At 42.7% G+C, this 144,179-nt stretch overlaps 5 protein-coding genes and 1 pseudogene across 9 annotated transcripts; 3 read left to right on the top strand and 3 right to left on the bottom strand.

Annotated features, from left to right (window-relative positions):
* Positions 1-10,443: 10,443 nt before the first annotated feature.
* agr2 (anterior gradient 2) lies at positions 10,444-13,224 on the bottom strand. The gene is made up of 8 exons (XM_028597938.1): positions 13,154-13,224; positions 12,601-12,722; positions 12,450-12,513; positions 12,318-12,370; positions 11,954-12,030; positions 11,302-11,365; positions 10,728-10,811; positions 10,444-10,642 (listed from the first exon to the last, which is right to left on the bottom strand). The coding sequence occupies exons 2-8, from the start codon at positions 12,707-12,709 to the stop codon at positions 10,593-10,595; spliced, it is 501 nt and encodes a 166-aa protein (XP_028453739.1). The 5' UTR covers positions 12,710-12,722; positions 13,154-13,224; the 3' UTR covers positions 10,444-10,592.
* Positions 13,225-22,855: 9,631 nt separating this feature from the next.
* On the bottom strand, positions 22,856-33,191 carry ppp1r10 (protein phosphatase 1, regulatory subunit 10). Its single transcript, XM_028598461.1, has 18 exons — positions 32,735-33,191; positions 29,372-29,480; positions 29,173-29,259; positions 28,157-28,292; positions 28,005-28,056; positions 27,817-27,906; positions 27,364-27,492; positions 27,161-27,266; positions 26,937-27,040; positions 26,270-26,394; positions 25,858-26,017; positions 25,613-25,756; positions 25,280-25,526; positions 25,089-25,164; positions 24,771-24,989; positions 24,454-24,577; positions 23,950-24,336; positions 22,856-23,620 (listed from the first exon to the last, which is right to left on the bottom strand). The coding sequence occupies exons 2-18, from the start codon at positions 29,476-29,478 to the stop codon at positions 23,469-23,471; spliced, it is 2,445 nt and encodes an 814-aa protein (XP_028454262.1). The 5' UTR covers positions 29,479-29,480; positions 32,735-33,191; the 3' UTR covers positions 22,856-23,468.
* mrps18b (mitochondrial ribosomal protein S18B) lies at positions 31,925-38,251 on the top strand. 2 transcript variants are annotated; one of them, XM_028598465.1, is made up of 8 exons: positions 31,925-32,032; positions 33,766-33,853; positions 34,555-34,723; positions 34,800-34,897; positions 34,989-35,057; positions 36,945-37,011; positions 37,098-37,157; positions 37,900-38,251. In XM_028598465.1, exons 2-8 carry the CDS (start codon positions 33,773-33,775, stop codon positions 38,097-38,099), a joined length of 744 nt encoding a protein of 247 aa, XP_028454266.1. In that variant the 5' UTR covers positions 31,925-32,032; positions 33,766-33,772; the 3' UTR covers positions 38,100-38,251. The 2 variants fall into 2 exon arrangements, with proteins under 2 accessions (XP_028454266.1, XP_028454265.1); XM_028598464.1 differs by lacking the exon at positions 31,925-32,032 and adding an exon at positions 33,288-33,498.
* On the bottom strand, positions 38,236-61,673 carry abcf1 (ATP-binding cassette, sub-family F (GCN20), member 1). Of its 2 annotated transcripts, none has more exons than XM_028598463.1 (25): positions 61,413-61,673; positions 59,970-60,016; positions 59,794-59,871; positions 54,515-54,638; positions 54,390-54,424; positions 53,387-53,479; positions 52,110-52,166; positions 51,931-52,014; positions 49,899-49,994; positions 49,623-49,745; positions 49,301-49,401; positions 48,758-48,843; positions 47,978-48,117; positions 47,334-47,482; positions 47,155-47,238; positions 46,576-46,700; positions 45,730-45,842; positions 43,777-43,951; positions 42,800-42,874; positions 42,240-42,310; positions 42,129-42,161; positions 41,404-41,572; positions 41,259-41,323; positions 41,103-41,175; positions 38,236-38,572 (listed from the first exon to the last, which is right to left on the bottom strand). In XM_028598463.1, the coding sequence occupies exons 1-25, from the start codon at positions 61,474-61,476 to the stop codon at positions 38,406-38,408; spliced, it is 2,427 nt and encodes an 808-aa protein (XP_028454264.1). In that variant the 5' UTR covers positions 61,477-61,673; the 3' UTR covers positions 38,236-38,405. The 2 variants fall into 2 exon arrangements, with proteins under 2 accessions (XP_028454264.1, XP_028454263.1); XM_028598462.1 differs by having other exon boundaries at positions 59,970-60,019.
* Positions 61,674-63,663: 1,990 nt separating this feature from the next.
* Positions 63,664-79,540, top strand: LOC114568242 (syntaxin-12). 3 transcript variants are annotated; one of them, XM_028597719.1, is made up of 10 exons: positions 63,664-63,851; positions 67,195-67,320; positions 67,955-68,024; positions 69,324-69,423; positions 69,911-70,048; positions 70,210-70,253; positions 73,069-73,174; positions 73,486-73,558; positions 75,849-75,931; positions 78,832-79,540. In XM_028597719.1, exons 2-10 carry the CDS (start codon positions 67,236-67,238, stop codon positions 78,922-78,924), a joined length of 792 nt encoding a protein of 263 aa, XP_028453520.1. In that variant the 5' UTR covers positions 63,664-63,851; positions 67,195-67,235; the 3' UTR covers positions 78,925-79,540. The 3 variants fall into 3 exon arrangements, with proteins under 3 accessions (XP_028453520.1, XP_028453521.1, XP_028453519.1); XM_028597720.1 differs by lacking the exon at positions 63,664-63,851 and adding an exon at positions 66,307-66,431; XM_028597718.1 differs by lacking the exon at positions 63,664-63,851 and adding an exon at positions 66,310-66,427.
* Positions 79,541-104,031: 24,491 nt separating this feature from the next.
* LOC114567790 (connective tissue growth factor-like) lies at positions 104,032-121,429 on the top strand (annotated as a pseudogene).
* The last annotated feature ends 22,750 nt before the right edge of the window (positions 121,430-144,179 follow it).

Here is a 144,179-nt window from a genome sequence, read left to right on the forward strand (position 1 = left end):
ACGTTTTAGATTTTCGAGTCAGTTTAGCGAGAGTGGAGCCACACAGTTTTCTGACCTCTCGCTTTTTCTCTCTCTTCTTCATTTTGGAAGTGGATATTGTATTGTACTATTGTTTAGTGTTAAAGTAAATAGTTCAACTTTTACCGAGTGCTCCTGTGGATTTTTTGATGTGGATTAAAACTTGTTCAGTGGAAACTGCACTTAGTTTACTGGACTCTTTAGATTAGAAACATGTCACTGGGTCCACACACACTGGACCTCGTCCTTTCCAAAGGTCTTGATGCTATAATAACAGCTGTCCTCCATGTTGCATTCATGCTGACATTGAAGTTACATTCATCAGTGAATTGCAGCTGTCATGTGATGCCATGGTTGACAATTTCACAAATGTTATGTCTCCAATCGTTGATCATGTTGCTCCTGTCAAAACTGTAAAGATACATGGAGCACCAAAAGCACCTCGGAGATCCAGTGAAAGAGTAAAAATGGCAAAAAGAGTCGGAGAGCTGAACGGAAATGGAGAAAAAAATAATTGCACTGCATTGATTTTGAAATTTATAAGAATGCACTCTTTTTTTATAACTCAGATATGAAATGTGACAGTCCTACATCCCTCAATTAATGAACAACAATAATGTCTTATTTCTATTCTCTTCAATTGACAGATTAACCTCTCCAAATCTTTCCCTCATGAGTTCCTTTCAACAGCTAAATGTGATGAATTCTCTGACTTTTTCCAAGAAAAAGTCTCTCATATTAGAGCTAATATACCTATTTCTTGCAGCAATAAATCTAGCCCCGCTCCACCCTCACACCAATTTACTGTCATCAGCTCAATCTCAACATTCTTACCTGTCAACTCCAAAGATCTAGAGGAAGTAATCCAGCATCCAACGTCTAGTACTTGTTCTCCTGATTCCATCCCTACCAAACTGTTCAAATCGCTTAATAAATTCCATAGAAAATATTATTAATATGTCCTTGCAGACTGGCATTTTCCCTGCTTCTCTTAAGGCCGGCTACACACTGGCCGGCATTTCTGTTGCGTGTCAGTTGCGTGGCGGCTGCGTGGCGTTATCTGTCTTTGCACACCAGAAACATGTCTGACGCGACACTGCTGCTACTAGCCTTGTCTATGTATGTTTCCCATTGATAAACTGCACTAAACATAAATATATACTGATTTGATTACAGCAAAGACCACGTCGACAGTATTGACGGGCTACAGAATATTTCGTTCTGTATTGACAGGTGCAATATTAGAAAATCAATAATTATAATTTTTTTATTACATTTATATCTGCATTTATATCAAAACCTAGAGACTTCCAAACATCAAAATGTCATTTATTAAATGTATTTGTGTCAAAATGACATATAAACATCTTTTCCTATTCTATTTTGAACGCTTCGAACACGTTTGCGTGTCGCGTGAACAATAGACGTCGGTCCTATTTCTAGCGTGCACGCGTTTTTGAGACGTGCGTGTCACGCAGGCAGTGTGCAAGCTCTAACCTGTTAACATGGGAGCCGAAATAAAAACAGACACACCACGCAGATGACACGCTCACGCCACGCGGCCAGTGTGTAGCTGGCCTAAGCATGCTGTTATCTCACCTCTGTTAAAAAGAAATAATCAGTATCCAGGTACGTAATAATCAAGTTAGTAACCAAGTAACAGACCAATTTCAAATATCTCTTTTATAAGTAAAATACTTGAAAAAAAGTGTATATAAACAACTGGATGCATATCTTTAAAATCACAATATGATACATGCTAAGAGCACAGAAACAGCTCTCAGAAAAGTAATCGCAAGATAAACACTGACTTCCAGAAAATTTCAATTTTAGTACTGCTTGATCTCACTGCTGCTTTTGATACGATTGAAAATGACATTTTAATTAAAAGTCTCCATGTTTCCGTTGGCTTAGCTGGCCCTATTCTTAACTGGTTTTCATCATATTTAAACGACAGGAGGTTTTCTGTTTCGATTGGTAGTTTTAAATCTACAGAAAGGAAAATCTTCTGTGGGGTACCACTATGATATACCACAGGGGTCAGTCCTTGAACCGTTGCTTTTAGTCTGTACATGCTCCCACTTGGTATCATAAGGAAACACAATATATCCTACCAGTCATATGCCGATGACACACAGTTGTACATTTCACTCTCCTCCGATGATCTCAGCTATGTTAACAAACTAGTTAACTGTATTAACGATATTTATTGCTGGAAGTCCAAAAACTTTCTACAGCTATATAAAGATAATACTGAGATTCACTTTGTTGGTCCTACAAATCATAGACAAAAGATTTATTTACACCTGGATTCACTGCCTCTGAAATACAGTTAGCAAGGCAGAAAGCTTGGCATTGTTTTTGATACTGATCTCAATTTTGAAAATCACATCACAAATATCATCAAAACAGCATTTTATCACAAATATATATCAAAACTTAGGCATTCATTTCTCAAACGGACACTGAGAAACTGGTGCATGCATTCATCTCAAGCAGCTTAGACTACTGTAACACTTTATTTGCAGGATTATCCAAACAATCATTAGGACGCTTCCAACTCATTCAAAATGCAGCAGCAAGGGTTAGGGTTCACTTACTGTTGTACAAACTGAGGGGCATTTGAACGGCGATGGGACCACTGTGGTGAGAAACGTCAACATACAGTACATAGTCAGTGACTACACATCTTTGAACTGAACAAAGTATTTAAAATCAGGAGAGTGATTTACAATTTACATCTGTCCAACTAATGCACTGAACTGTGAGGCCTGAAAAGGGGATTCAACTATTACATGCTCCTTTTCAGGTCACACTAAATGAATTTCTGTATTTTGTAGGTTTCTGCCGACTCATTTGATTCCACAGGGAACAGGAAGGGGCTGCTTTGTGAACTCAGGAAACAGGACAATAGTCTCAGCTGAGCCTCGGTAACCTGGCAACACCAAATCACTTTGAGTGGGGGCAGTGTGAACCCGCCAGAACCCGCCCATCCAGTACTGTCCACATGTGAACAGTCAGAAGCTTTTACTGAACTGCTCATTCTGTGGAACAGATGAACAACAAACGTAGTATTGTTGGCTAGTTGGCATACTTCCCAGAATGCATTACATTTGAGCAAACTGTGAGAGCTTTGTGTCCTCAGTTTGGTCTTTCAGGTTTCAAGCTTTGCACAGCTTCTGCAGTAAGTGGGGATCTCACTGTGCCACTAAACTTGCAGAGGACACTCAAATTATTCTGAACAGGTGGGTGTCTTTATAGAGAAGATAATGTGATGTGATTACAGGAATATAGAAATGCAGTTTTCTCTTTCACCTTGTACAATTACTGGGAGTCATTTTATTTCATCAGATCAAACCTAAGATAAGAGAGATATGAGAAAATGTCTTTGTCCCTGCAGCTGAATGTTGGGGCACTGTGGTTTAGTGGTTAAAGTGCAAGTCTTGTACATAGGCAATCCTGGGTTCAAATCCTGCACTGAAAAAAAAGCTTTGAATTTACTTAATTTTAACGTGTACATCGGTCCCACATGATCAGACACTATTTTTTTTTCTCACTATATTACTTATTTCTTGTCAAACCAACATGTTATTCACATTATACTGTCTATTAAAATTGTGTAAATTTAACATATTATGTAACTTTAAAGCAATTTCATCATGTCCCTGGTACCCGAGTGGGGTCTCTATATCTAACATGATTTGTTAACTCTATGTAGCCATCATGTGTGTGTGTGTGTGTGTGTGTGTGTGTGTGTGTGTGTGTGTGTGTGTGTGTGTGTGTGTGTGTGTGTGTGTGTGTGTGTGTGTGTGTAGATACAGTCGTATGCTGAACTGATTTGCATTGACAAAAAAAGCCAGAGTCAAAGTTCTGTACTCAAAATTGTCTATATTGAGTATTAAAACATAGAATGTACCAATTTTACCCAAAACGAATGACTCAGTTGCCATAAACAGATTTCACAGAGGGATCAAACATGTTAACCTCTGCATACAGTGCAATGGTACAAAGTGAATAAGGCAAAATAAGAGCTAGTGCTTTGTGATTAAGTTTACTCCTAAATTTAAAGGGTAACTACCGTTTTTTTTAACCTGGACCCTATTTTCCTATGTTTTTGTGTGTAAGTGTGAACAACAATCTTTGAAACTTGGTCCAGCATTGAGCTGCAATGTTATATAGGGCAACTGTGATTATTAACTGTGAACAGATTATTATTCTAAGTGTCTGACAACATTATGGAAAGATACCCTACAGAGATAGAACGTTTTGTTAAAGAGTAAGATCCTAAACCGTACTTTTAGTCTGGTGGGTTTGGTGATGGTGATTATGGGGCTGTTTCATGTTAGCAAAAAGGATCTTACTCTTTAATAAAAAGGTCTATCTCTGTAATGTTGTACGACAATTAAAATATTATATATATAATATAAGACAGCACTTGGACGTAAATTGAAGGTGAGCAATTGTCCAATAATTTACATTGAATCTTGTTTGGCAGCTGCCCACTGCAGCGATCTCGCTTTATACTGGACCAATGTCGAAGATTGTTGTTCCCATCAGTAACAAGAACATAGAAAAATAGGGTCCAGGTTGAAAAACCCAAAGTTACCCTTTAAATTGTGCACAAATGACGGAAAAAAATACCTTGTCAACCTTGAAATCAACCCTGTTTATTTTTTTTTCCTGAGGAATAAACACAAAGAGAAAAATGTTTAGAAAACTCTTAAAATTGCTTTCATAATGGCTTCACAAGGGGAAAAGCAGTCCATCTGGTATAGCAGTACCAAAGATGCCTGTTGGTTTATCGCTGACAGCTCAGTCTTTATTAAAAGAGCCTGTTTTCTAGAGAGCAAACTTTTGCTTTGTTTGCATAAGGTTATTTCCATGCAGTTCCATGCAAATCCTGTCCAGTTAATTCAAACAAACAAGTAGTACTAGTCCGTACCAACGATGCCTTTAGGGACAACTACGCCGTTTGGCTGACGGCGCAGTCTCTCTGAGCGTTTCACTGGAAGAGCCTGTTTTTTAGAGCGAGTGCTTTGTTGGAAAGTTTCCCTCCATCAAGTTCCATGAAAATCTTTTGGATTACCTCAAAAGGTATAACGAAGGCCAGCAGGGTAGCTGAAGTTCAGGGCATACAGTACATTAGTCCCTACATAGATCCCATACATTAGTTTTTGTAAAAATAGGCTAACGATTGTTTCATAACCATGCGACTTTCTGTCGCACAGTAAAGGAATTACCGTATAGTACAGGAGAAGCTTGCAGGCAGTTTTGACTTACATTAGCTGTTTAAGTTTAATTACTAATGTTAACTAGCATTTTAGCTAGCAATAATTAGCTTGTGCCCATTTTATCTCCTTACATATACCTACACTCACTGAGATTTCTCTTGGCACAGCTACCAGAAGACTTACAACTTTCAGGCAGGTTGCTCACGTCACATTTACTTCATCTCTCTCAGTTGGAGGCTGCGCAGTAACGCTCAGCGCTCACCGGAAAAGTGCTTCTAATATCCTTCACTGGTCTCCGTCCAGAGCAACAGGATCTGTTGGTCCAGTTTATATACTGTCTATGTGTTTTAGACATTAAGTGTTAGACTGAGATGGCTACTGCACGTCAACGAGTGAACTCAAAGCAGCCACCTGATTTTCGACTAGTTTACGTAAAGTCACAAATCTTATCACCGTATTTTAATGTCAAAATGCATATCTACTACACAAAATGCATACAGGTTGGCAGGTCTGCAACACTTAACACTATAAAGCCTTTGATTGTGTACGCTGTTCAAATAGGATCCTATGAATGAAAATATTTAGAATCAGTGAGGTGAACCAAGCACATTGGCTCAATAATTAAAAGACCACACAAAATAAAGCATAAAGCAAACAGCTAAAAATCCAGTTTGAGTCCGACCTTGAGAACGCTGATTTATTTATATGAAAACTTTGTGATTTATGGAGGGCTTGTTTAAGTGTGCACGAGTGGAGACAGTGCATTTAGGAAAATGACATGATAAACAAAGAGTTCCCATTAATGTTATAAACTGTGCTAACGTTGGTACGTTAGTTGCTCCGATACATTTTCATGTCAGAATCCTCCCGCATATAAGTGACTCATACACACACACACCAGCGGACGTGCAGTTAACACATACACACACACACACACACACACACACACACACACACACACACACACACACACACACACTATTACTTGGACTGTGCAAGTTGAATAACCGACAGCTCGTAACACTCGTTACATTGAAGCACCGTTGTCAGTAGCGGGACCGTCGGGGGGGTCAGTAGAGAAACACAATTATACATGCTAAACTAAGTAGTAAGCTAGTGGTGGTATCAGCTAGCTAACCTTAGCTATTAGCAAACCAATATTTATATTTATAATGTTATGCCCAAACAACTTGACGGACATTTTTAATTGTTACATAAAGTAACGTTACAACAGCATCAATGTAATGGAAATGTCGCAAACAAAACCCGACCACTTTACCAACACTCATTCTCCCCGAGGTGGAGGGTCAAGCTCTGGGAAAATGAGGCCGACTGGCTCTTCTTCACCGGCTGCCATTAAGGTTACGTTAGCTACCTTGAAATACCGCTGTTAGGAGCGGGAGCCTCAGGGTGGGTCAGCGGAGAAACACAATTATTAATGCTAAACTAAGTAGTAAGTGATGGTATTAGCTAACTTAGTTATAAGAAAACCAATGTATTAATATAACTATGCACAAACAAGTCAACGGACTTTTGTAACTGTTGTAACCTGCAGTACAAAAACATAAATTAAAGAAAATGTCACCTTTATGAACATGAAAAAAAAAAATGTTTTGTGTAGGAGACGACACATGGCTGCTGTAGAATGAATCCTGCACAAAAATACATGCTTAGTGACCTGTACCTTTTCGACATTTTCAACCAAAGCGTCAACTTTGTTTGATTGTAGTAAAATTAACAGTTTGGATGAAATCTGAACATACTAACCTTTGCGGCTGAACCTTGTAGCCTTACTAGCTACTGAAGTACCTCATGGTGCTTGGTCATGTTATTTACTCACATGGTTTTACCACAGCTTTGCAGATGACACTTTCCTCGGTCTGAAACCCAGGTGGCAGCATAAATCTTCATTAGTTCAGAAATGTATTTGATATGATTGAAGCTTTAATGTAACAGGTGGTGCTGTGTTCCCATTACATTAAATTGTTTTTAGTGGTCAGTCTTGACATTGGCTGTCATGTAGTGATGGCCAAATGAAGCTTAAAGGTGCAATATGTAATATTGTATGTAATACTGGCAGCTAGCGGTTAAAATTGTTACTGCACTACCAATTCAAAATACTGGAGAGTCGTCTCCCCCGCCCCCTCCTGCCCAGACTCAAAGTTCACGGGGGTTGCCAGGCTTAGACCGCAGCATTCACAACAATGTTGCTAGACGCTTTTCTCACATAGCCAGACGTTACTCCACAGCACAGCCGAGTAGCTAACGTTAGATGCTAGTCTCACATAGCCAGACATTACTCCACAGCACAGCAGAGTAGCTAACGTTAGATGCTAGTCTCACATAGCCAGACGTTACTCCACAGCACAGCGGAGTAGCTAACGTTAGATGCTAGTCTCACATAGCCAGACATTACTCCACAGCACAGCAGAGTAGCCAACGGTAGATGCTGGCTATATTGACAGTCATAAAAGCCCGTGCTCACGCTGAGCTCTGTAACCAACTGACAGACACACTTTTTTGGCTTAAAATTACAGTATGAACCGCTAAAAACACAACAACCTCACTGTCCTCTCCACACGCCAGTCAGGCACACTTCCTCGGCTTAGAATTACAATACGAAACGCTAAAAATACCACTACCTTGCCGACGGAACACACTTCAATGGTTTAGAATTACGGCAACAATCACTAAACACACTGCAAACTCACAGTCCTCTCTTTCCGATTTACAGCCCCCCTCTCGTGGCTTAAAATAACTCACCGTTGTCGGCTCCAGCTGCAAAACTACACGTTGTAAACAGCCATGGGCTGCATGCCTGGTCCTCCCGGTAACGTTAACAGTTAGCAGGGTTAGCATGGCGGCGTTAGCCAGGACCAGTCGGGATCACTTTACTGGCTGTCTCAATTGTTTTTGCGAGTAACCAACTCGGGTACTCTAGCTATATAATTCAATGTGAGTACACAAATGTTGAAATGACAAAAAATGCCCGTCCCTAGTAGCTGTGATAAATTAGCGTGGAGCTAATGCGTACCGGTTCAGGAGAAAATAAGCCAACTCTGCGTCCTTTTGGGCTCTAAGCTGTCTCCATTTTTCAAATACATCTCCAATATTTACCAGGGGGTTGTTACGTCTCTGGTCACGCAACTGTTAGAAACATGCTGTTTTCTTTTTTTTATGTCATGTAGAATCTATCTCCGTTGATCCTGTTCGTTTGTTTGCTGCTTTCATGGCTGTACTACCGTTACAGCTGTAGCGTGCTGGGTTTACGTTTTTACAGGTATATCTGGCAACCCGGCCTGGCTGTCAAACTGGGCAGTTGATAACAACACAGATCAAAACATAAACATAAATTCCGTCACGGAATGTAAATTTCAAAAAGAAAAAATACTGACATTAGCATTGTTTTCAGAAAAGATAGTATTTCAGTTTAACATGTTTCCTTAATATCTGATGAGGCATTGCTGTCATTTTTGGATTTATTACAGTACAAATATTACATATTGGACCTTAAATAAAGCTTTTTGAACCATTTCATTAATTTTCTGAGCCCACTAGATGGCGCTCTTGGTTTAAAGGAAAAGGCTATTGAGAGTGTTTTGTTTAACCCTCTGTTCAACAGAATTATCAACCATAAAGACAATATTTAGCTTTACATTACATTAAACTATCATAAGTGGTTGGTCTTGACATTGGCTGTTATGTAGTCATGGTCAAATGCCGAGAGAACAGGTGGATGTCTTCATAGAAAAAGTAATGTGATAAGGTGATGTAATTTAAAGGAATATAGAAATAAAGTTTTCTCTTTCCCCTTGTGCAATCTGTATAATAAACTGACAAGTTGATGAAGACCTCCATTTGTCATTACTGGGTCAGATCAAACATCTTAAGATATGAACCAATTTCTTTGTTCTGGGTTTTGAGGCGCAGTGGCTTAGTGATTAAAGCACTTTTCTTGTAAACAGGAAATCCTGGGTTCAAATACCAGTAGTGCCTGATTATCAGCAAGTTACTTTCTCACAATATTTGTCACAACACTACTTCCTTAGTGACCTTTTCTTTTTAAAGCAAAGCATCAACTTTGTTTGATTGTAGTAACATTAACAGTTTGGAAGAAACTAACTTTGGTAACTTGGCTCATGGTGCTTGGTCATGTTATTTACTCACGTGGCTTTACCACAGCTTTGCAGATGACACTCAACTTATTCTGACTTTTCCTCGGTCTGGGTCAGTCTAGGTCTAGTAGGCTCAGGAAAAAAGACGATGAAGTTTCATAAAGCTTCAATTGGCCAACACTGCTGTAATGCTTTGCAGATGACACTCAACTTATTCTGTCTTTTCCTCGGTCTCAAACCCAGGTGGCAGCATCAATCTTCATTAGTTCAGAAATGTATTTGATATAATTAAATCACTAATATTACAGGTGGTTTAGGTGTTCCCATTACATTAAATTGTTATAAGTGGTTAGTCTTGACATTGGATGTACAGTAGTGATGGCCACCATTTCATTCATTTTCTGAGCCCACTAGATGGCGCTCTTGGTTAAAAGAAAAAGGCAATTGAGAGTGTTTTGTTTTGTTCCTATTAACAATGCATCACATAGTATGTACTTGTATGAAAACCCACCCCCCTCCCCCACTGTACACCTGTGCACTCAGACACAGTTAGACTGTGCTGGGGAACGCAAAGACACAGATATTTATATGGGTTGTAATTATGGTTAATATAGACTCTGCTGTTTAATAGTGTACTGCTATCATTTAGACTATTTTGGTAGAATGCAGCCCAGACTGCTTCCTGTCACATCATACTAGAGTCTGTAGCAACAGCACAATGTTCAGATATTGACACTACAACTGTTTTAAACTTATGTTAACTATCAGTAACTTCCCCAAACCTTAGCTAATAGACTAGGCAGGCTAACCAGCTAAGTGACTGGCAACCTTGTAGGAGACCAATGTGCCCTGCAGGCCTTATTGAGGAAATACAGATATCACTGAAAAATAGCTCTATATACTGAGGCTCCTCTTATATGGTGACTCTCAGTTTGTAGCAGCTCTAGCAGCAGTAGCTTTTACATTGAAGTCCTGTCATTCTTTTGTATATTATTCATGTTTTGGTATGTTGGTGAATGAAAAGGCAGACTATCTATCTTGTATGAACAGTTCCATATTTATTAAAAGACATTGTGGATGCACAGCAATAATAACAAAGTGAGGAATCAGCAAGTGGATTTGAGGAGAAAAGATGACCAGTGAATGAACTTTCCAGTGCGTATTGTCATGTGTAAACAGCAGCTTCCTGTCAGGTCAGCAGGGCCACACGGCGAGCTCGTCCTCACGCTCACAGCTCAGACTTCAGGAGCTTCTTAGCCGCCTCCATGTTGCGCTTCACTGAAGGGGGGAAGGCGAAAACATTTCCATAAATAAAGTGTTCCATAAACACAAACAGACCTCATGAGTTAGCTGTGGCACTTACACAGATCCACGTCGCTGGGTTCGTAGGCATACATGCGGTTGCTGTAGCGACCGTTGATGTCGGCCCTCACCGTCATCGTGGGGTCTGTAAAGACATCAGAAGGACTGGCTGAGCACCAGCTGGATAATATAACTTGCAAAAAGCATCTTACAACCAAAAATAGCTTTCTATGTGAAAACTGAAATGTTCAGCCTCAGCCCAATGATGTAGCACTTGTAGCAGGAAACAGGAAGTGTTAGCAGAGTAAAGGTATAGTAAGCGATGTTAATCCAATACACTTTTTGTGAAATTCAGCAAATTTCTTCTCTCTATTTTATGTGTGCGTGGAAAAGAAATCTGGTGTTCCTTCACAGCCCTGGCTGTGTAAATGGAAAAATCAACATAAAGGTGCACAAGAGCCACAAAGCACAAGACGAGTTGGCAGAGAAACAGCAAAAGAGGACTGAAGAATACAAATTAAAAAATAATAAATAAAATAATAACTGATTCGGAACTAATTCACGCGGCATCGCTTACTGCACCTTTAGCATGTGAACAGGGAACAGAAAGAGTTGTGTTAGGGGGTAGCTCTTACCGACAAAAATGATTCTGGGAACATACTGTCCATCAGGAGAGAGATGTTTGTCTGTGGTTTCATACTGGAGGCGAGAAAAGGAACAACACATGGTCAGACATATCACAGTGGGAACCATGCCAGCTCAGAGCACTGGCCCTAAAACCTACTGTCTGATCCCCATGGAGCCCACAGGGACACAGGAACAACACTAGTATTATTGGCATCAGAGATTTCTTGACTTTTGTACTGTATTTTTGTCCCAGCTGTCTTCACTAGCTTTAGGTGGGCGGGGCTACGTTTGGAAAAGGTGATGTCACACTTGTCTGTGCACCAATCCCAGTTAGTACAATAGAATGACAGCTGGAGAGTTTTTCACTTAAGTTGACTATCAAACTCTGGGCAAACAATAACTAAGCTGAACTTTAACTTGAATTGATGCGTGGTGAATATTTAACATTATAGAGACAAACAGGAAAATAAACCAATATTAATAAATTCATTATAATTAATTAATTAACTGATTAATATATAAATGTATTTATACATTGGTATAACACAAGGTTTTTAAAGGTTTTATACTTTTGAAAGCAGCTCAAACTTGTATACAGACTGGGTGGTATGCACCCTTAAGACGCCTCGTGGAGCCAGACTAAAAAGTCCTGTCACTCACCACCAGATTGAGTACGATGAAGTCCTCATCCAGCATCTTCTGGAGCTTGTTGTCCTCAGAGAAAACCTTCTTCAGAGCTGCAGGAGAAACAGATTTTCATTTCTACAAATGCAATGCAAATGTGCAAACAAATGATTGCTGCTCCTCTGACAGTTTTTTTTTTTTTCAAATTCAATGAAAAGCTTTTATTTTCATTAGATAGTGAAGATGGACAGGAAAGGGGAGAGAGAGAGAGAGAGGGGAGGACTTAGCCTACATGAGGCGCACGCTTTATGAGCTAGACCTCGCCCCATTCGAAGAAACACTTTGTCTCTGCATGAGGATTCTAACGAGGGAAATAAGAGAAGTCAGGAGTGGGCCTTACCCTGGCTGTGTGGGCAGTCATCCAGGTGAAACAGGACCATCAGGGGCTTGTTTCTAAAACACAAATCAGCTTCAATTACATGTATTCATCATCTTTAATCACTGCCGTGATTAGTGTTTCAACAGGACTCACCGTGACCTGGACCAGTACAGAGCCTCCTCGTACGTCTGAGCCCAGATCAGCTGATCCCCCCAACCTGCACAGACACAGAGCCGTTAGAGAGAAGAGACAGTACTGACCCGCTGGACTTGTTAGGTGCTAGGTGCAGCTGATGCTCACAGACCTCGGGACAGAGTCTGAGGGATCCTCTTGCCAGATTTGGGGATGTATTTCCCGAAGGTGGAGGACACGGCCACCAGGACCAGGAGCGCCGACAATGCCGCTTTGATCATCTTTGTAGACTCACTGGAACATGAGGAACAGAATAAATGTTCAAACTCTGTGACCAATGAAGGAACAGTATCAAATGACGTCACATTTGGCAGGAATGCGAGAAAGGTAAACTTTCCCTTCCCTCTTAGGAGGAACAGGGTTGACCTGTATCCTTCAGCACTTCCTCCTACGGAAAACAAATTTGGTTGGCATTCTCGCCAGACCAGAAACAAGTGAAGAGAAAGAAAGAAAGAATCCAGTCGTTGGAAGAGCTGTTGGAATGTGGTGTACATTTCTGCCTACATTAACAAGTTCTTTCCTAGTTGTTGAAAGTTATTACAGAATAATGTATGGTTGGGATCAGAATCACAGACTTGATAAATACAGAAATAAAAATGACTTGACTGCAGTTACACAACAGTTATGGGGATTCCCCCGCAGTTGAACTATTGAGAGTGTCTTACCTGTTCCGACTGCTCAGTTGAGAGTGATCCAGGATCTGCTGCACCTGCACTCTCACCTGCCTGTATTTAAACAGCCGTTCCCCTGCGGGCCCCCCCCTCCATCTCCTCCCCCACCCCACCCAACCCCCCCCACCCCCACCCCTTAGGTAATTTGAGATTTCCGTGTGTATTGCCAAATAATGTAGTGTGGCTGCTAGGGGAACGATATAACAATATAATAAAACCAACTTTAAATTGAGATTTCATTCATAGTGTTTTTATCGATGTGCGTTTGCCAATGAGCTGCTCTCATCACACTTCTTCGAAGGAGCTTGGCGTTCAACCGTGCACGGATGCAAGAACGGCTCGTGCACGGCTAGAGACATAGACACCTGTTCTTTGGCATGTCCATTCATTCAATTCATCCATTCATTCGTTTCTATTCTATTCTATTCTACTCTATTCACCCTTTCTAACAGTGTGGACACTGTTACGGGTCTTTGACAAGCAGCTTGGCTGCGTCCGCAGCAGGCTGACGTGTGACGTGCTGAGACGCTGGCTCGGATCCAAGGACAGCTCAGCTCTAACTGAGGGGACGCCATCAGACAGAGGAGGATGATGATTTATCTTTTTATCTTTATGACACAAAGTATAACTGAATGTGTCTCTCCTACAAAGTCAACACAGATTGATGAAGATGAACTATGAGCATGTTTGGTTTAGAACCACAGCTGCAGTGAACTGTCAAACAGGACACATCCAGGCACATTAGCTTTTATGATAATTGATTGCAGTTTGTTTGCAGACAGTAGGTTTTTTTATTCTTTTAATTGGACTAGGCCTTACATTCTAATAAGACATGTTAATGATAACGATGAGAGCGTCTAGAGGACATTGACGTGTATTGTGCATGAGTTTATCTGGAAGCATCTCAACAGCGCTCTGAAGGGCAGCTTTGTTCAAGCCCAGCTCTGCATCCTGCTGCAGCTCTGCCGCCAACTGTCCACTAACGGTTACCGTCCACTCTAACGTCCACTCCAACTGTCCACTAACGGTTACCGTCCACTCTAACGTCCACTCCAACTGTCCACTAACGGTTACCGTCCACTCTAACGTCCACTCCAACTGTCCACTAACGGTTACCGTCCACTCTAACGTCCACTCCAACTGTCCACTAACGGTTACCGTCCACTCTAACGTCCACTCCAACTGTCCACTAACGGTTACTGTCCACTAACAGTTACCGTCCACTAAAACGTCCACTCCAACTGTCCACTAAAGGTTACTGTCCACTAACAGTTACTGTCCACTCTAACGTCCACTCCAACTGTCCACTAACGGTTACTGTCCACTAACGGTTACCGTCCACTCTAACGTCCACTCCAACTGTCCACTAACGGTTACTGTCCACTAACAGTTACCGTCCACTCTAACGTCCACTCCAACTGTCCACTAACGGTTACTGTCCACTCTAACGTCCACTCCAACTGTCCACTAACGGTTACTGTCCACTAACGGTTACCGTCCACTCTAACGTCCACTCCAACTGTCCACTAACGGTTACTGTCCACTAACAGTTACCGTCCACTCTAACGTCCACCCAACTGTCCACTAACGGTTACTGTCCACTCTAACGTCCACTCCAACTGTCCACTAACGGTTACTGTCCACTAACGGTTACCGTCCACTCTAACGTCCACTCCAACTGTCCACTAACGGTTACTGTCCACTAACAGTTACCGTCCACTCTAACGTCCACTCCAACTGTCCACTAACGGTTACCGTCCACTCTAACGTCCACTCCAACTGTCCACTAACGGTTACTGTCCACTAACGGTTACCGTCCACTCTAACGTCCACTCCAACTGTCCACTAAAGGTTACTGTCCACTCTAACGTCCACTCCAACTGTCCACTAACGGTTACTGTCCACTAACAGTTACCGTCCACTCTAACGTCCACTCCAACTGTCCACTAACGGTTACCATCCACTCTAACGTCCACTCCAACTGTCCACTAACGGTTACTGTCCACTAACGGTTACCGTCCACTCTAACGTCCACTCCAACTGTCCACTAAAGGTTACCGTCCACTCTAACGTCCACTCCAACTGTCCACTAACGGTTACCGTCCACTCTAACGTCCACTCCAACTGTCCACTAACGGTTACTGTCCACTAACGGTTACCGTCCACTCTAACGTCCACTCCAACTGTCCACTAACGGTTACGTCCACGCTAACGTCCACTCTAACTGTCCACTAACGGTTACCGTCCACTCTAACGTCCACTCTAACTGTCCACTAACGGTTACCGTCCACTCTAACGTCCACTCTAACTGTCCACTAACGGTTACTGTCCACTCTAACGTCCACTCCAACTGTCCACTAAAGGTTACTGTCCACTAACGGTTACTGTCCACTCTAACGTCCACTCCAACTGTCGACTAAAGGTTACTGTCCACTCTAACGTCCACTCCAACTGTCCACTAAAGGTTACTGTCCACTAACAACCACCGTCCACTCTAACGTCCACTCCAACTGTCCACTAACGGTTACCGTCCACTCTAACGTCCACTCCAACTGTCCACTAACGGTTACTGTCCACTAACAGTTACCGTCCACTCAAACGTCCACTCCAACTGTCCACTAACGGTTACCGTCCACTCTAACGTCCACTCCAACTGTCCACTAAAGGTTACTGTCCACTAACAGTTACCGTCCACTCTAACGTCCACTCCAACTGTCCACTAACGGTTACCGTCCACTCTAACGTCCACTCCAACTGTCCACTAACGGTTACTGTCCACTAACGGTTACCGTCCACTCTAACGTCCGCTCCAACTGTCCACTAACGGTTACCGTCCACTCTAACGTCCACTCCAACTGTCCACTAACGGTTACTGTCCACTCTAACGTCCACTCCAACTGTCCACTAAAGGTTACTGTCCACTAACAACCACCGTCCACTCTAACGTCCACTCCAACTGTCGACTAAAGGTTACTGTCCACTCTAACGTCCACTCCAACTGTCCACTAAAGGTTACTGTCCACTAACAACCACCGTCCACTCTAACGTCCACTCCAACTGTCCACTAACGGTTACCGTCCACTCTAACGTCCACTCCAACTGTCCACTAACGGTTACTGTCCACTAACAGTTACCGTCCACTCAAACGTCCACTCCAACTGTCCACTAACGGTTACCGTCCACTCTAACGTCCACTCCAACTGTCCACTAAAGGTTACTGTCCACTAACAGTTACCGTCCACTCTAACGTCCACTCCAACTGTCCACTAACGGTTACCGTCCACTCTAACGTCCACTCCAACTGTCCACTAACGGTTACTGTCCACTAACGGTTACTGTCCACTCTAACGTCCGCTCCAACTGTCCACTAACGGTTACCGTCCACTCTAACGTCCACTCCAACTGTCCACTAACGGTTACTGTCCACTCTAACGTCCACTCCAACTGTCCACTAACGGTTACCGTCCACTCTAACGTCCACTCTAACTGTCCACTAACGGTTACTGTCCACTAACGGTTACCGTCCACTCTAACGTCCACTCCAACTGTCCACTAAAGGTTACCGTCCACTCTAACGTCCACTCCAACTGTCCACTAACGGTTACCGTCCACTCTAACGTCCACTCCAACTGTCCACTAACGGTTACTGTCCACTCTAACGTCCACTCCAACTGTCCACTAACGGTTACTGTCCACTCTAACGTCCACTCCAACTGTCCACTAAAGGTTACTGTCCACTAACAGTTACCGTCCACTCAAACATCCACTCCAACTGTCCACTAAAGGTTACTGTCCACTAACAGTTACCGTCCACTCTAACGTCCACTCCAACTGTCCACTAACGGTTACCGTCCACTCTAACGTCCACTCCAACTGTCCACTAAAGGTTACTGTCCACTAACAGTTACCGTCCACTCAAACGTCCACTCCAACTGTCCACTAAAGGTAACTGTCCACTAACAGTTACCGTCCACTCTAACGTCCACTCCAACTGTCCACTAAAGGTTACTGTCCACTAACAACCACCGTCCACTCTAACGTCCACTCCAACTGTCCACTAACGGTTACTGTCCACTCCAACCGGCCACTCTAACGTCCACTCAACCATCCACTAATGCTAACCATCAACTCTAACCGTGCACTAACGCTTACCGTCCACGCTATCCGTCCACTAACTCTAACCATCAATTCTAACGATTCAATCCAACATTTTCTGGTTAGTGTTTTTGTTTAACTATCACAAACACATGATATTGCTTCTGATAAACTACCCGTTATGAAGAGTGTATACGTTGTAACAAGTAGTTTTAATAAATCATTTATGTCATATTAAGTCATTTGTAAGAAGGATACAAATTTTGGATTGCCAGGTAGGGGAAAACCATCCTCCAGCTAATGGACCTCTTGATAGTTTACTAACGAGTTATTAAACTTTATAACTGTGGACTTGATAGTTTACAAATAATAATAACAATAATAAATTGTATTTAAAGGTGCCTTTCTTGGCACTCAAGGACACCGTACAGGGATACATAAGACATTTAAAAGCAGCAAAAAATAAAAATAAAAATAAAAAAATAAAAAAATAAACAACAATAGAAACAACAGAAAGAGGCAGAGCAATTGACATCAAGTGGAAAAGGGTTTATTGGTGTTTTTTGCCCCCAAATATAAGAAATAGAAAGGTAGACAAGACTTGGATGTTACCATTAGAAAGGTTTTGCCATGAGTGTAACAAACAAACAAACTTTTTTTTTGGAAATGTCAGCATGTGAAAAGGTGAACATTGAAAGGGTGTTATGTGCAGCTGAATGGTTCCAGCGGCGGTCCACTGCTGTTGCTCATACTGTTACTTCCCTGGTTTCCTGCCGGCCTCTTCACTGTGGACTGTTTAATAAAAGTTTAAATGCCAAAAAACAATCAAGCCAAAAGTAGGCGCTGTTAGGACAGCCCTGTCCCACACCGTCCGTCCATCAATGAGTGAGCTTACAGGCTATGTTGTCCTGGCTGTGTGCCAGTCCAGGTCAGGAATGGGATCAGAAAGAATTATATTTATGACTTTATATCTCAATGTTTTTATCAAACAAACAGGAGGGGGGCACCCTGGTAGCTCACCTGGTAGAGCGTGCACCCCATGTACCAAGGCTCAATCCTTACTGCAGCAGCCCAGGGTTCAAGTTCGACATGTGGCCCTTTGCTGCATGTCTTCCCTTCTCTCTCCCCACTTTCCTGTCTACAACTGTCCTATCCATTAAATGTCCCCAAAAAAATCTATAAAGAAATAGAGACCTTTTTTAGGGAATATTTTCAGCAGCGGATTAATCAACATTTTGTGCATTGGTGAGTATGTGTGGCCGCAGTACAGTGTGTGGGGGATTCAGTCAGAATAAAGTACATTGTGTGTGTTCATGGTGCAACAGGGAGGCTCACTGATGAGTTTTTATGATCCATCAGAAACACACAGTACTCATTAGCAGATCTCACTTACGTCCCGCAAGGCTCAGTACTGGGCCCACTTTTATTCTCCAGTATGTTACCTGCACTCATTCACATCAGAATCAGAATCAGAAAACAGCACTTACTAGGAATTTGCCATGGTTGTTGGTGCATACATAAACAAATAAACCAATAAAATACAAATAACACATACTATTTAACATTAAGAAGAAGAAAAAGAGGCATGGATTAGTGCAAGATGTGCAAATGTTCAAGATATATAGAATGTGCAAAGGACAGGATGTCAGATTAGATTCAATGTCAGTGGGGGTCCGGGGGCCTTGGCAATGAGGCTGACTGCAGAGGGGAAGAAACTGTTTTTATGGCGTGAGGTTTTGGTTCTGATGGACTGCAGCCTCCTGCCAGAGGGGAGGGGTTCAAACAGTTTGTTGTACAGTTGTACTGTACGAAAACTTATGCCCAACAATTCATTTAATATCTTAGGAAATCATGTGACCGGTCGTTTGACAACCGGTTACATGACAGTTATGTTTAGCAATCTTTACAGGTAAATTTAGCTGAGAAAAGGTGACTTGGAGCTGGGCACAGAGCACCGAGAGGAAAAAAATATTGTGGTTTTGGTTAAAACAGCAATCTCCATGAGTATTACTCCCGGGACATGAACACCCATTTCCTGGGTGAAAGTCTTGTGTTTTCTCCTTAACTTCTTCCAGGACATGAACACCTGTTTCCTGGGTGAAAGTCTTGTGTTTTCTCCTTAACTTTTTCCAGGACATGAACACCCTTTTCCTGGGTGAAAGTCTTGTGTTTTCTCCTTAACTTCTTCCAGGACATGAACACCTGTTTCCTGGGTGAAAGTCTTGTGTTTTCTCCTTAACTTCTTCCAGGACATGAACACCCATTTCCTGGGTGAAAGTCTTGTGTTTTCTCCTTAACTTCTTCAGGACATGATCACCCATTTCCTGGGTGAAAGTCTTGTGTTTTCTCCTTAACTTCTTCAGGACATGATCACCTGTTTCCTGGGTGAAAGTTTTGTGTTTTCTCCTTAACTTCTTCCAGGACATGAACACCTGTTTCCTGGATGAAAGTCTTGTGTTTTCTCCTTAACTTCTTCCAGGACATGAACACCCATTTCCTGGGTGAAAGTCTTGTGTTTTCTCCTTAACTTCTTCCAGGACATGAACACCCATTTCCTGGGTGAAAGTCTTGTGTTTTCTCCTTAACTTCTTCAGGACATGATCACCTGTTTCCTGGGTGAAAGTTTTGTGTTTTCTCTTTAACTTCTTCCGGGACATGAACTCTGCTCCCCAGCTTGAAAGCCCTGTGTTTTAGGAGCCAAAAATGATAGATCTCATAGCAATTTAGAGCATTATCTCTATTTTTTCTATAGAGTTTCAGAGAAATCTGCCCTGCCATACAACTTCATCCTGATTTGTTTCAGCATCCACTGTGGAGAGGTCAAAGGTCATGGAGAAGTCACCTTTGAGACAGAGGTCTCCCCATACACCCCATCATCATAACCATCTCCATGACAACAGTGTGTTCATTCTGTTTCTAATGGCTACAGCATTCAGTCAAATGGTGCCTTGGTTTCAATCATATATCATATGAATTGCATTCCTCTGTAAGGCTTCTGTATTACATTCTTCCAGTAAAACGCTTGACAAACCAATTGTCCTAAAGAACAGAACAAATGACGGTTGGATGCTGTGTTAGCAGGATGTGGGAGCAGTCAGTGCTGAGGTGTCCTTAACCACCCCCCGCCCCCCCGTGTCCGTGTGTTGTCACAGCACCATGGTAAATATTTGAACTACAGGGCCGGGTGAAAGGCCGCTCCTGTAAACACTCAGTCCCGCCCTGATAACACGGATCTGACGCTGACCCGCTCCACACGCACTCTGCTATTGGCCGGCCCCGCTCAAATAGGATGCAACTTCCTGTTCAGAGTGAAGCAATATGCAGCAGCTTAGTGAACACCTGAACTCACCTCAGATAAAGCTGAGAAATACTAACACACAGTGTATTCACGTTGCTTTTCTCTTCGGATTCTTTCATGTCACATAGCAAGGATCTATTCCTTTGTGCAAAATAGAAAGAAAAAAGGAGGAGTCAAATTGAGAATATTGATCAGGTTAGGGGTTACTCTATTCTAAATGAACGAACGTTTGTCTTCGAAAGCCCTGATATAAACCACACTTCTCTGAGCTCCAGCTGGTTTGAGATGCACTGACAACCTCGCTGTTCGACGAGAGCAAACGCATGAAATAGATCACACTGTTTGGCATTTCCACTTTCTCTGAACAATCTTATATTTTCTCATATTTTGTTTTCACAATTTTCAACAGTGTGTTCTGTGGGGCTGATTGGTTGACTAAGAGAATAAGAGTCGACAGCCACATCGACAGCTCTGTCAGGCTGTAGGTAGGTACAGTGATGCTAACATGCAGTATCATGTGGCCCGTGGTCCAGTAGTTCAGTACCAGGACACTGCCTATGCTGGCTCCATTTGGACCAGCAGTCACAGGCCTGTTAGCTTGCTAACATTAGCTAATGGTCAGTAAACTCAGCACACAGCTCATAGACTGTACGGTACAGCTGAGGCTGATGAATGTCTTTCTCTCTTCTTAAAGCAAAGTGATGGATAGTTAACATGTAGACCTGATGGAAGCCAGAGGATCAGAAGAGTTCTCCCTGTTCATCCCGACAGGAACATCAAGGACGAACACCTTCCATCACACTCCAACGTTAGTTGAATGGTGGCCCTATGGACCGACAGACAGAGCCGCCATTGTAAATGGCATACAAGTTGCACGTTACACAACATACAAGAAACAGCTAAGGCCTCTGAATGTCCCTCCTTCATGTTTGCCTACGAGGAACAGCGTGTTTCAGCCCCTTAGTAGAATCATTCTCTGGCTAAACCTGCAGCACTGTCAAGTGTGGGACGGGACCAGCCAATCAGAACCAGTCAACAGATCATTACAACAAAGAGATTTTTATTTTGAGTCATCTGTATAGCTATTTATGTACATGAAAGCATCATTTTTGTATACAAATGCATTCCTAGATATTCACAACATGACGACGAAATGAGGACAAAGAATTCCAAGGGAGGAAAGGACAGAGTAACAAATCAGACAACTCAAGGGGGGGTGTGAAACTGAGCTGCAACATTAAGGAGTCCCTGTCCCTTAATGTTAATGTCATCTCCAACCAGCTGACTGACAGTGAGCCCTGAGGTCTGACATCACTAAGACACCTGTAGTGGGTCATCAGACCCTCACTTACATTTCAATCTAATGGACACATTTATGTGAAGTCCCTAGAGGATGAAGCCTTTCATTTTGGACACTTGTTGAGAGCCCCCCCATCAGGTTTGGAGCTCCACTGCTGGAGAGGTTCTAAGAATAGCATGTGCCAGTACTAGCACTGCCACTAGGCGGCGCTGTTTCCTTCTTTCAGACTGTGGACACAACACAAATACATGTACAACTAAACTAAATCCAACGAGTCCTGCACTAATAACTACATCTGTAAAGAATGTGTGTTTATGTTCATTCAAACTTATTTGGAGATGCAGTTTGTGCCGTTTCTTTTTTATTATTTTGCCGTAAGGTTGAATGTGTCTCCCCCTTCTTTTACAGTGGAGTGATCCCTTCAGGCCGGTGTGGAACGAGGCAAAGATTTAAAAAGCCACGGCATGTTAGAATTGTAAATATAGATCTGTATCTGTAATGTATGGACAGACACTGCATGCTGGAAAGGGCTTTTCCATTTCACCTGCTTGTTGATCTTTCAAATAAAACAGTACATTTATGTTCGGACATTTATTCAATAAACTGTGTACAAAAGAATTCAACGGAAAATATGACTGTATGAATGTGTATTCTGTATTCATAGAAACACATGAATACAAACATTTCATCATTCATCTTAAAAAAAGGGCCAACATTCTCAAGATTGCATCCAAAAAAAAAAAAAAAAAAAAAAAACATGAGGGAGCAACAAAAAACCATTACATTCTTACAGTCCCACAAGAGACGCACAGGTCATTGTTTTCACAGAAAACACTCAATATAGCTGACTCATGCTAAGATCCTGCTGGCTACAGACAGAGACCAGGAGACGGGACCGGGCCCAACCAGCCGTCTCTGAGCTGCTGACCACACAGGGAAAGCTCACACACACACGCACACACACACACACACACACACACACACACACACACACACACACACACACACACACACACACACACACACACACACACACACACACACACACACACACACACACACACACACACACTTCTGCATCATCTCCTCTCATTAACCCCAGCTGTTGGAAGAACCTTAGCGGGTCAGCGCGGCTCACTGCTAAACTTATGGGTGAAACAAAGCAGTTTAAATACTGTGCAGTTCTTTTTCAGGTCCAGTTTTAATAAATCATAGCTGTGGCTAAATTCTGTTGGCCTTTTTCATAATAAAGTGCTTCCTCAATGTTTGTGTCACGTTTCGGACTCTTATGTACAGAGCTGGCACCTGAAGTACCAAACTAAGGGAATATGAAAGCAATAGGACATGTAGGTCCACAGTACAACAGCCACAGTAGGAAGGGAATTCAGTCGGTTTTCTGCTGAGTAGGACACTTCCATTTGGTCACCACGGTAACGGTGTGGAGAGTGACGGAGCAGACAGGCAGACATAGTGGTCAAGTGTGGTGGCTTGTTTCAGTCTCACTGTTAAAAATTATCTCAGTAAAAACAGACAGTCCCATCAGTGAACGTCTCCTGTGTCCTGCTTCACTGAGAGAGTGCAGGGTCCGGTCCTCCAGGGGGCCCACAGGCCGGCAGCTAGTGTCCATGCTGGGGGAGGTGGTTGTGAGCAGGGTGGTTGGGGGGCAGGGGGGGTCCGTTGACACCGGGGTGGTAGAAAGCACAGTTGCTCTCATACCTACAGCTTCCCTTCATCATGAAGTGACGACACACGGGCCTCTTGGACATGTCTGTCAAGAGGAAACACAACAGCATTACAACACATCTCTCACACACACACACACACACACACACATACTTTCTGTCACTTTATGTGCCCCCAATTACCAAAACACAGGAGTGTCTCTGGTTAGGAATGAACTGCCAAGCTCTACTTTTGGCCAATTTAACCTTTTTTTTTTTTGGATTATTAGAGAAGAGGCAGAGGAGAGAGAGACATGCAACAAAGGTCCCGCATGGAATCAAAGCGGAGACAAGTCAATGTGTCCCCTTCTATGTCCTGAGCTGATGAGGACACCAGTCTCAGCTGCTTTGTGTTAGAAGAGAGTGATCAACATACCGTTCATGTTGTTGTGTCCTCCTCTGGGCCCCCCTCGTCCTCGGCCCCTGAAGCCCGGCTCTCCTCCTCCTCGGCCCCGTCCTCCTCGGTGGAAGTGGCCCCCTCTGTGAGGCCCCCCCCTCATGGACTCATCTCCCCAGTAGTTGCCGTTGTCCCCCCGGCCCTGGCCAGGGGGCGGCCCCATCATGCGCGGGCCTCCGCCAGGGTTGAAGGGTGGGCCATGGTTGTGGGGGGGCGGAGGGTGGTTGAAGCGAGGGCCGCCGGGCGGGTTGTTGGGGGGGTAGCCGCCGTTCATGGGCATCTGCATGTGCATGTTCATGTTGTTCATGTTGTTCATGTTGTTCATGTTGTTCATGCCCGGTCCGTGGCCCAGCAAACCCGGGTTGACTGGATGGAGAGAAGCAGCGGTTAAATAATGAGTAACAGAAGGATCATAACAGGTGGACAGCAGGACAGCAGGGGGGGGGTATGTAGTTCAACCATGGAAGAAGAGCTTGAGTTTACCTGGGGGAGGTCCACCCTGGTTCTGGTTCTGGGTCTGCTGCAGGGAGCCCAGGAGCTGCTTGATCTTGTCTGAGAAGTTGGGCTGCTTGATCAAGTCTTCAGTCGACTGGTTCCCAGACGCACCCTGATGACACACAGCTACACATCAGCTACACTACTACCACCGACAGGCACTCTCACACCCAACTGCACGGATATGTTACACTACATACTGATGGAACTCGGATTTCATGATAAAATAAAATGGAAAGTGTACTTTGTGATCCCGAATGTAAAAACAGTAAGTGTGTAAAAACCAGCTCCTGCTGCCGTTTTACCATGATGGAGGAGAGCAGTTCCTGCACGTTGACAGTGGGGGCAACGGGGCTGCTGGCAGCGTTGGGGGCCACGGGGCTGCGTGAGTTGCCGCTCAGGTTGCCCATGAGGTTGGCCAGGACAGGGGGCAGCTTGGAGCTCTCGCCTGGAGCCAGGGCGGAGCCCTGCTGGGAGCTCGTGTCCATGGGCTCCAAGTAGCCGTCATCCTGCATGGACGAGTCCTGCAGGGGAAACACACACACACACGTACACAAGGTGTTTAATACGAGATCTGGGAGACGGGATGTGTATGTGTGTGTGTGAGTTTTGGGTGTACTAACCTCATCCAGAGGGATGAGACGGGGAGGCATGGGTTCATACGGCTCTGGGTCTGGTTCATGTGGACTGTCAGGCACACTATGATCAGAAAGGATGGAAAATCATTACCATACACTGCTGGCCCTCACCCTTCTTCTTAGGGTGAAATTCATACATATAATAACCATAGAAAGGGTCAGGGGTTGAGTCCTACCTCTCTTTGCTGAGGAAGATCTCCTGCAGGATGCCCATCTCGCGGTCTCTCTGGGTCAGCTTCTCGGTGCTGTTGGCCCCGGTGATGACCAGGCTGCCGGTCAGCGTCAGGGGCCTCGGGGGGGTCCAGGGGACCCTCTCTTCCATGGTGTCATGGGAGGTCCGACGGGCCGTCTCAAACATCTGCCTGTCCATCATCAGCTCTCGCTTGGCCGCCTCACCAAAGTCCTTAATCTTGTTGACGTTGACTGTGAATCCAGAGTAATATCATTAATAATTCAGATTTGTATTATTATCGTTTGTGTCTTAGAACAGTGTGCTGGGCATGGCTTACCTCTCTCGGTCTCGTCCAGATCAAAGTAGAAGTAGTGTTTGAGCTGCTCCTCCTCGGCCCAGTGGACCGTCTTCTTCTTCTTGCCCTTCTTGGTCAAGCTCTCTTCTTCTCCCCGGGGTTCTGCCAGAGCGTTGGGCTTCTCACCTGCAGCACACAAACACAGCCACGGCAGGAGATTGAGAACCCTCGCATTTTCAATCGGACTAGAAAGAATAATAATAAAAGATAATGTCCAAGAAGCTGACCGTTGTCACAGAGCTCCGTGTCCTCAGAGGGGACGGGGGTCCCGGGCTGCTCCGGCTCCTGGCTCTCATCACCTGGAGGGATGGAGGCAGAACTTTCTGGAGACGATGGCTTAGCAGAAGATGAAGAATACACAGAGGGTTTGCTGTCAAATGGACTCGCCTGAGGACAAAAAGGAGTGAGAGTGAGTATGTGCAAAAAGACAGAGAGCTGACGGACGTTGACAGCTAAATGGTTCTAATTCTTATTAAATTGCACGAGAGAGACTGGAACTGATCACAAAGACAGCACAGTCGGTCTTGTTTGGTTCAAATTCAATACACCAAATAATACAAATATTCTAAGTATTAAATATCTGAATATTTTTGACTAACAATGGCCATAATCCATAGTGACAGTGAGATGAGTGCGTACCTTGTTAGACGTGGGGGAGACAGCCTTGGTGGCCGGACTAACAGCACCAGCCTTCTTCTTCTTGATCTTGATGCCGGGCACGGGGGCAGAGTTCAGAGCATCTAGGAAGCCTGTGCACTCCATCGCTGCAGAGAGGACACAAGAGAGCCGTGAACCCCACCATCATGTCTCTAATGCCTACCAGATACTGCAAGACTATGAGAAGACCATAGTCTGACACCGTCTCACATCTGAAGACAACCATCTCACAAGAGTGGAGATCTTGCAGGCTCACAAATTGAAGACTAAAACTAGATTTGGTTTGAAAGATTTAACCAAGCTAGCAAGCTACCGCTAGCGTTAGTGGGTAACTTAAGGTCAAGTCTGCAGATTTTTCTGTTCTGCTGTACATGCAGATGAATGTTTCCAGTACCCGGAGGTCTGCATTTATCTGCCAGTAAAACGGCAAAATCTTGCTTTCTTTAGCGTTTAGCTTAGCGCGGCGCCATAGCAACCATAAACAACACTGGTCCTAGCCGTTTGGTGCTGGATGGAGCGCACCCATTGGTTGTTGACAATGTTCACATGATTAAACTTCACCAAGATGTCAAACTTAATAATATCAAATCAAACGTGTTTGATTTTGTGTGAGTGTCCAGACGGAATAAAGACGGGCTGTGTAACTCACGCTGTGCTGGAATGATCTTGACTTTGATCTCTTTGGCAGAGTTAGAGGGCATGTTGAGAGGCTTGTATTTTTTCTCCAGAGGTGGAGCATCTGATGGACCAGCGCTGCCGAGAGGAAATGAAGAGAAAGAGAAACATGTAAGTAGTGCCCTGAGCCAGCGGAGGGCAGCAGTGGGCAGATGTGGCTGTGCTGACAGAGGCAGTGGGTGGAGGGTGGGTGGGTACCTGGGCCTTTTGAGGACTGGAGGCTTGATGTTGTACTTGTCACCCAGCTGGAGGGCAACAGGCGGCTTCTTAGCAGGGGCCAGGCTGGGGGGGTCCATCTCCAATCCTACATAACAACAAAACACATTGTTGTTATTTCATACACAACCTTTTCAAATACCACATCCAGGGCCGTATGCATCACTGCTCAGTCAAAGTTGTACCTATGGAGCGGATCTTTGTGTGGCTGGGTGCATGAGCTTTAGGTTTCTCCTTCTTCTTCTCCTCATCACCACTTTTTTCCTTCACACCAGGCACCGGCACCTTGCCCTCCTCTTTCTTCTTCTTCTTTTCTACAAGATAAATATAGAGTCTGAGTCACCATAGCAAACATTTCCTTTCAGTCCGTACTGCAGCTGCCCGCACAAAGTACTGTTTGTGGGTCAGAACAGTCAGAAAAGCGTGCTGGCTTGCATACTGCAAAATGTGACCGGATGCAGTCGGACATCCTGGTATTTTTGGCAGACTGCATTTGACATGCTATGTTATGTATGAGAACATTCTAAATCTCTTCCTGGCATACTACACAGTATGGTAGTATGGACACAGTGTGTGGCACACGGAGGAGCCACTGTGAAACACAGACAGACATTTAAAGTGAAGTAATGGGTGTGTACCAGCAGGAGAGTTGACATTGCTCGAGACACTCTGGGAGCGGATCGTAGCCATCCAGCCTTCTACCAGCACAGACGCCAACTTCCTCAGCTCTAAAAGTCAAAGACAAGTTTATTAGTGTGATATGATACACATTACTCATTTTATATATGTATATATATGTATGTGTAGTTTGTATAGGCAAACTGACCTTCGGTGTCTCCACTCTTGCTGAGCTGCTTCACCAGCTTGGCTGTATTGTTCTGGGGGGAGATAAAGGCAAACACAGACGGCAGGTTAGAAGCTGCAGGGGCCTGTATAGCTCAGCGGAGGAGAGTTGTGGAGGATGGACTGGGACAGTACCTGTTTGAGGTGGTCCACCTTGAGGGGCAGCTTCTGTAGCGTGAGCAGGATGAGCTGCAGCAGCGGCGTGTTGTTGGTGCCTTTGGAGTAAGTGAGCCACGAGTTGAGCATCCTGTAGCCACCGACTCGGATAAACCTGGACCGGGGAGGGAAGAAACGGAGATGATCAGTGATTACACCTGCAGAGCAGCACACACACTGAAACGTGGTAATCATCACTCAGATTATCGTAAGTGCTTCTTTTCTAGGGCTGCCACCTCTTAGCCGATTAGTCGACTAATCGGTCGTCTTGGTCTTAGTCGACTAAGATTTCTTTAGTCGATTAGTCATTTTTTATGCTTATTCATGCTTTATTACTTATTTCCAAGAAACTTCTTAGCACATTTATGGTAAACACAAGATTTAAAGTGGTGCTTTTGCAGGATTAATTGTGGAGAAACTCAGTTTTACAGATGGTTAATTAACTACATTTATATTGTGCTTTTCAAGTCTTAACCACCTCTCAAAGTGCACAGCTCTGTCAATTAAATCAACTAATCGATTAGTCGACAAAATCCTATAAGTGTTAGTCGACTAAGAATATCTTTAGTCGAGGACAGCCCTATTCTTTTCTGTTGATTTTCTCCAATGGGAAGGCCGGTGCTATTCTGTGACGCGTTGGCAGATATTTCTGACAGCAGAACAGTGGATGTGGGATTGAGTCAGAATATCTGTGGTATGTGGTATGGTTCCAGCCTAATTATAAGGTTCATGTATGCACTTTTGATTTATTTATGTAAGTCTAACACTGAACTCATCCTTGCATGCAAAAGAGCACAGTGTTCTTTGTTGTCTAACTGTATGCAAGTTTATTTCAGCATCATTTAACTTTTACAGAATTGAATTTCACAAGAGCTAGTAAGCAGACCTTGAGTTAAGTTTGTTTCGGTTAGATGAAATGTGTTCATACCTTTAGCCACACCTGTGTTCATAGAAATTAAGACTTGCAATGTAAACAAAGTAAAAGAGAGGCCTACCTGTTTAGAATATCATGGGATTTGGTCTGCAGTAGGATGCTCAGGTACATACATCTACTGACCATCTTGGTAGACGCTTTCATCAGGCTGCATTACAGAAAGAGCAAGAAAGGTGTCAAGATAGCACACAGTGTAAGAGTCCTGCAATTGGTGAGAGGAAGGTTGAACAGTTAAGGCACAGAAATGTTTGGTTCCTCACCTAAACACCTTTGGGACTCCCTCTAGGCTGCGGAGCTCTCCATCCTTCCCCAGCAGAGGCTCCACACCCTTCAGAATCTCTCTGGGGTCCACTGGTCCCCCTGCCATATCTGAAACACACACACACCCTCAAAGTTAATACACATGGCAACAGGACCGGACTGCTACATTTCCTGCGGTGTACAGGAAATACGGTGTTTCTTTGGAAAAGCTATTACAGTGCTGTTTAGTGTGGACTGTTTGCCTGCCAAGTAGAAAAGGGAGCTCCAAACTACATATTCCACCCAGACTCTCTTTAGGAATTAGGACTCAACAACTCAAATCAAATGTCCCATCAAGGCTCAAGGGCCAGCTCACACCAGACACACAACCACGTGAACTGGATCAGGCCAACAAGGTGACAGCACACTCCACTCTGACTCATCTCACGTCAGCCATTCAGTGGTTGACAACACCAACCTGTTTACATCAAGGACATTCCATTAACATCGAGGTGCAGAGAACTGATGCACAACACCCCCGCCTGCACCACGACTGGCCCCCCACTGCTGAGCAGCAGCCGATTCATCTCGCTGCACTGGGACCTATCCAGTTTGCCATTTCAATATCAGTCTAAGACAGAAACACTAGAACAGTATCTAGACTGCTGATCTGGCTCATATAGTCCTATTCAAATCACTAGTCACAGAGAAGTACAGGCTGCCAAACAGCACTCAAACCCATGCCTATGTGTGTGTGGGGGGGGCGTGGGCCTACTGGTTCAGCAGGATGCTGGAACTTCTTCCTCAGTGCCTCCAGAGGGTCTCCTCTTGCAGGACAGGATTATACACTGACAGATTGTTCATTTCACACTGTTTATTCTCCGTCAGGCTAGGATTTAAGAGGCGGCAGCAACGCAGAGAACCAAACTGCATGTTATTAACTGATGTACAAAATGATATGCATTCACTAGAAACTTTTCTTTACCTAACGTTTCACTTGACGGTTTCCGTAATCATATCAAACTTAACTATTAATATGTATTCAATAGCTACAAATACTGTTTTTTTTTTTTTTTTTTTTTTTTACAAACACATGTATTACATCAAGATGTATCAAACACAAAACAAGGTGAAAGGTTAAAGTTTTGTTATAATAGCAATAGCCAAAGAGGTGAATATTTTGAAAGAAATGTTACTGGTAATGATTTATCAAATTTTTAATGCCACACGTCTAACACAATCATTCACATATGAGCACAAATGCAACTCAAGGAGAATTGTAAAAGAAACATCAATAATGACTGGTAAACCCCTTTATCACTAATTCATGTGGTAGGCTATCTGATAAAATGATGAATGGTTAAAAAAAATATATAGACTATACGCACCAACAAATTAAACATGTGATTGAAGGTAACTGTTTGAAGTATGACATGCTTGACAACTGTAGAATTATTATGTTAAATCCTCAGTGGTGTTAGTGGCATCACTGTCAAGTGTTCCAGCCAGGGTACAAATCAGAGCACCACTGCCCCCTACAGGCCACTTCCTGTTCACACACACTGCCACTGTACTGGCTGTGTATTGCACAATAGAGAAATGCATTACACAATAATAGAACATCACATGTACAACAAAGTCATGAATAAAAGGTGTTGGACGTTTCATCATTTCTATCAGTCTACTTATTAACTTTGAAGTCCTATGTGATCCGAACAAAGACAGCCAACACCTAGGTACCTGGCCTCTATGAATGTCTTCTATTTTATGGATTTAAATTATAATAAACGAGAAAAGGTCTTATGCATAACCTCCAAATGGTTTATGATATGACTGTTTGTGTTGAGTCTCATAAGCATGCACATATTTCTCATGTTGATGCATTTTATAATGAAACCGTTTTTTTTGTGCCAATTTAACTCCGAACTTGCAATTCTGGCGGAAATCAATTCATTGGAAATGTCATGATGTGAGGAATCAGTTAGGTCTTACCCGTGTAACTGTTGTAGTAGAAGTTTTATATAGTCTCAGAACTCCACAACACTGCAAATAACCCAATTCCTGTAAATGCCACAATTGTTACACATTTACACAAAATCAGTGTTAAACATGGCTCTGGTTCCTGGGTCAGTGGGGGAAAGAACATTATTTGTGCAGTCATACTGTGGAGTTATTACATATATCACTGGTACATTATGGCAAAACAAACTAAAACTGTACTCAAAGGACTGAGTCCTCTACAAAAAAAAAAAGATGATTTACTGTAAACGGTGGATTAACAGACTTGACTATGACTAAGGCAACAAGGCATATTCATCAAGGAGAAACTGAATGAACCAAGCAAACAGCAATGTAAGACGCCCAGGGTTATATAAGGGTAGTTGAGGCAGCCTATAAAAGGCTTGCCTTAACCTTTCATGTGTCACAGCTGAGAACAGAGCTGCTGCTGTGGATAACCGCTCAGAGAGGGGGGGGGAGGGGTGCGCTACAGCCGCTGGGAGGCCGTCTGCTAATCAGAGCCCTCCCTCCGTTAACCACTTCGCCGACGGCCAACCAATCCCTACACAAGCAACAATGGCTCCGCTAGCAAAGACCGTGCCGTTGATAGGAAAACAAGTCGACGAACCAGAAATCTACCGAGCTACACGCGCAGACAATACAACGAACAGCAGTCTGTAGCGGTACTTTTTCTGCATTTCGGTTTTGTAAAAAAAACAAAAAACTCCAAAATGTTGCTCCCGAGAACACGGCTAGCCCCCCGGAGCTGTCCGAGGACGAAGAGCAAACAACAACCGATCCACCATATTTGCCAATCCCGTCTGTTTGTGCTTCGAAAGACCACTTCGCTTGAGTCATCCTGCAATCTTTATCCACAGATTGACGAGTACATGATGCGGGCTTTCGGGAAGTCCCTGTGCTTTAATTACCGACACACACACACAGTGCTGTATAAAACATGTCCACAATCCTCAAGCTAATGCAATCTTTATGTATAGATTGCTGTGGGTTTTGGTTCCGTGGAGCAGCCCCTACAAAACAAATCTGGCAGGCAAAAAGTCCGACTTCATGATCTGGAGCTTTCTATGCCTACGGCAATCTTTATGAATAGATTGCTTATGGTTATTTAACGAATTTACTGACTATATTTAGTTTTATTTGTACAACTCGCCCATTCCGTCTCACACACAAAGAAACGGAGCCTTGTGCCTCCGTCCACTTTCCTGTGTGAGCTCATACTATAACATTGTCTATATTCAAATGGTTTGCAAAAGAACCAAGCTAACTTACGGTGCTGGCTAACCAGCTACCGCTAGCTAGCCTACAATCTACGATCATTTTCACTGGACTGATCTCGATTCAATTTAACTTCAAAATCAACTTACTATTGAAACTATAGATCCTCGGCGTCTCTGGTGTATTAGAGTGTGCTTTTCAGGCACTTATATCTCTTATTTCATCAATTTTATATCGTCAACCTTCATGGTTTTAATAACTGAAATACTTCTTATGGGTGGGGCTGTGATAGCTAAAAGCTAGCCTTTCCTTCGGGAACAAACTGGAGACAAAAATAGTAATCAAATGTCCATTACTTGAAGAAAAAAATATGAATTTTGAGTAGAGTTGTTCGAAGTCCTCGACGGTTCAGTCTTCGGCAAAGCAAATTCATACCTGCAAAACACACAAAAAGGCACACATTTAATTCCGACTCTGACCAATTTCGACGTCCTTCGTCTATATCAAAGTCCTTTGTTGGTTGTTGAATACATTCAAAAGGAATTTCGCATTTTAAACGGACAAATGTTGAAAATAAGCCTTGCTGTCTTTCTGACTTCACTTACCTTTGACCAAATCCAGGAATGAGCTCGAAGAGGAGGGACTTGGCTTTTATACTACGTGACGTTTTTTACGTCACGAGCAACGTTTTTTCTCCGTTTTCCACTGTAACAAAATGGTGGATAAACGACCTTCTCTGTCCATCCAAGGGCATAATGGCGTAGTACACATTCTGGAAACAATAACTTTGAATTACTCCCTAGATTTACCTCGAAAGTATTGTATAGTTGTATCATTAAGTAGATTAAAAAGCACACAGACACATTTAGTTGATTTTGCTGGAATATAGTTATTATTTTAGATATACATTTAGGTAATAACATTTCTTTAAAATGGCGACTGGTTTGTCTGTTGGGGTTGATCCGATCATGGGGTTGAGCTGTGGTTGTCAAAGTCACGTGGTAGTCGGCGAGAACGCAACATTTACCAGATATATATTTACTAAAATAAAAACGTAATGGATTTGCGCACAATATAAAGGAATTATAAATGATACATTTGTTTATGTAAAATGTTAGCTTGATGTTGCTACATTATCGCTTGATCTTTAACCTTTCACCTACAACCCCCACTGTGACAGAACAAACATGGCTGCCTCCTTCCAGAGCATCGCGAAGCTTTTGTGCCGTCTATCGCCTTCTACTTTACATCCATTACGACATTATCAGGTATTTATTGGACTTATGATATACTCATCATCCGAATAATTTATTTGTATTCAGTGTACTAAGGTTTTTATAGGCTGACGTTAGATTTAAAGGCTGGACGCAATGACATTTACATTGAACGGTACTGTTTCTATGGCTGGACGGACGCTTTCAGATTCCTAAGCCGTGCAGTGACGTTAGTATCATGTTCGGTAAAATTTCTTTAATTTAATAAGAATTTGATAACTTCTCGGCAGTAATACACTCTGTAAACAGTCTAACGTTATGCGTCGACGCAGGACATTGTGTTATGACTCCGTAAAGTTACCACGCCAACAGCATGACATTTAATAACAAGTGTCGTACTATTCCAGTACATATTAATTATTAGTATTCCAGCAGCTTTAACGTCCGGCCCAGTGAGCTATGTTTACGGGTTATTTAGCTACGTTGTCCGAAAGGCAAGTCGTATTTTTGTACTTTTGGTTTTTGCACCTTACTCACAATCTTTATTTTATCGTTTTTTTACTCCAATATTTGCCGCTCTGTAGTGGAGCTGTCCCTCAGGATAGACACAGTTGTATCTTATCTTATGTAGACTGACTGACCATAGACTGTTTGACTGACCAAAATACATACATGTAGTCGTGGGTCGCTTGGCCGGATGTTGTGATGATGATGATGATGGTGACGATGCTGTGCTGATTTTCTTTTTCATGCAGTCGTGTCTGCGGAGGTTACCTGTAAGGTCCTACCTGGCTCTCCCTCCGTATGTACCGCCGCATCACTGCTTGTGCACAGCTGCATCGCTGCAGGATGGGGAGGCTGCTCAGGCCGCCGAGGCTCTCCTCCGCTACAAGGACAGACCCTGGGACTATCTGGAGAGTGAAGGTACCTCCAAAGAAAGTCAGGTCACATCTTTAGCCCTGGCACTTGATTTTACAATCTATTCCTTTCCCCCTACCAGAGTACATTGAGAGGTATGGAGCCAATCCGGTGTGGGCCGGCTACAGGAGGAACCACAAAGGTGGCATTCCCCCACAGAAGACACGCAAGACCTGCATCGTAAGATTTCTATTTGAATCCATCTTCCATTAGTTCCATGCAGCACATCCTGTCATGTAAAGTAACATTAACAGTGATTCTGTTTCTGCAGAGAGGAGACAAGATATGTGGAAACCCCTGTCCAATATGCAGGGATCCTAACGTTATTATCCATCATCAGGTGGGTCAAGCGTCTCAGCCACACACATACGCCATGGAGTAACAGTTAGTCTTCTGTTATCATTTATTAGTTATCAATCTCTTTTTTCATAATAACATTATTTTGATAGGTGGTCATGGAAGATATTTAGTGAGTGGGACATTTCCCGCTGTAAAGGCACTGATGGCTGTTTCTAAATGACATCACATTTCTGGTTCCGTATCCCCTGATCGAAGATGGCAATGCCAAGCTAATGAGGGACGCAAATAGCGATTTTATTATTGATTCATCCACCCAATATTTTCTCAATTCATTGATGAGTCAGCAAATTTAGAGACGTCTTCAAATGTCTTGCTTTGTCTGACCAACAGTCCAGAAGCAAAATAAATTCAGAGTAGGAGAATAGATAAACAGAAAGTCACATCATACAAACTGAACCTGTAGTTTGCCATTTTAGTTTGAAAGCAAATATTCAAATATCAAAATTGTGTGTGTGTGTGTGTGTGCGCTTTTCTAAAATGAAAAGGTAGTAGTGTAGATGTAGCCTTAGACCAGTTCTAATGAGAGTAACTAAGTACATGTACTCAAGTACTGTACTTTTAAGTACAGTTTCAAGTTACTACATTTGGCATCTATAGTTGGGTATAGTAGGTCATTTTCAGATTAATATTTTCCCTGAACACGTCAGCCAGATCACAACTCCGCAGACAGACAGACCGCCCACGTCAATAACTTCATAGGCCAAAACCATGGCAACAACACGCATGTCCCAGCCGCATGCGTCACTTTTTAGTGTCCCCTGGAAGCGTTTTGCGTGGCGCGGGGTTTCTGTATTTGCTTTGTTTCTGACCACTGTGATATTGGTTTGTTTAAAGGTCCCATGACATGCTGCTTTTTGGAGGCTTTTATATAGGTCTTAGTGGTCCCCTAATACTGTATATGAAGTCTTTTTTTATATATATAGACCTTAGTGTTCCCCTAATACTGTATCTGAAGTCTTTTTTTTTATATATATAGACCTTAGTGGTCCCCTAATAGTGTATCTGAAGTCTCTTTTATATAGACCTTAGTGGTCCCCTAATAGTGTATCTGAAGTCTCTTTTGTATAGACCTTAGTGGTCCCCTAATACTGTATCTGAAGTCTCTTTTATACAGACTTTAGTGGTCCCCTAATACTGTATCTGAAGTCTCTTTTATATAGACCTTAGTGGTCCCCTAATACTGTATCTGAAGTCTCTTTTATATAGACCTTAGTGGTCCCCTAATACTGTATCTGAAGTCTCTTTTTATATAGACCTCAGTGGTCCCCTAATACTGTATCTGAAGTCTCTTTTATATAGACCTTAGTGGTACCCTAATACTGTATCTGAAGTCTCTTTTATATAGACCTTAGTGGTCATCTAATACTGTATCTGAAGTCTCTTTTATATAGACCTTAGTGGTCCCCTAATACTGTATCTGAAGTCTCTTTAATATAGACCTTAGTGGTCCCCTAATACTGTATCTGAAGTCTCTTTTATATAGACCTTAGTGGTCCCCTAATACTGTATCTGAAGTCTCTTTTATATAGGCCTTAGTGGTCCCCTAATACTGTATCTGAAGTCTTTTATATAGACCTTAGTGGTCCCCTAATACTGTATCTGAAGTCTTTTATATAGACCTTAGTGGTCCCCTAATACTGTATCTGAAGTCTTGAAGGGTAAAGTCTTGAAGGTTGTGATGGCTGGCCGACATCACGATGGAGAGCCACCATCGTGATGCCATGCCCCCCACCCTGTCAGACACACACTAATCCTAGTCCAGCGCTGGACGGGACCTTTAATGAACATAATGCCATTGTGTCAGTGTATCAAGGTGCACAGCTTTAGCTCCAGTCCCATGGTAACCCAGGTGTGTCTTCTCTTGCAGAATGTAAAACTGCTGCAGCAGTTCATCAGCCCCCACACTGGCCTGCTGTATGACCCCACTCAAACTGGTGAGTCAGCTCGTTGTCACAGGGAGCTCACGTGTTGATGCAGAAGCAGCAGCCGGCTCATGTTGTGTTGCCTTCGCTGTCCCCAGGTGTGTGCATGAAACAGCAGAAGAAGCTGAACGAGGCAGTGAACACAGCACGAGATCACGGTACATAACAGCACACAGACTACCAGCTGCCCCCTGCATTCCCATTATTTTCTCTCTTTGAACCCTGATCTATGCATCTGTAAAGTCCTGAGATAACTCCTGTTATGATTTGACACTATAAATTAAATTGACTTCATATAAACAGACCTCAAACTGCCATGAGATACCTCAGGTGCCATCAGTAAATGGGACTGTAGGGCCATCTAGTGGCGGCAGGACAATCCAGTTTACCATTTCCCCTGTACAAGCCAATGGCATTTATCTGAAACTGAATGAGGATTGGACCTTAAGCCTAGCTACATGTCAGGAAACTGAAACTGTATTTGAGGACTAAAGCTGCAGGCAATAACACATTTTTTCTACAAGAAACAGAAGCTGAGCTGGGAGATTGGCAGATAAGTTTTTAACATCTCAGCAGCCACTGCACTGATAAACACTGGCAGAACCCCAGTTCATTTTGTGCATAAAACCAATAAAATATTACCGATAGAATTGAATCAGACGCTTAATAATTGATGTAAGGAGGGATTTCTTAAGTGTTTGCTTTTAAGCAATCTTAAATAGTTGTTTGTAATATTTGAGAGCACTCCGGATGTCCGACATGTTAGAGTAAACGCTGAGCTCTGACTCTGGGACTAGAAGGCATTTTTCTGTTCCATGGATTTCAACATCTCATCACATGCTCAGTGGTTTTTATTAACTCAACCAGTCAGCCATCACTAACACCTGTGTCCTCTCTCAGGGTTACTCCCCTTTCAGATTCCATACGTGGAATTTGCGGGAGAGGACTACTCCAATTCCCATGATGCTGTGGGGTCCACCCCTCCGCCCCAGTCCCTCAGCTCCGGCGCCAGCTGGTATCAGTGGTACAGCGAGATCAGCCCCGATGAGAAGGAAGTGGCTAAAGTCAAGAAGACGTACAAGGCTTACCTAAAGAGCTGAGAGGACCGAGCAGGCTGTCCTGCTGGATGTCATGGTGCTGCCATTAATAATAACCACCAATAACTGATCCATATGTGCGGCTGACCATGTACTGGACTTTCTAAATCCTACTGGAATACAAATAATCACAATAAAAACATGATGAAAATGGATTTATTTTATTGTTTGGCCTTTGTAGATTTTGAGTACAGATTTTACACTTTCATTGGTAGAAATTAACACTCCAGTATGTGTCCAACTCCATGCTGTTGTTACAGTCCAGTAGAAATATCCTCCGTGTTACTGTGGGGGGGGGGCTCTGCTCCATCAGGGGTTGACCTTGTTGACCATGGTCTCTCCCAGAGACTCCAGCACCTCCCGCTTGTAGTCCTCAAAGTCTCCATCGATCTGGTTGACGGTGCAGTCCTCCACCACGTACAGCTGGCACCGAGTCTCAGTGATGAGGCGCGCGTCGTGACTCACGATGATCACCGCTGCACAGGAAGGACAGGCCACACACACATCCATCAGTCAGGCTCTGAATTCAACCGCCTACTTTTACTTTGTTTAACATATACAACGCAAAAGAAAAGAGTATTGTCACAGTACGACATTGTTGGCAGGTATTATGTCAGTTTAACATCTAAGACATTAAGCATGGTGTTATGCCGCCTTCACACTGGCACTTGAAATCAGCTCCGTAATACGCAATGCGTCCCCAGTGGATGTCGTACGACACGGTTTTTTTATGTCAGAATTATGAGTTTCTTTCAACCAAAATTAACAATGATGCACGGAGGAATGTTGTACGGGTTTGCATACAACGTTTTTTGCGGGTCAAATTAATGATTACTTTCAAAGACTTTTGGGTGTTTTATAGAATTTTTATAGAAACTGTGGAAAGTGTTCCAGCCAATAACAGACGAGAAGGATTTGGGGGTTAGTGTGTGAACATCACCCAACATCGCTTTGAGCACCTTTAACTCAAAAATGAGGTTTAATGTCATAAATAAGGTTTATTGATCATGAAGAAAAAAAGCGCTGAAAAAAAGTGACAAAAATGTTTTATAAAGCGTCAAAAAAATCTCTTTCTATCCCACTAACGTGTCTCAAAATAGCACCACGCTTCCACGGTAGCATAATGAGGGTCCCTACATGTAAACCGAAGCCCTGAGAACTTTGTAAGTGGACAGACAGTTTATTAAAAAGATAGTTTATAAAGACAGTACCGTTCACGTATACAGGCGGGCGCCATCTTGGGAAAACAGTCCCGACCAGTCGAACGACAAACGCATTGCTTGAGCTATGTTACTGGTTACCGTTTTGAGCTAACGTTAGCAATCAAACAATCATAGATATCTAAAACGTTTTTAAAATGATTTTCATCTTCTGTTATTGTTTGTAGTGAGAAAAGTTTATTATTGTATGGATTTCACAAATTTCAGTATGACACAGCGTTAACCGGTATACCGTTTAAATCTGAGCATGATCAACTCACATCTGCACTCTACTCGCTTTGGGTAGTGACAACGGTACTGTAAACTTTATAAACTATATTTTTAATAAACTGTACATTTACAAAGTTCTCAATGCTTGGGTTTACATGTATTCAATTCAATTCAATTTTATTTATAGTATCAAATCATAACAATAGTTATCTCAAGACACTTTACAGATAGAGTAGGTCTAGACCACACTCTATAATTTACAAAGCCCCAACAATTCCAACAATTACAGTAATTCCCTCAAGAGCAAGCAGTGCGACAGTGGCGAGGAAAAACTCCCTCTTGGGAAGAAACCTCGGACAGACCCAGGCTCTTGGTAGGCGGTGTCTGACGGGCCGGTTGGGGGTGTGATGAACAGTGGCGATAATAGTCACATTAATAATGGAACAGTGACTGGATGTAGCGGGAAGCTCATTATGCTACCGTGGAAGTGTGGTGCTATTTTGAGCCTTGTTAGTGGTGTACAAATAGCGATTTCTTTTTACTTTCGCATGCCCCGACGACTAGCGTTATAAGCTAATTAGCGGTTTGCACTAAAACTGGTCACATTCGAGTAGCGCAAAAACATATCCCAGGTTCATTTCGCGCCTGATTTGTCCGTCAAGGAAGTGGACAACACTGACTTGGCGTTTGCCTGTTGATATCTGGCCCTGGCCGTACAGTCTGCAGCTCTGGCCCGGACCGGTCAGCACCGTGCTCAGCCGGTCCCAGCACAGGCTAGCTGCTGTGTTCAGCTCGCTGTGCTAACCCTTCCCTCCTCTTTTCCTGATTGGACTTTTATGCAAACCAAACGTTTCCTGCTGTCGCTGCGTCACATTAAAAGCTCTCCCAGCGGGATGCTTCTGTTGGGATGGTGTGTATCACCAGATTTGCAGAGCTTTGTAGGCGGCACTATTCTTCAATAAGAGTTGTGTGGATGTCCTGCTACATAAGGCTCATCATTCCACTTTCTAACCTTCGACACTTGTGGCCCCTTTATCAATTTTTTTTTTTTTTTCCACTTCTGTGTATATACACCACTAACACCAACCTTTTACTAGTTTTTTTTTTGGAATTCATGGTCAATAAATCTCATTTGTAGGAAATGATACCTAATTATTAAGTTTAATAAAAGCAGATATTATGAATTGTTTAAACTAATATTAAAGGAAGGATAATCACAGAAGTGTCAACTTTCAGTCGGGATACTGTTTCAATATTTCATTGTTTTTCTTTTTTCAAATGCAAAAAAAATTTAATAAAACACCCAAAATTCAAGTAGAGATCCGATCTTTAGTTGTACTCGTGAAGAGCGTTGTATGGAGCCATCCATGTTATTTTTGGGTAATCAAAATTAGGTAGTTAAAAAGATACCTAATTTGACCCGATGATCAAATCTAAAATAAACGGATAATTTTGTTCTTTCAGAAATAACATTTTAAATAAAACGTAAAAGGCTGCCAGTCAATGTTACGCGGGGCCATTTGGGCTGTGACTTCAACCATGTGGATCATCATATCATCCCTTCATCTCCTCTTACCTCCTTTGTACTCGTTGATGGCCTCTGATAAGGCGTCGATGGACTCGATGTCCAGGTTGTTGGTGGGTTCATCCTGTTAGAGAAACAGTCAGAGAGTCAGAGGCTGGCCGAGGCCTTCAGGGACAACATGAGCAGAGTACTTTAGAGACTCCTTACCAAGACCAGCACATCAGGCTGGCGACAGGACAGCTCGGCAAACACCACGCGGGCCTTCTGCCCCCCTGTTAGAGAGAGAGACACACACACAGTCACATGTCTGTCTGCTCCGCTGGCAGGCAGGGTGTCAGGCTCAGGTTCTTACCGGACAGTTTGGAGATCTGGATGGTGTGGGCGTGGCTCTCCAGGCCAAAGCGGCCCAGGCACTTCCTGCCGTCCTGGTAGGGAAGGTTAAAGTTCCTCATCAGGTACTCAGTGGCCGTCTCCTCCATGGTCAGCTGGTCGGCATACTGCTGGTTAAAGAAGCCCACTTTCTACACACACACACACACACACACACACACACACACATTATTTAGTTACTCTCACTAGAACTGGTCTAGCCATACTACTACCTTTTCATTTTAGAAAATGTGTGAATGCAGCGCTGCAGAGCCGTTTGTCTCTCACTGCTGGGTGGGTTAGGGTTAGGTAGGCTAGTTACAATTGTGTCACGTATTGTGAGTTGTAAGTTGTTCTCTTTTCTAAAACGAAATGCCTCGCAGTCTTTGGGCGCACTCACCGCATTGCAGCTTCATTATTTTTTTTTTTTTTTTTTTTTTTTTTTTTTTTTTTTTTTAATTCGGCTACGTCCCGCTCCCGTTGATTTCTATGATCTATCCGTCCCAAACATGTTACCGACTCCCATGGGAATCAAGTGGCCCGCGGGAGTCCAGAAAAATTGTCACCCTCCAGTGTGTGTGTGTGTGTGTGTGTGTGTGTGTGTGTGTGTGTGTGTGTGTGTGTGTGTGTGTGTGTGTGTGTGTGTGTGTGTGAGCCCCTGCAGGTGAGAACACAGTGACAGGATGGATGTTACAGTGAGGTACTCACCAAGCGATGATTCTTCCTCATCTCCCCTTTAGTCTGAAAAACAAACATGCGTTACCTCAGCAGTCCACGGATTTCAGTCCCATTCACATGTTTGCGTGTGTGCACACTTACAGGACCCAGTTTCCCTGTGAGCAGCAGCAGCAGGGTACTCTTCCCCACGCCATTGGGTCCAACTATACAAACTAAAGGGAGGAACACAGAGTCCTGTCAGAATCAATACAAAATCCTGTCAGCAGCAGCCACGAAAAACTCATCTCAACTTCTGCCTTTACTCCAACACAAAAAAGCCAGTGTCGTGTGAGCTATTTATTGAAATGCTCGGAGGGAATTTAAGTTGGGCTTTTATTGTGAAGGGTACATACAGAAGAAATGAAGCCAGCGTTATGCACTGCTGTTGCCACTATGGGAGTTAAAGAAAGTGTGTGGGCCGTGTTGGTTCACGCTGGTCCAGATTATGAAGCCTCTGTGGTTTTTGGTTTATGACCCTCGGCTACAGTTGTTAGCACCCATTGGCTCAGAGGGCTAACCTGGCTCGTTTACTTGAGCACAGGAATTTTCCCAGTGTGGGATTAATAAAGTCTATCTTATCTTAATTACGTGAAGGTCTTTGCGAGCCAAACCCCTCCGAGCCCTCAACGCTGCCTGAGTGATGCCGGCTGCAGCATACTTACTCCTGGAGCCCATGTCGATTCCAAAGTCCACGTTTTTGAAGAGAGGCTTCTGACTGTCATAGCCGAAGTCCACACCTGTACAGGAGAGGAAGCACCGAGTCACATGTTGCACTTTCAACCATGTTTCCATGACTACCTGCCCTGTTTAGTTCTGTTGAAGGGAACCCTGGAGCGTGAAGGGAACCTGTTCCAACTAGTCTACTGCTCCCAATAAGTGACAAAATAACAGCAACATTTTCCTATTTCCATGTTGTGATTTGTATAGTCACAGCGTGTACAAATAACATGGTCACATGAGACACAGCCATCTTCTAACGTATACAAACTATATTCTCAGAAGGCGAAGCAGTGCTACCTGGGTGGAGTGATTTGCTTGCAGCACCCGAGAAGCCCAGCAAATCACTCCACCCAAGTAGCAGTGCTTTGCCTTCTGAGAATATAGTTCCCAGTTTGTATACGGTTAGAAGATGGCTGTGTGTCATGTGACCTTGTTATTGTACACGCTGTGACTATACAAATCACAACATGGAAATAGAAAAATATTGGCGTTATTTTGTCACTTATTGAGAGCAGTAGGCTGGATGGAGCCGGTTACCTCCAGGATCTGTGCTAAGCTAGGCTAGATGGAGCCGGTTACCTCCAGGATCTGTGCTAAGCTAGGCTAGATGGAGCCGGTTACCTCCAGGATCTGTGCTAAGCTAGGCTAGCGGTGGGTGCGTCAGACAGAGTTAGGACACGCACGGAGATGAGAAGAGTATGTATGGACTTATCTAACTCTGGGGGATACGGGGAATAAGACAAAGTCCCAATAAGTCGGCGTGTTCCTTTAAAATGGTATACATTGTGATGGCCTCGCTCAGGGACATGATGCTCCAACATCACAGCTGGCCTCTGCTCAGCGCTGTGACATGGTTCCCTGCTCTGATTGGTCGCTCAGACTAACTGGCGTGTGTGGTGTGGTGTGCAGATGTTCTTACTATGCAGGCCCAGGATGGGTGGAGACAGAGGCGGGGGGTTGGGGAAGGTGAACTTGACCGTGTACTCTTTAGGCCTCTTCAGCAGCTCCGTGGCGTCCTGGCTCTCCTCCTCCTGACCGCCCTTCTTCTTGCCTTTCTGCTGCTTCCTGGTCAGGGCCTCCTTAGTCTGCTTCTCCTGAGAGGAAACACATCACACCCAAAGGAGGGATATAAAGCATGGCTGTCAGCTGGGAATGGCAACATGTGACACACACCATATCATCTCTCAACTGGAGCCCACAGCTTTAGGTTACATAGGACTTTATAGGCTGCCTTCTTCCCATCCAACTATTGGATTTGGTTTCATTTTTTAATGAATTTATTTCGAGAGATTTTTCCAGCCCCTCCCTCTCTTGAAGTCGCACGCCGGGTTCATGACAGCGTCAAACGCTTCACTTCAGCAGAGACTGTCTAATAAGGGGAGAAGTTCCACTCTCTGGAAACTTCCGACTTCTGAAGTGGTTGCAGTTCCACTTTGTATCCACATGAGGGTGCTCATGGGTGCAGAATGAATGGAGGTCTACAGAGCGAAATCCACTTTTCTCAGGATATCATTTTTTGTTTAGTAATTTGAATGTTGCATTCAAAAGGGGAGGCAAAGAAAATAAACACTGCTAGGTGTTAGATTTTTTTAAAGTGGCTTTTTTGTTCTAAAAAGCCTTTTAAAATGTCAGTGACGTCATCCACATCGTACGACCGGAGATACTGCTTTACGGCAAGCTCTGAGTCCATTCCTTTTTTGTCACGAGGCATCGACAACACAGCTGACAGGTTAGGCTCTCCCTGTTAATACACGTGCTAGAAGGAGGTTTGGTTTGCTAATGTTTTAAAGACCACGCCGTAGACGGGCTCGGACATTCTGGTTCCGCTTCGATTGCCGTGAAGCGGGATCTCTGGTCGTAATCAGTCCTTCACTGACCAATCAGCATTCATTAGCAGAATGCTAGCGTGTTATGGGTAACAACGACTAAACCTATAAGACTAAACCTGTAAGAAATCGAAAGGACATAAGTACTCGTTCATTCAACTTTCGACCTATAAGCCATGTCAAACTTGCAAAAACTACGATCAAATCTGAGATTTCTCAACGACAATCAGGCGAAAGAGACAAATTTAGCCGTCTAGCTCCATAGAGTCCCATTCATTTTGCACTCGTCCGCGATCACCCCCAGTGGAACTCTGGTGGAACTGCGACCAAATTAGGTCCCCTCCGCTCCATAGCTTTACAATGGAGCTAACCGCTAACGGAGCTAATCGTTGCTAACTGAGCCTTCAGTTCCCGTTCTCCGTGCCGGAATCCATTAACTGTATTTACGGACTTGAGCCTGAATAAAATCCGTTGGCTGTAAAAGTTTTAAACTACAACTCAGTGTTGTTTGAATGACAGAAATCTTCAGATGAGATCTAAATTAATGCAACAGGACATGTATAGTAGCCTGAAAAACTGTGTTTAGGATCCCCAAAAACATGTGTTAAAACACTTGAAAACAATGATCTAACAAACAAAAATTAACTTTAGATAGCCTTAGTCTTATATAATTTAACAGGAATGAGGAGGAGACAGTGTTGAGATTTTTAATAACCTGTAACTTTCTGTATGGATCCTAGTATTAAGGTTAAGTTATAGCTTATTTGGGCTCTGGGTAATCAACCAGATTTAATTGACAAAGCACATCATGGGTATACACTCCATCTGTATCATCTTTTAGCCTGATATGTTTAATATTACTTAGTTATTTATTTCAAAATAATCTGTTAATGTTACATTGCCTAGTCATTGTTTCAATAAACCGTTCACAAACCTTTGTTTGACTAGTTTATTACTGAACCCGGCCCTCACACGCCGGGCTGTCCCATCCTTCGCCCCCCACCAACCAAAGGAAATTCTCAACCTGTGGGAAACCCTGTACTCACAGCCTGCTTGGTGGACTTGCCCCCAGCCTTCAGGTCTTTGAGTTTCTTCTCCTGCTTGTCGTACTGTTTCTGCAGCTCTTTCTGCTTCTGCACGTACATCTTCTTAAAGGTCACTGAAAGAAAAGCACAAACACTGAGCAAAGTCAAGCAGCAGTTCCACTTTTCAGATGTGTGTGTGTGTGTGTGTGTGTGTGTGTGTGTGTGTGTGTGTGTGTGTGTGTGTGTGTGTGTGTGCTCTCTCTCTATGTCTTACTCCGTCTAACCAGAACACTAACCATCTTAAATGTCATTGTTTATAAGGGCATACAACATGTATTACCTTAATGAGATTGTATTTATTGTTCCATTTATGCCATTGTACTGTTGAGCAAAGAAAAAATGTCTATTTTGAAAAGATTGCTTTTTGTCATTTAATTTGGTAAAATATTAAGTTATTTTTAAAAAGTATTGCACATTTTTTGTTTAGATTTTTTTTTTTAATGCTCGTTTACCTTAGTATGTTGAGGAATACACATTTCAAATTTGGGGCATTTTCCGGTTACACTTTACTTGAAGATATCTACATAGGAGTGACATGACACGGTTATGTGTCATAAACATTATAAACAAGTCATACATTCGTGACATAACGCGTCTTTTAGTAAGTGTCATTTGGTTTTTGTCATGACAAGTTAGGGTTAGGGTTCATGCGTTCATGACAGCGTCATGTCATTCTTATGTAGATACCTTCAAGTAAAGGGTTACCCACAGACTGAAACGAACTCTACTATCAACCTAAACTGAAAAAGCTAATGGAGTGACAAGGATGTTGTTATTGGGGGTTATGTCATGTTTCCTGATACTTACAGTAGTTGCCTCTGTAATAGTAGAGTTTCTGGTTGTCTAAGTGGATGATATCTGTACACACTTCGTCAAGGAAACTCTGGTCGTGGGACACTATGAGCAGAGTCTTCTTCCAGCCTTGAAGGTAGCTGTGGAAAGAGTTTACAAGCACACAACTTCAATATAATAATTAAAAAAAACAGTAGAAACATGAGTCAGCAGTGGGCTCCTGAGATGACCTGTGGTCACCACTCTGTAGTCTCTTGTCTTTGTTTGGTAGTTGTGGTGTTTGGTGTGGCTTCATCGTCTGCTTCATGTTTCCCTGCCGGTCCTTTCACAGACTGGTCCATGCGGCAGAACCATGCAGCATTTATTCATATTGCTGCATGGTTATGCTGCAGCAATATAACGCGGCCCTGAAGCCAAGCAGCTGGCAGAAACCAGGACACAACCCTTCAGGCTCACCGAGTGTCCCACTGCCAGGGCACAGACCAGCAGCAGTAACAGCTCTTTCTATTCGTAATACTTAATATTAAAGCTACAATTATCAGATACTCGCTGGTAAGATTGAGGGAAACATGGGAATAAAAAGCAGCTGCGTACTTGTTGAGCCAGATGACGGCGTTGAGGTCCAGGTGGTTGGTGGGCTCGTCCAGCATCAGGAGAGTGGGTTCCATGAAAAGAGCTCTGTGGACACACACACACACAGTCAGAGTGAGGGGACACACCTTCCAACAGCTCCTATTGGACACCTTCCATACATCATGTTTGTGACCGAGTACCTGGCCAGGGACACTCTCATCCTCCAGCCTCCAGAGAACCTCTTGGTGGCTCGGTTCTGCATCTCTGGGGTGAAGGATAGACCGGCCAGGATCCTCCGGGCCTTGGCCTCGGCTGCTGCGGCGCCAATGATCCGCAGCTCCTCATACACCTGTGGAGCAGCACACCGCTACTTTAACAATGACTCAATCATGTATGGGAGAAAAACCTGCACTGGTTTATTGGCATTTCTTTAAACCAATCGTAATGGTCTTGGGCAGCGCTAAGCACCGGGCGGAGCCACGGTGCCTCTGCAAAATAGCCTCTGGAAGGAACTTGGTTTGGTGGAACGTGTGTACGTTCAAAAGTAGTTTTAGTCGTGCAACAGAAAACTCAGATTGGACAGATAGTCTAGCTAGCTGTCTGGATTTACCCTTAACCATGGTCCTCAGAAATCCACCGCAGTTTAGAACGCCAACACAAAGGAAGAGGAAGATAGCGGACATCCGGCCGAAAATGTAGGAAAAACAAAAGGAACCTCCGACGGCACCGGGACTATCCAACAAATGAAACGTTGGCGACATAGACTAGGAGAATGCTAACAGAGCTTCAATGAAAACATGTGTGTGACGGTGTGTGTTAGACACAGGGACAGGCCGTCTCTGACCTTGTCCAGCCTCTCAGCCACGCTGTCCTCTCCCTTCTCCAGCAGGGCCTGCAGCTGTCTCTCCTCCTCCAGAAGCTTCAGACGTCGCGTGTCTGCCTTCAGCACCGCCTGCACCGCCGGGGTCTCGTCTGCTACCACCTCTGGGACACACACAGGACAAGAGGACACAGTCAGAGACCACACAGACTGTGGGACAGAGACAGAGAGTGGGACAGAGACAAACGGACAGAGACAGAGGGACAGCAGCTCCACATGTATCAGCCTGCCACAACCTGAGGGACTCACCACTATAAGATCCCAACATTAAAGATTGGTTAGGTATCGTACAGTAATTTTATTGTACAAAACGGTTAAGTATTATATTGTGTTATGTAATTGTTTTGTAATGTTGTATAACGATCAGTGCAGTATAGAATCCATGTGACACCTACTGTATGTATTTAATATGTGAGATGTACTATGTATGCTTTTTCTGTAAACTGCTTTGGCAACAACATGTTCTCTGTTCATGCCAATAAAGCAACTTGAATTGACAGACAGAGAACAGAGACAGAGGGATAAAGACAGACAGATTGACAGAGACAGAAAGAGGGACAGAAACAAAGACAGAGGGAGAGGGATAGAGACAGAGGGAAAAAAACAGAGGGAGATAACAGACAGAGGGAGAGAGAGGGACAAAGACAGACAGAGGGACAGAAACAGGTAGAGAGACAGAGGCAGACAGAGGACAGAAACATAGGGAGAGAGACAGACAGAGGGACAGAGACACAGGTCCCTCACCTTGTTCACAGAGCAGCACGTCGATGTTGGGGGGGATGCTGAGAGCTCGGTTGGCGATGTGTTTCAGTAGTGTGGTCTTTCCTTTGCTGAGGACGAGACAGAGACAAGTGGACAGTGAACAGAGACACAGACAGCAGCAGGAAGCCTGCACACTTCACATTACAGGTCGATTCCATGCAGTAAAACACAGGATCAAGTCAATTTCCATGAGTATAGTACTGCATACTGGGCTGATGCAAACATTGTTTTAAATAGATGTTTTATCACTGTTGTTATTATTTTTGTTTGTGTAATGGCAGCCGTAACATTAATGAGAAGGTGCTGAGGAGAAGAATGAAGAGAAAGAGAGACAAATTGGCTATGTTGGCCTTTTGCTGGGTTATGGCTGCAAATTCACTACAGAGGTACGTCAGAGAGCATCTTCACGACGTTGGTCCTCTAAACCAACCCCAACCTTGTTCTGATGGTTACATATCCAACCCAACACCTGATCATCAAGTATTCACAGTCAGATAAAGGAAAAAAAAACTAAAAGATATTTACCCATTTGGTCCAACTAAACCATATCTTCTTCCTGCTACGACCAGAAGGTCAGCGTTGACGAACAGCTCCTTGCCATGAGCAGATATGCTGAACCTCTCCAGCTACACCACACCCACACACACACACACACACACACAGTCACTAACAGAGCACATGCTAAACCTCTCCAGCTACAGAACACACCTTCAGTACATAGTTCTGCACCGCATGCAGCGTTTTCCAAAAAGTTTTCATTCTTAAAAGCATCTTAAGAGCTTTGAAACAATATTCTTATAATGGAGGTTCACATGTCAGAGAACACAACATGATGGAAGTAGAGAACCTTGATATCAGAGGCGTTCTCCAGCATGGCCTGTCTGGAGGACATCTCCGCCTGGGAAATAGAGAAATCTCCCTCCAAGGCATCCTGAGCACGAACACTGGCCACCTGACGCTCATATTCCATCTGGAACACAGATACACAACACAACATCGCTAGCTGTGCATCCCTAAAAATCCCTGAGAGGGAGTGCAGCCGTTTACCACTGCATTACACAACTGTTTTCACGTGGTGTATATAACGAGTGCATCGTAACAGCACATTTAATGACATAATTACCCGTTTCTTTTTCTTCTTCTTCTCCTTTTTGGTGAGGTTAGCATACGGGTCGTCTTCCTGCTGCTTGGCCTGATCTGCTATCACATCCTCTGCACTCTGATGGTAACAGCCAGACAGGAGAAACGTTAGCACTCTGATGGTAACAGCCAGACAGGAGAAACGTTAGCACTCTGATGGTAACAGCCAGACAGGAGAAACGTTAGCACTCTGATGGTTACAGCCAGACAGGAGAAACGTTAGCACTCTGATGGTAACAGCCAGACAGGAGAAACGTTAGCACTCTGATGGTAACAGCCAGACAGGAGAAACGTTAGCACTCTGATGGTCTCAGCCAGACAGGAGAAACGTTAGCACTCTGATGGTAACAGCCAGACAGGAGAAACGTTAGCACTCTGATGGTAACAGCCAGACAGGAGAAACGTTAGCACACTGATGGTAACAGCCAGACAGGAGAAACGTTAGCACTCTGATGGTAACAGCCAGACAGGAGAAACGTTAGCACACTGATGGTAACAGCCAGACAGGAGAAACGTTAGCACTCTGATGGTTACAGCCAGACAGGAGAAACGTTAGCACTCTGATGGTAACAGCCAGACAGGAGAAACGTTAGCACACTGATGGTAACAGCCAGACAGGAGAAACGTTAGCACTCTGATGGTTACAGCCAGACAGGAGAAACGTTAGCACTCTGATGGTAACAGCCAGACAGGAGAAACGTTAGCACTCTGATGGTATCAGCCAGACAGGAGAAACGTTAGCACTCTGATGGTATCAGCCAGACAGGAGAAACGTTAGCACTCTGATGGTATCAGCCAGACAGGAGAAACGTTAGCACTCTGATGGTATCAGCCAGACAGGAGAAACGTTAGCACTCTGATGGTCTCAGCCAGACAGGAGAAACGTTAGCACTCTGATGGTAACAGCCAGACAGGAGAAACGTTAGCACACTGATGGTAACAGCCAGACAGGAGAAACGTTAGCACTCTGATGGTTACAGCCAGACAGGAGAAACGTTAGCACTCTGATGGTAACAGCCAGACAGGAGAAACGTTAGCACACTGATGGTAACAGCCAGACAGGAGAAACGTTAGCACTCTGATGGTTACAGCCAGACAGGAGAAACGTTAGCACTCTGATGGTTACAGCCAGACAGGAGAAACGTTAGCACTCTGATGGTATCAGCCAGACAGGAGAAACGTTAGCACTCTGATGGTATCAGCCAGACAGGAGAAACGTTAGCACTCTGATGGTAACAGCCAGACAGGAGAAACGTTAGCACACTGATGGTAACAGCCAGACAGGAGAAACGTTAGCACTCTGATGGTTACAGCCAGACAGGAGAAACGTTAGCACTCTGATGGTAACAGCCAGACAGGAGAAACGTTAGCACACTGATGGTAACAGCCAGACAGGAGAAACGTTAGCACTCTGATGGTTACAGCCAGACAGGAGAAACGTTAGCACTCTGATGGTAACAGCCAGACAGGAGAAACGTTAGCACTCTGATGGTATCAGCCAGACAGGAGAAACGTTAGCACTCTGATGGTATCAGCCAGACAGGAGAAACGTTAGCACTCTGATGGTATCAGCCAGACAGGAGAAACGTTAGCACACTGATGGTAACAGCCAGACAGGAGAAACGTTAGCACACTGATGGTAACAGCCAGACAGGAGAAACGTTAGCACACTGATGATAACAGCCAGACAGGAGAAACGTTAGCACACTGACGGTAACAGCCAGACAGGAGAAACGTTAGCGCACTGATGGTAACAGCCAGACAGGAGAAACGTTAGCACACTGATGGTAACAGCCAGACAGGAGAAACGTTAGCACACTGATAGTAACAGCCAGACAGGAGAAACGTTAGCGCACTGACGGTAACAGCCAGACAGGAGAAACGTTAGCGCACTGACGGTAACAGCCAGACAGGAGAAACGTTAGCACACTGATGGTAACAGCCAGACAGATTACGTTAGCACTCTGATCCAGTGCAGAGGGGGAGAACCGACAGCTGCTGGAAGACAGACATACCTTCATCATGTCACCGCCATCACTCTCCTCCTCCTCCTCCTCATCTTCATCCTCGCTGCGTGCTCGTTCAGCAGGTTTGCCTTTCTACATGGATAAAGTTCAACCACACTTGGGTTACCGTGCTGAAAATGACATTAACATGATAAAGAAGTGAGCTAACATCAATGCTTATTACTTGCCTTCTGCTGCTCTTTCTTCCCCTTCTTTGGCTTCTCGTCTTTATCATGTTCTGGTGACTAAAGAGGTTAGCCCAGTTAAAAACTCAGACATTACAAATGCATGCAATTAAAAAAGGTGTCCAGAGCAAGATCAACACACCGCGAGAGTCCAAACTGAGATTCCCTAAGCCCTATTTTCCAACAGGCGTGTCTGGCTCTGCGTTCCAGAGGCACTGCGACCTCCGCAGGAGTGAGTCGGTTCATTGACGTATGGCACTCGATTCTCCCGGCTCAGTGACACGAGTCGGGTTAATTAACCGGCTCTTCGGTCAGTTCGTCAACACTATTTGGCACTGGGGATTTTCCTTTGGCACAGGCTAAAACCTCTTTTTTTTTTTTGGGGGCGGCAAACATTCCTCTATGCAGAAATAACCCTGTTCATAAAATTATTTTAATAAGCTTAACAGACTAGCATTTCTGGTGACGACTAGCGAGGGTAGCAGCGTTTAATCGACAGTCAACTTTCACTTATCTTGACTGCTTGAACGAGTCTGATTGAGTGAGCTTGAATTAACCTTTATGGAACCGCTTCGGTAGTGGTGTAAATCTTTTGGTATCTCTTGATTCTGATTCTTGTGGTCACGATTCCCAATTCAAAATTGATTCTTATTTCTTCACTGAAAACCTTGGGTCTGAAGATGGAAGACGGAGGGCTAAGGGCTAAGCTAAAGCTAAGGCTGCATGATACTAGGGCTAAATCTTTAGTTATTCGACAAACGCGTTTCCATCAACATATGAAAAGGAAATACATATAACAATGTCTACTGTAGGGCGCCCGTATAGCTCAGTTGGTAGAGCGGGCGCTCATATTTAGATATATTTTATATTTGGTTTACTCCTCGACACAGCGGGCCCGGGACTCGACTCTGACCTGTGGCCTTTTGCTGCATGTCTCTCCCCTTTCATGTCTTCAACATTCCTGTCAAAATAAAGGCCGAAAATGCCCCATAACATAATCTTAAAAAAAAAAAAAAAAATCAATGTCGGTATTTCACTTTATTTCTTAGATTTATTTGCATGTTGCCACTTTAAATCTTCCACACTAAGGGCCCTTTAGGAAATGTGTGCCAACCTCCCACCCCTCCAAAACAACTAAAATAGTCCGCTCCAGCCAAAAGGTAGCATCATGTCAACACTGAGAAGTGCAAGATCCAGAGATGAGATCAGTGAACACCACACTGACTCGTGCTGCATTTGTTTGGGGGTAATTTCAAGCCATGAGAAAAACAGCACTGTACCTTTTCTGCTGGTTTATCGTCATCTTCATCCAAGTCGGCTTCCTCATCCTCATCACTCTGGCCCTGGCTGAGAGCAGCAAAGATGTTTCCCCCCTGAAGGAGACCACAGCCGCTTTAAGTTTTACACAACGAGGACGGGGTTTTTCGTGCGATTAATTTGCACGTCAATATATTTTTCAAACTGTTGTTTTTGTCACCAGCACTTTCACACAGAGACTATTACACACCGATAAAGTGACCTCATTTTTTTCCCCCGAAACAAGGTTGATTTTTCAGAGCTTTCGCAACGGTTTTGAGGAGCTGCGTTAATTTGTGCTTAGGCTGCAGACTCTAGCCGCTGTACAATCGCTTGACATCTTCACTGACAAACGTTAACTCTCCTCTGCCCTCTCTCATCCACTCACACTGCGTCTCCGTCACTTTCTCTCTCTCTCTCTCTCTCTCTCTCTCTCTCTCTCAGCAGCTGTCCCACCGACATGGTAGATGGGCTGACACGAATATCCCAAACTTTATTCAAAACGGTCGCAAAATCGCAACGGTTGCCATCGTGAACAGTTTTGATTCCCAGGCGAATTATTTTGGCGCTTTCGCTTGGCTAATTCGTCACGCCCCCGGTGTGTAACGTAGGGTTGGGTATCGTTTGGATTTTTTGCAGTGAATGGTTAATATGCTTTTACGTCCGTTTTGGTGAGCCCTGACGGAAAATATGGCATTTTAAAAGTAGCCTACATTTACGGTAGCTAGCTAACGGTAGACTACACAGAAATGTGATATTTTTACATCCGTTTCGGGAGCGACAGAGGGGAAAATATTTCAGTCGACACATTAAGTGGAACCAAAATGAGGAACCGAAATTTGCGTTCTAATCCGGTCCGATTCCTACCGGTTGCGTAGGAACTGGTTCCATAGTGGAACCGGGTTTCGGTAGCCAACCCTAGTGTAATGGCCTTTCCTCTGCAACATGTGAGAGTGAGCACAGCGGGCCATGTAGACGGATACTAACCTTAGTCTTCTTGTTTCCTTTCTTGGGGGCCACGACTGTGGAAAAGAAACAACATTACAACGACTGTACAAACGCGAGAATAAGAAGGAGAATGCATTTCTAGGAGAAGTCTCAACATATCCTACCTGGCTCATCTTCCTCGTCACTAGCCTGCACTGAGAGCTTCTTCAGCTTCAGCATGACATCCTCATCATCATCATCCACATCTCCGCCTTTGCCTTTCCGACGGTCTTTCTTCTTTTTCTGAGGCTGAAAAGAACAGCTTCAAATTCAATTTCACATTTCAAAGCTGGCATTGACATTTGTTGATCAGAAATGCAGCGAGCTGGCTGGCTGGCTGGCTTAACGTTTCGTTAAATGCTCACTGTTTATCCCACTGTTGGGTTCTAAAGCACTGAACGGTTTATTTCTGATCTGCTGCTACAGAATGAACCCTCCAGACCTCTCAGGGGATCGGGGGTCAGCTATGCTTTCTGTCCCCAGAGTCACAACTAAACACGGAGAAGCAGCATTCAGTTGCTATGCTCCACATATCAGGAACTTATTCTCAGAAACCTGCAGGTCTGCCGCAACTCTCACTTCTTTTAAATCAAGACCTTTCTGGTTGATGCTTCCTTTTTTAAGTAATCGTTCATTTCTTACACTGCACTTTCACTTTTATTCTTGTATTTCATGCCTGTATTACTCTGTTTAAGCGGTTTTTATATTCTCCTTAATGAATGTTTTTAATTGGTTTTATCTGCTCTTTAATGTTTTATGTAAAACACTTCGAATTGCCTTGTGGCTGAAATGTGCTGTACAAATAAAGCTGTGTAACGTTATGTTGCCAATCTGGGTGTCCAGACCTCAGAGTCACTGCTCCGATGTGTACATACGCTCTCAAAAGCACACGCTGGCTGTCACCAAGGGGGTAAGCTTAGCTTCAGAACTCGAACCTCCTATGGCTCCATTTTGACGCTACAAAGAGATCAGTTCCCGTAAGCATTTCACTGACTAGCATACATTTTGGCGCCACTTTGACAGCGAATAACTTTACATCTGAAGTGTTTAAAGACTCTATTTGTCCATTGTTTATTTCTAAAGAAACACGACAATGGATAAAAGGCTCCATTACCTTGTACCTCACGTTATGGCTCCGTAGCAGACGCTTTTATAAAAATAGGCTAACGATTGTGTCATAACCACGCGACTTACTGTCGCACAGTAGAGGAATTACCGTATAGTACAGGAGAAGCTCGCAGGCAGTTTCAACTTACATTAGCTGTTTAGGTTTAATTACTAATGTTGAGTAGCATGTTAGTTAGCAGTAATTAGCCTGTGCCCATGTTATCTCCTTACATATACCTACGCTCTCCGTCTCTGTAAGATTGGGAATGATTGAGATTTCTCTTGGCACAGCTACCAGAAGACTTACAACTTTCAGACACGTTGCTCAAGTCACATTTACGTATATGTATATATATATATATATATATATATATATATATATATATATATATATATATATATATATATATATATATATATATATATATATGTGTGTGTGTGTCAATGGCTGTCACACAGAGAGCAGCCTGATGGGGGACCAATCACAGCAGAGTGTGTAGAGTGGAGGAACCAGGCCTCAGCTCCACACTTTACACTCAACTGGGTCCTGTTCTATTACCACCGTTCCAGTAATACCAGAGTGGAGATAGAAGGGCTATGTGTGCGTGTGTGCATATCTGTCTGTGTGACATCAAGACATCGAAATGGGCTTGAGCACCTGGCCTTTTTCCTCCTCGATAGAAAGTGCCCTTTTTTCTGGATGCACGTTTTATTAAACAGTTGTGCTCATACGTTTACATACCCATGATGAAGTTGACTAAAAAGAAGAATAAAGAAACATCTTTTGGAAATTGATCTTAATGCCTTAATTTGAAAAATTAGGAAAAATCCAACCTTTGAGGGCACCAATTTTCTTCGTGAATGAATAATGTACCATAAATAAATAAATAAATGTTCTTCCTTAAAATACATAAGTAAGTACACCCGTATGTTAAATTCCCATAGAGGCAGGCAGATTTTTATTTTTAAAGGCCAGTTATTTCATGGATCCAGGATACTATGCATCCTGATAAAGTTCCCTTGGCCTTTGGAATAAATAGGCCCACACCTAATAGCTGCTGTGATTTGCATTGAGAGATGATCTTATGGAAAGTACCCCATGCCAATCTCTCTCTCTTTTGATCGTAGGCTCCTCATCTAATAACAGTGATTTTTTTTTCATTATTGGTTAAGATTTTTTATAAAAAACTTTTTTTTCAAGTGTTATTTATTCCAATAACACCAAAAAGAATTAAAATGATGTATTGCCATTTGCAAAATAAACAAATTCTTAGCGAATTGTCACCTATTCTGAAAATATACTGAAACTAGTAGCACATTGTGTTATAGTTTCCTTTGCTGTTGGTGATTAACCTTATTTCTTGAGTATTTATTAAATCTATTTAAACAATACAATTGGTATGGTAGTCAAAGTTATGTTAATATATTTAGTGTTTTGTTTAAATTTCATATGAAAAATTATTTAACTATTTAGGCCTTTTTTCCCTTAAACCCCTGCCACCCAAAATGTCTCTGCACGTCCCTGTCTCCGTCTGTGTGCATGCGTTGTCTTTATGATGCTCGACGCGAGGCTGATTCTAAACGAGCCGCGCTTGTCCCAACAGCACGGTGACAGCAGCGTCACCGGGACAGCCAGTGGACTTTAAGCTAAAATGACGAGTGGATTGGCCATGCGGTTTGGATCAGAAAGAGAGGAATAACAACAAAAAAAAAGTATTAAAGTATTAACTTTCTAGGAGGGAGGATGGATTACATCAACGTGGCCAGGCTCAGGGAGGAAGGCTGCTAACGTTACATTGGGAGAGACACAAAGTTTGGTTTTAACAAATTGTATGGTGATGTTCATAGCAATCAGCGATCAAATCGCTGCCGATCGGGTGTGCGTTCTCCGGGTCCGGTCGGGTGCAAGTCAGACCTTTCTCGGTTCTACAAGGGTCCTGGTCCCAGCTGTCAAAATAATAGAACGGTCTGATTCCAGGTAGAGAGGGTCCGATACCGGCTCCGATACTGCCTAAAACGCTGGTATCGGTAGCAGGAAGTACTAGAGTTCATGCACCGATCCGATACAGCCATAAAGAAAATCTACATTAAAAGTAGTTTATTTATGTTCTTTTTCCGTTATAACTGACTGTCAAACTGGATGATAAAAGAAAGTTCTGTGGCTTTCATTGTTTGTGTTTGTTCATGATTTACAAAGAGTTTAACCTGAGCCAGACAGACAACAAAGATAGAAATCATATCACATCCATACAGGGATAGTAGTATACAGCTGTTAAAACATGCTGTTAATAACATATATGACACACTGGTATCGGATCGGTACTCTGTATCAGCCGATACGCAAGTTCAGGTATCGGAATCGGTAAGCAAAAAATGGTATCGGACCATCTCTAATTCCAGGTAGTAAATTATTTAGGGTCCGGGAACAAAGACCCATCGAGACATCCTTTCCGGAGTGCGACAAAAAAAATCTGTCAGGTGCCACTAAACATTTTCATTGGTCGCAGCGGTGCACCTGACATTTAGCAGGTCTGTCTCCGAGTGTGTAACTGTTAGGGATGTCACCACAATCCATAAGGTACCAAATCCATGCCAAAATGTGGACTTGTACCGCAGGTACCGTAGATGTGATTCTTCCTGACCTGACGAGGACAGTACACAAGTGTTCTAGTCTGCCGCTAAATGCTGGAGAAAGCCTACAAGCATGAGGGGAATGGCGCCTCATGTCCTTGCACATCTCCGTGCACACCATGGTTTTCTCTGACCACGCGACGGCAGTCAGTTTCTGCCTTACCGAATATCTACGGCAACGGCTTTCACAATTTCACCTGGAGCTCCCAAGCAGAGAGTAAATCTGTTTCTCTCTGCCCTTGTTTTTCACATACAGCCTAACGTTAGCTACGATAGCTACTGACTATAGCTATTAAGCAGCCCGGTTCTATGTGAAAACAACAACGGCAGAGAGAAACAGCCTAACTGAACATGCTTGCTGTCTGGGAGTTTCAGGTAAACTCATGAAGAGGTTAGCGTATGCTGGCTGTGTGCTGAGGTCAGGCTTCTGAGCAGCGGGCTAGGGTTCCTCAACACTGACCTTTTTTCCAGATTAAAAAGGAAATCTCACTCTCCTGCACCCCCTACACTACAAATTGTAAAGGATTACATAACATTTGTTGTTTTGTTTTTGACTGTGGTACCATATTGGGTATCGACAACCGTAGAATTTCCCTGGCAGTGGTATCAACTCCTATGTTTCCGGCATGGTGACATCACAAGTAGCGGCGTGTGTGTATGTGTGAAACTGGGCCGTTAATCCTCCTCGAGTGACATCACAACCTTCAAACTTGGCGTTAATTGAAAACGGAGAGAGCCATGGGCCATTGTTTGTCAGGAAACATGCTGCAGTGCATCATCAGCGGAGGTAACCACCTCTCCACCCCGCTTCCCTGTCCCTGGTAACATGCCTAATCCTGAACCCGGGTGGCCTCTTCTGGCTCAGAGCCTTCCACACACAAAAAGGCCAATAAACACCTTTCACAAAGAATGGCTTGTCCAACACAGACAACGCGCACACTATGCTTGTTACACACACACACGCCAAAGATTACAAATACTACGGTGCAAATCCACCATCATAATACCAATGTTCCAAGGTACAAACGCGCCTGGCTTTTAAAGGGAATGGGAGATATGGAGAAAATCAGATATGGGGATATTCTTGTCCTAATACCCCAATGTCGATACTGTGGCGATATTATTGGGTTGACAAGTGGTGCTTTAACAAAATATCTTCACAATGAGATTTAAGATAAATAATCTTCAGTAATGTAGATATAATGAGTAAGTGGGTAAAGCTGAAAATAATAGAAGAGCTAGTACAGTCTGGTAGAATTGTTAAGGTTCTTATTACAGTGGGGGAAAAAGGTTATTTGCCAGGCATGGATCTCTAGCTCCTCGTAGAGGGCAGCAGCCGTGACATGTGTGTGGCAGAGCAGCCAGCAGAGCAATAGCAAATTTAAAATGGGTCCAGATCAGTGGTGACACCGATCCTTAGGTTGGCTCAGGGCATCTATGGGCAGACCGAAAAACTGCCAGCACACTTCCATGTAGAGTGCAGTACAGGTCTGAAATATACACTGGGCTCATATTCGTCAAGCAGACCAGAGATCAGACTGGGGATGTTGCTACAGACCTAGACCTCTCGCATGCTGGAAGCCTCCGACGCTACGTTAGCCAGCAGGTTGCTGTTAACAGTGTACTAGCAGCCATCTGACTACTACTACTTTCAGAGGAAGATTACCGGTTTTCCTTGTGTGTCTTTGACAGCCTCGTCGTCTCCCTTCTCAGGTTTGGTATCTGTGGTGAGCTCCTCAAAGAACTGGGGAAAAACATCCACACATATCTCAGAGATTACACAACCGTTAGGAAGCATTTCAATACTTCAAAAAGTACAATGCAATACAAATCAGTACTCACACTCTTTTTCCCCTTTTTATCTTTCTTCCCCTTTTTCACAGTTTTTTCTGCTGGAAGAAAATGTCATTAAATCAGTGGGGCAGTTGTCAGAGATGATAGGACACAGACTGTCAGAGGTCAGGTGTGTGCTCTGCAAACTGGGTCTGGAATCAAACAATGACTATGATGTTAAGTGCTGGCTCTTTGAGGGAATTCACATCTGTAAATAACTTCTAGCCCAAAATAGTCTCTCAACAGGGGACAGAACGGAATTGGACGTGTAAGTTAAAATAAACTTAAATAAAAACCCTAACGTTTAACATCTGTTTAATAAATTAAATGAATAGCAATCAATAAAGACTTAAGTGTCTGCACTCACTAACATTTTCAAACAACCAATGGGACTGAAGCTGTTAAACATCTCTACTTTACCGTTTCCAGCTAACGTTAACGGTTGACACGGTTCCCCCTCAAACAGCCTGAACCTGACAGTCAGCACTTTTGGCTTACAGTCATTGTTTCATTTCTTTAGCACTTTATCTGCTTAATACAGTTACAGAAAATATAAAGTAATAATGGCAAGAGTCAAATAGTATGTGATTTCACTGTCAAACAGACTAAACTGCCACACTACTGCACATGTCCCTGCGGATAGTAACGTTAGATATATCCATCACTTCCATGAATGGATAGACCTTAATGCTAACGTTAGCTCAAATGTGCTTTGTTGAAGTCACTGTGAAACATGACGCCGTTCTCCATTCCATTTAAGTGTGTTTATCACTTAACATATATATGTATATGCATGTATTACTATTACACTGGTGAATGCTGGTATATTAACATTTGCTGGCAAATGAGCCCGGAGTATATGTTACACCAAACCCAACACAAATACAGCTAGCAATTAAATATGATCTTGTTTGTCGATAACTTTAGCTACATTTCACATTCTTTCTTTAGCTACATTTCACATTCTTTGGCTAAACCTATCGCATAGCGTTACAACGCTAACATCCATCTAACATGTGTCTAGTTTAGATTAACGTTAGACACTGATAGTTTCAGCCCTGTTCGCCTCTTCGTGCCACTTTGGCAATTTAACGTTACCGATATTGTTAGCGTTTACGGCCATATCTGACATAACGTTATCTAGCTAGCTAGCTAACTAGCTAACGTGCAATTGATATCTGTTGTAAAAGTTGGGGTTCTATTACAAGTGTTGTCTCTAAATCATTTGTCTTAACATCCGAATTGATCTAAGATGCTAAAGATTCATGAGACAGCTAAAGTAGTTTATTACCAGGCATACGCCGTTAACAATAGGAAGGATAGAGTAAAAAGTGAAGATTTTTCAATGAAGTTTGGCATTAACATTACTGATTGATTAACGTTAGCTCTAAGGCTACTTAGCTAGCCTGCTGGCTAGCTTGTCACTAACGTAAAGCGTTAGAGTCATCTCACCACCAGATGCCGGGGCCACTTCATCGCCCACCCACTCTGCGTCTCCTTTCGTTTTCTTGGGCATTTTCTTACTTTGACTTCGACTTTATGAGAATAACGGCGCTAAAACGATGTCCCGTAAGATTGATCAGCCACACACGTCATGCAGCTCCATGTGCGGCCCAACATGCCGGGTCAACAAAGTGTCATTCTGCTTCGTCTGGCGTTTCAGCGAAGGGCAGAAAGCTCGCAGGGACACACCAGCACCACCTCTCGGCTGGAGGACTGGGGGAGGGCGGGCGAGGAGGTCAAGGAGACAAGTCCTGCAGTCAGGGGCGTCATGCATTTTCTATGGGCCCCTCCCCTCATCCACAGCTATTCATTCTAGCATCTTTTTGGGCCCTCCTCAGTCCTCACATGAGGGCCCTGGGTAGGTACTCAGTCCCCTTTTCCCCCCTAGTCCGACGCCCCTGCCTGCAGTGTCTGCTATGTTTTCCTCATCACTCCTTTTCTCCTTAGGGGACTGACCAAACAGCTTCTGCCTTCCAGCATGGCCTTTCTCTTGTGTTTTCCACTGTGCGTAATAATGACACACATCACCAGCCAGAACACTCTTTTCTAGGTGCGAAGGAAGAGAGGAGAGAGGGGTTGCTGATCAAATTACACTGGAGGGAAAGATTTCAACTCATGGGCTTTATAAGTGGAAACACGATTCAGGTTAAAACAGGGTCAGAACTACATACAAACATGCAGAGAATGGAACTCCTCAGGGCAGGGTTGCATTGTAAGTCCCATTTTCATCTGTGGCGATAAATAATATATTTGGTAATGAGTCATTGGCTGAGCACAAGTCTGCTGAGGAGCAAAGGTGGGGGAAATATGAGTGCATCAGCTGCATGCAGTGGGTCATGTTTTCTGCATAGGGCCTAAGGCTATATGGCACTGCATCCCAGCACCATGACGTTATCATGTTTTCTTGCACATCGGGCCACGGTAGAGGCCCCTTCATAATGTTTTACCTTGGGCCATCCAAGAGGGCATTTTTTCAGCACTAGGAATATGGGGGCACTAGGGGACCTGATATTACCGTGGAGAGAGTGAGTTCTGCTGAAAACATTTACGATGTGACAGGCAGGAATGTGAAGGAATAATCTGACCAATAATCATGCAAATCTTATATATATATTTACTGTTGATGCATTAAGAGTTGTGTGTTTGATTTAGGTTGGGTTGAGAGGCATAAAGCCTCTCATTATTCAAGAATGTCTGAGTCAACACAGAATGTTTCATGACTTTTAATTAAATATGATCAAAAGAGGGACATTTAGGTAAGATTGCATTGTCTGCTCAAAGGTCAAGCTTGTTAGAAGTGTGGTGTAACTGTCAGCCTCTGTGAAAAAACAGTAAATATCTGAAGAGTGAATCATCATTCGACCCTGGATACGGGAAATGAGCCGGTTGCTGAGGTGATGACCTGCCCGGAGACTGGAGGACTGGCCGGCATGATAAAAAGTGTAGGCAGAGTTAGAAACTCTTAGGTTTCGGGGTGGGGGTGTATGGATGGAGGAGGTCGGAGAGGTACTGTGGAGCCAGGACATGGAGGGATTTATAGGTGAGAAGGATGATTTTATATTTGGGAGCCAGTGAAGGTGGATCAGGGTTGGGGTGATGTGCTGCCAGGTCTTGGTGTGGGTGAGGACCCGGGCGGCAGAGTTTTGGATGTTACTATCAGGCTGTCTGTGATGTGTCTGTGTCGGGCAAAGGTGGGCGTACCTTTGACTAAAAATGTCCAATAAATCTAAGGAAGATAAATTGATCGTTTGTCACATGAAATCATACATGGTATAATTCCAGTGATTGTGAAATGTTATCTTATCTGCTCCTTAAACTTGTGCATGATTCATCATAAAGTAGTCAGATCAGCACACAGAAAAAGAGTCACCCAGTCGAATGGCAACATCACTTCAGGAACCAGCTAATGTTAAGTCTCTGTGAAAGGACACCACAGCTCCCAACATACCGCCTGGAAACCGAGCAGGACGCCCACCAGAGAAGTGCTGGGTGTTCAATTCCTCCACGCTTGCCTTGGTGCCCCCTTTTTTTTTTTTTTTTTTTTTTTTTTAAGATTATTTTTTGGGGGCTTTTTTTGGCTAGACAGGAAAGTTGGGAGAGAGATGGGGGATCACACGCAGCAAAGGTTCACCGGTCGGATTAAAACCCGGGCCGATGCAAAGGCCTCAGCCTACATGGGGCGCACGCTCTTAGGGTACAACCGGGACGATTGAAACAGAGGACGAATGAAACATTGCAGTTATCCCGAAAACCATACACGTTGATTCACGTTGCAAATGTCAAATTTCGTCAGCACGTACAGCACACAAGCTCTACCAGACCCAGGAAAGTTGGCGTCATGACGTCATGCTGCTACAAAGTTAGACCTGCGAACCCAATTTGAGTGCGGTAAGTAAAATGTTTGATGCGGTAATTTTTTTTTAATGACAGGTTGTAATTATTGTTTCATGTACCGTTGTCATGGTCATACGACAGATGAATTAGTGTTTTAAAATGTCCTACAGTGGGGAATGTCAGAGTTTTTTTAGTTTAGGAGCAAAATAGGTTTAAATGTCAATTGTTGCTGTCGGGACGAATGAAACAGCTGTTTTATTCGTCCCGACCAGGCAGTAAACCCCATGTATTCTAAGTAATTGCACAAATATCTGTGTTTATACTATATTTTATGCAGGCGAGACATGGAACAGTGGTTTTAGAAAGATGTAAATATATATATATGGAGATGGCCCATGGTCTTGCTTTTCCACATAGTCAGGACTGTAGCCATAGGTTGTTAGCCTAGAAATATAGACTCACCCTAGTGGCAGCAAAATTATTTTGCAGCCATCTTGATGTGGTTCTGGCTTGTCAGGCTAATAGGTTGTAGCTGATCTTCAACTTTCCCTCTGTGTTTCCTAATGTTTACATTTGAAAACTTTAAATGGATACGCCACCGTTTGTTGAAATAGGGCTTATCACGGTCTCCTCTAGCTGTAGATAGGTGGGCCAATGCTTTTTTTGTGCATGCATTGTTTTAGTCCGGTGCAACACCGGCAGCGCCGCCGCTAGTTAGCTTAGTGTAGTGAATGGAATCCTATGTTGCCGGTTAGCATGTTGTGAATAAAAATGAGCCAACAAAAGACAAAAAAACAACCTAATTACTTGCACTGAGACAAAAAATGCGTCGGCCCACCTATCTACAGCCAGGGTAGACCGTGATAAGTCCTATTTCAACAAACGGTGGCGGATTGCTTTAACCACCAGGCTAGCATAGTCAGCAGGAAACTTGTGAGTTGATTTCCTGATCCTGATGAGGGACTTGTGAGATGCCTACAGAAATAGTCTTGATAGCTGAAGCTCATCTTATCCACCTTTTCCTCAGTGTTTACTCTGATGTTTATATTTGAAAACTTGAGTCAGCTGGCTAGCTAGCCCAGGCTAGTCCAGTAGTAGCTTGTAGTGTTGGGAGGAGACTGGCAAGTTGATTTCCTTGATCGTGCACCTTCTAGAAAAAGATGCAAGAGTAATGGGAATGAACTGCTTCCACACATATTTTTTAATTATTACTGTTTTTAATGCATACGTTGTAGGAACTCACAGGATTACATGCACTGAAATTGTATGAGTGATTCAGACAGAATGTAATTTATTGACGTTCCCTAGGTAAAAACCAAGCTGTCAGGAGCAAACAGTTAGGAGCAAATGGGTGTCCTATATTTTTCTGCCAAGACTGAGTGAAAGCACAGCAGGAACTGCTGATGAACACAAAATTAATATCCGAATATCTGTCGAATATACAACATCAAACAAACTTCACCACGGTGAATCAGACCCCTGGCGCTGGGTCTAGTTGCTGCCGTTTTCTTCAAGTAGCAGCCAGTCAGCAGCGGGTTTGCATTGTCTGCAGAACTGGCGTATGCTCTCCTTCTGGCGAAACAGTCTCAGCAGCAGGGAGTGAAACGGAGGTATCACGGCCGCGCACAAGCCAACTAGGATGGGAACCAAACAAATCTGCTGAGCCCATGTGTTATTGGCTCTGCCTCAAACAGATGATATGTGAGACTAGTTGCTTTGGTTGGGTCTGAATCTGTTAGATAACCCCACCCCATTCATCTGAATATAAGAACTGGAAATAAAAAGAGGGAAATAAATGTGGCCTTTGTTGTCTTTGTTGAGGGGTGGGGAGGGGGTTGTGGAATCTGTTTATTATATTATTATTGTTGTTGTTGTTTATTATTGTTTCTAAATTAATGAAATCCATCTTTATTATACCTGTAAATGAGCTAGTCATGCTAATTACACAAATTGCCCAGCATGCAACTCGTAGCAACCAAGTCGAATTGCATGACAACAAAGTAGTGACTGGGTGGAAAACCCCTTTTGAAACTAAGTACTTTGACAAAAGTAGTATTTGGGTGGAAAAAATACTTTTAAAACTATAAGTAGGCTGCTTGGACAGAAAGCAGTATTTGGGTGAAATAAACCTTTAAAACTATAACCATTTGGACAAAGGTAGTATTTATATATTTATTTATTTATGTGTGTATATATATATATATATATATATATATATATATATATATATATATATATATATATATATATATATATATATGAACTTTGACAGAAAGTAGAATTTGGGTGGAATCAACCAATGTTAAATTAGGGTCCTGGAAATGCAGTCCCAGAAATACAGTCTCCGGTACGAATCCCACTATGGCCACGCCAAGACCCGCCCTACGAAGCAGCTCGATTAGATGGGGTTAGGCATTTCACCTCGAGTAAGCGTGGACGCCTGGCCAATAGTAGTGTGTGAATGCTATTGAAGGGCGGGTCTTGGCGTGGCGAAAAAAATATCTCCTCCGGTACTGCAGCGTGCGTGACGATACCACATGATGTCTACGCGATAACGTCACGGATAAGGAAGGGCAGTTTTTTGACGGCAGGACGAAGAATATCTGTGTTCATTTCAAACAGCCAAATAAGCAAGTATTATCGATACGTTCTTTCTTTTATAGTAAACGCTTTGCTCTTGTTGACAATATATTGTTGTTTCTAAGTCTTTATTGTTAAAGAACACGCTTAACGTTAGCTGTTTAGGATAACGTTAGCCAGTGTATCCTAAACAACTGAAAGCTACCAAGTTAGCTCTAGTTAGCTAGAAAGCTAACAGCTGAGCATAATTGTGTAGTTACAGCTTCACGTAACTTGCGGCAATATACATACATAGCTACATAGCCATTTGAGCCAACTGCCATTAATATGGAACGTTAAATCACAAATGTGGATGCGAACCATGTTAACGATACGTCCCCATTGTGATTTAACACACATCACTAGTCTTACCGTTACATTTAATTGATTTCAATTATCGTAAATGATTTGACATTAGCAAGCTAACTTGTTAGCCAGCTAACAGTTGTTATTCAGACCAAGTTATACAAGCTAATCTCTCCCGTCAATAAAACAATAAAATCCTCATTATTCCCGAGCTGTAAACGGGCCATGTGACGTGTCCCATGAATGTGTTTACGTTATGGTCAAGAAGCATAACGTAAACACATTCATTTTTATCCCCCCCCTCACCCCAGCATCAGCTGTGTTAATGCTTTTATTACAGTGGTCACTCTTTGGCCCACACTATCATTGTTGTTGTCTTGCCTATTTAAATCTTAAAGCAAACCTGGCAGTTTACCAACACATTTAATGGCATCTAGCTTGTTAAACCTATTTTCCTTCTGTTTGTCTGCAGCCAAAGGTCTCCAACTAAGGCACTAGCACTCTCTGGCAAACATGTCATACGGCAAAGCAGTCCACCGGGACTTCAACACCCTCTTACAGACATGTAGCTCCAACATCCAGAAGATCACACAGAACAGTAAGTGCTTCACATCGGTAGCTCTTTTTGTTTCAGTGTGAGTAAGACTGGCCAAATTGTTACTGGCTCACTCACTGAAGGGTCATTTCATACCAAACTGTGTATCAATTGTTATTTTCATATTCAATAGGGAACCCAAATCGGACAATTTGTTATTTTGTCATTCATTCATTCATGAATGGACTGTTGGACCTACATAACAAGACATTTGAAGATGTCATCTAGTACTCTGGGAAACTATTATTCATATATACTCATTTTATAGACCAAAAAGTTAATTATGCTATTAATTAAAAAAGAATACTCAATGAAAATGATCGTCAGTGAGTTGTAATAATATTACATACATTCTGACTAAGCATAGACCTAATCATTAGGATTGATGTTATATATGCAGAGTTAGTCAGGCAAAGGTTGGATTTTATACGCATAAGATTAAAAAACAAACAATCTGACCACCTATGGCCAATCTCTGTTATGTGAAGCTGCAGACCCTGCATGTCCTACAGAAAAATGCCAATGTCAGTACAGGTGTTTGTTGCTTTACTGTGGTGTGTTGTGCCATTTGTATACCCAGATCAATTCTCCCATTTGTAGATTGAGTCTTCTCACTTGTGTTTTGTTCTCCCGACAGCTGCTCAGATCAAGAGCATGGTGAACCAGCTGGGGACCAGTCAGGACACCAGTGAACTCCAGGACCGTCTGTACGTATCCACCGTATCACCACTGACTCCCATAATGTTTCTTCTCTCGACACAATCTCTCACTGTTGTCTAGTCATCTTGATCTGTTGTGGTTAGAAAAGTTGAAATGGCCTCAGAGCTACTAAACTGTCCAAAATGACATGTGCCTCCATGATTACTGTATCAGGGATGGTTTCTTTAAAATACACATCATGGTCCTCCTGAAGGCACGTTAAAGTTGCGGTGCGCGTTTACGGAAGTTCTTCATGTGGATGCACCGACGATGTTGTTGTCATTACTTATAATTCCTCATGGGAATGACATGAAACTATGCACTATAGCTTTAGTCCAAACCACAATCTTTTTCCTAAATTTTTTGTCGTTTTGGTGCCTAAACATAACTATGGTCGCAGCATAACGCTCACTTTTAGTCGCTTAAACTTAACCGTAATGTCCGCCGAAATGACCACCAGCTCGTGGTTTCCTGTACCTGGCTCAAAGCCCCCTATTCTCGGGTAACTGAACCACCAACTGCTGCTGATACGACGGAGCTCTGTAGCAGGCTTCTTGAGTTCCGCTCCTCCAGTAGCCATGACTGTCTCTATCAACTGATTTTAACATGCTCCGTTCAGATGAACAGAACATTGCGTTGCAAATTTAATTCACATTATTATTATGGTTTAACTTTGCAATTAATCCACGGTTCACGTGCATTCTGAATCGTGAATTCAATTCAATTTCAATTCAAGAGCATAGCTCGAGCATAGCTCTGCGAAGAAGAAACATAAGGACTTCGGGGAGTAAACTCCCCAGAGCTAGATTAGTAACAAGCAGTTCTGGGACAGGATGCATAAAAAAGTAACAAGTAGAGATGAGAGAGCAGCTCAGTGTGTCTTAGGGAGGAACAGCCTCCCCGGCAGTCTAGAATTGTAATAGCATAACTTAAGAGAGGCAGGTTAAAGAGAGGTGCCTGGTCGGGCTAGAACTCCCCCCAACCGGATCGGGCTGTACTGGCCTTCCTCCCTCTACTCTCGCTAGATTATTAATTATACAGTATATAAAACTGATGACTACGAGGAGAAGCAGTGGGCCGGGTTAGGTGGACGCTTCAACTCCTCGTTCCTTAACTATAAGCTTTATCAAAGAGGGATGAATGTTGATCCTTATGGACCACGGTCCGTTACGCCACTATAAATAACCCATGTACTAGAATACTGTGCTGTCAAATGTGCCAGCCAGGTGTTCTTTATCATGCAGGATGATGGCTAATCAGATCAGATCAACTAGCAGTCTTTTGTGTTTCTGTTGGTGTTTTCACAGGCAGCAGATACAACATTACACCAACCAACTGGCAAAAGAAACCAACAAGCACCTGAAAGAGTTGGGCTCAATCCCTTTGCCCACATCGCCCTCAGAGCAAGTGAGTATCCGTCTACGTGTGTTGATTTTGTTAAAGACGTCACTAGCATACAGGGATGAGTATGGTGGGAGTTAAGGCCCTGACACACCGCGGAGACGGCAAAGAACTAGTGGCAAAGAAGCCCGACTGTGGCATCGCCTCAAGTCGCCTGTGTCTTGGACACACTGCAAAGACTACCATGTACGTTCTGCATTAATGTCAGTCTTACCCTATTGGCAGTCCCAGCGTACTGCCTTTACTACCACAGCAAAGGTCTGTTTACGGTGACCACATAATCAAGGTTGTTACTGATTGACAGAAAGGCAAAGATGAAAATATGTTGGATGTTTGAATTGTTTCCATCCCAGCATCTCCAACACTCGGATTTAATTGATATGGTGAATTTGATTAGATTTTTGGCATGAAGAAATCTGTAACTGTACGTATTGTTCCTCGTCTTTCTAACTGGTGTCACACCATCTCTCTCCCTATGCTGTGTGGTGTCCAGAGGCAGCAAAAGATCCAGAGGGACCGGCTGATGAATGATTTCTCATCAGCTCTCAACAACTTCCAAGCAGTCCAGCGGCGTGCAGCGGAGAAAGAGAAGGAGTCGGTTGCCAGAGCAAGAGCTGGATCCCGCCTTTCAGTGAGTAGGAGTCAGATCCTTCACACCACATGGAGCACATAAAGAATTCACCTTCCTACATTAGGGAGACAGGAGTGATCAAACATCAGATTCATGTGAATCCTGTCTTGATAATCTGTTAATTTGACTTTGGCAATAGTGGATTTTTCCCTCTCCCTCAGACTGAAGACAGTTCTCGGGATGAAAAGCTTGTTTCCTTCGATAAGTAAGTGACTGTCATTCATTCTTTAAAGGTCTATTATGGAGATGAATTAAATAAATCAAGACATTAGAAAATAAATGCTTGTATGAATAAATAAAGAAAGAAATATGGCCATACGGACTCATTCGGTAGCTTTCTGACTTTGTCAATGGTGCACAATAGTCAAAAGCATCTAATGCTCTTTAAGAAATAACCCTGCTGTATATTTAGTATTTTCTATTGTAGTTGGCATTCTCACAAATCACATTTGTGTCAGTGAAGTAGTCTTTTTTTTTTTTTTTTTTATTTCTAAAACCAAATTACAGTCAACTTAGAATCTGTTAACAATAGATACAGCCAACATTATGGAAGATATACAGTGCCAAAATATGAAAAAATCAAACAGATCTGTGATTGGTCAGTTGATTGTTGATTGACAATGTGTTTCCATCTCAAAAAAGAAAAAGCTCCCTTGCACCTCCTAATGAAAATGAAATGGCAGTACTTAGCATTTAGTATTGCAGGTCTCTGCTCCTCTCTGCTGGACAAGTCTGACATGCAATACCACGTTGTTTCTGTGTGGGCGTTTGATTTTAATGTGGCATGGAACATTCATATCACAAGGAAAAACAATTGATTCAAGAGAAAAAGCACAGTCATTGTCCTTTTAAAGAAATAGAAACAGCGCAACACGTCACACGCTGAAAGCCATGCCCAGCTGAGGGGAAAACAATCAGCGCCACAATATGCTAACAAAGTGCCTGTAGCTAGCTAAGACATCAGATCTAAGCATGTCAAAGGGTTATTTTAGCACCCTTTGTCTACCAGAGATGATAAGTTAGCTAGTTAGTTAATAATGGTGCGTTCTATTTGTCCACCGAAGTCGATTTACAAGTTGTTTTCCGGAGTTACAAACCGGAAGTTGCAAAAAGAACGCCCCCGAGATCGTATATATACGACTCGTCAAGTCGTCTGAACTCAGAGGACCCCGAGTTCTCTTTCAAAGATGGCTACGTTGGGCATCACACGTAGTAAACATTGTGGTTTTCTACAATTTTAAGCACTTTTGTCTTTGTTGTAACCAAATGAAGAAGTCGTACACATAGCACTGTATACTGCTACCTATAGACATGTCTCTACAGTCTTATTAGGAGTTAAACATAGCGCTGTATACTGCTACCTATAGGCATGTCTCTACAGTCTTATTAGGAGTTAAATATAGTGCTGTATACTGCTACCTATAGACATGTCTCTACAGTCTTATTAGGAGTTAAACATAGCGCTGTATACTGCTACCTATAGACATGTCTCTACAGTCTTATTAGGAGTTAAATATAGTGCTGTATACTGCTACCTATAGACATGTCTCTACAGTCTTATTAGGAGTTAAATATAGTGCTGTATACTGCTACCTATAGGCATGTCTCTACAGTCTTATTAGGAGTTAAATATAGTGCTGTATACTGCTACCTATAGGCATGTCTCTACAGTCTTATTAGGAGTTAAATATAGTGCTGTATACTGCTACCTATAGGCATGTCTCTACAGTCTTATTAGGAGTTAAATACTGCCTGATTAGTTATTTAGTAGCTTGTGCAGCTGAAATTTGCTAGACGCTCGGTTGCTATATGACAACGGCTTTAAGCCGAGCCTTGAGCAGAAAGCAGAGCAGTAGCCCAACGTTAATGTTAATCAAAACGTAATTTTCATGTATCAAACTGTGAAATGTGTAATATGTCAATAACTGGGTGAATAGAATCTTAAATGTTACTAAAAATTTTACAAAAATCCATCTTTTCTCCGACTCGTAGTATTGTGTGACAAAAAGAACGCAACAACCCACGGTTACTTGTGTTCCGACATGGATGTGACGTCACACTTGAGCTACTTGTCGCGATTACAAGACCAAAAGAACGCACCATAAGCTAATGTTAGCTTGCAAGCTTAACTTACAGAAATAAAGTTTACTAAACTTTAGATATTTGCCGCACACGTAACGATGGGCACCACATTAGCTTAGTGTCTATCCATTCTCTCTGCCGATTCCTCACCTCTGTTTTCATACTTCATAAAAGCTCAGTTTTTCTGTACGACAGCTTATAAAACTTTCTGGGTTCTTTTCCCTGTTGGTAGTGCATCCTGCCACGCAGCAGCTTTTAGACATGTTTCTGTTCCTTCATGCAGTACGAGTCAATGGACAGAGATGAATAGTTGTCCCTCTGTGTGTGTGGGTCTCTATACAGATACTATATCAAGCTCTGTGTCATCTTTGTGTGGGCGGTGTGTTTAGCTGAGCGGTGTTTGGCAGGAGTGCACGGCGGAGCGGAGCAGTGGATGTCTATGATGCGGGCCTCTGCTGTTTACGTTTTTCATTAAATTGTGACCGTAAATGCCTGCATAAAAGAATCCACATAGCAATGTGTATTGTATTTCACTTTATTTACACATTTGAGATCGTCCATACAGAAAACATGCCATATAAGTACGTGGACTTCTAGCACATGTGTGAAAGTGTTAAAGACTAACTAAGGACATGTTCATAAGATTCAGTTTGCAGTTTATTAAAAGTTGTTTCTAAGTGGCCGGGTTAGCTCAGTTGGTAGAGCAGGCGCACATATATAGAGGTTTACGAGTTCGACTCCGACCTGCTGCCCTTTGCTGCATGTCATTTCCCTCCCTCTCTCTCCCCTTTCAGGTCTTCATCTGTCATGTGAAAATAAAGGCCTAAAAATGCTTCAGTTTCTAGACATGTTGAGTATTCTGCGGTTACAGTTGAACATTTTTCCAACTGGTGGCATGTTTTATGAGATGGTGTGTGTGTGTGTGTGTGTTTGTGAAGCCAGGAGGACTGGGGCCAGATGAGCGCCCAGGCAGAGGAGGTGGCCATCACAGAGGAGGACCTGGAGCTTATCAAGGAGAGAGAAACCAACATCAGACAGCTGGAGGTCCGTACTCAAATACTCCCATTACAGAGCCTCAGCCCCCAGCACGGCTACTGGCCATGTTCTGGGAGGGAGCACACACACACACACCTGCCACAGCTCACTCTAACTTTGTGTGTGTGTGTGTGTGTGTGTGTGTGTGTGTGTGTGTGTGTGTGTGTGTGTGTGTGTGTGTGTGTGTGTGTGTGTGTGTGTGTGTGTGTGTGTGTGTGTGTGTGTGTGTGTGTGTGTGTGTGTGTGTGTGTGTGTGTGTGTGTGTGTGTGTGTGTGTGTGTGTGTGTGTGTGTGTGTGTGTGTGTGTGTGTGTGTTTCAGTCTGACATTTTGGATGTAAACCAGATCTTCAAGGACCTGGCAGTGATGATCCACGATCAGGGAGAGATGATTGGTGAGTAGTTACTCTCTGAAACACACCACCAGTGGACAATGCACGTCAAAACAGTTGGTGCTCTTATTTTCTATTCAAAGTTGCACAGCAGCAGTGAGACCCAAACCACCACTACTGTATATATTGATATGCAGGAATATGATAAGGAACCTTCATGTCTGGCTATTTTGTCCATGAAAAAAGTTTTTCAATTGAATTTTTAGGATATTTACTATAACACCATATATGTCCACATTGTGACTGAGTTTCCATATTCCCCACAATGCTGAATGAACATTGATGAGTGGTGTGTGAATCGACAGCAAACAGGAACAACCGAATGGCGTGTGCTGTGTGTATTAGTTCATTATTTCAGACTAACACAGAAATCCTGTTTATTAGAGAACGAGAAATGCTTCTGCAGTTCTCTGAATAACAAAACCGTTCTGAGCATGCTCAGACCTCAAAGTTTCAAGTTTAGGAAACCAATACTACTCGCTTAAGGTTAGAGAAGAATCAAATAAAGCAACAGTGGCTGGAGGAGGCTTTGGAGGAGATGGCACATGAACTGTGCTGTTAAAAGCCTAACATGTACGGCACCCTACTTCAGCCTTCACTTCTGATTATTCACACACACACACAGGTATAGATATAAAATCTAACATTTCTTTTATAAATCAGCTAATAATTCAGTGCATTGTAAGTGATACAAGGCTAAAAACGTTTCTATCATCTTCCCAAAAACTGTCCTGAAACTTTTATTTATCGTTTGTTGACAGACAAAGTCAAATGGACAAAACCTAATTATCGCAAAAGGGGGGAAAACAACTTTAGGCCATATGGTCAAAATTACATGATTTTAATAATAATGTAATAACTATAACTTAAAACAATAAAGTATTTCACTAGTAAATTGCTGTTGAACGACAAAAACAACCACCATGGCAAAAGGGTATTTTACAACAACTTTGAATGCACCGCGACGCACCGTCTGTGTTTGTTGTGTTGTTCACACACTGCTTAACATGCTGCTGTTGGATCCTATACAGTGAAATAAATCACACTTTACACCGTTTAGCTGTCAGCATTGTAATCGTGTTTAATCCATCCGCTAGCTAACGGTAGGCTAACGTTAGCTGCTGACGAGTTAACTAGCGTCACATGCTGCGATGTTTCTGTTATTCTAACATTCGTTTTCGGAAGCATCAGAGAGCAACGCAGGCATATCAGTGGCGCCGAAATGACTCCCAGAAATCCGCGTTGCTATTCGGTCCAGTAGGTACGGGTCGTTAAGGCACAGGTGCCGTATTAGCAGCGGGTCTACTCTGTACCAACCCTAGCAACGACGCTAGCAAAGCAAAGCCAGTCCTTCACTAGCCTATGGTGCGGTGGTCTCTTTTAACTACAACTTCTTTCTCTGCATTGAGTTGACAACCCTCTCAAATATAGACACACAAACAGAACAAATAATAAAAGTCTCAGATCCACTGTCTGTGATTGCAAAATTCTAGCTTAATTATTGTGACATGACAGCATGACATGACAGCTATTAATATCCAAAGTAGCCGAACGTCATGTCGCCTATTCATGTTTTTTTCTCGAAGTTGGCAGTAACATATCATACGTTTTTCATTAAATATATAGGACTTTAAGAATGTAATCCTTACCGTTTTCTCCGAGGAACAGCTCCTTCCTTAGGCACTGGGTGAGGTCTGCTGACTCTGCTGGTAATTGACTCTAGGGGCAGCGTGCGTCGAACACGTGTTCCACAACAACAACAACAACAACAACAACACCAGGCTGCCCACAGATGCGCCTGCCTATTAATCGGCTGGATATTGGCCGGTGCCGATTAAGTAAAAAAATGCCAAAAAATCGTCCGATTAATCGTCAGTTCGCAGCCCTCCGGAGCAGATACACTGAGCTTCTATTGTTGCCGGATGGCGGAGAGCTCTGCAGCAATTCAGCACACGGCAGATAGTGCTGAACAAGAGGTCGAGCACAGAAACAAAATAAAACATCTAGTTAATTTTCCATGAAATCCACCATGCTCACAGCGGATCATATTTCCCTGCACTACACTTTGAAAACACAGCACATAGTCGTTTTCCCCTCTACTCCTCTGGTTGGAAACTAACTGTTGTTGGTTTTGTGGTTCTATTCTACGTGAATTCTATGGTTCTTAGGTTAGATGAAGCCGGGTAACTGAAATAAATCCAGGGTGTGTTGATCTCGATTGGTAGTACAGGCCTCTGGACAGTTGCAGGGTGAGAGTCGTGGGCCTGAGCCTGCTGTGTGTTCTGCCTTGCAGATAGCATCGAGGCAAACGTGGAGAATGCTGAAGTTCATGTAGAGCGAGGAACCGAGCAGCTCCAGAGAGCTGTCTACTACCAGGTGAGTCAGCTGTCACTCTGAAGGCCTTTTCACAAAGGGGACCAATCACAATTACGGTTGTTGACTATTGTTCAACCCTTTCCCACCAGGGCTGACACCGATATTTGTGTTCCAAGCATTCCCCCAGAAGCGAAAGTTTTGCACCGTCACACAATCACCGACTGATGGTTGTTTTTCCTATAGTAAACCCACAGTCCACTATGGCGTGTTAAACAGCTACTGTATGTGGTGGTATTTCCTATGGGCAGGGCCAAACAAGCATGTTATTCACTGCCCTGCTTTTCATCATTACATTACTACAAAACACAGCACAATGTCGGCTAATGCACATGGAATAATTCCCTTTATGTTACCTAGACAATCAAGTATGTTTATCCCTCTGACCCCATTTCCACCTGGCATTAAAATCCGTCCTAAGTGATCTGAAGTCTTAAGTGTCTTCAAATCCGTTACTACTTAGTTTAGCATGTATAATTGTGTTTCTCTACTGACCCCCCCGACGGTCCCACTACTGACAACGGTGCTTCAATGTAACGAGTGTTACGAGCTGTCGGTTATTCAACTTGGTGTGTGTGTGTGTGTGTGTGTGTGTCTGTCTGTCTGTCTGTCTGTCTGTCTGTCTGTCTGTCTGTCTGTCTGTCTGTCTGTCTGTCTGTCTGTCTGTCTGTCTGTCTGTCTGTCTGTCTGTCTGTCTGTGTCTCTCTGTGTCTCTCTCTGGGCCAGATGTAAGTACATTTGTTGCACGCTTCAACCAAACCTGCAGTTCATCGGGTAATCGGCGTCTTTCTCCAACCACTATACTGTAAATTGCGCGCATTTAAAAGCGCAATTGAATGGCCGATGTCAAAGAAATCCAGCTTGATGCGTTTCATTTCGGCATTAGTGGTGGGGAAATGTATGTATTGACTAGTGCGCTGTACTGGTGCTATGATACTGCTGAGTGCAGACTGCGATATTCCCACTGCTGAAGCTATGACTGTTTGAAATGATCCTGATGCCAAATTTGTAATGTAGTGAGGAGTTTAACAACTGCTGGAATGGAATGTGAACGCTGAGTCTGAGATTCAATGTCATCTTTGATTTCTTCCAGTAACTGCACATTGCATGGCTGTTTAATCTGTAACGCTTAATGATTTTGTGTTCAGTCAACTGAAAAAGTGTGATCCTTGTGGCAAAACTCCTTTCAGCTCGTCTCCTTGGCCTATGTCTTGGTCTTGCTGCAGGAGGCATATGCCAGGAAACCCACTTCCAGGTTTACACCTGCTTTTAAGAAGCTGAGAATTTTCACCGCAAATAGAGGCGCGCTTTCACGGGCGTTTTTTGTACATACCGAGGAATACATAATTAGGCGCACTTTACGCTTCCCCCTCCCATCTCTTTATGGGAAACTCCCACTTTCCCCTTCACCCTCAATCCAACAGCTCTAGTTTCAACAGAAAGAAGACTTGCAACACATTTGAAATAGTTATTATGCAGATATGAATAATATGATGTGATTCAATCAGCATCTATAGGGCCCTAACTATGGACTCTGTGTCATTATTTTCATGCTCATTTAGTCAGTTTTAAAGCCTTGTTTTGGATGTTGCATTAAAACAGTTGTAGTTGTTTAAGGACATACCCACTACCTCGTCCAGTGGTTGGACATGCTGCGTCCCGTTTTAACCCGAAAGGACGCCACTCAAGTTCATCGCTGGCACACAGTTAGCACACACGCTCAAATTGAAGCTGAGAAGTGGTTCTGAAAGGGATACTTAAGTACAACAACGATCTAACCTGGTAGCATTGTAATGTGCACAAAATGTTTTGGTGCACCTAAATGTAAAACTTTACATGCACCAGTGCAACCAATGTAAAAAGTTAGCCCGGAGCCCTGACTGAGAAAACCTATTGATGATGCGAGCAAGTCATTTTATTCTTGATCGGCTTTTATTAATCGGGATCCAAAATCAGCAAAAATTACAATCGCTGCAGGAAAGAACCAAAGTTTCAGATTCAGCATAATAAAGACTTTTACAGCGTTTTTTCCATTACATGGTACCTGCTCGACTCGCCTCGACTTTACTCTCCTAGTACTAGCCAACAGGCACTTTTTTTAGTATCCCCTCTGTCGAGGTTCCGAGCGATCTGAGGCGATACTAAAAGGTGAGGTGAAAACCTGCAGACTACTGATTGGTCAGAGAGAATCGTCACTAATCAGTGCATCATCATTGCTAGTGTTTTTTTTTTTTTTTTTTTTTGCTGCCTGCAGCTTCTTTTGAAACAAAATTAGTCTTCTGGCTGTGGCAACAGCCACATGGCGGGGCACCACGACCGAGTCGTGCCAAGTAGAGATGGTACAAGCAGTGGGTAAGCGGCATTAAAAAAATTAGGGATGTCCAGATCCGATCACGTGATCGCAATTCGGCCCGGGTATTTTATGTTGAGGTGCTATTTGTTTTTATATTGGACTTTTTTTATATTTACTGTTGCACTAAAGTCCAAAAGTGAAGAATTTATGTTATTACTTGATTGTTCAAGCTACCTCACAGAAGTGCTCGGTTTGTTAACGGAGTTGTTGAATGTTAAAATAATGTGAATTAAATAAAAAATAACTGGAACTGTTTTTTTCGCTCTTCTTTATTCTTTTTTTTTTTTTTAAATATATTATAGAAGTATCAGCTCGGGACTCTGTATCGGTAGATACTCAAAATCAAATGACTCGGACTCGAGGGCAAAAAAACCAAATCGGGACATCCCTAACAAAAAAGTACCTGTTAGCAGGTACCAGGGACTTTTTTACCAGGGACTTTTTTTTTCATAATGGAAAAACAGACGTGCTATTTACTGGCACAAATGTGTGAAAGACCCTCAGTGCTGTCCTTAACACTAACCGTCCTCTCTCTGCTTTTTCATCCCAGCAAAAGTCCCGGAAGAAGATGTGTATCCTGGCTCTGGTTTGTTCCATCGTGCTCGTCATTCTGGGCATCATCATCTGGCAAGCTGCTAAGTGAGGTGACTGCACAGCCCATGTGTCCCATCCATATTTTACTCTGCCCTTCCCACATGCAAGTACCTGCTTGGAATCACGAGAAGAAGAAGAAGAGGCTTCGGGGGTTAGATCCGTGCAGAGGGGGGGGTCCATGTGGAACACACTGAATCAGAACTGATCAAGCCTGTTTTTGTTATTTAAAGTGAGATGGAGGACTGAAGTGATGGAGGGGAGCGACTGTTCATTTCCTGTCTAATTTACTGCACTAACACTATCTGTCACTGTATTTCAGAACAGGCTACACGAGTAAAGAAACCCACGACTTGTCAAAGTAAAGTGACCTGGGTTCAAGGGGCAGTCATGTTTTTGTTACTTGTTGTGACATCTTCTGATTGTAAAGTGTGTGGCGTGGCTGGCTGACTTGTATGACTCCTGGTGGTTGTAATATACATGTTGTAAAATGAAAGCTCAAACAGATGACCAATATGAATCTAATCCATGTCTGTAAATATTACAAAGTGCTGCGTTATATAAGAACATTATGGATCATAAATAATGTCCAGTCTCCAAACAAACCATTTTTAAATTGATTGCTCTGACTCTTGACAGTATGCATAATAAATGTCCTAAACCCTTCAGCTGGTCTGGGCGTGTCATCACTGCTCTGTTCCCATGTCCTGCAGCAGGTTCTGGCTGGATGGTTAATGCTGAGTCACATTCCTTCGGGTCACTGTGATAACCCTGACCTCATTGATGTGAATGCTAAGATCTGAAACATTAAGACTGGGAGACACACACACACACACACACACACACACACACACACTCAAAGCTTGGCTGAACACACTCCCGGACGGCAGCTGGCAGCTAGCAGGACGAGCTAGCGGCAGGACGTGTGAGTTGAAAACGCATCTTCTTGTCACGTAAGAGCCCTGTTCATGTTGCACAGACATTATAATTGCGTTTTGCGTCTGTTAAAAGACACAAAGGCGCTCTTTAGAATATGCCCCCAAAACTACAGTTTTAGCTAACTGGGAGCTATTGGTATTAGCTGCAGCAACTACAGCTTGCTAGGACCGATTCTGTTCGTTTTTTTTTTTGCTATCGACAGTACTCTTGAATTTATAGCGATCAAGATTAACGTAAAAATTGCCCGGAGTTCTCCTTTAAAAATGCAAAAAAAGGGAATCCACCCTCCAGAGTGGAAATCTTAAAAACGCGCCACTGTAGCGTTCCCGTCTAAAGGGTTAAAACGCACAAGTCTACAGCCTCTATTGTTGTGGTGGCAGGCGACCCACCCCATATTTCATTACATAAATCAAAATCTAGATATAAGCGATAACTCGCCCATGGCCACTCCACCGTTGGGTATCCACAGCCTGCCTGTACTTGGTCCGGATGACTTTCAGCTTTACAAATAGCGTCTTTCTCGTGTGGATATGACTTTCCTCCAGGTACAGGATACTGCTGAAGAAATTTGGTCCATATGTCTATATATGTTGACTGGCAGGACTCCCAGTCCACGCCCTCCAAAGAACTCCAAACAACGAGGAGTCTGTCCAGACAAAATTGTCAGCTTTTGCTTCGCCATGTTTTGGTTTTGCGCTACTAGGGAGAGACTAAGTAGAAGGAAGGTTCGACGCAGGCGCGCGGACTTGGTTGTGTTGTGTGGCAGTGCTTCGTCTGGTGTGCAAACTATATTGAATTTCACACACTTTTGCGTCACCATATGCACGCAGATGTCCCCCCCAAAAATTTTTTTTGCGTTTTCTCTTCAGATCGTTTTCCGTCTAAACATATCCTCAGTGTGATTGAAGTGCCAGTTCTGTTGGGTCTAAGAAATGTGGTGAGTTTGAAAGAACAATGTGTTTATCTTTGCCGTAATGAAAATGACCTTATGTATTTCCAAATTAAATCAGATGAGTCATTTAGTGAAGATTGAATAGCTTCTAATGCAGTGACAGGATGTATGGAGGACGGCCTGTGGAAATGTTGTGAATCCGGATCAGTGGTCCCTGATGTTGGGTTGGTATACTCCCCGTCCCGCTGCCAACAGGAATAGGTCTGGTTTGGTAATAAACTGTAAAACAAAACTTAGTCTTTTAAAAATAGTGATTTTGATGCTAGCACTCCCATTCAAAAGGCCATTTGACCGAAAACGAGAATACGGTCACTCTTAAAAGTTGTGTTTCCGTCCTAATTATGCTTTTAAACGAAGGTTTGACTCGGGTACATTCACAAAAAGACACTAGGTTGCTTTTTGGCGAGAGTTCCACTTTAACCTTGCTTTCTTCTATTTTAGTTAGGCATGCTACTAATTGTTAATCAGTGAAATGAAGTATTCACTGTTTCAGAAAGCAGGTTTAATAAATTAAACAAAAAATTCCAGAACAGCTGATCACAGTCGGGTATGTTAGCTCTGACTTAGACTCCTCATCGATGGATACTACCATTCACCATGGCAACAGGTAAATAAAAGGCAGAGCCTTCATTTGAATCCGGGATGATGGAAACATATGAATGCATGCAAATGTGGACTAAGCACATTTATCTTAATACAAGAGTCAGTGTCAATAAGTTAACACTGAGGTCTCAGGGTATTTTCACAAAGCTTCTTAAATTTATCTTTTTAAGGTATTTGTATATAACTGATCCCCATGTGTTTCATGATTTGCTCTTGAAAAGGCAGCGAGGTTAAAGACAGGGGATTTTAAATGTTAGACATTTAAAGTATCTGCTCAACAGCATTCACTAGCTTTATTACAACTACTTCAACTAATGTAGTTAATTTAAACAGACCTAGAAAACTGTCTGTCCAGGCTCATAAAATATGTAGTGAAGACTTTAAAGTAATTTAATAAAAAGTATGAAGTATATTTTTTGGTGAAAAGTGGATGCTTCACACACAAAAGATCTGTACAATCATCAAGTTTTAAGATCAGTGTTCCCAACTCAGTATCTGTCCCAATGTCTCCCTTCTGTTCCTGAGTGATGGCAGAAACATTAGGATGAAGCTGACCTTTGACCTTTTGGACATACAATGTCATCACTATATCATTCTTTCCTGTTAGACATGTGTGTGTCATAATTAGTGTGGGGTTTCTTGAGTTCTATTCTCTTGACCTTTGACCTCCAACATCTAATTAGTTCATTCTTAAGTGGACGGTTCTGCCAAATGTGAAGAGAGTCCCTCCAGGGGTCCTGAGATATCACGTTCACAAGAATGGGACGGACCCAAGGTGCGATTTGCCGAGTGGGGTTTCCCCCTTTCTGGTCTATATATCCCTGCCTCTGCTCCCTGGTGGAGACAAAATGTACCCCTCCCTCACATTTATCATCTACTTCACCAATAGAACCTATATTATATACCTAAAATAGAAGTATTTTAAACTTAGTAAAGCACGGTAATGTGAAAAGTTTTTGCATAGAACGCATAAAATGCGAGCTGCAGTTCCTGGTTGTATTTAGGCGCTACAGAGCTCCAGGACTCCGGCTACCAGCGGCAGTTGTTTAGCCGCCAATAGGTGACTGTGAGCCGGGTACAGGCACCGCCAGATGACGCTCCTTTCAGAGGCTGTGGTAGTGGAGTTAAGCCAGAAAAAGTGAGCGTCAGACAGTTAAGTTTAGGCACCAAAATGACTCGTTAAGTTTAGGGAAAAGATCCTGGTTGGGATTAAAACACTCCAGAGGAACGAACGAGTGATTCCCGGGTGAAAGTATGTTGTTTCCGCCGTGAAGTGAACTGCACTCTCCGGCTTGAAAGCTCTGTGTTTTACGTTGACACCACGTTGTGCCATTTCATTCTGAGATTAGATTGGATATTGAAGTTCATAAATAAATGTTTTGGCTGTTTTGGAATGGCTGGCCGAGTGGCACCATATCATTCATGGTATTGAATTCTTGCATGTTTTGTTGTGTATTATCAAAACAGATCCCCCCCCTCTCTGCTTTCTTCACAAATCGCACCCTGGACGAACTGATGGAAACACGATGCCTCTGGCCACAGCTGTCAGAGGAATGGGAAGGGACATGCAGAGATTTTATTCTGAGCTGAGAGAGACCTGATGCTGCAGAGGTTTTATTCAGAGCTGAGGGAGACCTGATGCTGCAGAGGTTTTATTCAGAGCTGAGGGAGACCTGATGCTGCAGAGGTTTTATTCAGAGCTGAGGGAGACCTGATGCTGCAGAGGTTTTATTCTGAGCTGAGGGAGACCTGATGCTGCAGAGGTTTTATTCTGAGCTGAGGGAGACCTGATGCTGCAGAGGTTTTATTCTGAGCTGAGGGAGACCTGATGCTGCAGAGGTTTTATTCTGAGCTGAGGGAGACCTGATGCTGCAGAGGTTTTATTCTGAGCTGAGAGAGACCTGATGCTGCAGAGGTTTTATTCAGAGCTGAGAGAGACCTGATGCTGCTTAATAGTCCTGAGTTCTGACATACAGGAAACATTTGATTCGTGCTTGGTATTAAACAGAGTGTGTGCTCTGTGAGAGGGAAGAGACAGAGAGAAGCTCAGGATTTATTGAAAAAAGACTGCCAGCAAGCAGGTCAAGTTCACAGACTTGGTTACCATGGTAACAGACCCAGAGATTAGGGGCGCTTTCACTTCTATAGTTCGGCAGACTCGGGGGTGAAGTTGCATCATTGTTGCATTTTTCATTTGGTTGGGTTAGCGTTCACACCAGACATTGTGAACACAATGGAAATGGTTGAGTGAAACTGGCTTTCAGAAATAATGGAGCAACACACCATTTGTAGCATCTTGAGTTTTCTTGAGGGTGTGGAGGTTGGGGTGGTGGATGGGCTGTAGTGCACCACCATAACCACCTTTATAACCATTACCATGCCAGAGATGCAGAGTTGATGTGAAGAGATATTATGGTATAAGGAAAGAGTTTCAAAAAATGTTGCGGTGGACATAATCTGGGGTTTTGTAAATTCATCAAACATCAACGTTAATGTGTGGTGACAGGGTTGAAAGGAAGTTTTCCGGGAGTGAAGTATAAAGATGTGTGCAGCTGAGGGAAACACTTAACCAGTCAAACACCAGACCAAAACCCCTTCCAGCAATCACTGGGAAGACCGCACCAACCAGGAGGGAGTGGACAACTACAGAACGATCAAGGATGACCCTCACATCTGAGCCTAGAGAGCTCTCTCCCCCATGACTAATCTATTCTAAATGTATGTCAAGTTATAAAGCAGATAGAACCAATGCGAGCCAGTTTATGTAGCACCAAGTAGAGTAGAGTCCCAGCAGAGGGATGTTCAGGTTCCTGTTGACCTATCCTGTTGGTATTTTACAACTCCAATGTGTTCCCAGTACAGAGGGCTCCTGGCCAGGAAGTGGAACCACTGGCTTCCAGTCCAGTCTGAGTGAGAGTAAACTTTGGTTGTCAGCCTGCGATGTCAGTGAAGCATAGCTGTAGACCATTCCGGAGCTGAGTGTTGGACAACATATTCAGTGAGGAGAAACCAGACGCTGGAATGATTGTGTGACGTAGAACAGGGAACCAGACGATGAGGAATGGTGTTACGAGGGGATTGTGGGGAAATAATAGTACACGCAGTGCAGAATCAGGGTGGGGCTCACTGACTGGGAAAATTGGTTTGACCACCTCATCCACCTTCCTTTTCCTCTTTAATTATTTCCAGACGGGCCAAATGTTGAAGCTGGAAGGCCTTCAAGGGCCTCTCCTGTCTGGGTGTGGGGAGCAGGGAGGGGGTGGCAATGTGATATGCCACTCCAGACTCTATAAAGGATCTTTGGTATTGCTTTCAGAAATCCCCTCTCTTGTCAGCTTCCAGCAGCTCTGCTCCCAGCCTGTCAGAGGTAAGGCATGCCTGCCCTCGCTCCGTGCCAGAGGTATTTCCTCTCAGACCTGCTCCAGTGCAAATCCAAGGGGACACGTCTAGCTCTGTCAGTTCCAGGCAGTCAAAACAGTCCTCAGCTCCAGCCAGTGTGGACAAGGTTCCTTTCAGCTGGCAACTCCATGCTAGCTGACATTCAGCATAACATTGATACTGGCTAGTCCATCCAGGAATGCTGTGTGGACTAGCCAGAACCCTCCTCCGCAGCGCTGTGGAGGAAGATCTGGCAATGTGAGACTAACAAATGGCTAACCCAGGCAAGATCAGCGAAGCACACAGGTTGTCGAAAATAAGCGAAATAAAAATAAATATACAACCATAATCCAATTTAAAGCTTTAGTGCGCACTTTTTTATATTAATGAACGTCCGTTTCATACAGGCCATTGCCAAATAAGTTGATACAAAGCTAATTAAGACTATCAGCTCCTCCTCCTATCCAGCAACTCTCTCTGTATTTCTCAGTATGGCTATGTTCAGAAGATTGTGGCGTCTGGTGACTTTCGCTCGCAGAAACTCAAACTCAAATTACCTCTTCTGAAGAGTCCATCATGTTTTTTTAATCCTCCATGTCCTCCTTGGCTACTAGCAACTGTGTGGAGGAGGGGTGGGGGTGGTGTGCGATCACGGAAGGCTTGTATAGACGTGCCCATAGTTTTGTTGTCATTACTTAAAATTTTTAATGGGGGAGACAGAAACAATCAGCAGCATTTAAGAACCTAATGGCAGAAGGAATGAAGGAATTCAAGTATCTGTTGGTTTTACATGGGCGGCAAGATAGCGCCGCCCTAATGGCATTAAAGAGAATACACAAGAAAGAACATGGCCAGAATAACCCATGATTCTCTTAGCTTTCTAGACTACCTGTTTCTTCCAGAGGGAGCTCAGGTCTGGTGGTCCAGTGATCTTATAGCAGGTCTTTACAATGTTGTTTAAGGCTTTTCACAGGCATAAAACCATAGCAAATGACCAGAAAAAATGTATCATAAAAAAAAGAAGTCCTACATCTGTCTGTGTACATAATGAAAAGCAAGAGGGAAAGTACACAGCCTTGAGGAAAGCCCGTAATAAAAGGTGATAATGTTGGAAATGTGACCATTCGCAAATACTTGCTTAACTCTGTATGTTAAGAAGTTTAAAAACAACAATAAGATCTGATCAGGTAACTTCGAATAAGAGGCAATTCGCTCAATTCAAATATGAGGCTGCATCTTATTAAAAGCTGAAGAAACATCAGCAAATAAATGTCTGGTATGGGATTTGGGTTTTTCAAGGTGCTTATATACTCTGTCTAAAATAAATAGCTTAGCGTCGTCCACTCCTTTCCCTGCTTCATAAGAAAACCTAATGGATCAAGTTTGCCATCAATGAAGGAGACAACATTATCTTTTAAAATGTTCTCGAAATTTTTCATCACAAGAGATGTTAATGCCACTGGTTGGAAATCATTAAATTCTCTGGGTTTGCATCCCCACTGAGCTGGTCAGCACAGTACTTCAGGGTACGTCCACAGATATTGTCGTTGAGAGGTACCAGAGACTCTCGCAGCTTGGAAATATCTAATAAGAAAAGAAAGAATTAAAGACATTAGCCAAGTCAGCACTATCCACACCATATATATTGATTACCTGCTTGGAATGGGGCTAACCCTAACACTAAGCGCCAGACTCAATCCGGTGCTTCTGCAAAATAGCCTCGGTGGAACATGTGTACGTTCAAAAGTAGTTTTAGTCGTGCAACAGAACACTCAGCTTGGACAGATAGTCTAGCTAGCTGTCTGGATTTACCCTGCAGAGATCTGAGGAGCAGTTAACCATAGTCCTCACAAATCCACCGGAGGTTAGAACGCCAACACAAAGAAAGAGGAAGGTGACGGATATCCGGTTAACGTTAACGACAATTTACGCCACCAAGCTTGATGCTCAGCTTGCTCGCGTAAATTGTGTGAGATGAGAGATGTAGTCCACAGTGCGGTTTCACACTAAACTAAGTGGTCATATGACAAACCTACGGCTAACTGAGACTTACTTGGGTTGAAAAATTATCTTTTAAATTGACGAACATCATATTTGTAATCTATGGCTCAATTCAAACGGAATCACAAAAATAATTTGCCTCTCCCCGTTCACTACCATTCATATTTTTTCCGAGTTAAGGTCCCATGAGGTCCACCGGAAGAGGCGTGACTTCGGCTCTCTATAACATTCAACAAGTACCTCAATCGGAGTACTTTCATAGCAATTAAACAGGCCACAGCGGTCCAAAATTCACTTCAACACATGTACGATTTTTTTCGCAGCAATAGCACTTACAAATTAAACAAACTATCTTTCTATGCCCAGAACTGAAGCCTCCTTCCTGTGTGTTTGTCTGTTCATCTTGGTCCCACGGATTCTCCACGGTAAAACAAAACAGATTTGTTTCTCACCAGTCTGTACTAACCAAAAAACTGCTCCTCCAAATGGCAGCGGAAAGAACAATGGCGCTGACTTGAGAACGGAGGGCAGTATCCAAGTTGTCCTTCTCATTCTCTGAAGAAAACGGGTTTACTTCCTCTGCAGATTAAAATGGTACCCTAACCCTATCCCCAGAATCCAGAAAGTCTAACTGTGAACACCAAAATAGTTTAAGATGAGCAATGAGAAAACTTTTGTGCTGGCTTTTATCTCCCAGGTCACATGATCGGGGACCCCTGGAGTTCTGGGGATTACCTGCCAATAAGAAACCGCGTTTCGGTTCCCTCTCTCAGAAACTTGCATGGTAGTGTGACTTTTAGGCTTGTGTTCTTCCAGGTAGGCCCTGTCCTTTGTCTGAAAGGGGCACTTAAGGCTCCAAATGGGACATGTGGGTTTCTTTGTTATATGGGAGGCCATATGTTAGAGAGTTTATCTTTGTTTATGTCACGGAGCACAGTGGACCCAAAAGCACGACTCAGAGCAGACGGTAAAAGGTATTGGAGCTTTATTGTACAGAGTACAATCACAGGCAAAGGTAGCAAAATCGGCAGGAAAAAGACGTGGTCAAAATACGGGCTAGAGTTTTACAAAAACACTGGGAAGGTAAATGCTGGAGCGTGAGACACACAAGGTACTACAACAATCTAGCAAATGATAAAGGACACAAGGTGAGAATATATGCACTGGGACAGGGGAAGACGATTACACACAGGTGACACACATAAGGGAGGGTACAGTGAAACTGCGAATGGCTCATTAAATCAGTTATGGTTCCTTAGATCCCACAGGCGGGAAGGCAGACAAGTGACCTGAAACAGAGACAGACAGTGAGTTAACAAAATAAAACAAACAAAACATGAACTAAGAGCAGGAACTGGATGTGACAGTTTACAGGAAATCACGCTGCGTTGGTTCCAACCGAAGTTACAGATATGGAAATAAAGCTGGTTAACTGGTTAACAATTGACTGCACATGAAGGGGATGGTTAAAGGGGACAAGTGGTGGGACCTCAACACTTTGTCACAGGTAGGTTGAACACCGGTCAGGCTGCTGCATTCTGAATGAGCTGCAGAGATCGGATGGCAGTCTAGACAAGAGATGACTAGAGCCTAAACCAGAACCTGAGCCGCCTTGTGGTTAGAAGGAGACGTATCCTTCTTATGTTGTGCAGCATGTATCTACACGATCAGGTTGTTGCAGCAATGTTGGCAGTAAAGGAGAGGTGGTAGTCAAGTGTCACACCCAGGTTTCTACACCCTGGTGTCTTACTGTTACAATCCTCATAGAGCTGTCTGTTGTCTGCTGTCTGTACATGGGTGTATGCATATATGTATGTATACAGTTTTTTCTATACAACCATATCTATACATAGTATAAACATGTTTTTTGCCTTGTTCAGCTTTGTTGTCCTTGTTTTTATCTGTATGTCTATTTCTGTGTACTTTGAGAGCAACCAAAAGCCCGAGTCAAATTCCCTGTTTGTGTTCACACTTAATTGTCCATTAAACCACATTCTGATTCTGGTTCTAAACTAGAAGCAGGAAGTCTTTATTTAGCAGCTTACATGCAACCAAATTAAATGGAATGTATTTATACAGCACTTTTCTGGTCTTAAAGGTCCCATGGCATGCTGCTTTTTGGATACTTTTATATAGGCCTTAGTGGTCCCCTAATACTGTATCTGAAGTCTCTTTTATATAGGCCTTAGTGGTCCCCTAATACTGTATCTGAAGTCTCTTTTATATAGGCCTCAGTGGTCCCCTAATACTGTATCTGAAGTCTCTTTTATATAGACCTTAGTGGTCCCCTAATACTGTATCTGAAGTCTCTTTTATATAGACCTTAGTGGTCCCCTAATACTGTATCTGAAGTCTCTTTTATATAGACCTTAGTGGTCCCCTAATACTGTATCTGAAGTCTCTTTTATAAAGGCCTTAGTGGCCCCCCTAATACTGTATCTGAAGTCTCTTTTATATAGACCTTAGTGGTCCCCTAATACTGTATCTGAAGTCTCTTTTATATAGACCTTAGTGGTCCCCTAATAATGTATCTGAAGTCTCTTTTATATAGACCTTAGTGGTCCCCTAATACTGTATCTGAAGTCTCTTTTATATAGACCTTAGTGGTCCCCTAATACTGAATCTGAAGTCTCTTTTATATAGACCTTAGTGGTCCCCTAATACTGTATCTGAAGTCTCTTTTATATAGGCCTTAGTGGTCCCCTAATACTGTATCTGAAGTCTCTTTTATATAGGCCTTAGTGGTCCCCTAATACTGTATCTGAAGTATCTTTTATATAGGCCTTAGTGGTCCCCTAATACTGTATCTGAAGTATCTTTTATATAGACCTTAGTGGTCCCCTAATACTGTATCTGAAGTCTCTTTTATATAGGCCTTAGTGGTCCCCTAATACTGTATCTGAAGTCTCTTTTATATAGACCTTAGTGGTCCCCTAATACTGTATCTGAAGTCTCTTTTATATAGACCTTAGTGGTCCCCTAATACTGTATCTGAAGTCTCTTTTATAAAGGCCTTAGTGGTCCCCTAATACTGTATCTGAAGTCTCTTTTATAAAGGCCTTAGTGGTCCCCTAATACTGTATCTGAAGTCTCTTTTATATAGACCTTAGTGGTCCCCTAATAATGTATCTGAAGTCTCTTTTATATAGACCTTAGTGGTCCCCTAATACTGTATCTGAAGTCTCTTTTATATAGACCTTAGTGGTCCCCTAATACTGTATCTGAAGTCTCTTTTATATAGACCTTAGTGGTCCCCTAATACTGTATCTGAAGTCTCTTTTATATAGACCTTAGTGGTCCCCTAATACTGTATCTGAAGTCTCTTTTATATAGACCTTAGTGGTCCCCTAATACTGTATCTGAAGTCTCTTTTATATAGACCTTAGTGGTCCCCTAATACTGTATCTGAAGTCTCTTTTATATAGGCCTTAGTGGTCCCCTAATACTGTATCTGAAGTCTCTTTTATATAGACCTTAGTGGTCCCCTAATACTGTATCTGAAGTCTCTTTTATATAGGCCTTAGTGGTCCCCTAATACTGTATCTGAAGTCTCTTTTATATAGACCTTAGTGGTCCCCTAATACTGTATCTGAAGTCTCTTTTATATAGACCTTAGTGGTCCCCTAATAATGTATCTGAAGTCTCTTTTATATAGACCTTAGTGGTCCCCTAATACTGTATCTGAAGTCTCTTTTATATAGACCTTAGTGGTCCCCTAATACTGTATCTGAAGTCTCTTTTATATAGACCTTAGTGGTCCCCTAATACTGTATCTGAAGTCTCTTTTATATAGACCTTAGTGGTCCCCTAATACTGTATCTGAAGTCTCTTTCCCAAAATTCAGCCTTGGTGCAGAATTACAGCCACTAGAGCCAGTCCCACAATGAGCTTTCCTCAGGACGTGCCATTTCTGTGTCTGTAGCTTTAAATGGTATTGAGGAGGAGATAAGGGGGGAAGGTGGAGGTTGGGGGTGCGGTCTTGACCAACTGCCACTTTGCTTGTTTGCAAGCCATGATGTCTCTCTTTCTCATGGGTGGGCCAAATTTTCTGGGCGGGCAAAGCAGAGAAAGGGGAGGTAACCTTGCTCCTTATGACCTCATAAGGAGAAGATTCCAGATCGGCCCATCTGAGCTTTCCTTTTCTCAAAGGCAGAGCAGGATACCCAGGGCTCGGTTTACACCTATCACCATTTCTAGCCACTGGGGGACCATAGGCAGGCTGGGGGAACTCATATTAATGTTAAAAAACCTCATAAAGTCAAATTTTCATGCCATGGGACCTTTAACAACTACTCAAAGCACTTTACACATTACAGGCACCATTCACACACACATCAAAAACATACACTGGTGGCCAAGGCTGCCATCTAAGGTGCCACCTGTTCATCAGATAAACATCCATACACATTCACACACCCATGGAATGTGGAAATGCGGGGTGGTTCTCTGTGGGCCATGCACTACCTCCTGGCGTGAAAGGTCATCATAAATTAACGAACATATTTCTATATTCTATATTTCATATATTTATGAAGATGTACCATGACCCTAGAAAAAAACCTCCTGTGTAAGTTGTTACCAGGTAAACTTTAATGTAATATCTCAACTTAAGTAAAAAATATTCCATAGTTTCTAAGGTAAATCTAATAAAGCCTTTGTAAATGGGTTTAGCCATCAACAATAACTACATAAAAGTAATGTATTGGGAAGTACTCATTTCTAGCTAGTACGTACCCAGTCATGTCGTTGTTAACACTGACAGACAATGCTTCAGACACTGTGTGACTACAGCTGGTTTTCTCAGGCCATGACAAGGTGGATGGATGTTATAATTTCATTATCAAAGGATAAACATAACCACTGAAGTTATATCAAAGTTAATGTTTACTTGTGAACACAAGGAGGCAGTTACAGTACTCACAGCATGAGTACAGAAGTGACCTAAAGAAAAGCTCTCTACAGACACCTTTTATAATACCAAGTGGAATATAATAGAATCATGATACAGAGTTGATGTCGTCAGTTGTTATCTGGTAAGAGACCATGTCGTCTCATCTGTCTGGTCTGGGAGGGCATGTATGCCCTCAGGAACACACCGTGCTTAGACAAGGACAAAACAATGGCTCCCATGTAATCTTTGGAGTTCAAGCAGTTTTTTGGTTTCTACACACATCCACAGCAGTTTAATTTAACAGAGAGAGAAAATAGTAATCAGTATATTATTCTATGCAAACAGTTTAATAAATAATGAGGAAAAGTATGTAAATCACATTTTTTCTAACAATGGAAAAACAGACAAGTGGAAGAGGCAAGTATAAGCTGGCAAAGCACGTAGGAATGTACCAGACTTAAACAAATCAAATGAAACCAAGTGAAGAGCGGAGGAAAGTAGTATTGTGGTCCAGAATCAGATTCAGGAAAGGATTTATTGCCAAAAAGTAACACTTACAATGAACTTGCCTTAATGGACTGTGCGTACATGAACATATTAAAATGAAATATGTACAATATAACTCTTTCACAATAAGAAAAGAAGGCTGTGTGGTTCAGTGCAGGATGTGCAAATATGTTGAGGAATGTGCAAAAGCTATGGGTTAGGGTTCAGTCCAGGAGTCCCAGCTATTTATATCCCCCCCACCTCAGCTCATTAAAAACGAGGTGTTTTGTAACCACAGCAGGTGACCCAGAGGCCAGCACTGGCATCAAGTCAAACCATCTGTCAGGAAGAAACAGGCTCTTTCCGTTAGCCTTTTTTTGGGTGACTAAAGGTTATTTTTCTGGAGGTGTTGTGCAAGCTCTGGAATCAAGTATTAAAAAGCCTCACTTTTCATCATGTTTCTGGACATCTGACTGAAGTCGACTGGGTGCATACTGTGTCCAGATCATTAGCCCAAATTAAACCCTACCTAATTCCACCAAAACTAGGTCTCACTTCCTTCTATCTCAAACACATACAAAATAGGAAATTTAGAAAAATAAATTTAGAAAACAGAACACAGTGCATATTAAAGCTTTAGTGCGTAACTTTTTGATATTAAGGAACGCCCGTTACATTCAAGACTATCAGCTCCACACACTCTCTCTGTATCTCTCAGTATGGCTATGTTCAGAAGATTGTGTTGTCTGGTCACTCAAGTGAAGATAATTACCTCTTCTGAAGAGTGTTTTTTTAATCCTCTGTGTCTCCTTGGCTACTAGTAACTGCGTGGAGGAAGGCTTGTATGATGTGGACGCGCCGACAGTGTTGTCATTACTTAGAATTCTTCATGGGGGAGACAGAAACTACACACTAGGGGCCCTATTTTAACGATCTGAAACGCAAAATGCAAGTAGCTTTGTGGGCGGATCTCGAGCGCTGTTGCTATTATAACGGCAGGATAAATGAGTCTTGCGCCCGACGCAAATCTAAAATGGGTTGGTCTGAAGTAGCTAGGTGTGGTTTGGGCGTAACGTGAAAATAACCAATCAGACCGTCATCTCACATTCCCTTTAAGAGCAGGCGCGCTTGTTCCATGGCGGATTGCTATTATGACGGCGGATTTGCCTGGCACACGCCAGCGGGAGCTGCCAGGGATGCGTCTTGACCGGGTGGCGATGTTGCTGCGGCCTCTTGGGCGCATCTCCTCAAGTCTGGAGAGGATTGCTGCAGCCATGGCCTCCAAACGCACCACCTGCTCCTGTTGTGCCCCTTCCTCCTCTCCCCACTCCATCTGCATCCATCGGCTCCACCAGGAGCACATCGTGCATTGCCACTCCCGGACCCTCAAGAGTCCAATCCCGCCATAGTTCAACATCACGTCTCCTTAAGTCCTCTAATATTTCCTCATTTATGTCATCAACACATCCATGATTCATGGAATTGTTGTGTAAAACAAAACAAGCCACAAAGAATGCTGTGACCTTTTGAGGACTGTACTGTAAAGTGCCTCCTGACCTATCCAAACACCTGAAAGTGCATTTTCAGTAATATTTTTCCTTGTAGCTAATTATGTATGCTATGTATGGAGGGAAAAGTCCGCTGTGCGTGGGGTGCAAAATAGGAATGATACATGCGTCGGTGTACAAAGTCAATTGCGCTGGGTGCAAGATAGGGCCCTATAGCTTTAATGTGTAAAAGTTCACCATGGGTGACCTTTTTTCTTTACTAGCGATAAAAGCAATGAGGCATTTGTGTTGACATCATTTAAATATCTGTTTAAAGTGCTGGTGTGACAGGACGATGAGGATTTTAATCAGCAATATCCCAGTGTTTCCATATGTCAATAACAACAACCTTGGTGAGGTAAATGTTGCAGATAGGAATGACGGCTAATGCCCGAGACACACTAAACTGATAATCGGCCGTCGGACAGTCTGGCGAGTTCAGTGACTCGAGTCTGTTCGGTATGTTCAGTGCTGTCGTCCGTCCGAGGGGCTGTCAGCCTTCATTTGGGCCGATTTGACATGTATAATCGGTGGGGCGGGCACTGCTGGCAGTCGGACTCAAATGACCCATCTGATTGGTAGAGTGCTAACCTGGAAATGGCGAGCAGAATGAGGTGACTAGAGTCTCTCAAAATCTGACGAAAATCTTCTAAACTGACCTTTGTCAATCTGAAATGAAGACAGATTTAGCAACTGCACGGCCTATTTCTCGCTTAAAATGTTTTCAGAAACATGTTTTGTGAACTAATTTAGTAAAATATGAGATCGTATTCTGAATGAGCCACCATGACAGTCTGGCTTTGAATTTCCGGAAAAACCAGACCCACGTGACGCGTTCGTCCAATCAGCTGCCGGTTTTCATTTTTGGGCAACAATACAGATTAGCTCCGCATGCTGCTATGGAGACGTATTACATCTCGTCGCTTTGGTGTGTTTCAAGGTACTTTTTTGACCAACTCGGGGAGACTGCCTGGTTGGTGTGTCTGGGCCTTAGAACTACAGAAAATCAATATAATCTGGAATTGTGGAAGCATGTCTGACAGATGAGAGGGGAAATGCTTCCAGTCCAGTGTCAGTGTGATATGGGAACAGGTGCTTAGATCAGCGCCATCAGCAGAAACATTCCCAGCAGAGGATTAGCTCACTGGGGACACACCCCTGGAAGTCCTGTTTTCATTATTTCATCATGTCATACAAAAACAGCAGCAAAGCCGGGTGCCAGGACGCAGATGGATGAAAACAGAAGTGGAGGTGGCTGAAGAGTACTGTCCCATGTTACAGACTAGACAATAATAAATATTCGGATATAATGTAAGATTGAAGTGTTGAAATTGTGTCTGGGAGGTGGAGAAGTTTACATCACCTCAGCACAACCTAAATCCCCAAACCTTTGCACTTTCCTTACACATATGTTTTCCTGAGTCCATTTTTGCAGCCTTTTTGTTCATTACATGCATAATATTGACATGATTTATGGTGGAAGTTCAAAGTGTAGAGTGACTGCTTTCAGTCATGCGCAGTAATGTAGCGAGTTGTTAGTTTGAGAAGTAGTACGATACATTATTGATATTGAAACATCAGTTGTGCATGTACTGTTTCTATATGGAAACGTCACTACTGTGTCAGAGAGTGTGCACTGTGAACCATTAAATATCAATATAAAACATACTCCATGATACGTGTTGGTACAGATAAAGTCACTGCTCACAGTGAGGGATACAGCTGTATGCATCACACACTCTCGTGGTAACACAAAGTTCTGGTTTTGCACGCAGCCTATTCGGTTCTAGGCATAAGGGGGTGTGAGTAGCTCAGTCGAGAAGGGAGTTGGGTTGGAAACCAGAGGGTTGCTGGTTCAAGTCCCCATGTGGACAGAAGTACGGAGTGTGGACTGGTAGCTGGAGAGATGGCAGGGTGCCTGTTCAGCAGTTGCAGCCCCTTCACTCTGACATCTCTCCATTAGTCCACGTCTGGAACCTGGGCGTGTGTGTGTATTTCAGGCCTCTGTGTGTATTAACAAAAAGAGTGTAAATTGTAATTTCCCTATTGGGCATCAATAAAGAGTATGAATTATAAAGTATATGATTATTAATTATAAGGTGAAATTGAATCTCAAATCCCACCAAGATCCTTGCGCAGACTCCCGATTGTTTATCACATCACTACACTATTTCAACAACTAAAACACAGCCACAAATCTTTGATCCATGTCATTTATAACTGGAATAAATGGAAGAAACCATTTAACTCTGTAGGCTACTTACGTTTATGGTAGATGCACAAATATTAGATTACAGCATGTTCTGTATTATTGAACAGATCATATTAATGTTCCAAAATGTTAACAGCTGTGCTCATCATGTTTTATTTAAACTCAATTTGCAAAGAAAGTACTGCACGCTGCCTAACTTGCAAAAATATAATTAATAGCTGGCAACGTTTCATTACTAGACCATCATCAGCAACATGCCTGGCAAAATGCCACCCAGTAACAGTAAATGATAGAGTTTATCATCTAGTCAGTTTATTAAACAGCTTGTACAAGGTGAATAAGAACACTGAGGTTCTAAATTCCAAAATTTTATTTTAAATGACACCACTTTATCAGAACTTCATCACATGATCTCTTCTACGAAGATGTCCACCTGTTCTTTCGACATTATTCTAACCGACCTAACTAGCTAACAGCAGCTAACTACAGTTAGCAGCAGTTAGCGGTTACTTTAGCAAGTAAAGCTATCTGTCCAAAACTCCATAAATCACCTCAGTACGGTATTCACTGTCGTCAAACTGGCCTTATTACATTCATGACATCTTAATAAAAGGCCAAATATTTAGCAAAACGTTTTCCCTTAACTACTTGTCCCATCCCTCTAACGCACCTGTCTCACATTACAGATGTACAAAGTATTTTTCTGTTCTCATTTAAATTCAATGAAATAATTGGCCTATCCCTAGTAATTTGTCTCGTGCTTGGGTGGGATATCTTGCTCTGGACTAAAGGGTCTGCTGCCAGCAGTGATAGTCTGACCACAATTATTTAGCTTAAAAGAATCTTGTTTTGATATAGAACATGTCATTAATTTGTCTCAAGACCAGTTTATAATGAAACAATCTTGATCCTTGATTCAGGGCTATAGCTATAAACGTTCTGGGGTTTCTTCTCAGGGCGACAGGCATTAAGAAAAGCCACAGTCCAGGACCTGCCTTCACTTTCTGATATTTCAGCAGGAAAGTTCCCCAATGTAATCAGTTTGTCTGGCCCAATCACACTTGGAGCCAGCACTCCACCCTCCTGGGTCCTGGGCTAATCTAGCTCCAATAACACCAGTCAGCGCATTAACAGGTGAGGTCATGGCAGCAGGAAATATGAGTCAGCTGAGATAAAGAGTGATGTAAGGTCATGACCTGGACCCAGCAGGAGGTTCAGGAAGTGGATTATAAACCTGTCGGGCCTCACACATCGTCTGGGACATGGGAGCAGGGAAGGAGGCGAATCTCTGAATATGTTGATTTCTGTCAGAAAAACAAAACAAGCGTTTGTGTAGCTCGGGGCCCGTTCTTCCAATGTGGATAACTGAGCTCTCCAGATGACAATGTTGACCACTGGACACAAGTCTGTATTTTTTTGGTTCTTCAAAGCTATTTTCAGAGCAACTAGTCTTTAAGCTCAAATCTACAAAAGGGCAGCTTATTGACAGGTAGCTGGATAAGATACAAATGGCTCCCTTTCTTTATTCAGCTCTTTATTTATAATGAAAGTGTTGATAAAGTATAATTTAAAGCTTTAGTGCGTAATATTTTGATATTAATGAACGTCCGATACATCAAGCTACTGCTAAATGAGTTGCTACGAAGCCAATTAATTGACTTTCCAGCGCATAAACTTGAGTGAAGATAATGACCTCTTTTGAAGAGTCTATCATGTTTTTTAAAAGGTCCGATGGCATGAAAATTTCACTTTATGAGGTTTTTTAACATTAATATGTGTTCCCCCAGCCTGCCTATGGTCCCCCAGTGGCTAGAAATGGTGATAGGTGTAAACCGAGCCCTGGGTATCCTGCTCGGCCTTTGAGAAAATGAAAGTTCAGATGGACCAATCTGGAATCTTCTCCATATGAGGTCATAATGAGCAATGTTACCTCCCCTTTCTCTGCTTTGCCCACCCAGAGAATTTGGCCCACCCATTAGAAAGAGAGACATTATGGCTTTCAAACGAGCAAAGTGGCAGTTAGTCAAAGCAGAGCCTGTCTATGGAGAGCCTGTTCACTCCCTATCTCACTCCCTATTAGCCCCATTGTACCAACCCGGAATTTTCCCGAGAGTGGAAGTTCTCCCTTTATTAGACATTCTCTGGTCAAAGCCATACCCCCACCCTCCACCTAATAGGGGACCACTAAGGTCTATATAAAAGAGACTTCAGATACAGTATTAGGGGACCACTAAGGTCTATATAAAAGAGACTTCAGATACAGTATTAGGGGACCACTAAGGCCTATATAAAAGAGACTTCAGATACAGTATTAGGGGACCACTAAGGTCTATATAAAAGAGACTTCAGATACAGTATTAGGGGACCACTAAGGTCTATATAAAAGAGACTTCAGATACAGTATTAGGGGACCACTAAGGCCTATATAAAAGAGACTTCAGATACAGTATTAGGGGACCACTAAGGTCTATATAAAAGAGACTTCAGATACAGTATTAGGGGACCACTAAGGTCTATATAAAAGAGACTTCAGATACAGTATTAGGGGACCACTAAGGTCTATATAAAAGCATCCAAAGAGCACCATGTCATGGGACCTTTAATCCTCTGTGTGGGGGGAGGTGCGTGACCACGGAAGGCTTGTATCATGTGGCCGTGCCGACAGTGTTGTTGTCATTACTTAGAATTCCTCATGGGGGTGACAGAAACTACGCACTATAGCTTTAAATTCTACATGATGTGATCTATTGATGCCATTACCCCAATACATTTTTTATTATAAATAATAATAATAATAATAATAATAATAATAATAATAATAATAATAATAATAATAATAATAATAATAACATATTTATATAGCGCCTTTTCACAAAACCTAAGGACACATGATTAGAGAATTACTGGGGAAACAGAGCTTGGGAAAAGAGTTACCTTTATTTATATATATATATATATATATATATATATATATATATATAACAAATAACAAAATAAAATGCTGTACACTAAAGAAGATCCAAGCCAAATGCAAATGCTGCGCCTTCTAAAATATAACACAGCAGACATTATGAAAAGTGGATGCAGTGTAAGAAAATTGAATTGCTGTTAAAAGATCAATGGAGCTAGAGCATATGGCAGTCAATGTGACGCTAAAATGTCTAGAAGAATTTTTTTTTTAAACTGCAATCACAAAATCAACACACACACACACACACACACACACACACACACACACACACACACACACACACACACACACACACACACACACACACACACACACACACAGGTGAAAACAATAGCAGCATGACTGTTGCGGCTGGTAATCAGGTGAGGTGAGTCTTTGAGCGGAGCTTCAGTGATTTGTGTGGACTGAGTCATCCGGCTTCAGCTGCAGCCAAAAGCACCAAGCTGAGCTCTTCCAGGCAAACACCTTCACTTACTTCAGCTAGTGTACCGTAACACAGGATGTAATTAACTCTGCATATCCTGCTGTGACTAACAAGCTGTGGAGTCAGGTGGGTTGTTTTCATTCTGAGTGCAAATGAACACCAAAGGTTTCCGAGGTCAGAGAATCGTTGATCACCATGGAAGGTTATACAACAAAGTTCTCCATGACTCCCATTGATTGGAGAGTGTTTTTTTCTGCCTGGGTGCAGCCTGGACTGGAGATCAAGGAGGATTTAAGGTATAGGCTTCTTTCTTTGGAGATAGGAAAATTGCTGCATCAAGACCAGAACACGTGCAACCTCAGCCAGTCAGTTAATCACAAAGCCATTCCCTCTGTTAAGAACTACAGATCTGAGAAAACCTCAGAAAGGCATAGATCTCGAACCATACACACCTTAGTAGATCAATAACATGCAGACACATCTTAGGCTACGTTTAGACGGAAACGATCTGAAGAGAAAACGCAAAAGTGGCGTTGCGTTCTCACTTTTTATTCTGTGTTTAGACAAGGGTTTTGGGGGGGAAATCTGCGTGCATATGGTGAAATTGGATGTAATATGCACGCCAGAGTGCCTGGTCAGGTGCACTGCACACGTTAGTTAAGGTCAGGGGCCTCTAGGGGCCAGACCTCGGCAGCAGAGCAGGTGACGAGATGCATTCAGCATATGGTTGAGGTGGCTGTTGAGTGAGAGTACACAAAGAGCCGCACTGACTTTCACCACTTTCTCCCCTTGTGTGAGGTCTGTTGCTTGAAGAAATGGGGCTAAAATTTCCACAAGCTCTTTCAGCTGACTCCATTATCCGGCTGATAAGCACAAGCCTTTATGTCCTTTGGCTTCCAGGAGAGAAATGAGGCTTTGGGGATCCAGGTCAGTGACTGCCTCCACAAGGCAGAGAGTTCTGTTCCATCGTGTGGATATAGCTGAGGGGATGCTGCGATTTGCTCCATACTCCGCCTCAAATGCTTCCTTCAGGCCACAAGTAGAATTTTGCAGAATTTTGTCTCCTTTGTCCATCTCTCCAAACAAGCTGCAATGACATCATACAGACGTATACATGTATTCCTCACTTATTTCCTCCCACAAGCTCCAGGTCATCTTCACCATCATCTTCACTGTCAGTTTTAGCAGAAGGGAAACAAACTGTGATGGCTTTCTTCATATATGAGGCAATATTACAGATGATGTAATCTAATTTATGTTATATATAAAAGTTTATACAAACAGGGTTGGTGACTTTGTCTTTGTCATCAACCCTGTTTGTAATATTTATGGACAGGATATCGAGGCATAGTCGGGGTGGGGAGGGGTTGCAGTTCGGTGGGCTGGGGATCTCATCGCTGCTCTTTGCAGATGATGTGGTCCTGATGGCATCATCGGCCTGTGACCTTCAGCACTCACTGGATCGGTTCGCAGCCGAGTGTGAAGCGGTTGGGATGAGGGCCTACTCCAGGTAGGGAATGAGTCCTTACCCCAAGTGAAGGAGTTCAAGTACCTTGGGGTCTTGTTTGCGAGTGAAGGGACAATGGAGCGGGAGATTGGTCGGTGAATCGGCGCAGCGGGTGCGGTATTACATTCAATTTATCGCACCGTTGTGACGAAAAGAGAGCTGAGCCAGAAGGCAAAGCTCTCGATCTACTGGTCAGTTTTCGTTCCTACCCTCACCTATGGTCATGATCTCAACTCAACTCAACTCAACTTTATTTATAAAGCACTTTCAAAACCACAAGTGGAACCAAAGTGCTGTACATAAGGTATAAAAACATAAAAGCTTAAAAAACAATACAAACAAAACAAACAACTTACAAAGCATTATCAAATGCTAAGGAAAACAAGTGAGTTTTAAGAGCACTCTGAAAAACCCCCAGAGAAGGACAGGTTTTTACAGACAGAGGAAGGTCATTCCAAAGCCTAGGAGCTGCAACAGAGAAAGCCCGATCACCTTTACACTTTAAGCGTGTTCGTGGAACTACAAGAAGTGACTGATCATGTGACCGCAGAGATCTGCTGGATTGACATTGGCTGATTAAATCAGTAACATACTCAGGGGCTAGACCATGCAGGGACTTAAAAACATACAACAGCGCTTTGTAATGGATTCTGTATCGTATGGGTAACCAATGTAGTTTCATTAAAACCGGAGTAATGTGTTCTCTCTTCTTAGTACCAGTTAAAAGTCTGGCAGCTGAGTTCTAAACGAGCTGCAAACGGGAAATCATCAAAAGTAAGGATAGATTTCAATTTAGATATTGATCTAAGATGGAAGAAACTGTTCTTAACGACAGCATTGATTTGCCGGTCAAATTTTTAGCTCAGAGTCAAAAATGACACCAAGGTTCTTCACGCTAGACAGTTTTTTCCCAGGAAACAAACCCAGGCAGTCATCATCCACACACCCCCTATTTCCAAATAAAATCATCTCGGTCTTATCCTCATTTAATTGGAGAAAGTTATTTGCAAGCCAACACTTAACCTCTGCCAAACATGCTTGAAGAGACTGAATGGCACTGTCCTGCCCATGTTTCAGTGGTAGATAAATTTGGGAATCATCTGCATAAAGATGATACTGAATCCCAAATTTATCAAAAATAGAACCTAGAGGCAGCATATAAAGTGAAAATAAAATTGGTCCCAGTATTGAGCCCTGCGGAACCCCACACACAAGGGGGGCAACAGAAGAAGAATAGTCCCCTAAACTGACTGAAAAAGTTCTATCCTTTAAATAGGAAGAGAACCATTTAAGGGCTAAGCCCTGAATACCCACCTGATCTCTAAGACGATCAATGAGAATTTTATGATCAACCGTATCAAATGCCGCCGTAAGATCTAACAACAGCAAGACAACACGGTTTCCAGAATCAACACTTCGTAGTATATCATTAGACACCCTCAAAAGAGCAGATTCTGTACTATGACCAGCTCTGAAATCTGACTGGAATCTGTCGGAAATGTTATTTCCAATTAAAAAGTCATTAAGCTGTGCGTTCACAATTTTTTCTAGTATCTTAGAAATAAAAGGCAATTTTGAGATCGGGCGAAAACTTTTCTTGTCAAATGGGTCTAAGCCGTTTTTTTTTAAAAGGGGCTGAATAACCGCATGCTTAAAACTAACTGGAACAACACCAGATGACAAACTAATATTCATAATAGACATAGAGACAATACTTGGGCCAATTGAATCAAGTACCTGCTTAAACAGAGAAGAAGGGAGCACATCACCAGGAGACCTGGTGGGCTTCATATGAGCAGTTATATCGTTTAGCTGCTGCAAAGAAACAAGCATAAAACCGGTCAATTGGTTCTGGGGGGCAACAGAAATGATAAAATCATTGCCAACAGATGAAATTAGAGATCTAATTCCATCAACCTTACCAATAACATTTTTTAAAAACTCTTCACACATGTCAGCAGAAGGAGTGAATGAAGGAGTAACAGTAGGATGAAGAACAGCATTTACAGTAGAAAAAAGTACTCTCGAATTATTACAGTTTCTGGAGATAATGAGAGAGAAATAATTTGATCTAGGCAATTTAACAGCTCTTTGATATTCTTTCAAAATGTTCTTCCAAATCTCATAAGAGACTTGTAATTTATCTTTAACCCATTTGCGCTCAGCCCTCCTACACTCCTGCCTAAGAGCACGGGTAGTACTGTTCAGCCAGGGCTGTGATTTGACTTTTCTTCCCCTGGCTTTGACAGGAGCTACAGCATCTAAAATCTCTAAGCAAGAAGAGTTAAACTGATCGACCAAATCTTCTAAACCTATACAGGGAGAGTGTGACTCAATCAATGAAAATAAAGGAGAGACATTAAAAACAGCTGAAAAACTACTAGCTGTACATGGATTGAGGATGCGAGACGAAACTGTGGCAGAAACAGTATTACCCGGAGCAACACAAGGAAGGTTAGAATAAAAAATAACAGTCTTATGATCAGAAAAAACAGTATCAACAATCTTCACACTATCAATAGAGAATCCTAGAGATAATACAAGGTCAAGCGTATGACCACGTTCATGAGTTGGACCCGAAACATGTTGCACAAAATCAAACGACTCTAATAAATTCATAAAATCTTTGACCAGGGGCTTTGAGGGGCAACACACATGTATATTAAAATCACCCAAAATTAAAATATTATCAAAAGAAGGGACAATACCAGATAAAAATTCAGAGAACTCCTGTATAAAATCCCCACGAGAGTTAGGGGGTCTATAAATCAAAACACATAACACAGATTTAAAAGAATTCAGCGTAATTAACTGAGATTCAAAAGTGCTAAAAAGTGCAGAAGATGAAAGTCTACACTTAAATTTGTCTTTAAAAACAACTGCAAGACCCCCACCACGGCCAACAGACCTAGGGGTACTGAAAAAACTGCAGCCAGGAGGAGAAAGTTCGGAAAGAGAAGACAATTCACCAGCATTAAGCCAAGTCTCAGTAACAAATAAAAAATCAATTTCATGAGAAAGAAAAAGATCGTTCAAAATGAAGGTCTTATTTGCCAGAGATCTCGCATTTATCAACGCCATTGACACCGGAGTGGGAGTGGCATCAGAAGAGGATTGCAGAGAGGAATCATAAAATGTTACCGGACTCTTGTCACGTAAATAGCGAAGATTCCGATAATTAGCTCCTCGATCTGCAGAAAAACTGCAAAAACTGAGGCATCAGCAACGAATACGGAAAGACAGGCACAATGTATGAACATCTCAAGCTCACAACCACGGCCTCCGCCATCGAAGAAACTGGTCCGACGGCTGGAAACTTCCCGATCCTCTTTGATCTCACAAGGACTCCAGCACGCTTCCCACGCTTCCTTCGCCGTTTCCTCCACATGCACAAACATCCAGGCAGGTAACACATTTTCCTCAATGCGACTGGCACAATATGCGAGTGCAGATGCCAATCATCTCTGGGATCGCTGAATAAACAATCGGACACAGCCGATCGAGTATTAAGTAGCGTCATGCGATCGTATACCAGAGGGGAGCAAACAGAGCGCGTGATAAAACAAACAAGAAACATTACAAATAAAAGAGACAAGGACAGACTGTGGCAAGCCGGCAAACATCCTGGCGCCATCTTGCTCTGACATCTCTGACAAACTCGACAAACACTCTCACTTATGAAGGCTGGGTCATGACCGAAAGAACGAGATCCAGGGTACCGAAATGGGTTTCCTCAGGAGGGTGGCTGGCGTCTCCCTTAGAGATAGGGTGAGAAGCTCAGTCATCCGTGAGGAGCTCGGAGTAGAGCCGCTGCTCCTTCGCGTCGAAAGGAGCCAGTTGAGGTGGTTCGGGCATCTGGTAAGGATGCCCCCCCCGGGCGCCTCCCTAGGGAGGTGTTCCAGGCACGTCCAGCTGCGAGGAGGCCTCGGGGAAGACCCAGGACTAGGTGGAGGGATTATATCTCCAACCTGGCCTGGAAACGGCTCGGGATCCCCCAGTCGGAGTTGGTTAATGTGGCTCTGGAAAGGGACATTTGGGGTCCCATGCTGGAGCTGCTGTTGAATGCTTGCCTCGCTTCTCTATCGTCATCGCGTTAAACCCGCCAATAGTGCGCCAGGTGGATAAGCCAGTTTGTGATTGGTCCCCGCACATTTTTAAGCAGGATAGAAGAAATGTACAGGTTCCCAGCCTGAGCTGCAGGGAGAAATCAAATCGCGTGCAGATCGGGCTGTGTTTACCCAGTCTACCATTTAACCATATCAAACGTCTTTTTGGCATCAAGGGAAATAGCAGCTACTGTCTGTCAGCTACAGACCATGCAATATTAATGAGACGCCTGATATTATCTGACGAGCTACGCCTGTTAATAACTCCCACCTGATCAAGATGAATTAAAGAAATAATAACCTTATTCAATCTATTTGCCAAAATATTTGAAATAATCTTAACATCTAACTGCATTAAGGAAATTGGGCAGTAATTCTTACAGTCTCCTCGGTTTTTACCTTTCTTAGGAACCAATATTATCAAAGTCTGCCTAGGAGTTAAACTTCCAAAAATTTAGAAAAGGTTGTTGAAAAGCAACTGGGTGTTTGAAAAATTTCAATCTGGTTTTCGTAAACTGTTTTCTGAAGCGGCTTTACTCAAGGTCTCAAATGATGTTTTGATGGCTGTAGATGTTGGAGATTGTTCAGTCTTTGTTGAATTGGACCATAGCGTTGCATTTGATACTGTTAATTCAATTTAAATCACTTTATTCATCCTCAGGGGGCAATTAAATGACACAGAGAGCAGCACATTCCACTACATACAGTACATAATAAATACATAAATATTAATATATAAAAAAGAGAAAAAAGGGGGAAAGGGAATGGGATTAGTGCATCAGTTATCAGTCTACGGAATGAAGTGCAGTCCAAAGATTTGGGAGGTGGGGAGGGGGGGGGGGGCTGGACAGCCCTGGGGACAAAGGTTAAGATGTCCTTGCTTACATCAAATGATCTTAGTTTCCTGAACAGGTACTGCCACTGATGGCATTTCTTCAGAATTTCTTCTGTGTTGGATGAAAACTTCAGCTTGTTGTCAAAAATAGTCCCAAGGTATTTATTCAAGTCAACAGGCTATATCACCTGGGCATTTCAGGGACTGCATTGGAGTGGTTCTCATCCTTTTTCACTAGTAGGACTTCTTCAGTCTCTGTAAGTGAATTTGTGTCAGACAGTGCTGCTTCGCCATGTGACGTCCCCCAGGGATCGGTCTTGAGACCCATTTTATTCTCCATATACAGTACAAGTAGCGGTACTAGGACAGATTATCAGTAGTTTTGGTAACATCTATCACTTGTACGCTGACAACATCCATTTGTATCTTTCATTTAACCCTGATGAGCAACATACATTTACTGAACTTTTTAAATGCTATTAGGAGCTGCATGGCAAACTATTTTCTGCTACAAATGCAGACAAAACTGAAGTTCAGATTTTTGTCCCTGATAACCTTCAGTCAGTGATACGGTAGAACCTGTGTGCCCTATCCTCTTCTTCTCGGCTTGATCTGCGTCATGTTGGTGTGATTTTTAAGTAATCACACCAACCTGTTTTCAACTACACTTTTTTTAATTACGTTTGTATAGAATATTCCACAACCGAGCAGAAGAAACCTTCATATAATCCAATCCAATCCACTTTATTTATATAGCACGATATTAACAAACACAAGGTTTCCAAAGTGCTGCACAAAAAGATAAAACTGAATAAAATAGATAACACAATAAAAGCACAATAAAAGGATGAGGTACCCAATATAAAGATAAAAAGCAATACAAATTAAATAAGAATAAATTAAAATAAAAAATGCACTGCCTGCACACAATAAAAATATGCAAGTATACACATAAGAGCAACACTCTACCTGGTGTTAAAAGCCAAAGAAAAGAGAAATAACAAAATGTGACAATAACAACAAAGCACCGACTGATGTTTTTGGAAAAATGTTTAATGGGCACGGAGCAAGAGCCATGATCACGGCCGTGATTCTGAGCAGCATGCATGGGAATGAAGCACAATATACTATATCTGAATAAATGTCCGGCCTTTCCCTGATGGGCTGAATAACTCAATACATTTGTGGCTCGGCACGTTTCAGAAATAACGTCGCTAAGATGGTTTAAAGTGTTGCTAAATCTAGCGAGAAAGTTGCCAAGTTGGCAACGCTAGATCCAGCCCAGAACCTGTATGGCACACGATCCCCAGAGGATGTCATATCCAGCATCACATCTCAATCGCTCCTCGTTACACATTTCCTGACAGAAGGAGCGGGAGAAAAAGAAAGAGAAGGGTCTTTCTCACAGTTTGGGGGTCTCTTGACAAGATTTATTCAAAACCTTTTCATTACTTGCTACATAAATAAAGCTTTACCTACTTTCAGCTTAGTAGCATGTTGCAGTATCAACCTCTCACCTCATACAATCTATATGTTTCATCATTATGCCTGCTAACCACAAACATAGCACAGGCATCGTGGCTTTGTTCTGTTCTGTTGTGTCAGCATAAAAAGTTTCCATAATGAAGATCTACTACGGTATCTAACCCACAAAACGATGACAAAAAGATGAACACACAATGTTACAGAGTCTATGTCTGAAAGGCATTTGTACTTTAAGTCTTAATCATGGCTACAGGCATTGTGTGTGTGTGTGTGTGTGTGTGTGTGTGTGTGTGTGTGTGTCTGAACTTCTACTGGCCACTAAAGTGCTTTTCTGCAATCATCTCATCTGCTAAATGAAATCTGAAATCACTCCTGAAAATTCAAATTCAAACTGTTTGTCCGCTGTGAATACTCATTTATTACAGTAACTGTCCGAGCCACTGTGAGGCTGACGCACACTGTAAATTAAATTCCAAATGAAGACTCTATATGAACAGTCACATGCGTTGAGTTCTCTCAAAGTTAACAACCCTGTTAGTTGCCATTTTGTCCACCAACACCCCTATGAACTAATGATGTAACCGAGGAGTCTGGGAGAAGACCGTTTGATTTGGAATATTTGCACCTCTCAGAACAGAGTGGCACGGCTCTGGTTTCTCGGGCTACACCCACAGGGCTGGTATTTAAGTCCGATCCTCCTCCCAGACTTCATCAGTCTGCTGCAGGGAGAATAACAAGAGCGACAGGAACCAGTACTACTGACAAACATGCCTGTGGAAACTTCAGCCACATTCTCTCTTCTCCTGCTTATTATCTCATCGGTAAGTTTTCTTTTAACAAAGACGGTTGAATTAAAAAGTAATTTGGGGATACTCATAGTAAGATTGAGGTGCTGTGCTGCTTTGGAAATCTTCAGAGCATGTGAGTTGTTAGATTACACCATGAAGAACTGAACCTCTGATGATAAAGTTTGGGATTGTAGCATTTGGGAAGAAATGTATGGAGCTCCTGCTGCTTCTGGCACCACCTTACATTGACTTACAAAAGTATTTTCTTCACTGTTTGTCTATATATATATATATATATATATATATATATTTTTTTTTTTTTTTTTTTTTTTTTTTTTTTTGCTGTCATGTTTTTCCTCCAAACCTGCTCCCTCTGTGCTGGGCTGATGCTGAGCAGTGGGAAGGAAACAAAACATGGAAAATATTTGCTGGCCAATGTGATCACAGTCTGGTGTCGCCATCTTGTGGCATTCTGTGGCGTTATTAAACCAGACCAAAACAACTCCAGAAGCCTTTATACAATTGCTACAACAAAGAATCTGCTCTCTATGTAAAGTGCATTCATGTGGCAAGTTGACATATTCATACTTATTTTTATGGTATTTTGTATAAAATACATTTGTTTGCCACTCCATTCACATGGAGGCTTGAACCCAATTTCAAGCTGTACATTATAACATCATCATCATCATCTAAATGACAAAGAAGACAGTAGTTTTAGTGGCCTGAACTTGACCAAGTGGTGATAAATATGAGGAAGTGGCTGCTTGCTCGCCCAAACAATAGAAGTGCAAGAGAATGGTGTGTTATATGTGTTGTTTTGGAAGGTAATCACACCTTGTATAGGAAAAATTGCAACCCAGTGAGCACGGCTGAAAGTCTCTTTTTGGCCACTCTGGGACAGCGCATCACAACAAACACAACACCTGCTGTATCATGGCAAATGGGTTAGCAAATAGTTGTCTATTTACACAGACACAGACCACCACTAGCATTCATTTGGAGTCGTGTTTGTGTCCATTTGATGAATGTGAGCCAATATTGAGCACCATGTTCTCCAGCTAGTCTCTAACTTTGCTGCTGGACAGGAAGTGTCAACTGGCTTTATCGGCGCTGATTTAACTGAAAACAGCTACTGCACTCTTCTGAACAGTTATAGTCCAGTCATTTTATGAAAAAAAGATAGAACAAATTGCAACAGAAGCAAACTCAACTGTTTTTGTATCCTCAATATGTCCTGAGTAAGGAAAAAAAAAAAACCAGAAGAATTAGAATCCCATTAGGGGAAAGTTTTGAAAAAGACAAAATATAGCCTATTCTTTTTCTCACGTGAATAGGGTAAAAAATGTAACCTTTAGATATCACCATGAAAATTACAGAGTTGATTACTTACATTAAGACAAACAAAAAATGTATTACAAGTTTTTTGAAATTGTTTGTTAACATGGGCAAACAGTGCATAATCTAATTACGTATGTGCTAATTAGCATAAATACCACAACAGATTTAAACATTGGGTATAGCCAGGTGAAATGTCTTGTTGAATTTTGTTGACATATAACAGTAAAAGACTTCATGTTAAAGTGATGGTTCGGAGTAATTTCACCCTAGGGTCCTTTGCACCATGACCTCGAGCCAAACCCAGAAGCTTTTTTCACCTGGGTCGGACATTGGGAGAGTTAGCGTAGAGTAGCGTTCTCAGCTGAATAGCTTAGCACAGGGGCTAATGGATCCGAAGTGTCTCTTAACATCACCACACTAATAATGCCCGAAATGATACCAAACGTCTACAGTAGTACAAATAGGTTATGCACTCATAAAACGATAGATTGTAAAGTTTGTAAGTACACCAGAAGTTTATGTAAATAACACTTGCCTGCTGGCTTCTGCTCTCTGCTGTTGTTGTTGCTGCTGTAAGACGAGTGCTTAGGGCCGTCTACAAATTACAACACCGAAAAGAGATGCAACAAAAATATTTATTAATTTAACTTATTTTTTTAAAGTAAGTGCTGTAGAATAACTAGCAGGAGACTTTATAATTGAGGTAAGTTTGGAGACATTACCTTATTTAATCATTAAATTAATAAATATCTTTGTTGTATCTCTTTTCGGTGTAGTAATTTGTAGACGGCCCTAAGCACTCGTCTAACTGCAGGTAGCAGCAGCAGCAGAAACAGAGCAGAAGAGAGCAGTCAAGTGTTATTTACATAAACTTCTGGTGTACTTACAAACTTTACAATCCATCGTTTTATGAGTGCATAACCTATTTGTACTACTGTAGACGTTTGGTATCCTTTCGGGCATTATTAGTGGGGTAATGTTAAGAGACACTTCGGATCCATTAGCCCCTGCGCTAAGCTATTCAGCTGATAACGCTACTCTACGCTAACTCCCCCAATGTTAGACCCAGGTGAAAAAAGCTTCTGGGGGGGTGTTTGGCTCAAGGTCTAGTGCAAAGGACCCTAGGGGGACATTACTCCGAACCATCACTTTAAGGTCTGAATGGAACCCATTTAGGATACCCATGAGCAGTAATACATAGAGGCAGGATGAAGTACTTTAAACCAGCCTTTATTAATTATTATTGCAGAGATGGGGTTTGGGGCTGGGTCCGTGGGACTGTTTCTGGGGGACGAGTCTGGGGGAAGAAGTACTTCTTCCTGCCTCTATGTATTAATGCTCATGGGTAGCCATTTTTTGTTTGTCTTAATGTAAGTAATAAACTCCATAATTGTCACGGTGATATCTAAAGGTTACATTTTTTACCCTATTCACGTGAGAAAAAGAAAGAATAGGCATATGAATAGGCTATATTTGGGTCTTTTTCGAAACTTTCCATTAATGGGATTCTAAAGGGCTTTTTGTTCCTTACTCAGGACGTACTGAGGATACAAAATCAGTTGAGTTTGCTTCTGTTGCAATTTGTTCTAGGTTGACCCCCATTTTGGTTTAAAATGACTGGACTATTAGTGTACATAATTAGAGAGCTACATTATAGGCCTGGCAATCCCAGAGTGTATATGTGTGTGTGTGTGTGTGTGTGTGTGTGTGTGTGTGTGTGTGTGTGTGTGTGTGTGTGTGTGTGTGGGAGGCAGGCAAATTGAGATTAAAGGACAAATTGAGATAAAATCAAACTATTTACATATGTGTTTCCAAAAAAAAAACAATGTGCGCCTCTCAGTGGTGGAAGAAGTATTCCGATCCTTTACTTCAGTAGACATACTAACACCACACTTTCATAACACGCTGTTACAGTAAAAGTCCTGCATTGAAAATGTTACTTAAGTAAAAGTCTGTAAGCATCATCAGGAAAATGTAGGCTAGTTAAACTATTTCAAAGTAAAAGTACTCAATGCATAAAAATCCTCCCATTTTAGAAACAGAAAACGATCCAAACAGTGTCAATCAACAACGTTTTTGATCGTTTTATCGATCCAGCTTAGCTTGTGGGCCTATTGTAATGTTAAGATTTTATAAACTACATGTTTTTTGTATGCAGAAATCTAACGTGTGCAGTAACGAGTACCTAAAGCTGTAACAGATGAATGTAGTGGAGTAAAAAGTACAATATTTCTCTCTGAAATGTAGCGGAGTAGAAGTAGAAAATGGCATGAAGAGAAAAGACTCTAGTAAAGTACAAGTACCTCAAATGTGTACATTACTTGAGTAAATGCAGTCAGTTACATTCCACCACTGGTGCCTCTCTTCAGAACAGCACCAGGAGCGTGCTTAGTGCCCCCGTGGACATCCTGTGTGTCTGGTGCTGTGCCCGCTGTGTGCTGCTGATCTCACAGTGGTATGTCCACACACTGCAGGACCACTACAATACCAGCCAGCAGGTTTGCAGTGAGTGGAGTAGTATTACTGATGAGTTGGTGTGTTTTGTGCTTTCTGAACGCCTCTGGTTCTGGAAGTGTTTATTTTTTATTTCATGCTGATACAAAGAGTCGAAGCCTGGAACCAAGCCAACCAGCTACGAGATGAGTCGTGACCATTTTTCGGGAATTTAGTAGGCACAGATTTAGTTATTAGCAATTACCAAAAGTATTTTATCAATATAAAGGTATGACTATTGAAAACCGTATCAGTTTGAATACATAGTAAACAGGGCACCACCCTGAACTCAGGGACCAATAACTGAACTGTGGATACTGTCTCAGAAGGTGGTGTTCTCCTAAAAACATGAATTACCTTAATGAATGAATGTCATATTAATAAAGTAAACAGTGAAGGAGTGAAAGCCGAGCACTGACCTGCACAACCAGCTGTGATTGCAAAATGTACACACATAATCACAGACAACTGCTCTTTAAAGTCTAATAGAATTTATTTAACGTCAGCTATACTGATTAATGATCAATATTTCTTCAATCAATGAACATCTACTATCCTGCTACAACTATAACTGTGTGTGTGTGTGTGTGTGTGTGTGTTTTTGGTTAATGAGAGAAAAGGGGACTGGAAAGACACAGAACTGTCTAACTGCTTGTCAATCACTGCACATGCACACGCATTCATTCTCCCTTGTGGTTGGGAGTGGCATAGCAGACCGTTTTGGGCTTAAGCGGAAAAGGACTGAGAAGTTGTCAATGTAAAATTTTTTGGCTAAGTCCTGGATCTTCACAATCCTACCTACAGCACCTTTAACCAAACAGCAAACACAGTGCTCTTTAACAGCAATAAACTAAAGGACGCAGTGACCCGATTCACATTAATACAGTAAGACTTACACAACATCAGAGCTAACTAAATAACACACTAACTGATCTCTGCCCAGAACTGGACTGCCTCTAGACGCTGTTCCTAATGCGTTTATTGGCGTGTTTGTCCGTCAGTTGGTCGGGTCCTCCGAATGGTAGCGGAGGGAAACAGCTGAGTCGACTAAATGAAGAAAAGGGCCATTTACGGTGTTGTCCTTCTTCCTTCTCTGTGAAGAAACTGTTTCTTCCTTCTGCAGGTTAAATGGAACACTGATTGGATAGTGTTTCCACCGGTTCAAAGATGTGTTACCGTGAACATGAAACAGTCAGTTACTCGTCCAGCCAGGTGAAAACGCCTATTTAAAGGTACAAACTTTAGCAGAGTAGTATGTCCCCTGTAACAACGTGAGTTGCAGTGGGAAAGACACAGAGATGTGACCTGCGTTAGTTTTAATCTTCTGGGTCACGTGACCAGGAACCCCTTGGGGTTTCCTTGATTCCCTTCAAATGGAAAGCCAGAGTTTGGATTCAGACTTAAAGTTAGCCCATGAGCGTGGACCCCAGTGTCTGTGGTTTTGGCCCCTCAGGCTGTGGTTCCTACATGTATGCCCCTGTCCTTTCTTACAGGAGCCACATGGCTACAGAGTTTCTCTTTGTTGGAAAGGGCCACATGGTTCAGGTTCCATCACAATAAAACATTTGAGTCGGCGCAAAAGAACATTTTGAAAACTGCCAAAGAGGTAAAGGAATAAGACTGTACAGAAACGATCAGAGACTTCAGTCGTGGCAGCTCGCTATAGCCATTCGCGGGCTCAGTAAACATTTCCATGGTAACAGCAAGCTCCACCAATCAGACTGACTGCTACAATTAGGATTATGGGTAGTGTAGTACTTCTCCGTGACTTCATGGATAAAACATACAGACTTCGTTTCACACAGTCCCTCCAGAAAAACGTGATTATGCGATTGCATAATTCAATGCATAACAAGTCTGCATATTTATGCGGGGGCCACATTTTTTTCAAATACGCCGCACTTTCGCTGCATAAATTGCCGATTTCCACGCTAAATATGCAGGGCTTGCATGATTTCATAATCCCTGCATTTCCGTTGCAAAAAAGTCAAATATATCTTAGCAGAAAGTTGGAAAACGTTGCGTTTACTTCACACAAGCAGCCATTTTCCCCTGTTGCCATGGGAACGTTATGAAGTGACGTTATGAAGTGACGTTATGAAGTGACGTTATGAAGTGACGTTATGGAGTGACGTTATGAAATGACGTTATGAAGTGACGTTATGGAGTGACGTTATGGAGTGACGTTATGAAGTGACGTTATGGAGTGACGTTATGAAGTGACGTTATGAAGTGACGTTATGGAGTGACGTTATGAAGTGACGTTATGGAGTGACGTTATGGAGTGACGTTATGGAGTGACGTTATGAAGTGACGTTATGAAGTGACGTTATGAAGTGACATTATGAAGTGACATTATGAAGTGACGTTATGAAGTGACGTTATGAAGTGACGTTATGAAGTGACGTTATGGAGTGACGTTATGAAGTGACGTTATGGAGTGACGTTATGAAGTGACGTTATGGAGTGACGTTATGAAGTGACGTTATGGAGTGACGTAATTACGCGACGTGAACATCACTGAAAAGCAGGTTGTTGGGGGAATCACTTTTTTTTCTCTTTTTCCTCAAACCGCAATTTTTGCAAGTTCCCGCAATTTCATCGCATAAAATTGCATAAATATCCCGCATATTCCATCGCATTATTCTGGAAGGACTGTTAAGAATCTCTCAGCTCGTGGTTAGTCTGCTTTCGATAGTTTATGACTAATAATCAAAATCTTTATGGAGAAAATTAGCGGGATTTTCACACTCTATCTAGGCATTGATGGGGGTGTCCATCTCTAGCCTTCACTCATTAACCTGTGTTTGGTGCGTGTGTGTGTGTGTGTGTGTGTGTGTGTGTTGCAGACAGCGGGCCAGGACTGTTCCCAGCCCTGTGCCTGCTCTACAGGGCCCCCCCCCCTGCCCGCTGGGCACCAGTCTGGTCCTGGATGGCTGTGGCTGCTGTAAGGTGTGTGCCAAGCAGCTGGGAGAGCCCTGCTCCCTGCTGGAGCCCTGCGACCATCACAAGGAGCTCTACTGTGACTACACTCTGCTGAGTGACAGTGAGACTGGCATCTGCATGGGTAACCCATTCTCCTTCACACACACACATTTTCACCATTTATTTATGTCCACATAAAAAAAAATAGTACAGGGACACAAATATTACAGATGCAATACAATACAAGACACAAACTCATGGACCAGTGGCACACAGCAGATTTTCACAATAACACTTACAAGCACAATACTCAGTTCACACACACACACACACACACACACACACACACACACACACACACACACACACACACACACACACACACACACACACACACACACACACACCATTTAACATATCTATCAATTCTCCTTCACACACACACACACACACTGCCATTTAGCTATCCATTCTCCCCTTGCATACACACGCATACATTTAACATCTTTATCCACACCCATACTGATCAAACTCTAAAAAGCCATTTCTCGTGATACTACATTTCTCGGTCATTCAGGAATATAAAGTAGGACCAGCCCGTGTTTTCTAGGTGATAAAAATAATTTTAAAATAGTATAGCACCCTATAGTTGGCCAATGCAGATTGGTCAGCACTGGTGTATTGTAATCGACGTATAATTTTGGCAATGTTTCTTGTTTGGAAGAAAGACGATTGGACCACTTTCTTTATGTGCGACTCAAATATCATATGTTGGTCTAACAGGTGATAAGGCCACAGGAACTATAGCTGTATTTACTTTCTTCGTCCCGCCCCTGACACATCTGGACAACAAGCAGAGTAATCGCTTGGATTTTTCCAAGAAAAAAACGAAACCGAGCCAAGGGGAAACGCTTCAAGTTCACAAACTCATCAACTAATATGGACCAGAGCAAACCCACTACAGGTGTGAAAAAGCCCTAAGTATAAGCAGGGCAAAGAGATGTGGGCTAGAAATTAAATTGTAGCAAGTCTACCAGGAAACGTTAGAAAAAAAGAACAAAATTGCTATCTATTTTATTATATTAAACTCACTTTATGAATAAAGCACATGATATGTAGTGTCGCTAACTGTTCATAAACATTCATAAACACAAAGGCTCTTTGTTACCGCCCACAAACGTCCCGCACTTTTTTGTTACATTCGGAGTTTATGAGTTTTCTGCAGCCACAGATTCCATGTGGCCCTGGTAATAAGTGATGATTACTTTTGTATTAGTCTATACATTGTTTTTAGGAAAATCCTACATATTATTATTATATATATATATATATATATATATACCTTTAATGTGTGCCTGATAAACTGTATACTTCTAAGTCCTCCTATAGCTGTTAGTGACATGTGTCTGCTGTGTATTCATTGCGTTGTATGTATGAGTGAGAGTGCTGCGTGTCTTGTGTCTGTCTGCAGCTCAGGAGGGTCAGACGTGTGACCTGGGGGGTCGGATCTACCACAGCGGGGAGTCCTTCCGGCCCAGCTGTAAGCACCACTGTGTGTGTATGAACGGAGAGATCGGCTGTGTGCCGATGTGTGCTAGCGACGTCCTGCTGCCCTCCCCTGACTGCCCGTACCCCCGCCGGGTCCACATCCCTGGGCGTTGCTGTGAGGAGTGGATGTGTGAGCAGTCGCCCCCGGAACACCACTACCAGTCAGTGCTGGCCGGTCAGTCTGCTCCCAGGTTCACACACACACACACACACACACACACACACACACACACACACACACACACACACACACACACACACACACACACTTCTGATTCAACTGGTACCACTACACTCATCCACTGCTTCCGATTATCAGTGGTGGAATGTAACTAGGTACATTTACTGCACTTAAGTACAAATGTTGAGGTACTTGTACTTTAGTTGAGTGTTTTCTTTTCTACTTCTACTTCTAGAAATATTGTACTTTTTAGTCCACTACATTCATTTGACAGCTTTAGTTACTGGTTACTTTAGTTACTAGTTACTTTACACATTAAGATTTCTGCACACAAAACACATGTAGTTTATAAAATCTGATGTTTGATTCTAAAGTAAACTAGCCAACAATATAACGGCCTACAAGTCCAGCTGAAATAATTAGACCATTAAACACATAACTGTTTGGATCCTTTACACTTTCTAAAATGTGAAAAATACTGTTAATACATTTTCAGTATTTTTACAGTGTGGGATTAGTACTTTTACTCAAGGAAAAGCTCTGAATACTTCTTCCACCGCTGGAGAATTTACATTATTAGCTTTGTGGCTCTGTGAGGCTGTACCTGCTGTAAAAAACACCAAACTGTAAGAGGATAAGCTAAAGTATTGAGCAAATTGTATTTTTGGACCCAACAAGTCCTCCAAATGATACGACAATAGAGGTTTTTATTCTTCCACTCTAATACGACCCAAGGAGCATTTTCTGTCCTCATATCTAAACTAGAGAAGGTAACGGTTGCGGTTTTAAACATGTTGTTAACGTTGTGAAATGGTCCCAGTTTGGTTAGGTTTAGGTACCAAAACTACTTAGTTAAGTTGATAAAAAGATGGTGGTTTGGGTTAAAATCAGACGTTACTTCACTTCCTGAAGGTTACCCGGTCTCCTGGGTGAAAGTCCTGTGTTTGTTTTACCCATCCAACCCCCCAACCTGCCTCCTTACCAGGACGTACTTTTTTTTTTTTTTTTTGTAGGGTGGTAGGGGAAGACTCGTCCCTGATTGGCTTGCCCTGACATTCTTACCCTAACCATAACCAATCCAACTCCTCTTGCTTAAACCTAATCAACCCAACCAGAGCAGGCAACAAGTACTAACTAGCCATTCAGGGATGAGTTGTCTAATGAATATTCATGAGTCTTCCCCTACCACCCTGCAAAAAAGATTTCACTACCAGGACATATGGCGGTCTTATACTTCCTGACCTTACTTCCTACCTTGCTTCAGTCAGAACTACTACAGGCCACTAGAGGCCGCCGCCACTAGAAACCTAAATATGGGTCAGAATGATGCTGGAACAATCGACCTATGGCGCTGTTTTTTTAGGCGAAGACAGTCTCCTTTGACCTAGTCTATATCCTTGTCGTTCCACTTCCGGGATTTCTCCATTGGAAATTTTGCCGGATTTCGCTTATTTAGGCTGGATATCCAATCCCTTGGGCTTCCTTTTTGTTGGAATTTTAAACTATGGTGGATTTATGAGGATTATGGTTAACCTGGGCAGCTAGCCCAATCTGAGTTTTCTGTTGCACGACTAAAACTACTTTTGAACGTACACACCCGAGGCTATTTTGCAGAGGCACTGCGGCTTTTCCCGGTGCTTAGCACTGCCCAAGACAATTGTGATTGGTTTAAAGAAATGCCAATAAACCAGAGCAGGTTTTTGTCCCATCCCAGAATGCTGTGTGGACTAGCCAGACCTTCCTCCGCAGCGCCGATGGGGAGGAAGGTCTGGCAAAGTGGGACTACCTTTGACCTGATGATGGCACTAGATGAAATTGCAGGCATATATGCCTGCCAGCTCGGTCACCCACTGTCTTGTAAAAAAGATAAGACCACTCACCATTGGCCTTTCTTCATCCCTTTTCTCTCCCCACGTCTCATTACTCCTGTTGCAGGAGCATCTCAGATTCGTCCCTTGCCCTCTTCCAATCCCGTCTCAGTCTTCAGACGAGTGTCTCCTCATGGACCACAGGCAGAGAGTCCCAGAGATAACTGTATCATCCAGACTACAGAGTGGAGTGAGTGCTCAGCCACCTGCGACATGGGCGTCTCCTCTCGCATCACCAACGACAACCAGCGCTGCCAGCTGGAGAGGCAGAGCAGGATCTGTATGCTCCGACCCTGCAGCAGCCAGCAGCACAAAGACATCAAGGTCAGTGTTCCCTTCAACAAACACAAGTCCAACAATAATCCACAACATGTTTCCATACATGTTCTGATTTCTTTAAGGCAGGGGTTTTCAAAGTGGGGTCCTTTAGGGGGATCCCCAGCAACAAGGGGAATGATTTATTTTAACTGTAAATCCCATCCATAAGTTACATAATGAATGAATGTACTGTAGGACGGTTTTGACCATGGGTTGCATACAATTTCTGTAATAAAACGTCAAAAAACTAATTCCTATCAGTTTGAGAACCTTGGACAGATTCTTATCAAATGGGGCTTCGTAGTCTAATTTGTGTCAGTTTAGGGGTCCTTGACTTGAGAAGGTTTGAGAACCACTGCTTTAGGATGTTAATAGAAAACATTGAATTACTTTATTTATGATGTTTTAGTCCTCTGGCCTTCAAAAGGTCAAATTCATGAACCGAATTTTAGTGTGCAGGATTGTTTTTAGTGTTTATGATCCATCCGAACTGTACACTTTCTGTCGTGCAAGAACTGCTGGGTGTTAAAAGTTGAAAGGCAGAAGATCAGAACATATTAGTGGTGGACACCAGTGTCTCCACACCATATCCACATTACTGCTATAAAAGACCCCAGTCAGAGACAACAATTCCTCCAATTTAAAAGACAAAATACGTTGTTTTTCCTAAACATCCCATGGAAGTGTTTCAAACCTGCTACAAATCACTGTTTTATGATTGTAGGAATGTGAGTGTTAAGTTAGGTTTAGGCACAAAAACCACTTGGTTAGTTAAGGGAACATCATGGTTTGGGCTAAGAGGACTACTCCACCATGGTTACAGTAATGAACATGTGGTTAAGGTTAGAGGAGTTTTTTTTAGTTGACCCAAACATCCACCAACCTACTCCTCCCTACAGACTCGTCACTCTATAACGTCTCCTAACTTCCTCTGCTCTCGTCATCTTTGGCACTTGAACGTGAACAAATGTGGGTTGAGGCTACTGAACTCACTGATGCTGTCCTTCTGGGAAGGGCAAAGTCAACAGAGTGAGCCATCCTGACGCAAGATGTTTTTGTCAGATTGTTATAAAATGCATGCTCTCTTTCTCATTAAACGTTGCGACTCAGCACCCAGAAACTAGCTGCAGTTGGTTGATTAGCTGATGTTAGCATTGCAAGTCTTGGCTACAGTGCCTAGAGCTCTGCTTGACTCCAAAAATAAGTGTGATTGAGAAAATAAGTCTCCTACTCATTTGATATTACCTCAGTAAACATTGTCCTAACAAATATATAGACTCAATCGCTAGTTTCAAGTCTTCTTCAATACAGCATGGTGTTCATCATGTAAATTATAGTCCCATTTATTTTAAAACAGACAATAAAGCAAAACATTAATCATCTCACTGTATGTTTTCACTTCATCAAAGTTAGTTTTTACATTTTGGTTGCCTGAAAATGCCTTGTTCAGCGCAGGGTTGCACCTTGCTAACCACGCTAGCTAGCTAGCGCTAGCCAGAAAAATCTGGTAAGCGCGACAAGGAAGAATTCAAGTGACGTAATTCCTGTCCTGCAGTAAACATTGCCAAAAAAACATGCAAGCATGTAATAAACATAAAACCTTTGGTAACAAGTGGGACATGAGTCTCATTACCATAACAAAATAACACTGGGTGATATGGAGGAAATCAAATATCACAATTCTTTTGATCAAATACCTCGATATCGATACCGCAACGATATTGTAGTGTTGACTATTGGTGCTTTCACAAAATATTTACACAATGAGATTTTAGATGAAAAATCATCAGTAATGTGGATATGACTAAGTAGGTAAAGGCAAATAATAAAACAGTCTGGTAAGTTCAGAAAATGACATCACTTTACTGTAATGCAGCCTTTAAAAGACAAAGACAACACTTATGCCATTACGATATCCAAAATTTAAGACGATATCTAGTCTCATATCACGATATCGATATTGATATATTGACCAGCTCTATAACAAAATGACCGCTGCATGGAATGCTGCATAACTCCCACCAGTGAGAGGGATTTATATATACTAATTTATCAAATATCCGACCGACAGCCAAGCTTCCTTGCACCGGCAGGAGTATAACATGTAACAATATAACATTTTTGTCAGACTAATCTGAAAAAAAATCATTGCCAACTATTTTTTGAAATCAATTAACGTATTGATTGATTTATTGTGGCCGTTTCTGTACCATGTTATACTATACATCACTACAGCAACAATATGACTAAGTCCATTGACCCCATGATGACATATCATTCACTGATTATGGTCTCTGTCCCGCAGAAGGGGAAGAAATGTGTCCGGACGCCAAAGGCCCAGCAGGGGATGCGCTTCAAGCTGTCGGGCTGCTCCAGCGCCAGGCTGTACAAACCAAAGTTCTGCGGTGTCTGCACAGACAATCGCTGCTGCACGCCGCACACCACCATCACAGCAACGGTGGCGTTCCACTGTCCAGACGGAGAAGTCTTCACCAAGAACATGATGTTCATCAAGACCTGCTCATGCCATCATGACTGCCCACACAGCAATGACATCTTCCTGGCGTCCAACACTCGGAGGATGATTGGAGACTATGATAATGATATGTGATGAAAGGTTACACACACACACACACACACACACACACACACACACACACAAATCAGGAATGCACCATTCTAACACCCTACTCTACTCTAAATCCTTACAACTACACATCTAACCTTCGGTGTAATCCAACCTTAAAGTCATTTTTTTTATTAATATTTATTATTAATTATTATTAATGATTAATTATTAATTACTTTTTTCACAGAGATAAAATATTTTTGCTGAAGTGTTTTTTTTGTTTCAACACAATTGAAAAGATGAGTAGTCATCCCGCCAATGTTGCCATGGGATGTTGGTTTGGAAAACATCCACAGAGAGGCAATTCAACTCGATTAATCAAATTTAACCTAGCTAACTCCAATCCAGCCGAGATTTACACAAATTAGTCTGGAGGACATTCATCATTACATCTTGACTCATCTTGGACATTACATTTTGGCGAAACAATGAGGGGCTTGAGAGTGTCAGTGTCAGTGGGGGGCTGGGGCCTTCTTAACTTCTTCACCAAACCCAGTTGGGGTAGTTCAGCTGCCAGGTCTGGTCAACAGTTATACAGAGAAATGTATCATGAAGTAACAAAGATAAGTATGTGGTTTGTAGCTTGTAGTTTTCCATAGCATTCCCATGTGATAAAAGGGAGTTGCATAACACCTCTGTTCAAAAGTGTTGTTGGCATCACTGGAAGGCCGGAGAAAGATGGCGGACATTCATTGACGCCACAGACCATTTCCAAACATATACAACCAGGGGTTAAAGTGTGCCGGAACGATCAGGAACTGCGTTCTAGCACCATTGAATAATAATTAAATTATTCCAATTGGCATATTAAAGTGCTCATATTATGGTTTTTGGCTTTCCCCCTTTCCTTTATAGTGTTATATATCTTGTTGTGCACATTATAGGTTTAGAAAAGTGAAAAAGGCCAAAGTCCACCCCAAAGGGACTTACCATCTCCAACAGAAAACACTGTTCACAAACTGCTCCAAACAGCTCTATTGTAGTCCAGCCTTTACTTCAGAGACAAACGTGGTCACTTTGTAACACACGTTATAATGCTCGCCTAGCTGCTAGCGTGGCACTCCCTCATACTCTGCAACTGACTAGCTAGCAGTGCTTACTGCGCATATGCGACTCCCAACAAAGATGGAACAGAAGTGAGATGCCTCACTCTGTAGCTAAAACAGAGAGCTCAACACACAGGGTGAAAAGAGGAGCTGCATCAATGTGCAGTACAACAAAAATATGGTGTTTTCACACAAACCTATTCTGGCACAACCTCTAAATACAATTATGAACCTGAAAATGAGCATAATATGAGCACTTTAATACATCAGTGTTTCATTCTGCAGCAGCACACCGCCGTGAGTCAATGAATGAAGCAAGTGTCTGCAATTAGTTCAAATGTCTGTCATAAAGCAGGACAGTCAAAGTGTATGTTATCTAAAGGGCTAAAGTCAGTTGAACATGCGAAGTGAAGATAACATTGTCGGTAGCCTGCTAGATACAAACAGCGTTGTTATCTGAGCTCGACCAGAGAATATTCGGTTAAAACAGATCTGCGATGCTGTTTTGCCCTCGTTGTTCTCTGTGAATTGCTGGAAGTGGTGTAATGTACATTGCTGGAAAAAAGCCTGGCATCCCCTTCCTCACCTTTAAGTTTAGATTATTTTGTTACAAATACTGTTTCCAAAGATAAAAAATTTATTTTGATGCCTAAAGATAAATGTGTTTTTACTAACAGCAGAGCAGAATACAATGCAGCAATGTTTTGGTTTTCTATTGCATAGGATTCAGCATGTTGAATGAGCAGACATGGCTGCAAATATAGATACTCAAATATTCATAAACTAAACGAAAGCCAAGAGCTTGATTTTCTTGATTTTGTCTGTAATCCTGGAATAATGGCTTTTAAAGCGTTATATGTTTGTCACTATCTTGACAGAACTGAAAGAATGACAATATGACCATTGTGTGTTATCTTGAGAGAAGTACAAGTCTTTAAAGATGAACTGGAAGACACTTTACAGTACAACTTACGACGTGAGATAATCAGATCATTAAAGGTACAGTTGCTGAACAGCTGTGTGTCCCGAGGCACCAGCTTCACTCTGACAGCCTCAGCAATGCTACTGGACACCTGAGCTACATGTTGACGTCAACTATTTGTATTACACACACATACATACTGTATATAGTTATGTATTACATATTTCTGAAAGTAATGACGATTCAAGAATTCTTGGGATGTGTATTTTAAAGTCCAGTTGAAATCACATTTAGTCAGTGTGCTTTTTGAATGTATTAAAAAAAAAACCTGGGTTACGACATCAAAATATTCCTTTTATGTCATTTTTTTATATCTCCAGATTAATACAGTGTAGAGACTTGTGTTTCTTTTTGCTTAGCAGAGAAATGCACCGATTCAACGAGGTCTTCTATCACTTGTAGGCCTTTCAGAAGCTTTTTAATCCAACGTGAAACTACAGTGTCTTTGTACAATAAAGCAATCAATAAAAGGAAAAGGGCTTTATAGAGCAGATATGTGTGCTGTAGTAGACAAAAAGGCTATTTATTTCAGTTGGACTTTAATTTGAGATTGTGCTTTTATTGCAACAGTAATGTGGGTTAGGGTCTCCATGGTGACAGTTTGGCCTAAAGACGAATGGTGGAAAAAACTATAACATGACTTAATTTGCTATTAATGCTATTATGTGCTGTATATTTAAAAAGAAAAGAACGACGGACACATTTGGCGTTTGGCAAATATGGCTTATGTAAATACTGTAAGACTGTGTACAGTTTTGTACTATAATTTATGCAACCCAGTTATAGTTCTGTATCATATTATTTTGTTTTTTCACTGTAACCACCTGACTGAGATAAGATGGCGTTATTCTCTGTTGCACTTTTGCCTTTGTTCCAATAAACTAAGTCTATTTTTTTATAGAAACACTGCATGTCGGTCTGTTCCTGTTGCTGAGAAAAGATTGCTTGTGCTCGTTGTTGTCTAAAAACAGCAGCAGCACACACACACACACACACACACACAAACACACACACACACACACACACACACACACACACACACACACACACACACACACACACACACACATACAGTTTTGGATGACCACCTGTGCAGCGGCCCTAGGCCCAGGTTCACTGTTAGTCAAATTTCTGTTTGTGAATTTGCACCACTAAAGTACAATACATGTATCTACTTAGGCAGTTACTGCATTGTTATATAATCTGTGCCAAATGGAGTTTTAACTGCACGGAGTTCCTACTGTGCTCACATGGAAATGGCTTAACATTTCTCCCATGCAATAATGGTATAGACATAGCATGACAGAGCAAAGAGAAAGCATAGGAACAGTCCTGTTTGAGAAGCCTCCTAGGCCAGAATTGAATAATTCACTTGCACATACATATATACTTCACATGCACATACATATTATATGCTGGTACTAAACACTTGCACATACATATATACTGGTACTAAACACTTGCACATACATATTTACATAATTTGCACATACACACATACTTCAATTGTATATACTTCACTTGTGCATAAATGGATTCTTCACTTGTGCATACATGGATACTTCGCTTATGCATATATATATATATATATATATATATATATATATATATATATATATATATATATATATATATATATATATATGTATATACTTTACTTGCACACACATGCATACCATGTATGTATGTATGTATGTATGTATGTATGTATGTATGTATGTATGTATGTATGCATGTGTGCTTGAGTATATAGTAGGTGCATGGGGTAAAACACTAGACTTTCACTCAGGAGGTTGGGGGTTCAAGGCCATTGGTTAATGTGCTGACCTAGTGACTTATTTATTAATTACTTAACTGTGTTTGTTATTTACACACAAACACAGGACTTTCACTCAGGAGGTTGGGGTTCAAGTCCCGTCCAAGACTATAGGTCAATTTGCTGACCTAGTGATCTATTTAATGATTACTTTACTTGACTTTCATAACAATCTGCCTTAATGCATCTTGCACCTCCACCTGTCTCAACCTCTTAATTTATGTTATTGGCACCTTGTTGTAGAAACTTCAAGTTAAGTCACAAAGTTGGGATAAATAGGTTTGTTTGTTACGAAAGTTAAGTTAATAATAAATAAGTAACAAGGTCAGCAAATTGCCCTATGGTGTTGAACTAGACTAGAACTCTGACGTCCTGAGTGAAAGTTCTGTGTTTATGTGCACCTCCATCCTCGCCACCCATGCACATGTAAATACTTATGCACAAATACATACTTACACATGTTATGCATGCCTGTGCAAGTGAAATATATGCACAATTTAAGTATGCATGTACATGTGCAAGTGTTTAGTACTGGTCTGGCTAGTCCACACAGCATTCTGGGATGGGAGAAAAACGTGCTCTGGTTTATTGGCATTTCTTTAAACCAATCACAATCGTCTTGGGCGGTGCTAAACACCAGCTGCGGGTGCCGCTGCAAAATAGCCTCTGCAAGGAACTTGTTTTGGTGGAACATGTGTACGTTCAAAGTTGTTTGAGTCGTGCAACAGAAAGGTCAGATCGGACGGATAGTCTAGCTAGCTGTCTGGATTTACCAGTTAATCATAGTCCTCAGAAATAGAACATAGACATTATATAAACTGGACCAACAGACCCCGTTGCTCTGGACGGAGACCAATGAAGGATATTAGAAGTCACTTTTCTGGTGATGGCTGAGCGTTACTGCGCAGCCTCCAACTGACAGAGACAACGTAAATGTGATGTGAGCAACGTGTCTGAAAGTGTGAAGTCTTCTGGTAGCTGTGCCAAGAGAAATCTCAATCATTCCCAATCTTACAGAGACGGAGAGTGTAGGTGTATGTAAGGAGATAACATGGGCACAGGCTAATTACTGCTAACTAAAATGCTAGTTAACATCAGTAATTAAACTTAAACAGCTAATGCAAATTGAAACTGCCTGCGAGCTTCTCCTGTACTATACGGTAATTCCTCTACTGTGTCATAACGTGAGATACAAGGTAATGGAGCCTTTTATACATTGTCGTGTTTCTTTAGAAATAAACAATGGACAAATAAAGTCTTTAAACGCTTCAGATGTAAAGTTATTCGCTGTCAACGTGATGTCAAAATGAATCGCAGTCAATGGAAATCAAATGGCGGGTGAGCGTTTGGTAGCATCAAAATGGCGCCATAGGAGGTTCGAGTTATCAGTTCTGGTTTACCAACTTGGTTTAGAACGCCAACACAAAGAAAGAGGAAGGGGACTGACATCCGGCCCGAAAAGAGACATCCGGCGGAATTTCCGTCGTCAACGCAGCAATCCCAGAGGTGGAACGTTGTGGATATAGACTAATTAAAATATAAATAGGTAATGATCATTATATATCATATCCCCAACCGGCCGTCAGACACCGCCTACCAAGAGCCTGGGTCTGTCCGAGGTTTCTTCCCAAGAGGGAGTTTTTCCTCGCCACTGTCGCACTGCTTACTCTTGAGGGAATTACTGGAATTGTTGGAATTGTTGGGGCTTTGTAAATTATAGAGTGTGGTCTTCTAGACCTACTCTATCTGTAAAGTGTCTCGAGATAACTCTTGTTATGATTTGATGCTATAAATAAAATTGAATTGAATTGACTTATATTGCAAATTAAATTACCGGTAAGCTAATTATTTAGGCTAAAATGTTATTGTTTCTAGTTTTTTTTAAATGATAATATGTCTGCAATATCATGACTTTGATTTTCTGTGATTATGCACAGATGTGACAGTTTACAGGAGTACATCTTTCTCCCACGTGTCTGTGATCTTTGTATAGGCTACATTACACAATCGTCTTGGGAGGGCTCGGCTCTGAAGGCGTCATGTTTTCCGGTATGACTGAGGCAGCTTGACGCAGCATTTCCAGAGCCCGAGGGCGGCCACTCCTCCGCGGCCCTGCGGCGCGTGGCGGGCGGTGTCGTTGTGCAGAGCTGCTGCTGTCGGCCTGATGTCGGCCTGATATCAGCGGGAGTCCGAGCAGCGCAGGCGGATGGAAGAGCGACACCTGTGAGCGGAGCAGGGCCGCGGGCACGCGCTCAGCTGCTGTAAGTGTGTGCATGATCCATATGTGACTGTCTGACTGTACATGCAGTATGTGCCACATGAGTTGTGCACGCCTCTGCCACTGCTGCAGGAGTTTGAAGGCAGCCTGTCTAATTGGATTTGTATGGGAAGGCAGTGGAATGTTCTAGATCTTATGAGTATTACTATTTGGTCTCTCTGACAAAAGCGTTGCAGTAAAAGCATATTTCATTATATTATCATGTGCCACAGCTGAATGCTGTGTGATGTGGGGAAACCTCCCGAATCGACAAATCAGCCAAAAAAAACCCGGGAATCATCGCTTTGTTCAGGTCAAAACAGAAACATATTAAATATAGGCTATGTCTCAACTTTAAGAATGGCAGTGTGCAGTATATTGGTGCTTTCATTTTTTGAAAACAACATTTAAGATGATTGTAAATTGTGTTATTTTTGTATTGAACTGAGGCTCTGTGTGAGTGTGAGTGTGTACGCCTGAAACAGCAGAATGTGGGGAGCTTCCACAGCACGGTCCTGATAAACAGCCCTGACACATGCCTGTGTAGAGAACACGAGTCCTGTGAGTCTGACTGAGCAGAAATATCATTTATTGTTGGTGATTATGATGGAAGCCCAGTGCTGAGGAGGCTGCTCTCTGCAGGCAGACGCATGCTGCACTTCCAAGCACAGCCAACCCAAAAACAGGATGGTACAATGTATGTGTACATTACTGCACATAACTATACATGTCGCTTCATTTACACTTTATATCTTCTGCCAAATGGGAGAAGTTGAAGCAGGATCTGAGTACGACAACTTTGTATGAAATCCTACGATATTAGGCTGGTCACGCGTGACGACCGGTCACATGACCAAGTTTAGCGGTCTTTACTTTACTAAAACTAATAGTTACGATTAGAAAAAAGATTGTGATTTGGATTCAAACGGGACATTAATACCCGTTTCCTGGGTGAAATTCTCGTGTTTTCTCCTTAACTTCCAAGACATTAACACCCGTTTCCTGGGTGAAAGTCTTGTCTTTTCTCCTTAACTTCCAGGACATTAACTCCCGTTTCCTGGGTGAAAGTCTTGTGTTTTCTCCTTAACTTCCAGGAAATTAACACCCGTTTACTGGGTGAAAGTCTCGTGTTTTATCCTTAACTTCTTCCAGGACATGAACACCTGTTTCCTGGGTGAAAGTCTTGTGTTTTCTCCTTAACTTCTTCAGGACATGAACACCTGTTTCCTGCAGTCTTGTGTTTTCTCCTTAACTTCTTCCGGGACATGAACACCCATTTCCTGGGTGAAAGTCTTGTGTTTTCTCCTTAACTTCCAGGACATTACCACCCGTTTCTTGTGTGAAAGTCTTGTGTTTTCTCTTTAACTTCCAGGACATTAACACCCGTTTCCTGGGTGAAAGTCTTGTGTTTTCTCCTTAACTTCCAGGAAATTACCATCCGTTTCCTGGGTGAAAGTCTTGTGTTTTCTCCTTAACTTCCAGGACATTACCACCCGTTTCCTGGGTGAAAGTCTTGTGTTTTATCCTTAACTTCCAGGACATGAACACCTGTTTCCTGGGTGAAAGTCTTGTGTTTTCTCCTTAACTTCTTCAGGACATGAACACCTGTTTCCTGCAGTCTTGTGTTTTCTCCTTAACTTCTTCCGGGACATGAACACCCGTTTCCTGGGTGAAAGTCTTGTGTTTTCTCCTGAACTTCCAGGACACTAACACCCGTTAACTGGGTAAAAGTCTCGTGTTTTCTCCTTAACTTCCAGGACATTACCACCCGTTTCCTGGGTGAAAGTCTTGTGTTTTCTCCTTAACTTCTTCAGGACATGAACACCTGTTTCCTGCAGTCTTGTGTTTTCTCCTTAACTTCTTCCGGGACATGAACACCCGTTTCCTGGGTGAAAGTCTTGTGTTTTCTCCTTAACTTCCAGGACATTGCCACCCGTTTCCTGGGTGAAAGTCTTGTGTTTTCTCCTTAACTTCCAGGACATTACCACCCGTTTCCTGGGTGAAAGTCTTGTGTTTTCTCCTTAACTTCTTCAGGACATGAACACCTGTTTCCTGCAGTCTTGTGTTTTCTCCTTAACTTCTTCCGGGACATGAACACCCGTTTCCTGGGTGAAAGTCTTGTGTTTTCCCCTTAACTTCCAGGACATTACCACCCGTTTCCTGTGTGAAAGTCTTGTGTTTTCTCTTTAACTTACAGGACATTAACACCCGATTCCTGGGTGAAAGTCTTGTGTTTTCTCCTTAACTTCCAGGAAATTAACACCCGTTTACCGGGTGAAAGTCTCGTGTTTTCTCCTTAACTTCCAGGACATTACCACCAGTTTCCTGGGTAAAAGTCTTGTGTTTTCTCCTTAACTTCCAGGACATTACCACCCGTTTAATGGGTGAAAGTCTTGTGTTTTATCCTTAACTTCTTCAGGACATGAACACCTGTTTCCTGCAGTCTTGTGTTTTCTCCTTAACTTCTTCCGGGAAATGAACACCCATTTCCTGGGTGAAAGTCTTGTGTTTTCTCCTTAACTTCCAGGACATTACCACCCGTTTCTTGTGTGAAAGTCTTGTGTTTTCTCTTTAACTTCCAGGACATTAACACCCGTTTCCTGGGTGAAAGTCTTGTGTTTTCTCCTTAACTTCCAGGAAATTACCATCCGTTTCCTGGGTGAAAGTCTTGTGTTTTCTCCTTAACTTCCAGGACATTACCACCCGTTTCCTGGGTGAAAGTCTTGTGTTTTCTCCTTAACTTCTTCCGGGACATGAACACCCGTTTCCTGGGTGAAAGTCTTGTGTTTTCTCCTTAACTTCCAGGACATTAACACCTGTTAACTGGGTAAAAGTCTCGTGTTTTCTCCTTAACTTCCAGGACATTACCACCCGTTTCCTGGGTGAAAGTCTTGTGTTTTCTCCTTAACTTCTTCAGGACATGAACACCTGTTTCCTGCAGTCTTGTGTTTTCTCCTTAACTTCTTCCGGGACATGAACACCCGTTTCCTGGGTGAAAGTCTTGTGTTTTCTCCTTAACTTCCAGGACATTACCACCCGTTTCCTGGGTGAAAGTCTTGTGTTTTCTCCTTAACTTCCAGGACATTACCACCCGTTTCCTGGGTGAAAGTCTTGTGTTTTCTCCTTAACTTCTTCAGGACATGAACACCTGTTTCCTGCAGTCTTGTGTTTTCTCCTTAACTTCTTCCGGGACATGAACACCCGTTTCCTGGGTGAAAGTCTTGTGTTTTCCCCTTAACTTCCAGGACATTACCACCCGTTTCCTGTGTGAAAGTCTTGTGTTTTCTCTTTAACTTCCAGGACATTACCACCCGTTTCCTGTGTGAAAGTCTTGTGTTTTCTCTTTAACTTACAGGAAATTAACACCCGTTTACTGGGTGAAAGTCTTGTGTTTTCTCCTTAACTTCCAGGACATTACCACCCGTTTCCTGGGTGAAAGTCTTGTGTTTTCTCCTTAACTTCCAGGACATTACCACCCGTTTCTTGGGTGAAAGTCTTGTGTTTTATCCTTAACTTCTTCCAGGACATGAATACCTGTTTCCTGGGTGAAAGTCTTGTGTTTTCTCCTTAACTTCTTCAGGACATGAACACCTGTTTCCTGCAGTCTTGTGTTTTCTCCTTAACTTCTTCCGGGACATGAACACCCGTTTCCTGGGTGAAAGTCTTGTGTTTTCTCCTTAACTTCCAGGACATTACCACCCGTTTCCTGTGTGAAAGTCTTGTGTTTTCTCTTTAACTTCCAGGACATTAACACCCGTTTCCTGGGTGAAAGTCTTGTGTTTTCTCCTTAACTTCCAGGAAATTAACACCCGTTAACTGGGTAAAAGTCTCGTGTTTTCTCCTTAACTTCCAGGACATTACCACCCGTTTCCTGGGTGAAAGTCTTGTGTTTTCTCCTTAACTTCTTCAGGACATGAACACCTGTTTCCTGGGTGAAAGTCTTGTGTTTTCTCCTTAACTTCTTCAGGACATGAACACCTGTTTCCTGCAGTCTTGTGTTTTCTCCTTAACTTCTTCCGGGAAATGAACACCCGTTTCCTGGGTGAAAGTCTTGTGTTTTCTCATAACTTCTTCCGGGACATGAACTCAGCTCCCCAGCTTGAAAGCCCAGTGTTTTAGGAGCCAATCATCCCCCCCCCACCCCCACCAAGACCTCCTCCCTACGAGGGTCTTCACGATCTTATGCATCAGCAGTCAACGTGCTGCTGACAGTAATAAAAACGTTGAATACATACCAATTACAGTCCTTTACTTTTCATAGCTACTGTAGATGCACCAGTGCTTGATCAGAACAGGCTGCTGTAGGATGTGTAGTTAGACCCTGCTCACAGATCATCTGGTAAAGCCTATAATCCACCAGAGTTGGGGAAGTTTATGACCAGGTTGTTCTGAGTTCCATGACTCTGAGTTTACAGTAGAGCCGTTTGTAGAGCCTAGTGGAAGCTGATGTTTTATGGTGATGCATTACCACCACTCCCTGCTACAGAGTGTCTTTGGTGTCTTTTATTTTTTCCTCAGAACCTTTGTTCACACCTGGTCCTTACACAGATACCGACTATTTTTATTCAGCAGGCAGCACTACGAGGCTCAGCCTCAGACTGCTGAACTTTCCTACACCATAAAAATAACACATAGGGATTTATTTTTAGGTGCTGTTTCCCTGACGCTTGTCCGCAACCGCAAAGGTGAACACTTATCTTAAGTTATGTAAAGGTTGAAAAAAGGACAGGGAGCCCACAAATATGGCTGAACATGCTGTCTCTCTGTGCCTCTCATGGCTGGATATATCCCATGATTCAGAGCTGTACCGGGCTGGTACTACATGGGATGTTTTCTTTCATGGTTTGTGAAAGTCATGTATTATTTACATAACTGGCATGTGGATTTAGTTTTTACATCATTGGAGGATGAATAGTTTATGATGTACATGGTATGCATAGAGAAAAACAAAGTTCAAATGTACTTAATGTCATACCTGAAACTAATTAGCACAACAGCAGCATGGTGCGGGAGGGGGGCAGTATGTTTCATATCATGACAGAATATGAAAATAAAATCATATTGTGATAATGGCAACGTTTGGATGTGCACTTTGTTGTACTGTTTATATTTTATACAGAATTTGAATCTCAGAACTGAACTGAAGAACTGAGATATTGTTTTTAGTCGTTAGTGCTTATGCTGACATTAAACTACTATAACACTTATTTCTTTGCAATTGGATGTTCTTGAAGTTAATAAAATATTGTTTATTATTTTGTCATATCAAGTATATCAATATTGCAGATAAACCCTGAACTTTCGTGATATTATTTTAGGACCCAGCCCTAGCTGGGAATGCTGAGCTGCTGTCTGGTTAGCCGTCAGTGTATGTGTGTGTGTGTGTGTGTGTGTGTGTGTGTGTGTGTGTGTGTGTGTGTGTGTGTGTGTGTGTGTGTGTGTGTGTTGGAGACTAGGAAAAAAGCTCTGTTTCCAGAAGTCTCTCTGTGTCCAGCTCTCCATGCTCTGTGCTTGCTCCTGTTTGTACTTCCAGATGTTCAGTGATGGCCTGCAGCTGTACTGAGCTGTGTTAAGTTACTGCTAACCCCAATGATTCCTGCTGTAGCTGCTTCATATTAAGGCCCTGACACACCAAGGACATTGTCGGCCATCGGTCCATTTTGGGCCGACAGGGATTGTGCACTGTCGCCACTCGTCGGCTTTTGTCAGCCTTTTTTTGGCCGATTCATCGGCTTCCATTAGTACGAGGAATCCATCGGTTGGCTATTTGGAATAACAAATTAGCTATCTGTCGGTCCTCTGTAGGCCTGGGTGAGAGGGCGACGACTCAGTCCTGCTTTCCTGAGCAGCCTGATGAAGTACAGCCATGTCTGGGACATTTGTGTTCAAGGTCCAGCTCAGGTCTTTCTTTCACTTTCCAAAGTGCACCAAAGCATATTGAGTTAATTAAGGAACTGAGCCGTTTTAAGAAGCTGTTTTTTTTTTTTTGCGCCGAAATATGCAAAAGTTAACAATATGAAGTATAGAAAAAAGGATATACAACGTACAGAGATATAGTACTGCTGTGGGCTGTGGCGGTTCTAATGTTAAATGTCATGACAACTTTGACCGTTCCTTTTGTTTTTCTTCTTTGTCTCTCTTGCATGACATAGGCTAAGTTTGAGTGATTATTGGATCCTCGAGCGCCTAGAAAATATGAATTTCAACCGGACTATGCAAACTGAGAACACATAAAGTGGGGAAGCTTCGTTTCGGTGCGCTACGGCAGCACTACACGCCTGATTACGCCACTATATGTCAATTCAATTTTATCAAAAATCTGACCTTTACTACAACGTATGACACCCTCTACATGAAGAAATAACTCAATTCTTTAATGGGGCAGTTAAAGGAAGAAACTTCAGGAAGAGAACTAGAAATGGAGAGGACAGACATAAAAATAGTGAAATTAAAATAAACGACAATATCAAGTAGATAAAATAACAAAAATGATGGGGTAGCTATGGTAATAATGATGGTTGATTGGGGGAAAATAATGATGACTGGAGGTCAGAAAAAGAGTTGGGTTCTCAACAACAGTCTGTGTGTTATTGCTCATACTGTGCTAACCTTTTGTCTGTTTGTTTCTGGTCTCATTTCTCACACTACTGGACCCATGACCGCTGATCTTCTCAACTTCTGCCTCTGATTTAATGGTGAGTAACATTACATCTAATCTATGAGAGAGAGAGAGAGAGAGAGAGAGAGAGAGAGAGAGAGAGAGAGAGAGAGAGAGAGAGAACACTAAAGTCTAAGGTTGGCTGAATTGAGAATTGAGAATTCTGTGTGTAATGCATACGTATCTGGTTATTTCCCTTAGAATCCTGACATTAATTTCTGTTTTTCCTCAGAACTCAGACTTTTTTGTGTAATATGTATGTAATTATTTTGTGCTGCTACTCAAATAAGTAATAGAAAGGCTTTATTGCAAACGTAACATTCTGAATGAGTTTACAGACATTTGACTTGATACGTACACATTTATTTTATGTTGAGTAAAATCACACATCTCAGTCGGTATATGGTCTGTCTCCAGTAGACTGCATGTGTGTGTCTGTCTGCCTGTCTGTCTGTATTGTCACCATGATAGCATTATAACCATCAGGAGGGAGTCAGGAACCTTTACAGGTGTGTGTGGTTTAGATCAGAATAAAGGTGGGTGTGGTCTGAGCGAGGTCGCTGGAGGTAGGGGTAGAGATGGCCCGATTCCACTTTTTTGATTCCCGATACCGATTCCGATACCGAGTACCGATCCGATACCAGAGTGTCATATATTTCATTATGTTTTAACAGCTGTATACTACTATCCCTGTATGGATGTGATATGATTTCTATCTTTGTTGTCGGTCTGGCTCAGGTCAAACTCTTTGTGAAACATGAACAAACACAAACAATGAATGCCCCAGAACTTTCTTTTATTCTCCAGTTTGACAGTCAGTTATAACGGAAAAAGAACATAAATAAACTACTTTAATGTCGATTTTCTTTAGGGCTTTATTACGTGGTATCGGATCGGTGCATAAACTCCAGTACTTCCCGTTACCGATACCAGCGTTTTAGGCAGTATCGGAGCCGATACCGATACCGGAACATCTCTAGGTAGGGGGTAGGAAGGAAGTAGGGGAGGGGCCATGGCGCCCCCACTTTACTCCACTGACCCGATTGGACGGCGCGGCCGTTGTGATGACGGCCTGTAGTGTATACTTAACTTGACTGAACTCTGCACACAGTTACTGCACTGTCCTATTTCCTGCTGATGTCATTTGCCTAAAAGTACACCTGATCTAGGAACTGAGCCGTCAGAGAGCGTGTAGCGTAGACGGACTAGGAACTAGGTCGATATTCTGAGCACTGTGGGATTCCAGGGGCAGCTGGTTGTGGTGACACTGCTCTCATGGAAAGGCTACACCCTGACCCCAACACCAACCGTGGGAATACATGATTATTTGTGTTGTTGATTCAGCTCTGTGGTCAGTGTTGGATTATTTCATTGCAGGGCTGCTGTGATAGATTGTATTATACTGTGTACGTGTTGTACTCAGAAAGGAGCGGTAACCACCGTGGATGAGTGCTGAAGCCATTGCATAACAAGTGAACAGCACTGTTGCACAGATTTCTTCTGGTTGAAGGTTGGACATCTCTGCTGTGTTGCATCATAGCCACATCAGCAATGATGCTGCACTTCTACATCACCGCACTAGACTTCGGCTGGTGTTTGTCATAACCCGGCTCGTGGGCCATGACCAAAACCTGAACGGGCACAGGATGCCAAATAATAACTTTTTTAGTATAACAAAAGACTATACATTTAAATTAAAGAACAAATTCGGTTTGGAGGAGTGTTAGTCAGTGGCATCAGTCAGTCCTTCCAGAAAAGAGTTTTTTTGTGATTGTTTTCTTAAAAAATGCGATGGAATATGTGGGATATTTATGCAATTTTATGCAATGAAATTGCGGGAACTTGCAAAAAATGCGGGAACTTGCAAAAACTGCGGTTTGATGAAGAAGAGAAAAAAAACTTTGCGATGATGTTCACGTCACGTAATTACATCACTTAATAACGTTCCCAAGGAAACAGGGGAAAATGGCTGCTCTTGTGTGAAGTAAACGCAAAATCTTTCAACTTTCTGCTAAGATATATGTGACTTTTTTGCAACGAAAACGCGGGGATTATGAAATCATGCAAGCCCCGCATATTTTGCGCGGAAATCTGCAATTTATGCGGCGAAAGGGGTATTTGAAAAAATGCGTCCCCCGCATAAATATGCGGACTTTGGCTGATTATGCATTGAATTATGCGATTGCATAATCACGTTTTTCTGGAGAGACTGATCAGTACTCTTTATGTGGATGTGTGTATAGGTAAAAGATAAGTAACATATAAAAGAAGCAAAGCAAAAGGGTTGCAGGCGCTGGCGGTAAGAGAGAGACACACACAGCACTCCACGCCTTCATACCCTGTGGATCTCCAGATCTGCAATCTGGAGAACCTGGACTTCCTTCAATGCAGACAGAGCAGGTAACTGATGAGCATATGCACAGAGCATACACGCTCTAGAGCAGCTAGCAGCTTGGCGACCCCACTGTGTCAATGTATAGGAAAAAGATGTAGAAATTAGATTAAAAAAATACAACAAAAAAGATGCATCTACAGTATGTCATTGAGCTGAGCAGTTTAAAGAGCGTGTGTTGTCCCAGTGTCTATCCTCAGTGTGTCCAGCAGACTGCAGCAGAGAGCAGACAGATGGACAGCTGCTCTCTGACTCACCAGGGATTATCATCAGCTAATGTCTGCGTGCTGATCCCATGCTGGCACGGAGAGAGCAGGGTATAGCGAGAGTATTTGATCCCGTGCAGCCTTAATGCAGCTGTAGAAACACACCAACACACGCATGATGGAGACATTCAGTGACCTGGTCCTCAAACGATAGAGTCAGTTCTGTGCACTACTTACAGAGCTCAAACTATGCTGGATTGTTAGGCTGATGCCAGTATGAATGTGTGATACCCTTTAACATAAAGATAGAGTTTTAATAAGGGCCCTTGAGTTAGTTCATCAGAGTTGGGGCCTGATAAGATATGTAGTGCGTTAAACATTTCATCAGAACGGGCAACTACTAGGGATGTACCTTTCACAAAATGTCATTTGGACTCGTTAGAATGGTCATTTAAAATAACTGTATAACAACTTATATATTTTCACCTGTAGAAATCACATTTTGACTAGTTGAAACTGATTTGCAGATATCGTTCATTTTACTTCCCTTTTTACTAGCAAGAATGATGTAATATAGAAAGTATACTGTCATATCGTCACCTTCCTAAAATAATGGCCTAAGTCATTTTATAAAAATGATTTCTTTGCCTAAATCATCTCCTCATGGTGCTGGCCACCTCTGGTAAAATTGCCTACATCCTCAGTTGAACAGGTCTTGTGATTCTACACCTTTAGTATAATGGCCTATGTCAAGCATGTGACTTAGGCCGTAGTTTTTTGTGTTTTCTGAAAAACCTGAAAAAATGACGTAGACAATTATTTTAGGAAGGTGACGATATTGACAACATGAAAAGGTGAGGACACGTTTCATTCAAATCAAAGAAACAGGAAAACAAGAGGCAACAGGTGGAAGCTGGTATCCAAAGAATGGACTGAATATATCCACTGGCTTCTGGCTGATGTTGTAATGAGGGCTGAGCAGCAGATGAGAATCAGAATGTCCTGGCCATGCCATGACATCATAGTGCCCTTAGAACATTTTGGAGATTATCTTTGTTTACACAACTGTACTGTCATAAAGACTCTGTCTGATAAAATAAGGCATCCAGTGCTGTTAGAGTAACACATCTCTGGGAATGCAAATGTCATTGAATCAGTTATTACAACAAGCTCTCACATAGCCAGACCTTCCTCCACAGCGCTGCGGAGGAGGGTCTGGCTAGTCCACACAGCATACCTGGACGGGAGAAAAACGTGCTCTGGTTTATTGGCATTTCTTTGAACCAATCACAATCATTTAGAGCAACGGCGCCTCTGCTAAATAGCCTCGGGAAGGAACTTGTTTTGGTGGAACATATGTCTGTTCAAAAGTAGTTTTAGTCGTACAACAGAAAACTCTTGGACAGATAGTCTAGCTAGCTGTCTGGATTTACCCTGCAGAGATATGACGAGCAGTTAATCACAGTCCTCAGAAATCCACCGGAGTTTAGAAAGCCAACACAAAGAAAGAGTAAGGTAACGGACATCCGGCCGAAAAGTGTAAAATCTGGCGAAATCCGGCGGCAACGGAGCAATTCCGGAAGTGGAACGTCGTGGATATAGACTACAACGAGCTAAACCCTGAGCCACAAAACCGTCTGTGGTGGCGGTGGCGCTGTGACCAGCCTGCTAGCACAGGGAGAATGGAGTGGAAGTCCAGGGAGGTCGTTACAGAGCACACGCTCAGGTCAGCTGGAGGCCACAAACACACGCGTCAATAGAAGAGGGAGGGAGGGCACTGCTCGTTTCACACGTGGGGAAATGTGATTTACATCACACTCATACCTCTTTCACACCAATTACCAGGGTCTGACCTGTGTTCAACCCTGCTTTTGTAAATTCAAACCAAGCCAGTCAATACGGGGTTGCTCCCTGGTCATGACAAGTCCGACATGACCGGGGTCACAACCCAGAGCCATGCATACCAATGACCTCCCTCGCTCATACCGCTCTTCTCATAGGAATGAATTGAACTGCGCTGTTGTTGAAGCTGCCTGGGAAAAGCCAGTGTAAAGCACAGTGTGTTGTTTTCCATCGCGAGAGGAGCAGCTTCGGGTATCACCGAGCAATGAGCCTAACAAACAGCGGCACGTAGTGCGCCACTACTTGGTCTGTTTTTGGAAAAAAAACTACTTAATTTGTGTTTTTGGCTCCATTATAATATAAGTCTTTCTCTGGCTGATTTCTTGCCGACTCACCAACACGTTACAGCTCTCAGCTCTGTTTGGGCTATAGTGCATCATGTGACCCTGCTATACCAACTGTGGCCACTACGGCAAAATCACCCACAGTGCCCGATGCTGTTTGTCAGTGGGGCTCACAGGGCCATGTAGTGAGTTAAGGTTTTATGGTTCTGCGGAGGCTCCACGCAGAGCTCTCGCCGTAGCAGCCTACGTAAGTGGCCTGATGTTTATACTTGTGCGTCGAGCCGGCGTGTGTGTGTGTGTGTGTGGGGGGAGTGTGTAGAGCGAGATAGAGGTGAGAGAGTGACGGCGATTAGCTTCGGAGCGAGTAGCGACCCCAGAGTCATAGTGAGAGAAACAAAGTGTCTCCCCTGTGTTTTCTGACCACGGTGGGAAATCTGGAGCAGGACAAGTTAACCCTCTCCTTGATTTCTTGTAGTTACATTTTTCGAGGGGTGCACGTCAGGCTACGGCGTAGGGTCTGGCGTAGACGCAGAGGGGTCTGCGGGGGTACGCCATCGTTTCTACGCAGAAGCATAAAAAGGCCTTTAGTGGCTGGTTTAGCTCACTTGGTAGAGCAGGTGCACATATATAGATGTTTACTCCTCAATGCAGTGGCCATGGGTTCAACTGCAACCTGTGGCCCTTTGCTGCATGTCATTCCCCTTTCATATCTTCATCTGTCCTGTAAAATAAAGGCCTAAAAATAATCTTAAGAAAAAAAAAGCCTTTAGTCCTAACATAATCCTATCTATAACTTGTTAGTTTAGTTATCAACCATAGGCGTCTTTGGAAAGGTTGTTTGACAGACCAAGAGTAATTAAGTTAAAGACTTCCACTGCTACCAACACATAGGATGTTCATATGTGAACCCTGCAGGGTTCTTCTCAGGCTCACTTCTTTTTCGGAATTTATGGTGTGTCCCAAACATTTGCTGGCTTGGCTCTGCATGGCAGGGGTTAGCATTTCCATTTCAACCAGGGTAGACCTCATTTTTGAGTGTACAAAACGACAGATAAAAAAAAGTCATCAAATTCCCATCATGATGTCATCATATTTTGAAGGGAGTGGAGAGTGGAGAAGCTGTGAGTAATGTAGGCTACTCTGATGGGAGTCTAGACTCTGGTGGTGCTGGTGACGGATGAAGAGGAGGCTGAGATCTGATTGGATGAGAGGAGGAGCTCAGACGGGAGCGCTGGAGATGAATGGGGAGGAGGAGGGTCTCGACCTTTCATGCTGAAATGAGAGCTGACAGCAATGGGAGGAGAACATTTAAATATTGACAGCAATGATGTGACTAGCTGATAGAGATTGTGGCTAAATCTGGTTGGTTTGACTAAAAGAGTAAACGGCCCTAATCAGCTGATGAGGGGAAGCAGGAGGAGGGAGAGAGAGAGAGAGAGAGAGAGAGAGAGAGAATGAGAGAGAATGAGAATGAGTGAGTAGTAACACAAGTGGCACAGTGGCTCAGTGGTTAGCACTGCTGCCTCACAGCTCGTAGGCACTGCAGAGTTTGATCCCTGGTCCGATCAGGGCATTTCTGTGTGGAGAGGGCATGTTACCCCCATGTTTGAGTGGATTTCCTCCCACCATAAAGACATGCATGCTGTGTAACTAGGGCTACAGTTGAAAATTAGTCGTCAGGCTAACACTGGCGCATTTACAGAAATGTTGATTTATGTGCATTGTCCTGATAAAATAAAGATCTCTCCAGAGCATGCGGCCAGCATCATGGTCCGTAACACTGAAGTAAAGCACACACATCTCTCAGGTAATAGAGCTTAAAATAAAACAGACATCTTAATGTACAAACAGGGACACAGGAGAGTAACCAAACTTCTAACCACTGAGAACAGCACTGAGAGCTGAACACAGACTTTTACAAACGTCTCCAGCACAGACATGACTTGTGTCTCGCAGCATGAGAGGGAGGAATTGGATCATCATGGGATGGCCACGGTCTGCGGGTCATCACCGCTGCCCGCTTGGAGGCGGGTCCACCCAGTTTTAGACCCACACAACAGGGTTACACAATATACAGACAAATTTGGTAACTTTGGAAACTTAACTTAACTGAAAGGTTAACTGAGGGTGTTGCTGTGATCTTTGCCTGGCTCCTCTACACCAGGCATCACTTATGTTTGAAATGTTGGGGGGTAGACAGCAGGGGGGGAGGGGGCTGCTTTTCTCTGTGCTCCTTCAGCGCAGCAGATGCTCTGGCTCAGCACCTGCTCTTCACACCGGGGAGACTACTAGTGATAGTGAAGGGGGGGGCTGCAAGGGCAAAAACTGGCCTTTTGTGTATTGATGGGGGAAGGAGTGTCTGTATGAATGTGTGAGGAGATATGACTGTACAGACTGCTGGTGCAGCGAGTGCGTTGCTGAGCAGACAAAGCCCTGCGAGGGGCTTAGACATGCCCATTACAACAAGCTGCTGGATGCAGACGGCTGTACCCATGGGCTGCTGGGCTCTGAGTTTCTAGTGGGGTTAATTTGTGCATGTTAATGCTAATTTTAATGTAATTATATCAAGTACGAAACCAACTAAAAACAAACAGTCTACATATAAATAAATAGGCCATAAGTAGATAGATACAAAGTTGTTTAATTAAAAATCTAAACTAGATAAATAAATGGATGAATAAGTTGTGTAATGAAAGACCTGGCTAAAAAAGGTAGGTTTTGAGTTTGCCTTTAAAAATATCAGCATTCTCTGCGACCCTCAGGTCTTCAGGCAGACGTGGAGCAGAGTAATAGAAGGATGCCTCACCGTGTGCTTTCGTTCTGACTTTTGAGACTATTAAAAGACTACTTCCAGAAGACTTGAGGGTTCATAAGATGAAAGCAAATCTGATAAATAACTACGGTCGCAACTGTTAAGAGCTTTATAAACCAATAAAAATGATCTTAAAATCAATTCTGGGGCACATGGGTAGCCAGTGCAGAGACTTTAAAATGGGTGTAATGTGGGCTCTCTTTCTGTTCTTCGTCAGAACCTGTACAGCTGAGTTTTGCAATAATTGTAATTGAGCAATATTTGTCTTAGGAAGACCAGAAAGTAAGGCATCACAATAGAATAAATAATAAATAATGGATAAATGGAGGCACTCTGGCAATGTTCTTCAGATGATAAAAGGCTGTTTTTGTTATATTTCTGTCGTGTGGCTCCAAGCTAATAAAGCCGAATAAAAAATAACCCCTATGTTTGTAACTTGTTGGCTGGGTAAAAGTGCCATCATTTGCAGTTTTGCATTCTATTTCTCTCTCTGGTTGAGCTGGAGAAAGTTCTTTGCCATCCATGACTTGATATCTAAAATACAGTTAAAAGGGCATTAATTGGCTCTGAGTTATCAGGAGACACGGCAATGTAGAGCTGTGTTTTATCAGCATAACAATGGAACTGGATTCTGTGTCTCCTGATGATGTGTCTAAGTGGCAACATGTAGATATTAAAAAGAGTTGGTCCTAAAATCGAACCTTGAGGAACACCAGCTATGGATCCCCTTCTCTCTATCGCTTCCTGTAGTCCACAATCAGCTCCTGAGTATTACTGACGATGACATGGAGGTTGTTGTCCTGGCACCAAGATCTCAGGGCTCTGACCTCCTCTCTGTAGGCCACCTTGTCATCGATCAGGCTGATGATGGTCGTGTTGTCAGTGAACTTTATGACGTGTTGGAGCTGTGTGAGGCCATGCAGTCGTTCGTTACCAGGGACTACAGGAGAGGGCTGAGCACACAGCCCTGGGGGGCGCCAGTGTTGAGAGTCAGAGTGGAGGATGTGGTGGAGACACATTTTTTAAGTACATGGACAATAGTAGTGAAACGTGGGGACAACAGACTGGAGCAGTGACAGGTTGAAAATGTCTGTGAAGTAGAGCTGTCAATCTTCCTCTATAATACCATTCAAATTTCATTTGTTATGTGTGAAGACCTCACAATGCCTTGTGTTTCTCACTCCCGCTAACATATTGTTCATCAGACGTTCGTTTTCACATGCGGGTAGGCCAAGGTAAGAAGAGGGACATTAGCTAACGTTAGCCAACATATTTATAAAAAAAATCACATTCAAATAGTAATTTCAGCATTCGAATAGTATTGATTTTTTTACTATTTTAATTATATTCGACTTTCGGAATTCGTTCCAACAGCCCTATTGTGCAGACATCTGCCAGTGGGTCTGCACACACCTTGAGCGCTAGGCCAGGGATGCCATCAGGTCCAGGTGCCTTGTGTGGGTTTATCCTTTTGAAAGATCTGCACACATCCACCCTGGATATGATTAGTGGGCAGCGGTCCTGGGCCTTTTGTACTTTCTCAGCTGCGGAGTTGATCTCAAAGCGTGCATAGAAGTTGTTCAGTTCATCTGGGAGAGATGCAGACATTACCTCAGCACTGCTGATTTTCCTTTTGTATTCTGTGATGGTTCTTAGTTCAGCCCACATGTTTCTGGTGTTGAAGATTTAAGTCCAAACTTGAAGGTCCGTGTTTTATGTTGGGCACAGACTTTACTGTTAGCCCAGGGATTCTAATTTGGGAAGGTCCGCACAGTAATCCTTGGTACAGTGTCATTGATTCATTTGCCGATGTATCCAAAACCCGCTTCCGTGTATGCGTCCATGGTGTTGTCCCTAAACACAGACCACTGTGTCATGCTGAAGCAGTGTCGTAGAGCTGAGTCTGATAGGTCGAACCTGTGCTGAATGGTTTGTGCCACCGGTGGGTCACGTTTGAGTTCCTGCCTAGGAAGGCAAAAGCAGAAATGAGACGTGATCTGATTTGCCGACGGGAGGGCAGGGGAGGGCCTTGTATCCGTGTAAACATGGTGGAGCGTATCACCTCCACGCGTAGCACAACTGATGTGTTGGTAATATCTAGCCAAGACATTCCAGAAGTTGGCGCTGTTAAAAATCTCCGGCCCCAATAAAAGCAGCCCCCTGCCCTGTCATAACTTCATACAGCTCATCCAGGGCTCGGCTGGTGTCAGGTAATCCCAGCCATGAAAATTCCCCTTTGTTTGATGGTCATGGTGAAAAAGGGCTGTCAACCAACAATCTAATGTGCAGAAGTAGTTCTCTATCATACCGTATGATAGTGCTCGTTTTGGCTTTGCACATGTTGTGAAAAAATAAAAATAATAAAATATACAAAAAAAAAATACAAAATAAGTAAAAGATAGAACCAAAAAAGAGTGAAGTTGCGGAGATGAGACACAGCTGCCGTCCACATCCATCTCACTCTCACAGAGACAGTGAAACATGAGCGTAATTCCCAAAACATTGAACTATTCCTTTAAGAACC

This window comes from Perca flavescens, chromosome 14, assembly GCF_004354835.1.
Source record: "Perca flavescens isolate YP-PL-M2 chromosome 14, PFLA_1.0, whole genome shotgun sequence".
Classification (NCBI taxonomy): Eukaryota; Metazoa; Chordata; class Actinopteri; order Perciformes; family Percidae; genus Perca; species Perca flavescens.

Bases quoted from the DNA above. Each gene is read 5' to 3' on its own strand.
- agr2 (XM_028597938.1), bottom strand. From the start codon at position 12,709: ATGATCAAAGCGGCATTGTCGGCGCTCCTGGTCCTGGTGGCCGTGTCC. The intron at 12,031-12,317 runs GTAAGGCCCACT...TTTCTCCTGCAG, and splicing joins TGACTGCCCACACAGCCAGG to CTCTGAAGAAGGTTTTCTCT. The intron at 11,366-11,953 runs GTGAGTGACAGG...TCTCGCCTCCAG, and splicing joins TCATCGTACTCAATCTGGTG to TATGAAACCACAGACAAACA.
- ppp1r10 (XM_028598461.1), bottom strand. From the start codon at position 29,478: ATGGCAGGGGGACCAGTGGACCCCAGAGAGATTCTGAAGGGTGTGGAG. The intron at 25,757-25,857 runs GTCAGCTTCTTG...TGTGTGCTGCAG, and splicing joins CACGGAGCTCTGTGACAACG to GTGAGAAGCCCAACGCTCTG. The intron at 25,165-25,279 runs GTAGGACTCAAC...TTCTGATCATAG, and splicing joins ATCTTCCTCAGCAAAGAGAG to TGTGCCTGACAGTCCACATG.
- mrps18b (XM_028598465.1), top strand. From the start codon at position 33,773: ATGGCTGCCTCCTTCCAGAGCATCGCGAAGCTTTTGTGCCGTCTATCG. The intron at 37,012-37,097 runs GTGAGTCAGCTC...CGCTGTCCCCAG, and splicing joins GTATGACCCCACTCAAACTG to GTGTGTGCATGAAACAGCAG. The intron at 37,158-37,899 runs GTACATAACAGC...GTCCTCTCTCAG, and splicing joins GAACACAGCACGAGATCACG to GGTTACTCCCCTTTCAGATT.
- abcf1 (XM_028598462.1), bottom strand. From the start codon at position 61,476: ATGCCCAAGAAAACGAAAGGAGACGCAGAGTGGGTGGGCGATGAAGTG. The intron at 54,639-59,793 runs GTAATCTTCCTC...TGTTCTTTTCAG, and splicing joins AAGACACACAAGGAAAACCG to CCTCAGAAAAAGAAGAAAGA. The intron at 45,843-46,575 runs GTAAGTATCAGG...CTTTTCTTTCAG, and splicing joins CTATTACAGAGGCAACTACT to TGACCTTTAAGAAGATGTAC.
- LOC114568242 (XM_028597719.1), top strand. From the start codon at position 67,236: ATGTCATACGGCAAAGCAGTCCACCGGGACTTCAACACCCTCTTACAG. The intron at 69,424-69,910 runs GTGAGTATCCGT...TGTGGTGTCCAG, and splicing joins CCACATCGCCCTCAGAGCAA to AGGCAGCAAAAGATCCAGAG. The intron at 70,049-70,209 runs GTGAGTAGGAGT...CCTCTCCCTCAG, and splicing joins GAGCTGGATCCCGCCTTTCA to ACTGAAGACAGTTCTCGGGA.